The sequence below is a fragment of the Hylobates moloch genome, unplaced genomic scaffold, assembly GCF_009828535.3.
Source record: "Hylobates moloch isolate HMO894 unplaced genomic scaffold, HMol_V3 SCAFFOLD_22, whole genome shotgun sequence".
Lineage (NCBI taxonomy): Eukaryota > Metazoa > Chordata > Mammalia > Primates > Hylobatidae > Hylobates > Hylobates moloch.
Window position 1 is genome coordinate 4,498,272 of NW_026652297.1, and position 127,750 is coordinate 4,626,021.

A 127,750-nucleotide genomic window follows, 5' to 3' on the forward strand; every position below is an offset into this window, starting at 1 on the left:
CACAAATTGTCTTGAAACAGATGAAAAATAGCAAAATAGAAATAGAATTTAGTTAAAGGAACAAATCAAAGTGATTGATAGATCTGAAAAATAATGTAAGATAAATTTTTAAAGCTTGCTAGATTGGCTCAGTAGTAGAATGGAAATGGCAGAGAATAGAATCGTTAAGTTCCAATCTGAATACTGATTTACAGATTGGAAGCACTTATTCCAAACTGAGTAACAGAGAGAAAATAGACTGAAAAAAACAAATGAATAGAGCCTCAATGACCTGTAGAATAATAAACCATCCAACATTTATGTCATTAGAGAGGAGAAAGAGAGGTAGGTTGAAAGAGCATTAAAAAAAAATGATGTTTAAAACTTTCCAAATACGGCCAAATATATAAGCCCACAGATTCAAAACACTGACATGTCTACATGGAAAATCCCAAGAAATCTACAGACCAAATAAACAAAACTTCTAAAACTAGTAAATGAGGTTAGCCAGGCCACATGGCACGTATCAAGGCATGAAAATCAATAGCATTTCTACTAACAATGATCATGTAGAAAACAAATTTTAAAGTGCCATAACATTTATAATCACTCCAAAGAAAATTAAATACTTAGGTATTCGTTAAAAAGTCTTAATTTTAGGTAGAATGGTTTCTCTCATTTTATTCACTTAAACATGTACAGAATCTGTACGCTGAAAATTATAAAATTCTGGTTAAAGGAATGAAGGAATAAAGGAATGAAGGAAGACAGAAGTAATAATAATTCTTCCCAAATTGATTTCTAAGTTTAATGTAATTCTTGTAAAATCCTCAAAATTGTTTTCTGTAGACCTAGAGCTTATCATAAAATTTACTTATCATAAAATTATCATAAAATTTCTTCTAGGGGCATAGGCCCTAGAATAACTTAAAAAAATGAAAAAAAAATTAAGAGAGATCTCAGTATACCCAATAGTAACATCTAAAAGTTACAATAATGAGTGCTGTGTGATATTGATAGAGGCATAGACATAGAGGTCAATGGGAAAGAGTAGAAGAATAGACCCACACAAACTTGTTCAACTGATTTTTGACAAAGGTACAAAAGCAATTCGATGAAGTAAAAACTGACTTTTCAACAAATGGTGTGGAAGTAATCAGACATCCAAGGCAAAATTATACACGGCCTAACCTCACACTTTACATAAAAAAGTTATATGCAAACACGTCAGATATATAAATGTAAAACATAAAATTATAACAATTTTAGAAAAAAATAGAAGAAAATCTTCATGATCTAGGATTAAGCAAAGACTTTGTAAACTTGAGAACAAAATCACAATACATAAAAGGAAAAAATGATTTGACCTCAACAAAATTAAAAACTTTTTTTTTACTCTGCAAAAGATCCTCTGATGTGAATGAAAAGATAAGCTACGGATTAGAAGAAAATAATTGCCAATTGCATGTAAAAAGTACCCAGAATATGGAGATTATGGTCAAAATTCAATACCCAAACAAAGAACAACTGTGCATCTAGAGTTCTTTATCAAGTGAAAATATGCTTAAACATTGAAGATAATATAAAGATAATTTGAGGTAAATTGAAATAAAGAATTTGTCACCACCGTACCTGGGCTACAAGTAATGCTAAAGAAAGCTTTTCAGGCTGAAGCAAAATTAGACCAACTGCAAACTTGTATGCCTATGAAGAAATAAAGACTTTTTTCTATCTTAATTCCTTTTAATTTTTAAAGCAAAAATTATAGCACAGTTATAAACAACAGGGTTTATAACATGTAAAGATGTGTTATACATAAAAACTGTAACACAATGATTGTGCATAGAGTAAATGGACCCATATATTTCAGTCTTTCTACTTTTATAATAATTGGTATAATACAACCTCTAATATGCTGTAAAACATTAAGGATTTATACTATAATCCAGAAAAAAAAACCACTAAAAATTATGTAAGCAGTACTGTAGAACAAATGGACGCAATAAATATTTACATAACATTTCTTCCAAAGGCTGCAGAATACAGATTCTTCTCCTCAGCACATGGATTATTCTCAAGGATAGACTGCATGTTACGTCACAAAACAGATCTTAAAACATTCAAAAAATTAAAATAATATCAAGCATCTTCTCTGAACACAATGCAATAAAACTAGAAATCAGAAATGAAGAATACTGGAAACTATACAAACACAAGAAGATTAAATATGTTCCTGAATGACCAGTGGGTCAATGAATAAATTAAAAAGAAAACTGAAAAATTTCCTCAAACAAATAATAATGGAAACATACTATTCCAAACCTATGGGATACAGCAAAAGTAGTACTAAGAGGGAAATTTATAGCTATAAGTGACTACATAAAAAAGAAGAAAAACTTGAAATAAATAATGATGCATGTTAAAGAACTAGAAAAGCAAGAGCAAACTGATCATAAAATTAGTAGAAGAAAATAAATAATAAAGATCAGAGCAGTAATAAATGAATTTGAAATGAATAAAACAATACAAAATATTAGTGAAACAAAAAAATCGTTTTTTTGAAAATATCAACAAAATTCACAAACATTTTATAAGACTAATGAAGAAAATAAGGGAGAAGACCAAAATAAATAAAATAAGAGATGGAAAGGGAGACATTACATTTGATACTGCAGAAATACAAAAGACAATTGGTGGCTATTAAGAGCGACTATATGCCAATAAATTGGAAAATGTGCAAAATATGGATACATTTCTAGACACATACAACATACCAAGAATGAATCATGAAGAAATCCAAAACCTGAACAAACCAATAACAATTAATGAGATTAAAGCCATAATAAAAAGTTCTCAATAAAGAAAAGCCTGAGACCCAACTGATTCACTGCTGAATTCTACCAAATATTTAAAGAAGAACTAATACCAATCCTACCCAAACTATTTTTTTAAAAAAAAGAGGATGAAAAAATACTTCCAAATTCATTTACAAGGCCACTGTTACCTTAATATTAAAACCAGACAGACATACCAAAAAAAGAAAGCTATAGGCTAATATATCTGATGAATATTAATGCAAAAGTTCTCAACAAAATACTAGCAAAACCACATTGAACAATACATTATAAAGATTGTTCATCATGACCAAGTGAGATTTATCCCAGTGATGCAAGGATGGCCGGGGGTGGTCAGTTGTAATCCAGATTTGGACCGGGGTGGGGATCACAAGGTCAGAGTCGAGACCAGTGAAACCCGTCAAAAAAAAAAAAAAAAAACAAAAAAAAAACAAAAACAAATCAATCAACATGATACATCAAATCAGTAGAATGAAGGACAAAAGCCATATGATAATTTAAGTAGATGCTGAAAAGCATTTGATAAAATTCAACATCCCTTTATCATAAAAACCCTCAAAAAACTAGGTATAGAAGTGACATACCTCAACATAAAAAAAAAAAAAACATGTATGACAGACCCACAGCTAGTATCATCCTGAATGGGGGAAAACTGAAAACATTTCCTCTAAGCTCTTAGAAGATCTGAATGCTATTAATGGACCTAAGCTAATAGATATTTATAGAACACACCCAGGAACTATAGAATACATGTTATTTTCAGTTACAAATGGTATGTTCACTAAGATAAACCATATACTAGGCATTTAAACAAACTGTGATAAATTTAAAAGAATTTGAATCAAGAGGGAGGTTCCAAGATGGCCAAATAGGAACAGCTCCAGTCTGCAGCTCCCAGCGTGAGCAACACAGAAGACGGGTGATTTCTGCATTTCCAACTGAGGTACTGGGTTCATCTCACTGGGACTTGTCAAACAGTGGGTGCAGCCCACAGAGCAGGGCGGGGCATGACATCACCCGGGAAGTGCAGGGGTCAGGGAATTGCCTTTCCTAGTAAAGGGAAGCCGTGACAGATGGTACCTGGAAAACCGGGACACTCCCACCCTAATACTGCATTTTTCCAACAGCCTTAGCAAATGGCACACCAGGAGATTATATCCCATGCCTGGCTCAGAGGGCCTTATGCCCACGGAGCCTCGCTCATTGCTAGCACAGCAGTCTGAGATCGAACCGCAAGGTGGCAGCAAGGCTGGGGGAGGGGCATCCGCCATTGCTGAGACTTGAGTAGGTAAACAAAGCAGCCAGGAAGCTTGAACTGGGTGGAGCCCAGTGCAGCTCAAGGAGGCCTGCCTGCCTCTGTAGACTCCATCTCTGGGGGCAGGGCATAGCTGAACAAAAGGCAGCAGAAACTTCTGCAAACTTAAACATCCCTATCTGACAGCTTGGAAGAGAGTAGTGGTTCTCCCAGCACAGAGTTTGAGATCTGAGAACAGACAGACTGCCTCCTCAAATGGGTTCCAGATCCCCGAATAGCCTAGTTGGGAGACACCTCCCATTAGGGGCTGACTGACACCCCATACAGCCGGATGCCCCTCTGAGAAGAAGCTTCCAGAGGAAGGATCAGGCAGCAACATCTGCCGTTTTGCAATATTTGCTGTTCTGCAGCCTCCGCTGGTGATACCCAGGCAAACGGGGTCTCGAGTGGACCTCCAGCAAACTCCGACAGAACTGCAGCTGAGGTTCCTGACAGTTAGAAGCAAAACTAACAAACAGAAAGGACATCCACACCGAAACCCCATCTGTACGTCACCATTATCAAAGATGAAAGGTAGATAAAACCACAAAGTTGGGGAGAAACCAGAGCAGAAAAGCTGAAAATTCTAAAAATCAGAATGCCTCTTCACCTCCAAAGGAATGCAGCTCCTCGTCAGCAATGGAACAAAGCTGGATGGAGAATGACTTTGATGAGTTGAGAGAAGAAGGCTTCAGATGATCAGTAATAAACTTCTCCGAGCTAAAGGAGGATGTTCGAACCCATCAGAAAGAAGCTAAAAACCTTGAAAAAAGATTGGACAAATGTCTAACTAGCATAAACAGCATAGAGAAGTCCTTAAATGACCCGATGGAGCTGAAAACCATGGCACAAGAACTGCGTGACTCATGCACAAGCTTCAGTAGCCAATTTGATCAAGTGGAAGAAGGGGTATCAGTGATTGAAGATCAAAGGAATGAAATGAAGCAAGAAGAGAAGTTTAGAGAAATAAAGAGTAAAAACAAATGAACAACGCCTCCAAGAAATATGGGACTATGTGAAAAGACCAAATCTACGTCTAATTGGTGTACCTGAAAGTGACGGGGAGAATGGAACCAAGTTGGAAAACACTCTGCAGGGTATTATCCAGGAGAACTTCCCCAACCTAGCAAGGCAGGCCAGCATTCAAATTCAGGAAATACAGAGAATTCCACAAAGATACTCCTCAAGAAGAGCAACTCCAAGACACATAATTGTCAGATTCACCAAAGTTGAAATGAAGGAACAAATGTTAAGGGCAGCCAGAGAGAAAGGTCAGGTTACCCACAAAGGGAAGCCCATCAGACTAACAGCAGATCTCTCAGCAGAAACTCTACAAGCCAGAAGAGAGTGGGGGCCAATATTCAACATTCTTAAAGAAAAGAATTTTCAACCCAGTATTTCATATCCAGCCAAACTAAGCTTCATAAGTGAAGGAGAAATAAAATCCTTTACAGACAAACAAATGCTGAGAGATTTTGTCACCATCAGGACTGCCTTACAAGAGCTCCTGAAGGAAGCACTAAATATGGAAAGGAACAACTGCTAACGGCCACGGCAAAAACATGCCAAATTGTAAAGACCATCAATGCTAGGAAGAAACTGCATCAACCAACGAGCAAAATAACCAACTAACATCATAATGACAGGATCAAATTCACACATAACAATATTAACCCTAAATGTAAATTGGCTAAATGCCCCAATTAAAAGACACAGACTGGTGAATTGGATAGAGAGTCAAGACCCATCAGTGTGCTATATTCAGGACACCCATCTCACGTGCAGGGACACACATAGGCTCAAAATAAAGGGATGGAGGAAGGTCTACCAAGCAAATGGAAAGCAAAACAAAGCAGGGGTTGCAATCCTAGTCTCTGATAAAATAGACTTTAAACCAACAAAAATCAAAAGAGACAAATAAGGCCATTACATAATGGTAAAGGGATCAATTCAACAAGAAGAGCTAACCTAAATATATATGCACCCAATACAGGAGCACCCAGATGCATAAAGTAAGTCCTTAGAGACATAGAAAGAGACTTAGACTCCCACGCAATAATAATGGGAGACTTTAACACCCCACTGTCAATATTAGACAGATCAGTGAAACAGAAAGTTAACAAAGATACCCAGGAATTGAACTTAGCTCTGCACCAAGCCGACCTAATAGACATCTACAGGACTCTGCACCCCAAATCAACAGAATATACATTCTTCTCAGCACCACACTGCACTTATTCCAAAATTGACCACATAGTTGGAAGTAAAGCACTCCTCAGCAAATGTAAAAGAACAGAGATTACAACAAACTGTCTCTCAGACCACAGTGCAATCAAACTAGAACTCAGGATTAAGAAACTCACTCAAAACAACTCAGCTACATGGATACTGAACAACCTGCTCCTGAATGACTACTGGTTACATAACGAAATGAAGGCAGAAATAAAGATGTTCTTTCAAACCAATGAAAACAAAGACACAACATACCAGAATCTCTGGGACACATTCAAAGCAGTGTGTAGAGGGAAATTTATAGCACTAAATGCCCACAAGAGAAAGCAGGAAAGATCCAAAATTGACACCCTAACATCACAATTAAAAGAACTAGAGAAGCAAGAGCAAACACATTCAAAAGCTAGCAGAAGGCAAGAAATAACTAAGATCAGAGCAGAACTGAAGGAGATAGACGCACAAAAAACCCTTCAAAAAGTCAATGAATCCAGAAGCTGGTTTTTTGAAAAGATCAACAAAATTGATAGACCGCTAGCAAGACTAATAAAGAAGAAAAGAGAGAAGAATCAAATAGATGCCATAAAAAATGATAAAGGGGATATCACCACTGATCCCACAGAAATACAAACTACCATCAGAGAATACTGTAAACACCTCTATGCAAATAAACTAGAAAATCTAGAAGAAATAGATTAATTCCTGGACATATACGCCCTCCTAAGACTAAACCAGGAAGAAGTTGAATCCCTGAATAGACCAATAATAGGTTCTGAAATTGAGGCAATAAGTAATAGCCTACCAACCAAAAAAAGTCCATGACCAGATGGATTCACAGCCGAATTCTACCACAGGTACAACGAGGAGCTGGTACTATTCCTTCTGAGACTGTTCCAATCAGTAGAGAAAGAAGAAATCCTCTCTAACTCATATTATGAGGCCAACGTCATCCTGATACCAAAGTCTGGCAGAGACACAACAAAAAAAAGAGAATTTTAGACCAATATCCCTGATGAACATCAGTGCAAAAATCCTCAATAAAATATTGGCAAACCAAATCAAGCAGGACATCAAAAAGCTTATCCACCATGATCAAGTCAGCTTCATCCCTGGGATTCAAGGCTGGTTCAACACGTGCAAGTCAATAAACGTTATCCATCATATAAACAGAACCAAAGACAAAAACCACATGATTATCTCAATAGATGCAGAAAAGGCCTTCGACAAAATTCAACAGCGCTTCATGCTAAAAACTCTCAATAAACTAGATATTGATGGGATGTATCTCAAAATGATAAGAGCTATTTATGACAAACCCACAGCCAATATTATACTGAATGGGCAAAAACTGGAAGCATTCCCTTTGAAAACTGGCACAAGACAGGGATGTCCTCTCTCACCACTCCTATTCAACATAGTGTTGGAAGTTCTGGCCAGGGCAATCCAGCAAGAGAAATAAAGAAAGAGTATTCAATTAGGAAAAGAGGAAGTCAAATTGTCTGTGTTTGCAGATGACGTGATTGTTTATTTAGAAAACCCCATCGTCTCAGCCCCAAATCTCCTTAAGCTGATAAGCAACTTCAGCAAAGTCTCAGGATACAAAATCAATGTGCAAAAATCACAAGCATTCTTATACACCAATAACAGACAAACAGCCAAATCATGGGTGAACTCCCATTCATAATTGCTTCAAAGAGAATAAAATACCTAGGAATCCAACTCACAAGAGATGTGAAGGACCTCTTCAAGGAGAACTACAAACCACTGCTCAATGAAATAAAAGAGGACACAAACAAATGGAAGAACATTCCATGCTCATGGATAGGAAGAATCGATATTGTGAAAATGGCCATACTGCCCAAGGTAATTTATAGATTCAATGCCATCCCCATCAAGCTACCAATGACTTTTTTCACAGAATTGGAGAAAACTACTTTAAATTCATATGGAACCAAAAAAGAGCCTGCATTGCCAAGACAATCCTAAGCCAAAAGAACAAAGCTGGAGGCATCACGCTACCTGACTTCAAACTATACTACAAGGCTACAGTAACCAAAACAGCATGGTAGTGGTACCAAAACAGAGATACAGACCAATGGATCAGAATAGAGCCCTCGGAAATAATACCACACATCTACAACCATCTGATCATTGAGAAACCTGACAGAAAGAAGAAATGGGGAAAGGATTCCCTATTTAATAAATGGTGCTGGGAAAACTGGCTAGCCATATGTAGAAAGCTGAAACACGATCCCTTCCTTACACCTTACACAAAAATTAATTAAAGATGCATTAAAGACATAAATGTTAGACCTAAAACCATAAAAACCCTACAAGAAAACCTAGGCAATACCATTCAGGACATAGGCATGGGCAAGGACTTCATGACCAAAACACCAAAAACAATGGCAACAAAAGCCAAAATTGACAAATGGGATCTAATTAAACTAAAGAGCTTCTGCACAACAAAAGAAACTACCATCAAAGTGAACAGGCAACCTACAGAATGGGAGAAAATTTTTACAACTTACTCATCTGACAAAGGGCTAATATCCAGAATCTACAAAGAACTTAAACAAATTTACAAGAAAAAATCAAACAACTCCATGAAAAAATGGTCAAAGAACATGAACAGACACTTCTCAAAAGAAGACATTTATGCAGCCAACAGACATATGAAAAAATGCTCATCATCACTGGCCATCAGAGAAATGCAAATCAAAACCACAGTGAGATACCATCTCACACCAGTTAGTAAAGCGATCATTAAAAAGTCAGGAAACAACTGTTGCTGGAGAGGATGTGGAAAAATAGGAATGCTTTTACACTGTTGGTGGGAATGTAAACTAGTTCAACCATTGTGGAAGACAGTGTGGCCATTCCTCAAGGATCTAGAACTAGAAATACCATTTGACCCAGCCATCCCATTACTGGATATATACCCAAAGGATTATAAAAAATCATGCTGCCATAAAGATACATGCACACATATGTTTATTGTGGCACTGTTCACAATAACAAAGACTTGGAACCAATCAAAGTGTCCATCAATGATAGACTGGATTAAGAAAATGTGGCACATATACACCATGGAATACTATGCAGCCATAAAAAAGGATGAGTTCATGTCCTTTGTAGGGATGTGGAAGAAGCTAGAAAGCATCATTCTGAGCAAACTATTGCAAGGATGGAAAACCAAACACATGTTCTCACTCACTGGTGGGAACTGAACAATTAGAACACTTGGACACAGGGTGGGCAACATCACACACCGGGGCCTATCATGGGTTGGGGTGGGGGGATGGGGGAGGGAGAGCATTAGGAGATATACCTAATGTAAATGACGAGTTAATGGGTGCAGCACACCAACATGGCACATGTATACATATGTACCTATGTAACAAACCTGCATGTTGTACACATGTACCCTAGAATTTAAAGTATAAAAAAAAAGAATTTGAATCATACAGAGTATGCTCCGTAATCACTATTGAATTGTTATAAATTAGTGATAATAAAATATTTTTAAATATTTGGAAATTAAACAACACATTTAATAAATAATCTGTGGACAAAATAAGAAATCAAAAGAGAATTTGCAAAGAATAATAATGAAAGTACACAACATATCACAATTTGTGGCTGCATCTGAAGTAGTTCTTAAAGGAAAATTTCTTTCTTAAACCAAAGAAAAATAATGTTCTAAAGTGAATCATTAGGGTTGCATCTAATAAATTATTAAAAAATCAAAATAAACCAAATGTATATATAAGAAAGAAAATAAGTGTAAGCAAAGAACTCAATGAAATATAAACCTCTATAGAAAAGACCAATAAAATTAATAAGCCTAGCTAGACTTACCAAGAAGAAAAATGGAGAAAAAATAAATTATAGTTATTAGGAATTGAATAAATAAGATAAAATAAATAAATTTACAGAAAGCACAATATGCAACTTGCCAAAAATTGATGCAAGATAAACCGAAAACTAAATGGTCCTGTATCTAACACACTATTCAGTTTGCTGTCAAAATCCTATCCATAAGGAACTCTCCAGGCCAAGTTTATTAACTAACAAATGAAATAAATAAATAGCACCGATATTACAAAAACTCTTTGACAAAATATAGAAGGAAGATACATTTTATAACTGGTTTTACGATGCCAGTATAACTTTAGTTTCAAAACCTAACAAAGATATTACTAAAAAAAGAAAATTATATAAACAAAGGAACAAAAAATTTAACACAATACTAGCAATTTTGCTATATATGTAAGAATACATCTCAATTAAAGGACTTATTCTAAGAATGCATGGCTGGTTTAACATTCACAAGCCAACCAATGTAAGTCACCATATGAACACAATAAAAGACAGAAACTATGCAATCATTTAAAAAATTATGAAAATAACTTATAAAAATTTATGCATGATAACAATTCTCAGCAAACTAGGAATAGTAAGAAACTTTCTCAGCCTAACAAAGGGCATCTATGAAAAGCCTGCTTAATGCAGAAACACTGAGAACTGTTCCTCTGAGATCTGAAAAAAGCCAGGGATACCCACTTTTACCATTTATTTTGAATATTCTGCTGAAGGTCCTTGCTAATTGCAGTAAGGGATTAAAAGTATTTAGAAGACTAAAGTTATAAAAGAAATGAATAAAACTATGTCTATATATAGATGACATAATTTTTAACAGAAAATTGTAAGGAAAATACAATAAAGATACTAAAAATAATAAGTTCACAGGATACAAGATTAAAATTTAAAACTCAATTGTATTTTCATATATCAACAGAGAAAAATTTAAAACTCAAATTAGAGAAATAATTTTACTTATAATGGCATTAAAAACATAAAATATTTTGAAATAAATTTGACACAAAGATATAAAAGACATTCACATTGAAAACTACAATATATTGATGAAATGTTAAATAAAAAAGACCTAAATACATGGGGTTCATTTGATAAAGTTCATCAATTTGAAGACCTAATATTTTTAAGACAACAATCCACCCCAAATTGATCTATAGATACAATGCAATCCCAAACAGAATCCCAGCAGGCGATTTTGTAAAATTTGATTCTAAAATTTGTATGGAAATACAAAGGACCTAGAATATCTAAAGCAATTTTCAAAGAAAAAAAGAATTTGGAAGACTTACATTATCTAACCCTTATATTTACTCTAAAGCTATAGTAATCAAGACAATATGGTACTGGCATATGTATTGATAAACAGATCATCACAATAGAATAAAGTCCAGAAATATAAGCACACATTGATGGCAAATCAAGTTTTGAAAAAGATGCCAAAGGAATCCAATGGAAATAGAAAGTTTTTTCAATAACAGTTCAAGAACAACTGGATAGCTTTATGGGAATCATTAACTTCAAACACTATGTAATACTTTTAGCAAAATAAACATACAGACATAAACATTACAAACATACCTTTGTAATGAGGCTAAGCAAAAGTTTCCTAGACAGAATTAAGAAAGCAATAATCATAACAGAAAAAAGTCATAAATTGGACTTTACAAAATTAAAAATTTGTCATTGAAAGACAAAAAATGAATGGAAAAACTAGCAAGAAGTATTTGCAAACATATATCTGACAAACGACTGCTATCCTCAAAATACACATAAAAACTTATTATAACCAAACAGTTAAAAGACAAAATTAATTAAAAGTGAGCAAAATATTTTTACAGATATCTGACAAAGGAAGAGATACAAGTAGCCAATAAAGTACACGAAAAACTGCTTAATGTCATTTGGTCAACACAAAAATTAAAGTTAGAAGAAGATACCCACATATGTCACCAGAATGGCTAAAATGAGAAACAATGACATCACTAAGCTTTGGGGAGAATGTAGACCAGTTCTAACTCTCCTACATTGCTGAAGGGAGTATAATATGGTACAACCACATTGGAAAAACTCTGGCAATTTCTTATCAAACCAAACATACATTAATTTTTGACACAGTAATTCAACTCCTGAGTATTCACTCAAGAGAAATGAAAATGCATATCCACAAAATCATTTGTAGAAGAATGTTTATAGCCATTTTACACTCAAGAGAAATGAAAACACATTTCTACAAAACAACTTGTAGAATGTTTATAGCCATTTTATTCATAATGGCAAAAGCCTACAAATAGTTCATTTTTCTATCAACAGGACAATGGATTTTTTAAAACTGCAGTATGTCATTCAACGGAACACTTCATAGCAGTACAAGTTCTCCAAAGTGTTCCACAGCCTTCATAAGGATCATCATTCCCGGTGCAAAGGGCAGTGCAATTGAACCAGTTGACACCTGTTTCACATGCAAAGCTTGCACGATAACTTTGAAAAATTGTCAATATTTCAAATAACATATAAACAGAGGAGTTTTCTTGTTTTGATTAGGTTCATTTAATTTAGATTCCATAGGTTTATAACCCACATGTCTCTTGAATCACTGTCCAAAGATATTCCTTACTTCTAAGCAAAAGAGTCATCTTTGCTATTGTGCAGATGTTGGGGACATTAGTAAAGGAGTACTGCTTTCTTGGTTTTTATGCAAAAACAAAAAAGAAAAGAATGCTAAAATAAATGTGTTTACAACTGCACACACTTCCTGGTCGAATAGGTCCTGTTTACATACACTATCAGTGTGATAATGTATAGAGTGGTCTGGAATGTAATTTTGCCACCACATGAATAAATGTTGTAGATTATGACTTCATGACTATATATGTACCAGATTTACTTGACCATTCTAGATCCCCGGTGTCGGCCTAAGATGTTTGAAATCATCTGTGCGGAACTTCCTTAACTTCCTGTTAATCCATCCACCAATAAACTTATTTGAATTTACATTCATACTTTCTTTTTTTACTTGTCACAAAGAAGAAAGTGTCTTCCTTTCTTCCCGTCACAAAGACAACCAAACCACTGGTGCACTGCTTGCTTCCAGCCTCCCAAAGGACATTGCCTACTCAATCATCCCCTTGTTTTCCTTTATCTCTTATGTCCCTTTCCAGAGCAGAGTGTTACTCAAATGTGGCTTTGAGTCAGTGACATTAACATAATATGGGAACTTCTACAAAAGGTAAATTCATGGGCCCAACTCTAGGCCTACTGGATCAGAAACTCTGGATATGAGACATTGCAATCTGTGTTGGGAAAAAGGCTTATGGGGTGCCTGTATAAACTGGCCATAAAAATGTGGAACAATAAGATGTGGAAAGCCACAGGAGGCCTCTGAGTAGGAAAGCCTCCTTATTGGCATCACATTCCCATGATCAGAACGTGACCTGCTCTTATCTATAAACACTGTGCTCAAGGAGAAAGATACTCCTTTGAAACACTGGAATGTGGCCAGACATACCAGCTCCTAGTTAAGCCCACTCCCCACAGCTGCTCTCCGATAAGTTAAAGAATAACCAACACCAATCTGTGTAATTTAAATTGTCATTGAAGTGTGAGAAACACCATAATTTAACGCAGTGATCCTCAAACTTAGCTGCACATTGGACCAGCTTTAAAAAAAACAATTGGGAACTTTAAAAAACTATTGATGTTTTGTTGTAGGTGACAGGTATATGGAGGTTAACTATAACGTATTTCAACTTTTCCATGTATTTGGGAAAAGTCAGTATATTGGTCTCATTAGTTATCATTTGCACATTTATTTCATTAGTCAAGTTGAGCACAATCTTCAAAGTAAATTTGATCAAAGAGAACACAGGAGTTTTTATTTTTCTTGAGATTTCCCATTTTTTCTTTTTTTCGAACTTTTTCCCAAATTTTTGATATTGTCTCACTGAACTATATTTGTTGGCATTATAGTTTGCTTAGTTCTGTTTGTTATCCAATGGTGGTTATTACATGTGAAATGCAGAGTTGGGAAGAGATATTTGTAACTGACTTTTGTTAGCTTGTGCAAACTGACTACAGCACACCCCTGTTCTGACCTCATAAGACAGGTTGGGAATCATGATTTATTCTTTGAAAGTATTGGTGTAAGATTGGTATTACTGTTTCCTCTTTAAATTTTCTTTAGCATTCACAGGGTTTTGATTGATGGATTTAACACTGGTGCTATTCTATTGCTCTTGAAAATCATATATCCTCAACTAAAAAAAAAAAAATCATCTTTTTCTGTGAGGAGTATGGCCCCAATCACGTTGTCTTTCAAGAGACACTCTTATTTAAGATGTGACATATTCCAGAAAAAATAAAATCCAACTAAAAAAAAAGAAAAAGAAAATCAAAAGGCAAAAAGAACCTCATGATTCTACTACCTGACAAGAACATTTGTAGTAGGCTAGATAATTAGCAGCAGTTTTGTCAAATGCTATTGAAGAAGGATTTATGCTAATAGTAGTTTACTTAATCTTCTACTAAAACATTAATTTAATCACTGGCTTACTTTCTCTTTAGCTAAAACATTGGCTAAATTGCACTGGGAAAATAAAGCTCAGAGGCAGAAACTAACTGGAAACATTGCTTTTAGGCAATGAAGCACTTACACATCTATTGTGGAGATTCATTAAGTTTTAGTTTTAGGAAGCTTCACGTAACTCACCTGAAAAGCACATAATTTTGATGGAAATGTATAAATGCCAAAGTCATTGAATACAGGCAGAGCTCTGTCATTTCATTTTATTTAACTTCACCAAACACTTCATCAAACTTTTCCCAAATTTTGGTGGCCCAAGAAGATGATCAAGGCAATATTCCACTACTTAAAGAGGTTAATAGAGGAGCAATACATATAAACCTCTATCAGGTGATGGGGGAATTAAAGAACTTTATATACACCATTATAGAAATGAAATGAGAGAGCAATACAATCTTTATAGGTAGGATATAAATACATTCTTTTTCTATAACAAAGTCTATAGACAGTGTTATTCTCGCTCTCTCTTCCTCTCTCTTTCTCCCTGCCTTCTTCGTTCTCTCTCTTCTTCCCTTCTTCTATCAATTCCTACTTGTCTCTCATTTTGAAGATAAATTCTGAGAAGGTTCAAAGTATCCTTTCAGGATTTTAGAAGTCACATTTGTTCCATGTCCTGTGGCTTGCTAGGAGGTGTGCTCAAGCCTAAAAAAAGAGCATTCTAGACAGCTACAGAAAGACCCAGTGGGGTATCTTCTTTTGGAGAACTCCAGAAGACATCACCATGGATGGAGAGCACTTCAGCAAGTGAGCATGCTGATCCCAGGGTTGTCCAGGAACAATTTTGCTGGTTGCTTACTCTATGTTTTTATCACACTGATTACAAACACGGAGACTATTTAAAGAGTTGTCTGTATCTTTTCCAGAAACAGGACTGGCTACGTAATTCAGTGAGCCCACGGCAGACTAAAAATGCTGAGCCCCTTTTAAAAAATATTAATACCTTCAAGATGAAGATGTAACACATTAAGCCACATGCAATTGCACAACTCCTAGGCCCACAAGGCCAGCCCTGTCCAGAAGGTAATGTCACTTTAAATATTGAAGCCACCTAAATCTCTCCTATTCTGTCTAGTACTGGATATCATAGGCATTAGAATATAGCAAGTTCAGGTCAGAATCCTAGCTCTATCACATATCAACTACTGGATTTGGGACAAGTTATTTTGAGTTTCATTACTGAAATGTAGTTATGCAAATTAAACTTTCATTCACATGCCAATATCACACATAAATTATACCTGTAAGTTCTATTCTCATGAATTTACAAATAATGTTACATATTATAAAATCAGAATGTATAAAAATCCGTGGCTTTAAAATTTTGGTATTTGTTTTAGAGTAGTAATTACAGATGGCCGTTCATATCCACGGGGTCCTCATCTGTGGATTCAAGCAACCATGGATGGAAAATAATCAGAAAAATTAAAACGGATGATTGAGTTTGTACTGAACATGTAGATTTATTTGTCATGATTCCCTAATTAATACAGTAATACAACTATTTGTATGGCATTTAAATTGTATTAGGCATTATAAATAATCTAGAGATGATTTAAAGTACATGGGAGGATGTGCATAGGTTATATGCAAGTACAGCATGAGTGTTGTTTTGTTATAACATTGAAGAGAAAAAAAATCAATTCTTGGCCTGGACCACGTCTGTGTTGAGTTTGCACATTATCTCCATGTCTGTGTGGGTTTTCTCCAGGTATTCTGATTTCCTCTCACATTCCAAAGATGTGCATATTAGTTTAACTGACATGTCAAAATGGTCCCAGTCTAAGTGAGTGTGGGTGTGTGCGCCTAATTGCTCCCAGCGATGGAATGGTGTCAGCCTTGGCCCTGGGCTGCTGGGATAGGCTCCAGCTACCCGGGGTCCTGAACTGGAATAATTGGATAAACATTTATCTGATTTGTTTTTTTGAGCCTTTCTTAAAGGTATATATAGCTCACATTTATTTCACTATTGAATATTAGAAGTGTTTTGGTCTTTAGTTAGAAGTTTGGTGATGTTTTTGTGACAAGAAATATGCCATAAGAACTTAATTCTTATTTATATCCATTAGCCTATGATTAAATAGATTTTGTTATACATTGTTTTACTTAAAGTTGCAGTTTCCAAGAACTTATCAATGATGATGAGAACTTATTATGCTACACCTTTTTTTATATGAGGAACTTGAGCATCGAGAGATTTTGGTAGGGATTCTGGAACCAATCACCCATGGATACCAAGGGACAACTGTATACTAATTAAAACAGTCTTTTGGAGTTTTTTTTCTTGCCCCCTTGGCTATCAATTTTATCTCATTCTCAGTTGTGAGCTACTAAACAAAAGTTTGATTCATGATTAAAAATATTTTTAGATGTTTTTAATATTTAAGTAAAAGTTATAAATTTAGGATTAAGAACATAATATAATGCATTATATATGTTGTATATTGTATTCTTCATTATAACCATTCAAAATTACTTTTTGATAATCATAGGTAGATCCATTTAAATTACACCATGCTTAATAATTTTAAAGATTCATTTATTTATATTTTGTCTTTCAGTCTTATACAGAAAAGCAGGAGTGCTAATTTTGGACTGTGAAGCTCTCTCTCTGGGTGGCTTGGCAACTTTTTTCATTCTCTTCCAGTGCTAGAGAACTGGCTTTTTAAAGTACATCATTAAGAAACTGGCCCCAAAACTGAAAGTGTCTATTTCCCTGAGCAAGATCATTGTTGTGCTTATTCCGTTAAAAAAAAAAAAAAAAAAAAAAGCAGCAAGGGGCAGAATATCTCTGCCAGGACCCAGCTCCGTGGTCCAATCACGTCTCTCTAGCATATTACAAAAACAAGAGACCCTCATTCCTGCTGACCCTCTGCCTGTGAGTTGTTACCTACATTACGTGATGCTTCCTGCTGTGTGCTGCTCCTGGTCTTTGGAAGAGAAATCTTAGTCATCGTGGAATAACTGAGGCAAAATTGTAGCTTTAAAAAAAAAAAACTGTTGCAAGAACGGTTAATGAGATCTACCTTCTAAACAAATTTGTAAGTTTTAATACAGTATTGTTAACTTTAAGCACAATTTTGTACAGCAGATCTAACATCCATCTTACAAAATTGAAACGTTATGCCCATTGAATAGCAACTCCCTATTTCCCCCTCCATCTAGCCCCTGGCAACCATTCTAATCTCTGCTACTATGAGTTGACTATTTTAGTTACCTCATATAAGTGGAATCAGGTCATTAATCTTCTGTCGCTGTCTTATTTTGCTTAGCAAAATGTCCTCAGGAATTCTTAATCTTATTTACCAGAGAGAAACATAACGATGGGTGAAGTGAAATTACCAAGGTCACAAATCTAGTGATCAGCATTAATTGTCATTTGACTTTCCTATTCCAAGAAAAATCATCAGTGATGCAGGCTTCTTGAGGGTGGAAGGGAAGCTGACATATTACTTACAGAGCCTCTCACAAGCACTTTTTATGTATTGACACATTTAATTCCATAACAAACCTCTAGGACAGGTACTAATATTACCCCTTTTTTACTGTGGAAGAAACTGAGGCAAAAGGAAGTTTGATAACTTCCTGGAAGTCATCTCCCCTTTAGTGAGTTGTACAGCTCAAGTTCAAATCCAGATATCCTGAGGCCAGAGTCCATTTTCTTACCCTCTAGCTGTATTGAAACTCACCTATTGGCTCAGGAACCCTTTCCTACTGCTAGGAATGCTGTCCAAACATAGCCATTCTGGGTCAAATAACCAGTTCTTTCCCTGAGGCAGGGAAAGGGAAGAATCTCTCCACTGGGAGTCAGGTTGTTGTGCAGGGCATCCGCAGGTAACCAGAGCCAAGGTCGTGACCCAAGTGACTGGTAAGGGTAGGATAAGGCCAAAGGCAACAGAAATGCAGGGAGATGATGGGATAAATCAATAATCTTAAATCCATCAGATGACAGTTGATGACATATTTTTTCATGTCACCCATTAGGGATTCAAAATCATCAAAGTCACCAACACACTTTTTGTGCAGGACTGCTCTATGTATTGCAGGAGGCCTAATATCTCTGTACATTGTCCTTTCAATGCTAACAATGTCTGTATCAAAGTGGCACCTACAAATGCTCCCTCACACACATTCTCCCATTTCCAATATGAATTCTATGACTTGGTTTGTCCTATGCTGAGAATCACCATGTGAAGCCCTGGGGGTCAATCTAGAATCAGGAGTCCCAGGCAAATTATCTGTACCCCACTGCGATGTACGTTATATCTTAATTTGCTTGGCTTTGCAGTAATTCCCAATTCCTGAGGACATGCCCTAAATTTCTCCCAAACAAGACCTCTACTTTTCCTTCATCTTCAAGAGAGAGTCTGAGTTCATCCATGTGTCTATAGCTTCATCAAGACTGAGTCCAAAGAAACAAAAATTGGAAGCAAAATGTTTGGATGACTTCCTGATAGGAAAACAATCATCTGACTAGAGGGGCAATATCCATGGGTAGATTCTTAGAGGAAAAGTAAAGCAGAAGAACTTCCAGAGGTGACCAAAATGAAAGCTCTGGTGAACAATTCTAAGTCAAAGTCCTTAAAAGACTGTCATTAATTAGAGACAAGAGACAAATGCCAAGTCTCCAGGGGAGAAGCAAGTGTTAAATGAAAAATAAAGGATCAAAAGTCAGGAAACAGATGGAGATGGAATTTAAGAATTAGCAGGCCAGGAACATAAGAGTTGGAATGGTCTGGGATGACAGCCAGACTATTGTGTGTCTTGGGCCAGTTATTATTACTCAATGGTAAAGCTTGCACAATTCTGTGAATATAACAAAAACCACTGTATTTACAGTGTGAAAAGGTGAACTTTATACTATATAAATTATGTATCAATAAAGCTGTTATTTTTTACAAGTATATGGTTAGTTGAGATAAATGATAAATCCAGAAGACAGAATGTGGCAGTAATCTGTGAACCTAGTAGTCTCAAGACCTTTAAACTCAAAATCTTTGTGGATATGTAGAACTGAGAGAACCTGAAATACAAATCTTAGCCATGGCTATTAGCAGTCAAAGGTTGTGAGATTAAGATATCATAGATTGGAGAAAGTGACAGAGGGATTAAATTAGTTTTCTTGATCTGAACAGCGTCCTCTGGTATGTGAATGTAAACTTATTTTCTATTCTGAGGTATTCGGAGTTACCAGGAATATAAAAGGCATTTCCAAAGTATTATATCTTATGAACTTATTAATAGGATTTATATATAATATTTTCTTTAAACCTTTTTTTTTTTTTTTTTAAAGAGACAAGGTCTCAGTCTGTCTCTCAAGCCAGAGTACAGTGGTGCAATCATAGCAATCATAGCTCACTAAAACCTCAAACTCCTGGGCTAAAGCAATCCTCCTGTCTTAGCATCCCAAGTAACTGAGACTACAGACATGCGTAACCTTGCCTGGCTAATTTTTAACTTTTTTTTTATGTATAGAGAGGGGTCTCCCTACGTTGCCCAGGCTGGTCTCAAACTCTTGACCTCAGGTGATACTTCTGCCTCAGACACCCAAAGCGCTGAGATTATAGGCATGAGCCACCATGTCAGGCCTTTCTTTAAATCTTCATTGAAAAATATTCTTGTTTTATAATTATTTTTATATGTATATGTATTGTAGTTGACAATACATCTTTGTTTTCTTTTACCAGTATGAAGCTCAGTCACATCTTGATTTATCCAGAGATTTAAATTAATCACTTAAGTCTTGGCTTACACCTAGCATAACAAAATAAATATTAAAATGTAAAATAAACATCTAATGGATATTATTAGACCATGTCTGGCTCATGGCTAATTTAGGGGTAGATGTAATAACATTTAACTTATTTGTTTCTATATCCAAAAACATTCTAATTTTCTTGAAAACCACCTTAGTGCAAAGGATAGGAATGTATAAACATGGTTAAATAAAACAATAGTTTTACCTCCCTCTTTGGATGTGTACAATAGTAATGGGAAAAAAAAAATACTATACCAATTGCCATTGGAAGATTTAATTTAAGAAATATGTGTTTAGTGATTGTTAGCTTTCAGGATGTAATTTAAAATGTTCTTGAATTTTAATATAATTAAAACAGGGTGAAAATTAGAAAAATGGAACAAACAATATGTCCTTGGCAACAATGTCTGTGCTACTTTTTATTTAATTAACACTCACTAAGTGAATCTTCCAGAATTCTAGTAAAAGATACAATGCCAAGATAGGTATTGAGGCTGGGCATGATTGCTCATGCCTGTAATCCCAGCACTTTGAGAGGCCGAGGTAGGAGGATCACTTGAGGCCAGGAGTTCAAGACCAGCCTGGGCAACACAGTGAGACCTTATCTTTATTTTCAAAAAGAAAAAGTTATATATTGAATTCAACCACTATATCTTAGCCACTATGCTAAGAACTGAGGTTTTATAGGTACCAACATAGATGTAGTCTTTACTATAGTTTATAGGGAAGATAAACACATACATATACCTACAAAGCTGATTGTACATACCATGTGAGAATGATGATAGGGAGAGCCACTGGTGAACCCATAGAAATATTATTTAACCCAATGGGGTGAAGGAAAGATAGTGTATTTATTAGTTCATTTTCACACGGCTGATAAAGATACACTGAGACCGGGCAATTTACAAAAGAAACGGGTTTAATTGGACTCACAGTTCCACGTGGCTGGGAAGGCCTCACAATCATGGCAGAAGGCAAGGAGGAACAAGCCACATCTTACGTGGATGGTGGCAGGCTAAAAAAAGAGAGAGTGTGGTTGTGCAGGGAAACTCCACCTTATAAAGTTATAAAACTCTGGCTTATAAGACTTATTCACGGCCGGGCGCGGTGGCTCACGCTTGTAATCCCAGCACTTTGGGAGCCCGAGGTGGGCGGATCACGAGGTCAGGAGATCGAGACCACGGTGAAACCCCGTCTCTACTAAAAATACAAAAAAATTAGCCGGGCGTGGTGGCGGGCGCCTGTAGTCCCAGCTACTCGGAGAGGCTGAGGCAGGAGAATGGCGTGAACCCGGGAGGCGGAGCTTGCAGTGAGCCGAGATTGCGCCACTGCACTCCAGCCTGGGCGATAGAGCGAGACTCCGTCTCAAAAAAAAAAAAAAAAAGACTTATTCACTATCACGAGAACAGCACGGGAAAGACCTGCCTCCATGATTCAATGACCTCCCACCAGGTCCTTCCCACAACACGTGGGAATTCAAAATGAGATTTGGGTGGGGATACAGCCAAACCATATCAGATAGCAAAAAAGAAAGGATCAGAAAAGCTTTGGGAGCAAGGCCTAAGCCAAGTCTTATAAATAGGAGTTGCACAGGTAAAGGGCAGAAATAGGGACTACAAGTAGAAGGGGATTCCAGAAAGAAGAGATGACATGAGCAAAGAAAGAGATATGACAAATAGCATGGGGCATGGGGCATTTGCTAGCAACTGGGTTTTGATGAACACAGTGTTAGGAAATGATGAGAGAGAAGGTGACAAGCAGAGGGGCCACATATACATTCTAAGAGGTTGGGCTTTATCCTGTAGGTGCCAGTGAGACACTGAAGGATTTATTCAGGGTACTAAGTGGTTAGAATTGTATTTTGATTATATCATTATGACGGTCTATAAGATGAAGACAGTTTAAATACCTTAGTGATATTAAGATGATAAAAGAGGAAAATAATTTGAGAAATATTTGGGAGACAAAATCTATACGTATATAAAAATTGATTAGAAGTGGTTAGTAAAGTACAGAGAAGTTTCGGGGAAGAATCCTGGTTTCTAGCTAAGTGGATTACAGTGCTGCCAATCAAGACAAAGAACATACATTAATATATCTGGAATAAAATCAGTTTGTTTTTGAAACTGTTGAATTTAGAATGTCATGTGCTAACCAGAAGGAAATGTCCAGTAGCTGGCTGGATTTGGGAGTCTGTAGCTGAGGACAGACATATATGTGGGAACGAGAGGTCTGGGAATTTTTAGTATCTGGGTAATCACTGAAAACATTTAAAAAGATGAGATTATCTAGTAGGGGTTTGCCAAGTAATGCATCCTGGAGAACATTAACATTTAAGGGTTGTGTAGAAAAGATGTCAGGAAAGAGGCAGAGAATTCCAAAAGTATGAGAACCAGAAGGGTATGATGTCAGGGAACAGGAGCCAGGGAGAGTAAAATAAAGTCTGAATTGTTTCCACTGAGTCTGGAAATTCAGAGGTCACTGGAGAACTATGTCAGAATCATTTCCACAGAAAAATAAGAGAGCGAGCCAGATTGTAAGTAGCTGAGAAATGAATGGGAGATTAAATACAATAATAATCTTGGTAGGGAAGAAGAGAAGAAATGAGATGAAATTTTGAATGTAGGGAGAAGTGGATACAATAGATGAAGTATTTTGTATGGGAGAGATAGGCCTTAATTTTGGCTAAGGGGAGGAAAACAAAAAAAAAGGCAACAAGTTCAAGATACAGGAGGTAGACATTTCAAAGGGGTAGAAGGGACAGAGGGACTGCCAAGACAAAAGAGAAGAGACATAGAAGGAAGCAGATACTTTCTTGTGCGTGTTCTCAATCCACAAATGAAACATCTGTCTGCCCAGGGCCCAAAGGTTGGCACAATATGCTGGTACAGGGTGGTTAATTGCAGTAGAGTCGACTCGACCAGATTGTCATGTCCAAATTTCACATACTGCCAGAATGGGCTGGTATGTTTTGTATTAGACAAATACAATCTTGAAATCAAGAATAAGCTGAACTTTCTCTCATGTTCTATATTCAAGGAGAGGTTCAAGTGTGTGTTTTCACCTGGCAGACCAACTCCCTCTCTTCTGTGCTGTTTGAATTTTCATAAATCATTTTCACAATCAGGAAATATATTGAGTGCTTTGTTTTGTTGTGTTGTGTTGTGTTTTTTGAGACAGAGTCTCACTCACTCTGTTGCTCATGCTAGAGTGCAGTGGCGCGATCTCAGCTCGCTGTAACCTCTGCCTCCCAGGCTCAATGAATTATCTTGCCTCACCCTCCCAGCTGGGACTACAGGTGCATGCCACCACATTTGGCTAAATTTTTTTTGTAGTTTTAGTAGAGACGGAGTTTCACCATGTGGCCCAGACTGGTCTCAAATTCCTGACTTCAAGTGATCTGCCCTCCTCGGCCTCCCAAAGTGCTGGGATTACAGGTGTGAACCATTATGCCCGGCTGGGAAAAATATTGAGTATTTTCATTGTGACCATAACAAGGTCAGTGGGTTAGGTTAGGAAACAGCTGACTAAATTCAATGAGTGGGAAATGAATGGAGGATTTTGTTTTGTTTTTTGTTGTTTTTGTAACATTAGTCCAGAAATCATTACATTCGAAGGTAATATTCACTTACTCAGAAAAAATGATACACAAACATTGAAAACAAACTAATTCTATATATTCGCTGGAAGTAATAGACTTATTTTTTAAATGCTCTATAATTTTGCATTGTTTATTTTTAGGGTCTGTAGACCAACAAATTTCTACTAGTCCTATTTCTCTAAGATCTTACATTCATCATAGTATAATTAGAAAAGGAAGAAATATTATGAAAGTCAGACCAGAAAAAGTAAAAAATAGTTTAGCAAAACTTTTTTTGTCACTCCTTAAGTAGCTATTCAAATGTTTGAATTAAGAATATAGGTGTGTGGTACAAATAAGTAATTAATATTTAGGAAGAGGTTTCAAAACAATATACCTTGTTATATTTGCGATATTCTTTCATACCATTAATATTACATGTTTAGTCACTATGAATCTCCATTATTCTTATACGGAGCTATGGACTATATGTGAAATAGAGGTAACAGCAGGAAACATCCTAATCATAGCAACGTGGATTAACAAAACCTTTGATAATTTTCATATATTTGTGAGTATAGAGCACTAAGTTGCTGACAAAGAAATTAAGTTTTTAAGGCAAATGGACATGGTTTGCAAAATTATTTTTGTATTGAGTCATTGTAAAATAATATTTAGTAAAATGTAAAATTTTGTATGTAAAATTACACTTCCAATTTTTTTTAACTATTCTTGGGCATTTATTTTCCCCCATATATTTGAAAATCCTTTTAGCCAATTTTTTAAAAGTTAGGGGTTTTGCAGGTTAAAGTAATATGTTAATTTCTATGCATTGATTTTTAAAATCTTGGGTATTCTCATCTAAAAGCATTGCCTACATGCCCTAGATTTTACTATATTTATTGATATTTTAGTCTCCTTCATGAAGGCCTAATACATTTTTTACTAAATTTATTTTTAAATTCTAAATTCTCTCCGTTGTGGGTAGATTTTTTTTTACTCTATTATTTTCTATGACTATTGGAGATAATATTGGTTGGGAGAAGCAGAAAATAAATTTAATAAATGCATTCATAAATATGCATTTTAAATGAGAAAATCGCATATTATTTGAGAAAAAGGGTACAATAATTGCAAAGATCCTGAGATAGGAGAGTAGTCTTGAAGTTTAAGAAACAGAAAGACGCCAGTGTGACTGGAATAAAAGCAAGAGAATAAGAGAGGAATGGGAGATGAGGTCAGAGCTACCAAATCATGTAGGTCGGTATGAGGACTTTGGATTCTGCTCTGAAAAGACTGATGATAGAATAAAAACAAGCAAGCCAGGCCAGCTGTTCTTTTCGGAGATACCTGAAGAAAACTCCTTATGACGCAGTCAAATATGCAAATACTCCTGTTTGCCTATGCCCTGTAGGAAGGATCTGTGTATGCTTCAGTTTCTTCTTGGCTTCAGTATGTGAATCCTGGCTTTCAGGGTCTCATCCAGTCTGAGTCCATGGTTCTTCATCGGTTGCTCACACCATAGCCACCATAGAACACAGTGCCTCACTTGCACACAGACGCTCATGGACATTAATATCCATTTTACTTAGGACTAGCAGACACATAGGAGTTAGTGATGAAGGGCAGGGTGACCTTGCAGTCACCACCTTTCTAAAGCCTCCTGCTACAAAAACCAAAACTACACACACACACACACACACACACACACACACACCCCTCCCCCTGCCCCACACACACATAAGTATAGACATATATACATACACCTTGGTTTAATTCCACAGTGCTCTCTTCATTTCCACCTTCTCATATCTCAAAGAAAATAATAAAAAATCACCAATTAAAATGAAGATATTTCTGTATTCCAATAGATAACATTTATGACAAGTATTTATTTCATTTTTTTAAACAATGAACTTTGTGTGATGATGATATTGTTCAATAAACCATAGTTTAATGTAGACAACTGGCAAAATAGCAATCCCAAAAGTCTTGGCTGGGTACAAAAGTCTTGGCTGCAGTTGGGCTCTTTCACAGAGCTACCCTTGATTGTGGATTAACACTTGCTTGAAACAAGCAGCATACATATAATTTTAAAAACCAACACTTAATATTTTTCCAGCACTTAATATTTATATGTATTGTGCTAAACTCTTCATATATATGGTTATCTCCATTCTCAAAACAACTGAGTGTGGTAAACATTACTGATATTTTACTATTCCAGAAGAGGACATATATAGGGGTACACACATGTCAAGGGAAAGAGCTGGTCTTGTCTGACTCCAAATCCAGGAGACCTAACATCTACTCTCTGTTTACAGAACCACCCCAAAGAGTGAAAATATCCAACCTAAAGAATATAAAGCCTTTGCAAAGATGTAAAGCTGTGTTACAAAATCCCCAGTTCCAGTTGACCTGTTGAGCAACTGAAGATGTGCTTTAGTCAGCATCATAAGGGTTTCAGCAGAGAGAGTTGTGAAGGAACAGCTGTCTATTCTAACCTGAATGCTGCAGGATAACAGTTACAATTTTTGCTCCACGTCACTCTCTCCCTTAAAGATGTGGCTTCTAAACTGAGGACATTAACTGAAACCTCTGCCTTTTAGTCTGTCTCTTGAACACCAAAGGGTATTTTGAAATAATGAAATGTGTTATACTGATTTCAACTACTCAAAAAGAAGAGGGAGAAAGAGAGAGTAAATATACTGTACTCAGCCTCTCAAATATGAAATTTCATGATTGATATAACTTACCTACATCATCATAACCATTTGTGGACAAGCTCTTTCCATGATTACGGTATTGGGTATCATCTCTTGCACCAAAAACTGAACCCCTCCATTCTTCCCTTCTCCGGTTAAACTGCTGATGGCTGGGTAGGAACCGTGCAGTCTGGAGCCTTCTGTACAACGTATTTCACAGAAGCACTTTGTGTCTGCATAAGGTAGCCCTTTAAAGCTTCTGAAGAGTTCTAATAGTTAGAAAGCAGTATATTAAATGGAAACTGTTGTCCTCGCCTAAAAATTACATTCCTTGTTCTTAGCTCTGACACATTGAGATGCAAAGTTACTTTCGAATAGTTCTTCAAGTACTTCATGAAAACTAACCGACTCATCCTGTTTGCTGAATCTTTATTTTTCTGGGCTAAACATGTCCATATCCCCCGTTTCAGCTGTTTTTCAAATGAAGCCATATCCACATGCTCTCTTGCTAGAATGGCCATTCTTTAAGACATTTTTAACTTTTTACAACTTCACTTAAGACAAGGCCCAGGAACTAAGTGATATTCCAGACACGTTCTTAGCATTGCAGAATATAGTAAAAAGATGTGACCTTCTTTTCTTGGACACTAGACATTTACTAACATAGATTAAGTTGGCATCAATTTGTTTCACAGCTGCATGAGATAGCTGAATCATACTGGGCATGAAGCTAACGGACTCATTTTTATTTTTTTATTTATGTTTATTTTGCATGAACATTAGCAGTTTCCTATTTAAGGTGTTGTTCTTTTCAATGGACATCACATTATGTAGTGAAAAGGGAATTGGACTTAAAGTCAGAATACGCAGGTTGAATTTCTACAACATTCATAAATTCATTCAACAACATTTGACAAACTCATAAACTTATTTAACCTCTCACAATTTATGTTTACACATCTTGATAAAATTTTACTTATGTTGGCCTTAATAAATATTAAAGATAAGTATGTCAAAAGGAGTTTGTAAAGGCCAGTGTGTTATCATTAATTATTGTTTTTTAATAAACCTAAATGAAAATGTTTTCATTAATTACTTTTAATAACGTGAGATTTACCCAACTATTTCTGTGCCAAGATACTTTTGCTAAGAAATAGAGTTAGAAATTTAATTTAAGATATGCCAAATCAGTATGTGTGTGTATATACCAAATAGTTGGACTATATTAATTGTGCTGATCACTAAAAGTGATTGCGATGGTTAATACTGAGTGTCAACTTGATTGGATTGAGAGATGCAAAATATTGATCCTGGGTGTGTCTGTGAGGGTGTTGCCAAAGAGATTAACATTTGAGTCAGTGGGCTGGGGAAGGAAGACCCACCCTTAATCTGGGTGGGCACCATCTAATCAGCTGCCAGCAAATATAAGGCAGGCAGAAAAATGTGAAAAAGCTAGACTGGCCTAGACTGCCAGCCCACGTCTTTCTCCCGTGCTGGATGCTTTCTGCTCTCAAACATTGGACTCCAAGTTCTTCAGTTTGGGACTCGGACTGGCTGTCCTTGCTCCTCAGCTTGCAGACAGCTCGTTGTGGGACCTCGTGATCATGTGAGTTAATACTTAGGAAGCTCCCCTTTATATATAATGTATAAAATATATATATCCTATTAGTTCTGTCCCTCTAGAGAACCCTAATACAGTGACTGATGTCTTTCTCATCAAGAAGTAAAGTTGCTTCTTTGTAAACTGTCACGATAATATAGTTTATTTCTATCTCAGTTGTGGAAGAGAGCAATTATCCTGTTTTGGGGGGAAAGGTGGGACGGGTACCTGTTTTAGTCTGGACTACTATAATACAGGACCATAGACTGAGAGGTTTAAAAAACCAACATTTATTTCTCACAACTCTTAAGGCTGGAAGTCCAAGATCAGGGTTTCAACATGGTCAGGTTCTTGGTGAAGGTCCTCTTCCTGGTTTACAGATGCCCGTCTTCTCTTTGTGTCCTCACATGGCAGAGAACAGAGGCAGAAGAAGTTTTCTTGTCTCTTCTTCTAAGGACACTAATACAATTTGTGCGGCTCCACCCTCATGACTTAATTACCTCCCAAAGGCCCCAGCTCCGAACACCATCATATCGGGAGTTAGAATTTCAACATATGAATTTGGGTGGGTTGAAAGGACACAAACATTAAGTCAATAACACTGACTTTTTAAAACAAAAATGCTTCAAATACAGTTGACGTTTCTTAAGTAAAAATTGATGGAGGGAGGAGTGAGTGAAGTGCCAAACTTGCTCAAAGTTTCAAAGTGCTGTTATCTTCAAAGGGCTGTGATTCTTTTTACCAGTGCATACTGTTCATCATAGCGAAACCCAGTTGTTTTGAGAAGCAGGGACTTGCTGGGAGTGCTAATCTCCTGGGATATGACTACTGCTACCATATCTCAGCATAGGCCACACTGAAACCAAGGTGAGTATTTTTCCAGTGCTCTCAGGAAGCTGGAATTGTGACAGGGATACTGCTAAAGCCCTCACTTCTTTGACAAAGCCCGTTAGCAGAGGGATGAATGAAGAGATGTAGAGGACAAACTTCTCGTGGTAGCAAAGAAAACCAGATTATTAATTTTTTCTAACTAGACAAGTTGTACCTTCAGAAGCCTTAAAAATAAAAACTTGACTGCATTTGTAATGATGGGTGAAAAATAAAGAAGAACTAGTTTCAAGAACATAGGGTGGAAGGGGATTAGATTCAGAGTCATAGAGACATCAATAACAAAGGTGATGAAATTCTTGCTTAAAAATCAGCAGGTCCACTCTTTGACCTTAGAAAAGATTTGGGCTTGGTCCATGCTGTACCAGGTCATCAGAAAAGAAAATCATGTCTCTTTACCATCACCTAACACTCCCACATCCCCTCCTCCCCACTCCTCTACTGCCTCCGCATGCCCTTCATCAGGCTATTCAACAGCCAAACAGGATCAGGAGTGTAATGCCTGGCACAGAGTGGTGGGTGTATATGCATAGCAGAAGAAACAAATGTATTCATTAAAAATAATAAATACAATTTAGTCAACTTAAAGTAAACATAAGAGTTTCAGTAGTAAAAATTCAGTTTACCTATCAAATCAAAAATGTAATTAGAGTTTTGTTGAAGTGTTCTGTTTCACATGTCAACATAAGAAGTTAAAGATTCAAGATAGTTTCTCTATTACTGAACACTAATATTACCTTCTCTGAACCTTTTCTGGAAACTGGTGATCTACCATACCCTATATCTTTGTCTACATGTTACTACAAAAGCATTTATGCTTTTACAGGATGATCACCTTTTCTATACACAGTCAATTGGTTCATGGGTTCAGGGACTATTTTCTGTGATGTGAAATCCAAAGCAGAGAACAGCCTTTAATTAATGAACAACAACAATAAAAAATGTAATATATAGAGGTAAGAGATGGAGAGAGATAATTAACTTGGTTGTTGCAAAATACTAGAGCTGGACCCAGTCCTTTGTTTTTGAGACCCATACTGTAGCAATTAAACCAGAATCTCTCAGCATGGAGCTCACACACTAGTATTTTTCAAAATCTTGCCACATTAGTCCCCAGGACAGCCAGTTTTGAGAATCATGTTTCTAGATAGTTGTTGAGCCCCAAGTGCATTTGCAGTGTGGGGTTTGAAAGACAATTTCAGTATCTATCCATTAAATTACTCTGGGTTAATGTAGTTTGTCTGACAGAATTTTAGAACACATCATGAGTGTCACCCAGAGACATGGCAAAGCAAATCATATTTAAAAAAAGCAGAAATATACCAGTTTAATGCCATTTTACATTTTGATGAGATAGTTCAAAAAGAAATTCATAGCATATTCTTGAAGTACAATTCTTTTTTACCAGAGTCTTCTTTAAAAAGAGCAGAAAAAGGTAAAGGCCTTTAGTCCCACTGTTAAAATACGAAAGACCCTTGGTATCCATGGAAAATTGGTTCCAGAACCTCCTCCAAGTTTCACACATGCTCAAGTCCTTTATGTACAATGGCATAGTATTTGCACATAATGTACACACATCCTCCTGTGTACTTTAAATCATCTCTAAATTACTTATAATACCAAATACAATGTAATGCTATGTAAATAGTTATTATACTGTATTGTTTTGAGAATAATGACAATAGAAGAAAGTCTGTCCATGTTCAGTACAGATGCAATTTTTTAAAAGATGTTTTCAACCCAAAATTGGTTGATTCCACAGATGCGAAACTCATGGATACAGACGGCTGAGTGTATATGTAATGGCATGGGTTTAACAGTGGTGTCTGTTTCATGCTTTTCAAGATTGAGTATAAGAAATTGAAATATTTCCCAGGCTTCTCCATCAGAGATCAATGCCCACAGTTGCTTCCAAAATGTGATCAGCATTTCCAGATGTTCATGATGTGGTATTTCTAGCATCTCCATCTGTATTTTAAGTAGGAAAAACTGGTAAATCTTCTATATTGGAAAGTAGACACAAGGAATTTATGAAATTTTTATCTTTTTTTTCATCAAAAGTACAATCTTCAAAGTGTTGATTTAGTCAGATTGTCTTGAAAACTTCTTTGGCTCCCTTCCCCCACACCCTTCAAATCCTGGGCCAAATTTGTATCGCTTTTCTCATTCTTGATGAGCTTTTGCATTTTTCTTCTGGCATTTGATGCAGATTTTTGACATACATTTCATAGCTAGAATATTCACCCTGGTTTTGACATAATTTATTTTTAATTTTATTTCTGTAAACCACCTTTATTTAACTTGTTACTTAATTCTCAATGTCCAAATTTTAAAAAAGCAGCTATATCACTCAGCTTTGTTATCTTATTGTCTTTCTAGATCTGCTGTTGAGGAAGAAATATATTTGTAAAAAGCATCTTCACATAGTTTAGATTGTGCTTGTTATGTCCAGAAATTTTCTTGGTCACAGAGTAAACATAGGTATAGGAAATCCAAATAATATAATGCAAATAATAATGAAATATCCAAACAATAATGAAATATCACTATGCTTCCATTCTGAGATGCTGTTGTCCATTTTCCTTATATTCACACAGGGTTCACTGTGGAGGCCCACTGTGACTGTGTTTCTGACCACCTGCGTAGCTTAGTGGGTGGTCAGATACGTGCTTACACATGCTTAGTAACTACTTAGCAGGTGGTCCTACATACTTGTCATACCTTGAAGTCAGACTCACAGTTAGTGGCTTTCTTCTTGAAGTGTTACTTTTGCACTTCTTTTTGGTTTGCTTGACTGGTTGGTTGTTTTTGTACAGTATATATCAATTCTGTGTATATCTCCCATAATTAGAGCAATCAAAATTGGTTCACTCAGATCCCAAGATTTGTTTAGAACTAAACAAGTATGGTTATACAAAATTCTACTTCTCTGACCAAAATGTTCTTTCAGTGTACCCTCCTTAGCCTTTGGGTTTTGCCAATATTGTGTCTATTTACCTCATCCTAATTGTTTGTATCACCACATTTATCTCACTTTCTCTTCCCTCTCTTTTAACTCTGTCTTGCTCTCTATTAGCTGAAATTTTTCTTTTGATGCCATTTAATGTTACAGAAACTTTATAATTATTTGCAAAACTTTCATTTTTTTTCTTCAAGAGATAGAGAACACATTGTTGAAAAGGTGAATAATTCTTTCATTCTAGATTCACTGTTTAAAAATAGCCTAGAAGAGGAATGTATTCAAAGTTTAGAGCAAAGAATGTTTTAATGTGCTTTCCTATTGGGAGAAATGTTTTGTGAAAATTTGCAGAAACTGTTGTTTCTATCAGTTCAGAAATGATGGCCAGGTATGAAAAAGTAAAAAAAATCATTAATCAAACTGGCAAACTAGAAAGATCAAAGAAAGAAGTATTCTTTACAAAGTTATTAAGAAAACTTTATTTGAATAAGTATTCAATTGCTCAATATACAGTAAGTACTTATTAATCACCTACTATGCCAGGACTGTAATAATCCTTGAGTATTCAGAAGTAAAGACTGCTACTCTCATGGAACTCAGTCTTACCTCTTTTGATCATCAAAAACATTCTTTGAAGCATTATAGTTTGCCTTATTATGCCAACAGTAGATAAGAATGAAGATTCAATGGCTTGTCTTGGTTCAAACAGAAACTTGAATCTCTGTATTCCTTTTTTGCTTGTTTGTTTTTAAACTTGTAATAACTGTAATTCTAAAAAATATTATTGAGACAGTACATAAAATTTAAGAAATAAATTTAAGAAAAAAATTTAGGTAGTACCATTCATTTACTGTTCTTTTTAGTGCAAATACTTTATATAGTTGAAATTAATGTAACCTGGTTGCTTATTTCATAGCAAACTCTACACAAACAAGAAGTCCCATTTTAGCTATCGCTGCTCCTCCTTGCTTCTTTACTTGGATTCATTCCTTAATTCTGCAAATAATTTAGGGCTAGTTATGTCTCAGGCACTATGCTTGGCTTTTCTCGAACTTCTTCCAAGTTAGTGAAAAAAATCAGTACAGACTTTCTGGTGCACAATTGGTTATTCTTTCCATTAAACTTGCTGTCTTTGTTTTTTATCTTTTGATGCATCTGACAGATGAAGTCCATCCTAACTGAGCTGAGTAACATGAGCCATTTTGGATCTACTTTTATTAAACTGTCGTGTTTCTGCTTTTGTGGCATTGTTCAACATACTTTTCATGCATTAGAATATCTCAATGCTTTCTATTAATATACATTTCTTATCTCAGCTCCACTGTAAAATCATATTTTATTCCCTCCAAAGTCTTTCTCATAAAGTCCAATGAATACATCCATGTACTAACTTAAGTCTCATTAAAGAGACTTGCTTTCTTAAAATTGTGTTCTATAATTACATTTTTATGTAAACACAGCCCTGTAGACACTTAACAACTATGTACAGCTGGAAAAACTTAAACATTCTTCAGGCTACCCTGTCTCACTCTGTCCCTCCATTCCTTGCCCTTCCTCTTTCCTTCTCTACCCAAAGTGTAGCAAGATTAAGGTATTATTGGGAAATGACAGGTAACAGTAATTACAATTCTTTTTTAGTTTTCCTTTCACAGGTCAAGGATTTCTTTTTGTTTCTAGTTATAATGTATTTTTTCAATTTCTGCATCCTAATAGGTAGGTGAAAAAGTATTAATATGGAAAAGATAAGATACTGGGACTGTTAATGAGTGGGAATAGCATCCTGTGATAGGTAGGCAGTAATTACATCATTAAGGTCATGAGGAGAATGTCTATCACCTGTACCCACCCCAGAGTTTCTTTTACACACGGCTTCACAGATATAAGACAGAGACCACAGGCTTCTGAGTCAGTTTATGTTATTCCTTTTGCTTTTTACAGATGCAAGTAAATAACATGTTTTGGGGGTTGTTTTGTGCTTTCAAATGGATGCTGTATTTCACTATTTGTTCCTTATTTTTATTCCCAAGGAATCCAAACAGATAGCTCAGGGTAAATAAGTACTTTAAAAATATCTGTTGAATGAAATAACATAATGCTGTTTTTATGTGTGTTTCAACCCCCTCACCATGTTAAGCTCTAAAGCTAGAATTTACTAGCTTTCCAAATTATGAAAACTGGCTGATGTTCTTCTCTGTATAAATTTAGCTTCAAACCTTATTCAAATTTGTTAGGTTTCTAGTTCTAAATTGTTCCTCCTTGCAAAACACCGTGAATGCAGCTGAAATTATTTGCATCTCTTATAATTGTATCATGGCCTTATTATGTGTAATAATAACATTTCAGAAAATATCTAGTTGAAATATATATTGAATATAAGTCATTATATATCCAGACCCAGTTTAAATTTAAATATATAGGCAACAATTACAAAGGTAATCTGCAGAGACTAATATCACTTTGGGAATTCCTATGCCAGCAATTAGTTTTATGCGTCAATGCAACAGAATTAGGAAGGGCTAGGGAAGGAGTTGCATGGAGAAACATATAAAAGGGGTTGACATAAAAATAAAATGAATTCATGAACTACATATTATTCTCATGCCACTCTCTCTCCTGCTCCAGCACCACCCGTTTTTATTTTGTTTTGTATTGTTTGGTTCTGTCAGCATACAATATTCCTCCCTCAGGATCTTTATGCTAGTTGTTCTCTATTTCTGGAATACTAGTAAACATCATATGTTTGCCTAGTTGCTTTTTTCTAATCATTTGGCATGAATGTCACTTTCTCCATGACCAAGATGCCTTTCCTGAACACTATTTGTAATGTGGTCCCACCTCACCATCTTCCATATCACCTTGCTTTATTACTTTCAAACTACTTTTCATGCTCTAAAATTATTTTGCGATCCACTTCCTTGTTTATTGGCTCTGATCTGACAAGAATGTAAGTTCTAGGAGGGCAGAAACCCTGTCTTATTTTCTACTGAATCTCCAGCACCTAGAACCAGCCCAAAGTACTCAGTAAATCAGAATGCAGAGGTCATGGAAGGATTCCCAAAGTGGATGATATTTAAAATGAGTCTGGGAGAATGAATGGAATGTAGCCAGCTGGAGAAATGAGGATAAAGCAGTGGCAAAATATTTATGAAGTCATAAACCTCACAGTGTCATGAACCAACACAATACAATGGTGAATTTATATATATATATATAGATAGATAGATACAGTATCTAGCGTATCACTAGAACATGGAAAACAGGGAAGTGCTATGTGATGAAGCAAAAAAAAATTAAGCAAATGCAAGAAAATTAGGGCTTTATGTTCTCCAAGACATATTAAGAGTTTTCTTGAAAACTGTAGGCTTTAAAATGAAAAATCTTTCTTGAAAAATGAAAGACTTTAACCTGGAAGTGACATTATCAGCTTTGCATTTCAGAAGTCTTGAGCAATTTTGTAGAAAAAATACTCTTTTTATAACATGTTTAAGACTTCAGTAAATTTTTTAACATTCATTATTTTAAATCACTGACACATACTCCAATAACTCACATTCCTAAATATATACATAAAATGTCAGTAGATCTGACTCAGCCAAAATTCTTTAAATCAGCAAATAATTCACTTTGTATATAGACACTATACAAAAAGAATTTATTTATCGACATTTAAGGACAATGGCAAACTTGTATGTCTTTAATCACAACTTAAACATTCATACTATTGAATTAAATGCCCTGATGTTATAGTAATTATGCAGATTGTGACATACGAGGCTGCTGTGTACAAAATTTGAATTTAAAATACTCTTTTCATTGATACATAGTTAAATTACTCACCTGACTTCAAGAAATATTTCCTTTTCCTCATTTTTGCTTTTGGGAATGCCAGCCTCAAAAATTTTCTAGTTCCTCAAATTTTTGTTGAACTGCATTAACCATTTTGAGATTTTGTAAAAATATATAAATACGTAATGATCACATGGCCTAGCCATTAGTAAAGTAAGTATAAATACTCTAAATTTAAAATAGTTTTAGACATTTCACAGATATATTTGTATTAATCTGTCTGAAGTATACCTAAGATAAAACAAAATATTGTTAAATTAAAAAGTAAGATTTAAATATATCTATATGAATAGACAGAAAAGTTGGTTATATGCTTTGTGAAAGGAAAAAGGAGATACACTATAATTAAATTTCAAGGAACAGAGCACGCTTTTGAAAAAGATTGTTTTACTGTCTCTTTCTACGTTGAATTGAATATCATAACATTCTTTACAAAGTTTATGACAGTAAGCTTTAGATTCAATACAGACTTTGGTTCAGATCTCAGCTCCATCACTTATTGGGTCAAGTTACTTATCCTCTCAAGCCACAGTTTTCTCATTCTTTTCCTCTTTCCACTACTGCCACACCCCAGATAACCCATATTTATAAAAGTAGTTTGTTCTTCCATTTTTCCCCATGCTTATGTAATCACATGTAAGTATATCTAGTGTATGCATACATATAAGCATGGCATATGTATCTATATCCATATATTTAAGTATATATAAAGTTTTTTCCAACAAAATTTAACCATTGTGTTTTTAGAGCAATTTTACTTCAGAAAGATTTAAGATCCTTTTTCATTTTTAAGCAATCATTTCTAAATATGCTTCTTGATGTACTTAAATGATAATTGACAGAAGTTCCGTATGTTCCCCCAAATACTTCAGTTGCTCTTTTACATTCTTAATTCTTGCGTTCTTGGAGATGCAACTCACTTTCTACTCCATGTATCAAGGTCAATTTGACCCAGACAGCATAAATGAGTTCAAGCTTTTAAAATCAGATAAACTATACCCGTGGGGACAAAAATCATGAAAGTATCGTATTGAAATCACTCTCAATTTTCTTTTCAACATCACAGAATGTGTGAAGATTCAGTAAACTGGTAAAAAGCAAATTGTGTCCCAATTTTCAAGAAAAGAAAATACTGACTTGTAGAAATTACACACAGAAACACTCACACATTTTGTAATAGTTTCCTAGTATTGCCTTAAAAATTACCACACACGAGATCATTTAAAACAACAGAATTTTATTTTCTCTCAGTTGTGGAAGCCAGAAAACTGAAAATATATATATATATTGGATATATAGATACAGTTATTGGATTAGGGTGCACCCTAATATGGTATTGGTTTTCCTTTATTTTGATTACATCTATACAGACAATTTCTAAATAAAATCACATCAAAATATCTTTTTGGGGGACACAACTCAACTAACAATGCATTGTAATGTCAGTTTCAGGCAAATTTATAGTACAGAAGTTGTAAATAACAGCATTTGAGCATTAAACAAGGCAATATTGTGTTCTCAATCAAATCTTATAAAATGGACTCATTTCCCCTTCCCTCCTGACTGGTGGAATAATGTCATAATTAACATTGTTTTTAACAAATCAAGCAGAGATTTTAACATTCATTGCTGTGAGCAAGACATTTTAAAATGTGGATTATGTAAAAGGAAAGTCTAAATGGATTTTTAGCTGGTTGAACAATTACAGAAGGTATTGATTATTGAATTTCTGTCATCCTAGAGGTTAATCTCAGAAATGACCTAGTGGGTTCTTTATCTAACCCAACATTTGTTTCAGTGACATAAATTTAGACATAAAGAAAAAGATTATCGAATTCCATGTGACGAAGTCTAAGAAAATGGCTAATATGACAGGTAAACATAATACAGATTCAATTAAACTTAATATGCTACATCTGATTTTAGTCCCAAGGCTGAGAAGCCAAATGGGCTTAATAAAGAAGATAAAATTATATACGTACAGTATGAGTTTCTATTTCTGAAATCAAAAATCAGCTGTCCACATAACAACCACATCTGCAGTTTTAAAAAGCTGGTTAGATGAGAGCCTCCTAAACATGGCTAATCTGATTGTGTTCTTTTTTTTTTTTTGAGACGGAGTCTCGCTCTGTCACCCAGGCTGGAGTGCAGTGGTGCAATCTCGGCTCACTGCAAGCTCCGCCTCCCGGGTTCACGCCATTCTCCTGCCTCAGCCTCCCGCGTAGCTGGGACTACAGGCGCCCGCCACCACACCCGGCTAATTTTTTGTATTTTTAGTAGAGACGGGGTTTCACCGTGTTAGCCAGGATGGTCTCGATCTCCTGACCTCGTGATCCGCCCGCCTCGGCCTCCCAAAGTGCTGGGATTACAGGCGTGAGCCACCACGCCCGGCCTGATTGTGTTCTTAACTGCCATAACATTTATGTCAAATCCATGTATGAGGAGGATCTGATAATGAGAAACTATATCCTGAAACACATTGTTGCTGGTGTTCCTATCTAATGCTGCACACAAATAGAAATGTTTCCCATTTTTCAAATATTTTTCTCACACTGATGGGTCAGAGGGCAAATTTATTATCTTGGCCTATGTGAAAAGGTATAAAAATTGTGAAATCCATGAAGTACTTTAAATCAAAAAATTAGGAGGGTAGTATTGAAAATAGTGGACAATTTGCTTTATATTGTTTACTGGTAAAACCACCAAGCCATTACTTCAGGTGCTAGAAAGAGCCTTTCTCTCACTATATTCCTCTACCTCCACCCACTACATCAGCCGTGGGCTCATTTCTTAACAGGTTTGCGTACCTTTTTATTAAAATTATTTGGTTTCCATTTCTCTTATCCTTTGCATGTAGAACTTATTGGACTAAAGAATTGAGCTCAGGAAATAAAAGCTCATCTATCAGATATTAACAATGATAATATTCTTTCTAGTACACAATGAAAAGACTGACTCTAGGGTAATAATGTTAGGGTTTAATGAACCACAAATATAGGATTACTTATAATACTAGGAGTAAATAATATGCCAATGAAACTAATGCAATTAGGCCTCATTAATAGAGACCTACTGATATCTTATTGTATTATCTAAACATTAGATCAAATATTAGAAGGCAATGAATAAACCTACGGAACGTAATCTCAATCTAAGGGATCTGCAATAATGACAAATAGAAACAGCAAAAGGAAATAAGGATGTTTGGTCTTAGGAAGAAAATACTTAAGGAAAACTTAAGTATATAGTATATACTTATAAGTATATAAAGTAATAGCTATTTACAACAATTTACAGGGTTATTATATTAAATAAGTAAGAAAAATATTCTCTTTTGGGATAAAGGATACATGTACGTTTAGTTTAATAAAAAAAATTTCTAACAGTTTGGCATGTCTGAAAATAAACTGCTTTCAAAGTTACGAGCTTGTGAGAGTTGGAGTTCCAATGATGATAAGTTAGCTTGGATTGCAATAATCTTTCCCTAGATAACAATAAACTCTGGGAAAAATATAAAATAAAAATTATTTGAAGGCACTGGAGAACAATCAAAAGCTGACAGAAATTGTAAGGCATCTGACGGGTAATATTGTTTGGATATTTGTCCTCTCCAAATCTCAAGTTGAAATGCGATTCCCAATGTTGAAAGTAGGGCTTGGTGGGTGGTGATTGGATCATGAGGGTGGGTCGAGGGTAGGTCCCACCTCCTCATGAATGGTGTAGCACCACCTCCTTGGTAAGTGTGTACTTACTCAGTTATTTCACATGAGATCTGGTTGGTTGTTGAAAAGGCTCTGGAGGCCTCACCAGAAGCCAAGCAGATGCAGGCACCATGTTTCCTGTACAGCCTGCAGACCTATGAGCCAATTAAATTTCTTTTCTTTATAATTCAGCCAGCTTCAGATATGTCTTTGGAGCAACACAAAAACATCATGTTGATACAGACTATTGGTACCAGGAGTGGAGTGTTGCTATAAAGATACCTGAAAATGTGGAAATGGCTTTGGAATTAGGTAATGGGCAGAGGCTGGAAGAGTTTAGAGGGTTCAGAACAAGACAGAAAGATGAGGGGAAGTTTGGAACTTCTTAAATGGTGAAATGGCTGTGATCAAAATGCTGATTAAAATGTGGACAATGAAGTCCAGACTAAGGAGGTCTCAAGGCCGGGCGCGGTGGCTCACGCTTGTAATCCCAGCACTTTGGGAGGCCGAGTCGGGCGGATCACGAGGTCAGGAGATCGAGACCACGGTGAAACCCCGTCTCTACTAAAAATACAAAAAATTAGCCGGGCGTGGTGGCGGGTGCCTGTAGTCCCAGCTACTCGGAGAGGCTGAGGCAGGAGAATGGCGTGAACCCGGGAGGCAGAGCTTGCAGTGAGCCGAGATTGCGCCACTGCACTCCAGCCTGGGCGACAGAGCGAGACTCCGTCTCAAGGAAAAAAAAAAAAAAAAAAGGAGGTCTCAGATGGAAATGAGGAATTTATTGGGAACAGGAGTGAAGGTAGCCCCTGTTATGCCCACGCAAAGAACTTAGCTGCAGTGTGTCCATGACTTAGGGTTCAGTGGAAGTTTGAACTCAAGAGTAATGACCTAGGACATCTGGTGGAAGAAATTTCTAAGCAGCAAAGCGTTCAAGATGTGGTCTGGCTGCTTTTAACAGTTTACCATCAGGTACTGGAGCAAAGAAGTGACTTAAAGTTGGAACTTAAATATAAAAGGGAAGCAAAGTTTAAAAATTTGGAAAATTCAGAACCTGGCCATGTGGCTAAAAAGGGAAAGGCATTTTCAAGAGAGAAATATATGCAGGTTGCAGAGCAGCAACTTGTTAGAGAGATTAGCATGACTAAAAGGGAACCAGGTGCTAATATCCAAGACAATGAGGAAAAGATCTAGCAGGCATTTGAGAAATCTCTAAGGTAGACCCTCCCATCAAAGGCCCAGAGGCCTAGGCAGAAAAAATTGTTTAGTGGAGCAGGCTCATGGCCCTGCTGCCCTGTGCAGCCTCTGGACATTGTTCCCCAAATGCTGGCTTCTTCAGCTGCTAGAGTTCAAAGAGCCTCTGGCATAGCTTGAGCCACTGCTTTGGAGGGCATAAGCCATAAGTCTTGGCAGCATCCATGTGGTGTTAAGTATGCAGGCCCACAGCATTCTGAAGAAGTTTGAAGAAGACTTAGCAGCTTTCCACTCGATTTCAGAGGACGTATAAGAAAGCTTGGCTGCCCTGGCAGGAGCCTGCTACAGGAGCAGAGTCCTTACAGAGATCTCTACTAGAACAGCACACAGGGGAAATGTGGGGTTGGGGCCCCCAAACAGAGTCCCCACCAGGGCACTACCTAATGGAGCTGTGGGGAGGTGGCTGCCAGCTTCCGGATCCCAGAATGGTAGAGCCACTGACAGCTTGCAACCTCATCCTGGAACCAAAACAGGCAACCAACTCCAACCTATGAGAGTAGCCATGGGGGCTACACCCTGGAACGCCACAGGGGTGGAGCTGCCCAAGGTGTTGGGAGCCCACTACCTGCATCAGTGTGCCCTGGATGTGGGACACGGAGTCAAAGGAGATTTTGGAGCTTTGAGATTTAATGACTGCTCTGTTGGGATGCAGATGTGTGTGGGGCCTATTGCCCCTTTCTTTTGGACAATTTCTGCCTTTTGGAATGGGAATGTTTACCCAATGCCTGTACCACCATAGTATCTTGTAGGTAAATAACTTGATTTTAATCTCACTGGTTCATAGGTGGAAAAAAAAAACTCATCTCCATATGAAACTTTGGACTTGTGACTTGGAATTTGGGACTTTTGAGTAATGCTGGAAAAAGTTATAACTTTGGGGAACTATTGTGAAGGCAATATTGTATTTTAAAATGTGAAAAGCACATAAGTTTTGAGGGGCCAGGAGTAGAATGATATGGTTTGGATGTTTGTCCCCTCAGAATCCCTGTTGAAATGTGATTCCCAGTATTAGAGGTGGAGCCTGGTGGGAGTTGATTACATGATGAGGATGGATCCCTGATGAATGGTTTAGACCAGCCCCTCGGTGATAACTGAGTTTTTGCTCAAATAATTCACGGGAGATCTGAAAGACTTTAAAAGAGTCTGGGACCTTTCCCTTCTCCCTCTTGCTCTCTGTCTTCCCATGTTACATGCCTACTCCTGCTTTGCCTTCTTCCATGAGTAAGAACTCCCTGAGTCCTCCCCAGAAGCAGACCAGATTTGGGTGCCATGCTTCCTGTGTAAGCTGCAGAACTGTGAGCCAACTAAATCACTATTCTTTTAAATTACCCAGCCTCAGGTATTTTTTTATGGTGATGCAAAAATGTCCTAATTCAACTAGTAAAGAGGAGAACTACAATGACTGAGTGAGACCCATGCTTATAGACACTTTCCCTGTGGGTACTCCCAGTTCTCAGATATAACATAGCTAGAACTCAAGTAGAATGCATCAGAATTACTGAGTTGTGATATCGGTGTAGAGATTTCAGGCTACCAGGGTGCTTATAAATGAAGAGTAATCTCAGAAAGTAGGGAGACACAGAGACAATAACATTAATACCTGCCAATTAAAAGTCCTCAAATCCTTGACTGATTGTGGAACTGTGTGTCTATTGGGGACACTCCAATGATGCCAGCAGAAAGCAGAAGGCAGCAGCTGGAAGGACTGGACAGAGATTTCAATTGCTGTGTACAGCAAATGAAATACTGTTTGGAATCTGAGTAACACGAAGGATAGAGGAGCCTAGTAAAATCTTCAGATATTCAATAGTCCTTCCTTAAAGTATAAACCAATGGCTCCAGATGTTAAAGGTGATCAGCCCTCAAATGCCTGCCAGAAAATGCTTTCTCCTTAGAGGAAGATGACATAACTCAGATATATTATTTGCAATGCCCTGTGTATAATGAAAAAGAAAATCATGACTCATCATCCAAAAAAAAAAACCAGCCCAGAGAAATACATGACAAGGTGAAACACATGTTGATATAAAGCAGTAAAACAGTGTGTTAGGGTGTTCTTGCATTGCTATAAAGGAATACTTGAGACTGGGTAATTTAGAAAGAAAAGAAGTTTAATTGGCTCATGGTTCTGCAGGCTGTACAGGAAGCACAGTGATAGCATCTGCCTCTGGTGAGGCATCAAGAAACTTACAATCATGGCAAAAGGCAAACGGGGAGCAGGTGTATCAATGGCAAGAGCTGGAGTGATAGAGAGAGGGGAGAGGACACAGTCTTTTAAATAAACAGATCTCACAGGAACTACCAGAGCAAGAACACACTCAACACTAAGGCAATGGCACTAAGCCATTCACAGGAGATTCTCCCTTATAATCCAAACACCTCCCAACAGGCCACTTTTAACACTGGGGATTACATTTCAACATGAAATTTGGGAGGGACACAGATCCAAACCTTATCAAACAGTTATTATAAGTTAAAAAGTTAAGAAAATGATAGTCTTAGTGAATAAACAGATGTGAAATCTCATCAAAAGACATGGAAGCTGCACAAATGAACCAAATAGAAATACTAGCACTGAAAAGTGTTAATACTGTAATGGACTTAACAGTAGATTGAAGTAAGGGTCAGCATATTTTTGAGAGGGATCCATAGAAATTATTTAACTTAAAGAGAAAAAAATAAAAAAAATGTAAGTAAAGTCTTGGTGAGCTGTGAGTCAGTATCATATGGTCCAACATACAACTAATTGAACTGAATTTCCAGAAGGAGAAGAGAGAGAAATGGGGATGGTGCAATAAAGAAATAATGACTGAAAGTTTTTCAAATTTTGTGAATAATATCTACTTATATATCTATGAAACTTAGAAAACCACAGTAGAATACAGAAAGAACCATATATCATAGACTACCTGTAGAAAACCAATCATAAAAAGTTATTCTTAAAACCAACAATATGCATTCTATCAGATAAAAATGGAGGTCAAAATTGTTGGAGAATAAAATAAAAAAAAATCTGTATACCCAGAATTCTATAACCAGTAAAAATATCATTACAAAATTCATACAAAATAAAAACATTTTTAGATTTAAAAAATCTAAAAAGAATTTGTCTGTAGCTGTTCTGCACTACGAGAAATACTAAAGAGACTAGTTATAGTGGCTCACACCTGTATCCCAGCACTTTGGTAGGTCAAGGCAGGCAGACTGCTTGAATTCAGGAGTTTTAGACCAATCCAGGTAACAAAGCCAAATCTTGTCTCCCCCAAAAAAACCCACAAAATTAGCTGGGCATGGTGGCATGTGCCTGTCATCTCAGCTACTTGGGACGCTGAGGTGGAAGAATCACCTGAGCCCAGGTCAAGGCTGCAGTGGGCTGAGGTTGTGCCACTGTACTCCAGCCTAGGCAACCAGAGTGAGACCCTGTCTTAAAAATAACAAGAAATACTAAAGCAAAGTCTCTAGCCTGAAGGTAAGAGATAATAGGTGAAACTAAGATCTGCAAGAAAAAAAACGAGGAGCACAGGAAATTGTGTATATGTGGAAATACAGAAAAGCTGTTTTCTTCTTTTTATTTCTGTAAAAGACAATGCACTAGTTAAGCAAAACTTAAAACATTTTGTTGTGTAAAGTCTATAATTAATGGGTATGTAAAATCTGACAGTATTTGCATACAATTGAGGAACTGTAAAGTAATTATAAATTTCTTAACTTTATGTGAAGTGGTACATTATTAACTCTAAGTAGACTGTGGTAACATAAGAACAACCAGGGAAGAGGAAGTAACACGAAGAAATACACTTGGAGCAACAGAGCAACTAAAATGGGATTAGTATAAAAAGTAGTGAATTTGTCATCCCTCGAAATGTCCAGGTTGGGAAGTCATCAGATCAGGAAATTTCAGAAAGACAGGAAATTGAGTTCTTCTTCTTCCCCTCGAAAGTTGTCATTTGGGGTATATGACATACTTGATTTTATTTTAATCCCTCAAAGCAATATGTTTCACAAGACATGTTTTGCCCTTGAAATTTTTGGTATCTTTCATATGTCCACTGTGGATGTTTACATTCATAAAAGCTCAATTACTTGGCCTCTTTCATAAATTTTAAAAAAAGGTAACACGCCGAGACCAGCTCGGTCGGGGAGACCCTAACCCAGTGGCGCTAGAGGAATTAAAAACGAATTAAAAACACACACACAGAAATATAGAGGTGTGAAGTGTGAAATCAGGGGTCTCATAGCCTTCACAGCTGACACCCCACCCCCCAAACTGAAGAGAGATTTACCCAAGTATTTATTAACAGCAAACCAGTCATTAGCATTGTTTCTATAGATGTTAAATTAACTAAAAGTATCCCTTAAGGGAAACGAAGGGATGGGCCAGATTAACTGCAGCAGGAACACGCCCTTAAGACACAGATCGCTCATGCTAATTGTTTGTGGCTTAACAATGCCTTTAAGCGGTTTTCGCCCTGGGCGGGCCGGGTGTTCCTCACCCTCATTCCTGCAAACCCACAACCGTCCAGCTTGGGCGTTAGAGCCATTATGAACATGTTACAGTGCTGCAGAGATTTTGTTTATAGCCAGTCTTGGGGCCAGTTTATGGCCAGATTTTGGGGGGCTTGCTCCCAACAGTAACACATGTTATTATAATTTAGTTCACCACCAGTTTCTTTGTTTTATGCTTTCAATAAAACACTATGTCTGCATTTCAGAAATGTTCTGTGCAATTATTACTGAGAACAGTATGATTTTTTAATCTATTCTCACATGAATATTAACAAATAACACACATACAAAGAAAAATGTAAAATTCTAGAACTCCACTCCCACATCCCTTCCCTATCCAACCTTCTCCCACAATGGGGTTCTGCCAAGTACTCCTCAGAGCTTAATCAAACTTACTTCTGTCCAGTTCTGATTCTTTATGAGGTCAGAGGACCTTCAGTTCTCCCACTTCCTGTCAGTGTATTGTGCTTCTCTCCAAGCACCACCACAGAACTGAAGCCCATTGGTTTGAAAGAAGTATTTGTGCCTAGCAGTAATAAGCAAATGGCATTTTTCTCCCAATGTCAGAAAACATGGGCAACCTGCTCCCTTTCCCCTTTCTTGGCGTCTCTCCCACCTTCCCTCCAAGATCAAGTTGGCCTCCCCCAATTCTGTGGAAAAGAAAACAGAATTCCTGGGCCTCCTGCCCAAGTGTTTCCAGCCAGCACGGCATTGGCAAGGCTAAATCACCAAGCCAAGGACCTGGGGATGGGCGCAAATGCAAATCAAAAAGGCTCTCGAGGCCGGGTGCAGTGGCTCACGCCTGTAATCCCAGCACTTTGGGAGGCCGAGGCGGGTGGATCACGAAGTCAGGAGATCGAGACCATCCTGGCTAACACGGTGAAACCCCGTCTCTACTAAAAAATACAAAAAATTAGCCGGGCGTGGTGGCGGGCGCCTGTAGTCCCAGCTGCTAGGGAGGCTGAGGCAGGAGAATGGCGTGAACCTGGAAGGCGGAGCTTGCAGTGAGCTGAGATCGCGCCACTGCACTCCAGCCTGGGCGACAGAGTGAGACTCCGTCTCAAAAAATAAAAATAAAAAAAGCTCTTGAGAAAGAGGGGTTTCTTCATTTTTCTCTCTAGGTGCAGTCATCTATGAACAAAGCTCCTTTTCCCAGGCCCTGCAACCTGCCCCTCAGATTGGAAGTGACCGTGGGCTGGCTTTTACCTTCTCTTTCACCTCTCACTAGAGTACTGACAACTTGTTTTCTTCATTTCTTCCTCCCCCTCGGCTTTTAGGTTTCAGCGGACCTCAGGGTGCCCCACCCACCTCTTCCAGGAAGACGCTCCCGCGGGGCTGGCAGCTCTCCCAGCGCGGGGCGGGGTCCCAGACGTGACGGCCGCGCGCGGGGAAGGAGGGTCCAGGCGAGCCGGACCCGCCCCCGGACCCTGCGCCTAGCCCTCCCTTCCGCGCGCTTACTTTGTTTATAACTTGAAAAATCCTCTTCCGTCTCCCTTCCCTGCCTCCTCTCCTTTCCCTTTTCTCTGCCAATACAACTAGACCCCGCGTCTGGCGTCGCCGGTGCCCAGCGTTCTGCGGGACAGGCGGTGAGTGGGGCTGGACAGGCGGGCGCAGAGCAGGACAGGGTGGCGCCGGCGTCCGGGCTGCGGGGCCGAGGGCGTCGTCAGGGGAGGCCCGAGGCCGCGGTGCCTGCGGGCGGGCGCGGAGGTTGCCTGGCGTCCTGCGCTAGCAGTTCCCGGACACTGCGCTCGCGTCGCATCCTCAGGTGGTTGCAGAAGTTTCGTGGTGTCGCGCGCTCGTCTGCGGTGCAGACGCAGAGGGTTTGGGAGCGAGCAGTTTCCTGCCCAGGGCTGGGGGGTCCTGGCTGCACTTCACGGGGGCGGCCCTTTCGTTTCGCTCTGCGTGACAGGTCTCGCTTGAGTGGGTTTCTCCTGGGTCTCTGACTGGCGTTTCCACGGCGCGACTCTCACGGACTCAGGCCAGGCCACTCGCAGGTAAAAACGCTGTTCATGGTAACTTTTTAATTGCTCGGCGAGTGGAGGCGGTGACAGGAGAGAATCCCTCTCGCATGTTTTCAATTCGGGCAAACTGGGGCGATTTGGGGCTGTCCTTGATTTGTTTTTAAAAATAAAACGTTCGTATTTAAAGACTTAGGATTTTATTTTGTGGCCTTATCTTGTCTTAGGATCTACAATTTAGTTTTTAGTTTTATATTGCATTTAGAATGGAGCCACCAAAATAAGTACTTGTGAAGATATAATGCACCAAACTTGATACTGCTTAAAGGGGAGTACATTTCCTAATCTAAATTGCATTCTCCTGTAATAGTAATAGAACACAACCTCCATCTGTCTGTCTGCTCTCATGGATAGCTGTGAAATACTAGCAGCATTTCCATTAAATTTGAAAAAGACAAGAATGCTAATCATTACACGCTGTGACATGGTTGTGAATTCTGTGGGCGAGTGACAACAGGTAGGGGAACGTATTATCACTTTATGCATGATGTGAGTGTATACCTTAATGTCCATAGGAAACACTAAAATTTGATGGGAAGCATAAGTGAATTTATCAAAGTTTCCAGTTGCACAATACTTAATTTATAGAAATCAATTGATGTTTATACATAAACTAGATAATACAGTAAAGCAGTAAAATTCAGTTTGGCATGAAATAACACACAATTGAGAAATTATTTTTAAGAAGATATAAAAAGGTATGTATGAGAATCCAATAAAATACATAACATTCTTCTAGGTAAAGGTATCATTTCTCTAAAACAACGTATAAGTAGAATCCTAACTGAATATTTTTGTTACTGTTTTTAACTGTACTGTTCAGCTCATGTGGAAGAACAAACATATTAAGGTTATGTATAATATATTACAAATAATAAAATACAACATATATAATTATGTCTTATTTTATATATTATATATAATTTTAACATTTAGTATTATACATATACACATATGTATGGTGGAGACTTCTTCATATAATAAGAGGTGTTACAAAACTGTGGTGATTAAAAGACAGTGCAGTAGACCTACTACCAGATGTGTAAATGAAACTGAAGAGACATGGAAGAATAAAAGGAAAGCTGGCATTTGATAAGCATACATTTTAATTCAGTGGGTGGGGAAGAAGAACTAACATTTGATTGAATGTGCTTGGACAAGCAGGAATTTGTTTGGGAAACCTAATAAAACTGGAACTTTTCCTCACTGTTAATAGACAAATGTGGTCTAGATGGCTTACTAGTTTAAATCTAAACATATGCAGCCTAAAAAGGAAAAAAGAAAGCCTGAATAGATATTTGTGCACATTGCATGTGGGAAAAGCATTTCTAAGCATAATACAAACCTAGACCCATTTAGGGCATGATTTTTATTAACATTTGCATCCCCCCAAAAAAGATACAAACTGGGGACATTGTTAATAGAAAAAAAATATGTAATTTTGCTAATATACCTAGAAATCTTATTAATGACCTTCAAAATCAATGACCCAGTTAAGGATAAAAAGAGTCAACTCAAAGCAAAAGAAATGCAAATAATAAGCAGAGTGAATACTGTTAGCCACACTAATTATCCAAAACATATATGAAGTAAGACATCAATTTTTGCATCAATTTTACAAATTTTGAAATTCTGATAACTTTAGGTGTTGTTGAAAATGCAATGAGGAAAATATAATTTTACAAACTTTTAGTGGAAATGTGAATTGGTGAAACTGTTTTAGGGTTAAAGCTGTTCAAATTTACAAATATTCATTTACTTAACTGGAATTTATCCAGCAAAACATGCTCCCAAGTGTACAAATAAAAATCTCTGTCAAAGATGTTTAAAGTAGGATTGTTTACAATGTAGAAAACATGGATACAACTCTGTAGCCATTGATTGGGAATTGGTTACATAATGTATGGTATATTCAAAGGTGGAATAATATACAGTTTAAAACATTGTAGCTCTAAATGTTCTAACTTGGAAATATGTCCGAAACATATTATAAGTGAAAGTTAAAACACAAAATGAAACACAGAACAAGTTGAAACACTGTGTATGTCTGTGTGTGTGTGTGTGTGTGTGTGTGTGTGGTGTAGTAATTATATTTTTGTAAATAATTTGGAATATAGGCTGAATTACATTATTATGAGTAGTGATGTTGTATTACACATTTCTATAATGTATGCACGTGTATAAGGAAAAATTGATAGTGATTAGTAATTTATACATAATATTGCCTTCTTATTTTATTTTATTTTATTATTATACTTTAGGTTTTAGGGTACATGTGCAAAATGTGCAGGTTTGCTACATATGTATCCATGTGCCATGTTGGTTTGCTGCACCCATTAACTCATCATTTAGCATTAGGTATATCTCCCAATGCTGTCCCTCCCCCCTCACCCCACCCCAAAACAGTCCCTGGAGTGTCATGTTCCCCTTCCTGTGTCCATGAGTTCCCACTGTTTAATTCCCACCCATGAGTGAGAACATGCGGTGTTTGGTTTTTTGTCCTTGCGATAGTTCACTGAGAATGATGTTTTCCAGTTTCATCCATGTCCCTACAAAGGACATGAACTCATCATTTTTTATGGCTGCATAGTATTCCATGGTGTATATGTGCCACATTTTCTTAATCCAGTCTATCGTTGTTGGACATTTGGGTTGGTTCCAAGTCTTTGCTATTGTGAATAGTGCCGCAATAAACATACGTGTGCATGTGTCTTTATAGCAGCATGATTTATAGTCCTTTGGGTATATACCCAGTAATGGGATGGCTGGGTCAAATGGTATTTCCAGTTCTAGATCCCTGAGGAATCGCCACACTGACTTCTACAATGGTTGAACTAGTTTACAGTAATAACAATATAGCTGACATTTTATCTTTACTTTTACCAGATCTATAAAAAAGAAGAAGATTCTTCCAACACATGAGCATGGAATGTTCTTCCATTTGTTCGTATCCTCTTTTATTTCATTGAGCAGTGGTCTGTAGTTCTCCTTGAAGGGGTCCTTCACGTCCCTTGTAAGTTGGATTCCTAGGTATTTTATTCTCTTTGAAGCAATTGTGAATGGGAGTTCACTCATGATTTGGCTCTCTGTTTGTCTGTTATTGGTGTACAAGAATGCTTGTGATTTTTGTACATTGATTTTGTATCCTGAGACTTTGCTGAAGTTGCTAATCAGCTTAAGGAGATTTTGGGCTGAGACAATGGGGTTTTCTAAACATACAGTCATATCATCTGCAAACAGGGACAATTTGACTTCCACTTTTCCTAATTGAATACCCTTTATTTCCTTCTCCTGCCTGATTGCCCTGGCCAGAACTTCCAACACTATGTTGAATAGGAGTGGTGAGAGAGGGCATCCCTGTCTTGTGCCAGTTATCAAAGGGAATGCTTCCAGTTTTTGCCCATTCAGTATGATATTGGCTGTGGGTTTGTCATAGATAGCTCTTATTATTTTGAGATACGTCCCATCAATACCTAATTTATTGAGAGTTTTTACCATGAAGGTTGTTGAATTTTGTCAAAGGCCTTTTCTGCATCTGTTGAGATAATCATGTGGTTTTTGTCTTTGGTTCAGTTTATATGCTGGATTACATTTATTGATTTGCGTATGTTGAACCAGCCTTGCATCCCAGGGATGAAGCCCACTTGATCATGGTGGATAAGCTTTTTGATGTGCTGCTGGATTCGGTTTGCCAGTATTTTATTGAGGATTTTTGCATCAATGTTCATCAAGGATATTGATCTGAAATTCTCTTTTTTGGTTATGTCTCTGCCAGGCTTTGGTATCAGGACGATGCTGGCTTCATAAAATGTGTTAGTGAGGATTCCCTCTTTTTCTATTGATTGGAATAGTTTCAGAAGGAATGTTACCAATTCCTCCTTGTACCTCTGGTAGAATTCGGCTGTGAATCCATCAGGTCCTGGACTCTTTTTGGTTGATAAGCTATTGATTATTGCCACAATTTCAGAGCCTGTTATTGGTCTATTCAGAGATTCAACTTTTTCCTGGTTTAGTCTTGGGAGGGTGTGTTTGTTGAGGAATTTATCCATTTCTTCTAGATTTTCTAGTTTATTTGCATAGAGGCGTTTGTAGTATTCTCTGATGGTAGATTGTATTTCTGTGGGATCGGTGGTGATATCACCTTTATCATTTTTTATTGCATCTATTTGATTCTTCTCTCTTTTCTTTATTAGTCTTGCTAGCGGTCTATCAATTTTGTTGATCTTTTCAAAAAACCAGCTCCTGGATTCATTAATTTTTTGAAGGGTTTTTTGTGTCTCTATTTCCTTCAGTTCTGCTCTGATTTTAGTTATTTCTTGCCTTCTGCTAGCTTTTGAATGTGTTTGCTTTTGCTTTTCTAGTTCTTTTAATTGTGATGTTAGGGTGTCAATTTTGGATCTTTCCTGCTTTCTCTTGTGGGCATTTAGTGCTATAAATTTCCTTCTACACACTGCTTTGAATGTGTCCTGGAGATTCTGGTATGTTGTGTCTTTGTTCTCATTGGTTTCAAAGAACATTTTTATTTCTGCCTTCATTTCATTATGTACCCAGTAGTCATTCAGGAGCAGGTTGTTCAGTTTCCATGTAGTTGAGCGGTTTTGAGTGAGTTTCTTAATCGTGAGTTCTAATTTGATTGCACTGTGGTCTGAGAGACAGTTTGTTATAATTTCTCTTCTTTTACATTTGCTGAGGAGAGCTTTACTTCCAACTATGTGGTCAATTTTGGGATAGGTGTGGTGTGGTGCTGAAAAAAATGTATATTCTGTTGATTTGGGGTGGAGAGTTCTGTAGATGTCTATTAGGTCCACTTGGTGCAGAGCTGAGTTCAATTCCTGGATATCCTTGTTAACTTTCTGTCACGTTGATCTGTCTAATGTTGACAGTGGGGTGTTAAAATCTCCCATTATTATTGTGTGGGAGTTTAAGTCACTTTGTAGGTCACTCAGGACTTGCTTTATGAATCTGGGTGCTCCTGTGTTGGGTGCATATATATTTAGGACAGTTAGCTCTTCTTGTTGAATTGATCCCTTTACCGTTATGTAATGGCCTTCTTTGTCTCTTTTGATCTTTGTTGGTTTAAAGTCTATTTTATCAGAGACTAGGATTGCAACCCCTGCCTTTTTGTGTTTTCCATTTGCTTGGTAGATCTTCCTCCATCCCTTTATTTTGAGTCTATGTGTGTCTCTGCACGTGAGATGGGTTTCCTGAATACAGCACACTGATGGGTCCTGACTCCTTATCCAGTTTGCCAGTCTGTGTCTTTTAATTGGAGCATTTATCCCATTTACATTTAAAGTTAATATTGTTATGTGTGAATTTGATCCTGTCATTATGATGTTAGTTGGTTATTTTGCTCGTTAGTTGATGCAGTTTCTTCCTAGCCTCGATGGTCTTTACAATTTGGCATGTTTTTGCAGTGGCTGGTACTCGTTGTTCCTTTCCATGTTTAGTGCTTCCTTCAGGAGCTCTTTTAGGGCAGGCCTGTTGGTGACAAAATCACTCAGCATTTGCTTGTCTGTAAAGTATTTTATTTCTCCTTCACTTATGAAGCTTAATTTGGCTGGATATGAAATTCTGTGTTGAAAATTCTTTTCTTTAAGAATGTTGAATATCGGCCCCCATTGTCTTCTGGCTTGTAGAGTTTCTGCTGAGAGATCAGCTGTTAGTCTGATGGGTTTCCCTTTGTGGGTAACCCGACCTTTCTCTCTGGCCGCCCTTAACATTTTTTCCTTCATTTCAACTTTGGTGAATCTGACAATTATGTGTCTTGGAGTTGCTCTTCTCGAGGAGTATCTTTGTGGCGTTCTCTGTATTTCCTGAATCTGAATGTTGGCCTGCCTTGCTAGATTGGGGAAGTTCTCCCGGATAATATCTTGCAGAGTGGTTTCCAACTTGGTTCCATTCTCCCTGTCATTTTCAGGTACACCAATCAGATGTAGGTTTGGTCTTTTCACATTGTCCCAAATTTCTTGGAGGCTTTGTTTGTTTCTTTTTTTGCTTTTTTCTCTAAACTTCCCTTCTCGCTTCATTTCATTCATTTCATCTTCCATTACTGTTACCCTTTCTTCCAGTTGATTGCATCGGCTACTGAGGCTTCTGCAATCTTCGCGTAGTTCTCGAAACTTGGCTTTCAGCTCCATCAGCTCTTTTAAGCCCTTCTCTTCATTGGTTATTCTAGTTATCCATTCATCTAATTTTTTTTCAACGTTTTTAACTTCTTTGCTATTGTTTTGAATTTCCTCCCGTAGCTCAGAGTAGTTTGATCGTCTGAAGCCTTCTTCTCTCAACTCGTCAAAGTCATCCTCCGTCCAGCTTTGTTCCATTGCTGGTGAGGAACTGCGTTCCTTTGGAGGAGGAGAGGTGCTCTGCTTTTTAGAGTTTCCAGTTTTTCTGCTCTGTTTTTTCCCCATCTTTGTGGTTTTATCTACTTTTGGTCTTTGATGATGGTGATGTACAGATGGGTTTTTGGTGTGGACGCCCTTTCTTTTTGTTAGTTTTCCTTCTACCAGACAGGACCCTCAGCTGCAGGTCTGTTGGAGTTTGCTAGAGGTCCACTCCAGACCCTGTTTGTCTGGGTGTCAGCAGCGGTGGCTGCAGAACAGTGGATTTTCGTGAGACCACAAATTCAGCTGTCTGATAGTTCCTCTGGAAGTTTTGTCTCAGAGGAGTACCTGGCCGAGTGAGGTGTCAGTCTGTCCCCACTGGGGGGTGCCTCCCTGTTAGGCTGCCCCAGGGGGTCAGGGACCCACTTTAGGAGGCAGTCTATCCATTCTCAGATTTCCAGCTGCGTGCTGGGAGAACCACTACTCTCTTCAAAGCTGTTAGACAGGGACGTTTAAGTCTGCAGAGGTTCCTGCTGAATTTTTGTTTGCCTGTGCCCTGCCCCCAGAGGTGGAGCCTATAGAGGCAGGCAGGCCTCCTTGAGCGGTGGTGGGCTCCACCCAGTTCGAGCTTCCTGGCTGCTTTGTTTACCTTAGCAAGCCTGGGCAATGGTGAACGCCCCTCCCCCAGCCTGGCTGCTGCCTTGCAGTTTGATCTCAGACTGCTGTGCTAGCAATCAGCGAGACTCCGTGGGCGTAGGACCCTCTGAGCCAGGTGCGGGACACAATCTCCTGGTGTGCCGTTTTCCAAGCCCGCTGGAAAAGCGCAATATTAGGGTGGGACTGACCCGATTTTCCCCGTGCTGCCTGTTAACCCCTTTCTTTGACTAGGAAAGGGAACTCCCTGACCCCTTGCGCTTCCCGAGTGAGGCAGTGCCTCGCCCTGCTTCGGCTCGCGCACAGTGCGCTGCACCAACTGTCCTGCACCCACTGTTTGGCACTCCCTAGTGAGATGAACCCGGTACCTCAAACGGAAATGCAGAAATCACCTGTCTTCTGTGTTGCTCACACTGGGTGCTGTAGACTGAAACTGTTCCTATTCGGCCATCTTGGCTCCACCCCCGGAAATGCTCTATATTGCCTTCTTGAATATATTAGCTGTCATTTACTACAGAAGAAATATATTTCACAAAACCTTTCATATTGTCTCATTTTTTTCTTTTATAAGTGTCTTCTTTCAGCTGCTTCCTTTAAAATCCCCTTCCTTAATATTGGTATTTATGATGTTTATTGCAAGCACAGCAGTGAAGAATTTTGCCTGAGGGATTTCACCACCAGTTAACTTTCATAAACAAAAAATACAGGAATGTTCATACTCATATGTTCACCTGCATTGTACTAAAATTTATTTTTATAGTACTCATTCTTCAGGATGAAAGAGATAGATATGCTAGTTCTTAAAAAGAAAAACATCTGAAGTTGGACTGCAAAAAAAATTGTTTTTAATTGCATGATAAGGCTGGGTGGTGGTGGCTCATGTCTGTCATCACAGTACTTTGAGAGGCAGGGGTGGGCAGATTGTTTTAGCCCAGGAGTTTGAGAGCAGCCTGGGAAACATGGCGAAACCCCACCTCCAAAAAAATTTAAAAATTAGCCAGGCATGGTGGCACCCACCTGTAGTGCCAGCTGCTCAGGAGGCTGAGGCAGGACGATTGATTGAGCCTGGGAGGTCAAGGCTGCAGTGAGCCATTATCATGCCACTGCACTCCAGCATGGGCAACAGAAAGAGACCCTGCCTCAAAAATATAATTGCATGACAAAAATGCAGTGAAGACAAACGATAAGTTTTGAAAAGATAATTTTAATATAAAATTTTAATACCTTTCATATAAAGAAGACAAATGAAAGGCTAACAAAAATGAACAAATGACAAACAGGCAGTTCACAGAAATAGAGTTGCAAATTGCTTTCAAACAAATAATAGAAGTGGCTCAGCCTCCTCATTATAAGATATATGGAAAATAAAATCAATTTTTTTTTTTACATATCAGATTGACAACTACAAAAATGTTGATAAAATACTGTATTAGGAATGTAACTTTTTGTCTGGGGTCTAAATTGATTCAAATTCTTTAAAGTGCAGTTTGATAGTATCTTTAAAAATGTACAAAACTTTGATCCATCAATTTTGCTTCCAATAATTTAATGCACAGATCCACAGGAAGAAAATATATTTTTCAGCATTTTTGGTAATAGCCTAAATTTGGAAACGATTTAACTTGTCATTAAGCAGCCAGCTAAATACATTATGTTGCAGCCATTAAAAAGGATGAGGTTATATGGACTGAAATGTAATCAACATCAAGACATTTTAACAAGTGAAAAGAAAAAGACACAGAAAAGTATATAGATAATTGCCGTTCGTATAAAAACTGTGTATATTAGTTTATATATGCTTAGAAAATTTCTTGGAAAAAAAATCTAATGTCTGTGGTTGCCTTTTGAAATGGGAAATGGGAATTAGAGTAGGTGGGGTTTTTTTGTATAAGTGTATTGTGTAAATGTATGCACTGCCGACTCCTTGAATTATATTTGTGTTTGTTTGCACATAACATCTATTTTTTAAAAGTCTGTTTTCATAAATGTAAAGTTTCTTATCGAAGTGACTCAACTGTATGCAACATGACATCTTGTTTTACTACAATTTTAAGTACTAAAAGACTAGCTGTAAAATGACACAATGAGGCGTTCTTGGTAATCATAGTTGGCATCGTAATGTTTCCTTAATGTCTTATATAAACATCATGAGAATATTGTTCTGAAATTTTTGTATACTCTAAATAAACAAAACATTTCCCTCTTGAAAGCTAAAAAGGAGATACCTGATATTCTCTTTAAACAATTTGAACTAAATTAATATGTTTAATAAAGGTTATGTATGGACTGTGGCTATCAATTTGCTTTCATTTAATCTCATCTTTTATTTTATATTAAAGCCAAATAGCTAACCTCCAAGATCCTTCACACTTGCTAAAAAGAATGAAATATTCTACCATACACTTTTTCTTTTGAAGGAGTCATGATGTTAATAAAATAATAAATATATTTATATAGGTTATAAAAACAACACTATAAAAATCTTAGGTTTTGCTCTTTTAGTTTGTTGAACATTAATTACTCCCTAAGTTTCTTCTAGAATTGATTTTATGCAAAGATACAATTAAATACATGTATGTTAACATGTAATTATAATGAAGATACTGTGTATCTATGGGACATTCCTGCTGCAGCATATTTTATCAACGTGGACCTAGGTTTGTCTTTTGTGCAAGCCTGGAATTCGTTTCTCTAAATTTCAGCCCATGTGACAGAAACTTATTAAGTTTACAAGATGTCTACAGAAATGACTGAATCCTTCAGTCATTGGACTTTAATCCACTCATATTGAACCCACTGAACTATCCAGTTCCCCATAGCCAAGAAACCCATAAAAGTAATCAACACAGTCCACCGTAGGAGCCAAGAAATTTGGCTTAAAGTCTATAAAGAGGATCGTACTTGGAAAGGTGTGCATAATATTTCATCTTTGATGAACATGCAGGTCTTGTTACAGATTCACTACAAGAGAGTACATTGTCAGGTTTTAAAAATTATTTTAAAAACTCAGTTTATATAATCTATTATACATTTATTGTAGAAAATTTAAAGAGGAAATGTTTATATCTTAGCATATTTCCTCCAGTTTCCATATTTTTTAAAAACATTGCTATCATTATAATTATCCAGATTATATGTTTAACATTTGAATGTAAACATTTAATGATTTTTACAAAACTATTTGTCACTATATTTTTAAAGGAAAATTATTTTATCATGTTTCACTATAATGTGTTTATTTAACAACTGTGCTTGAATTTATGTAGTTTACAATCACTGCTATTTTCGTTTTGCATTCCTTCTGTGAAAATGAGAATGTATCACTTAAAAATATTATATGGCATATTTTGGATTTATTTTGAATTTGGTATAGAGGAAATTTACTTGGGTTTACAAATGAGATTTGAGAAAAAATAGATATGTCTTATATTGGTAAACATTTCATTGAATGTATTATGATTCCTACAGCAGATAGGTTTTTATCTGAATGGGGTAAAATTTCATAGATCTGTAACTGAGGGGGGGTGTGTTGGGGCCAGTAGGGGATATATTAAAATCATCTGGGAAATGGCTTCCATTTTCTTTCCTTATCCATAGAAGCAATGATCTTTTTAAGCTTTATCATGAGACTGCAACAATTCGGTAACATCTTCATGCTTCTAATTCTTAGTTCTCTTGCTATTCTCTCACATCTGCAGGTACTTCATCCAGTGAAGTCTTGAACCACGCAGAATCATCCAGGAGGGTTGGAATCAACTTTTTCCAAGCTCCTGTTAATATTTATATTTTGACTTCCTCCCATGAATAACAAAAGTTCTTAATGGTATCTAAAATGGTGAATCCTTTTTAGAAAGTTTTCAATTCATCAGAGGAATCTAGGCCTAGCTTTTGGCCTGTCTTTGCTTTCAGCATGCCTTCCTCATCAAGCTTAATGTTTTCCAGCTTTTTGACTTAAAGTGAGAGATGCACGAACCTTCTTTTCACTTGAATACTTAGAGGCATCTGTAGGCTTATTAATTGGCCTAATTTCAATATTGTTGTGTCTCAGGGAATAGGGAGGTCCTAGTATAAGGAGAGAGATGGGAGAATAGTTGCTCTGTGGAGCAGTCACAACAACACTTACTAAGTTCACCATCTTATATAGGCATGGTTCATGGGGTCCCAAAACAATTATAATAGTAACATCAAAGATCACTGATCACAGATCACCATAACAGATTGTTATGAAAAAGTCTGAAATATTGTGAGAATTACCAAAATGTGACAAAGAGACAAACTGAGAACTTGCTGTTCTACAAAATGGCACTGATAGACTCCTTGATACAAAGATGCCACAAACCCTCAATTTGTTTAAAAAAATGGAATATCTGTGAATCACAATATAGCAAAGCACAATAAAACAAGGCATGCATGTACATAATGAGGTCTCTTGAGAATGGGACCCAAGTAAACATGAAATTCATGTTCCGTTATGTTTTAAACACATAGCCTGAAGATAATTTTATACAATATTTTTGATAATGTTGTGTATGAAACGTTTACATACATTGAACCATCAGAAAGCAAAGGTATCAGTATCTCAATCATCCATGTGGATAATCTGTGGTTATTTGACATCACCATCATTCCTGACTCTAAATTCATTATGCTACTGATAAGTAATCTTTTTTTTTTTTGCCACGAGGTGTGTTTTATTTTCATTATTCATACAAATATTTTTCTATAATATCCCGGGGCAAACCGGAGAATTTGGCAGTCCGATTGCGGGGGGGTCCCTTCAGAGACCCACAGGCCGGTGGCATTGGCGCGGAGTGCCCAGGTTCACAGTGCAGCTTGTGGCTCGTGTCCATCTTGCAGGTGGCTCTTCCTCCACATCACGACTGGGGTCTCGAAGATGACGGGGGTAGGAAATCCTCCAGGATCTTAGGAAATTTCACTCCGCTTCTCCTGCTCAGTGGTCTCTTTGGTCGGCAGGGTGTTCTTCTCCTGCGTCTCCGTTTTCTTCAGCTTGGCCTTATCGAAGCTGGCGATTTCCCCCATGTCTGGTTTATCTGCCATTTTCTTAAAACAATCCGTGCAGTCTCGTTCCGAGCCCAGGATCCTGGTGCTCCCACTCGCGTTGCTGCAGCAAGAGACCTCATTTTCTTATATTACTCACAAATAAGTGCTTAACAGTAAAAAATGGGATGTATTAATACAGTGAAAAGAGAATGTGTTCAGGGTAACTAAGCAGCACAGTAGTGTCTCCAGGATGCCTGTGACAGAAAGCCACCAATAAGCAATGGCAGGCTTTCATTCTTTACCTACAATGCTGTAATTTGATTACAAGGTTATTGTTCACTGAATTTTATTATTTTAAGTGAGAAGAAATATCAGAAGTAGCCAAGTGACCAGCAAGTGTTTTCTCTACAAAGGAGGAAGCATTCTGATGGATGACTTTTCAAAATGTTTCCTCTGGAGCCATCTGTCTCATTAACAATGGTTTTTGTCTTAGAAGTCTTTGTTGATTTTACAAACGGACACAATTTCTTATTCTGTGATGAATGAATGCTCTTCTAGTCCTTCAATAAACCCATCACATATTTTCACCACGTCATCTATAGGCACTTTGCAGTTTTAACAGTGTCCTCATCATCTTTCACTTGTGACATCATGTTGGTGCTGAAAGTTTTGGATTTTTGAGCATTTCAGATTTTGGACTTTTGGATTAGGGATGCTTAGTCTATACAGCATTTTATGTGCCTGAACTCTGCATGAATATTATAATGTTGTCTTAAAGTTAGAGATTGGTTCATCCTTTTTGTTCATTTCTTTGTTTTCAAGAATAAATGACAAAACTGTTTTGCTTTCTATTTTTTTTGTTTTTCAAGAGTTTTGGAGCATAGTCAGGATCATGACGATAAGAAAGAGATGTATATATGTAACAAACCTGCACGTTGTGCATATTAAAGTATAATAAAAAAAGATATACAGTTGGCAGAGCATATAGTTAGCAGGAGTTTGAGAAGAGGGGTTTCAGTCAATTGAGAGATTCCCATGGAAGAAGCAGGATGAAATACAGATAACAGAACTAATTCTTACAATTTTTTTTTTTCTGGAAATGGTCCAAGTGTCAATTAGGAATTTTTCAGGTTTGATTTGAAACCCCCACCACAGAATTTGTTTTTCCTCGCTGAGAGATTGATGGGTTATTGTTTTGGGATTAAAGCCTTTGGGGGCTTCCTCTAGTGGAGAAACAGTTCAGACAAAAGGTAGTGGATCCATTAGATGGCTAGTATAAAGGTGGACAATGTATTTTCTAGTTGCATTAGTGTTTACCATAAAGGCAGTCATCTTGGGGCATAGGGTTCTTTATTTTGGGATCCATTGGTTTGGATTTAAAATATGTATGAAGAGCTCCTCTTGGGCCCTGTAGCCATTACAACTGTAAAGACATAAACCTGTTTGCCTTTTGTAAGGAATTTTCCCACTGTAGCCATTCTAAGTTACTTTTGGTAAGGTTCTCCCATTCATCTCGAAAAGCACAGGTTCTGGGTCTCTAGTTTTTATACGTGAAGTTGGCTAGAATTCCAGATGGCTAAGTTCTAGCAATCTTTGACCAGATAAACCCATGATTCCATGTCTTTTATTAACCTTTCCTACCTACTAACTGAGTTGAGTTTATGTCTGACCCAGTCAAATACCTGAGGCCTCCCTACTGGGTCCAGTCCTGTTTTTGTCATGACTTTGAAACCCAGTGTAGATAACAAATGCTCAAACTCAGCTCAAATCAGAAGTTCATGAAGCTTAGATTCAACAAATCGCACCCATGACCCCAGTTGCTGCGAAAGAGCAGTGAGTACACTGGGCATGCTGGGTACCTTAACTTGGTCACTCAGTGTTCCTGGGATCACTGGAAGTTTGCTTCAAGATCTGACTTCTCATGTGAAACTCTTAAAAACTTTAGACAAATTCAGCAGAGTTTATCTGAGCAAAAGATTCATGAATCAGGCAGCACTCAGAACCAGAAGAGTTTCAGAGAGCTCCACCCAGCAACATGGACAGGCAGTATTCATAAACAGAGGAAAGAAGTGACATACATAAATCAGTTGATTGGATCCAGCCTAGTATTTGCTTTATTTGGTCATGATGTGATGAGGCATTTGCCTTCAACGGACATGGTCTGATCAGTTGACAGCCTGTGATTGGCTGAAGCTCCGCTACTGTCATTGGCTGAGACTCAGCTACTTGTTACAAGAATACACCCTCAAATCAGGTTGCAGTGTGCTACTTACAGAGGCAGCTTTAGGCCCAGTTTAATTTATCAGGTTTTGATTTAGATTATGTAGAAATGTGTTGTTTTATTTTTATGTGGTTAGAGAATTTCCTGTTGTAGTTAGTAATTCCTAGCTCATTACATTATGGTCAGAAAACAAGCTGTATGATTTTAATTTTTTTTGTAATATTTTAAGATTTGTTTTATGAGCCAGAATGTGGTCTGTCTGGGTGAATGTTCTGTATGTTGAAAATAATGGTTATTCTAATGCTGTTGGATGGGGTGTCCTACAAATGTCAGTGTTGGTTGATGATGCTGCCTAGTTGTGCCAGTATCATTGCCGATTTTTCCTCTGCTTGTTCTTATAGATTACTAAGAATGGAGTGTAAAAGTCCTCAACTATAGCTGTGGATTTCTCTTTATTTTTTTCAATTTTGCCAGTTTTTGCTTCATGTATTTTGAAGCTCCATCGTTAGGATCAGTCACACTTAGGATTGCTGTATCTTGTTAAGAAATTGTCTCTTACTTTTCAGTGATAGCCCTTCTTATCTCTGGTAATTTTCTTTGCTCTGAAATCTACTTGTGAGATACTAATATAACCACTCCAGCTTTCTTTTTCTCTGTAATGACTTTGTTGAGATATAATTCACATACCATAAAATTCACCCATTCAAAGTGTACAGTTCATTGATTTTTAGTATATTCAGAGTTGTGAAGCTATCACCACAATCTAATGTTAGAATAATTTCATAATTCCAGAAAGAAACCCATGCCCAATAACAGTCATTTTCCATCTTCTTGAATCCACAAATCTACTTTATGCCTTTATAAACTTGCCTATTCTGGATAGTTCACATCAGTAGAATCATGTACTATATGGTTTTTTTGGTGACTGACTTCTTTCTAGTAGTGTAATGTTTTCAAGGTTCATCCAGGATGTAGCATGTATCAGTACTAAATTACTTTGTATGGCTGAGTCATATTTCATTGTAGGGATATTTAAAAATTGATCAGTTTACCAATTGATGGATATTTGAGTTGTTTCTATTTGTTGGCTATAATAATGTGTAACGCTATTATGAACATGTTTTTGTGAAGGCATTTATTTTCATTTCTCTTAGGTATATACCTAGAAATGAAATTACTAGAGGATATGGTTAACTGTATTAACCATAATGAAACTCTATGTTTAACCTTTTGAGGAACTGCCAGACTGATTTTCAAAGCAGCTTTAACATTTTACATTCCTCAGCAACATATGAAGGTTTCAATAGCTACATATCTTTCCTAAAACTTGTTGTTATATTTTTTATTATAGTCATCCTACTAGGTGTGAAGAGTATCTAATTGTAGTTTTGTTGTTATTTTTTAAGAGACAGGATCTTGCTCTGTCACCCAGGCCAGTGTGCAATGACACAGTCATAGTTCAATGCAGCCTTGAACTCCTGGTCTCAAGAAATCCTCCCACCTCAGCCTCTCCTATAGCTGGGACTACGGGTACATGCCACCTTGCCCAGCTAATGTTTATTTTTTCGTAGAGACAGGGTCTCATGATGTCACCCAGGATTTCTAACTCCTGATCTTAAGGAATCCTCCCACCTTGGCCTCCCAAAGTGTTGAGATTACAGGCATGAGCCACTATGCCCAGCCTTAATGCCTTAATTAGTTTTGATCTGCATTTTTTTAATGACCAGTGATATTGAGAATATTTTTATGTGCTTATTGGCTATTCATATATCTTCTTTGGAGAAATGTGCAAATTCTTTGGCCATTTTCCAATTGAGTTGTCTTTATTTTTGAGTTGGAGTATGCTTTATTCTGGACAAAAGTCTCTCAGATAAATGGTTTGAAAATATTTTCTCTCATTCTGTGGGTTCTGTTTTCATTTTCTTGATGGTGTCCTTTGAACTACAAACCTTTTAAATTTTTATGAGTCCAATTTATTTATTTATTTATTTTTGTTGCTTTTACTATTGGTGTCATATCAGTGAAACCATTGCCTAACCCAATGTCATGAAGATTTACTCCTGTGTTTTCTTCTAACATTTATTAGCTTTATCTTTTGCATTTAAGTTGTTTTTTGTTTGTTTTTTGAGATGGAGTTTCACTCTTGTTGCCCAGGCTGGAGTACAATGGTGCAATCTTGGCTCAGAGCAACCCCCACCTCCCAGGTTCAAGTGATTCTCCTGCCTCAGCCTCCCAAGTAGCTGGGATTACAGGCATGTGCCACCATGCCCAGCTATTTTTGTGTTTTTAGTAGAAGTGGGGTTTCTCCATGTTGGTCAGGCTGGTCTCAAACTCCCAACCTCAGGTGATCCGCCCGCCTTGGCCTCCCAAAGTGCTGGGATTACAGGCATTAGCCACCGCATCTGGCCTACATTTAAGTTTATAATATACTTTGATTAATTATTTGTGTTGGGTATTGTAGAGGTCCAAGTTTGTTTTTTTGTTTTTTGTTGTTTTTTTTTTTGTATGTGGATGTACAGTTGTCTCAGCACTATTTGTTGAAAAGACTGTTCCTTCCCCTCTTGGTATCCTTGTCAAAAATCAATTACCCATAAATGCAAAGATTTATTTCTGGATTCTCATTTCTGTTCCTTTGGTCTATATGTCTATTCTTTCGACCAATACCATACTGTTTTGATTGCTGTGGATTTGTAGTAAGTTTTGAAATCAGGGAGTCTCAGTTTTCCATTTTTCATTTGCTTCCAAGATTGTTTTTGGCCTTTATGGGACCCTTTTACTTCTATATGAACTTTGTGTTCAGCTTGTTAGTTGCTGGAAAAAGGCAACTTGTATTTTGATAGTGATTTTGTTTCATCTGTAGATAAATTTGGGGAGTATTGCTGTCTTAACAATATTAAGATGAACTTGGGATATCTTTTATTTAGATCTTCTTTAATTCTTTCAACATTTCATGGTTTTCAGTGTACAAGTCTTGCACTTTTTAATTAAATTTATTTCTAGGTGTTTTATTATTTTTGATACTATTATAAATGTAATTGATTTCCTGCATTGTTCATTGCCAGGGTGTAGAAATACAATTGATCTTTGTCTTGTATCCTGCTGCATTGATGGACTTGTTTATTCTTGCTTTTTAATGAATTCCTTAGAAACTTTGATATTACTTTAAAAATGTCACATTTCTTTATTTCTAATTTAGATGGCTTTATTTCTTTTTTCTAAGCTAATCACTCTGGCTAGAACATCCAGTACAATGTTGAAAAGAAATAGTAACAGTACATACTCGTGTCTTGTTTTGGTCTTAAGGGAAAGCATTTAATCTTTCTCTGTTGAGTATGACATTAGCTGTGGAGTGCTTCACAAGTTTCTTACCAGATTAAGAAAGTTCTATATTTCTAGATTGTTGGGTGTTTATTGTTTTTATCAATAAAGAGTACTGGATTCTTTTGAATATTTTTTCTGTCATCTGAGATTACGTGGTTTTTGTCCTTTATTTTATTACCATGATATATTCATTGATTGAGGTTTTTTTTGTTTGATAAACCATTTTATTACTACAATAAATCCCACTTAGTCATGGTGTATTGTGGTATAAATAAATCCCACTTAGTCATGGTGTATTGTGGTGTATTTGTGGATTCAGTTTTCAAGTATTTTGTTGAGAATTTTTGTGTCAATATTCTTCATGGTTATTAGTGTAGTTTTGTTGTGTTGTCTTTACCTGATTTTGATATAAGGGTCATACTGAAATAAAATAAGGTTTAGAAGAGTTTGTGAAGGGTTGATATTCATTCCTTATTAAGTATTTGGTAGAATGCACAAGTAAATCATCTGTACCTGGGTTTTTTTTTTGTGTGGGAGGTTTTTTTGATTACTAATTTAGCCTCTTAGTACAGTTCTATTCAGGTTTCCTGTTTCTTCTTGAGTCAGTTTTGGCAGTGTCTGTGTTCTAGGAATTTGTCCATTTCATCTACTGTATCTAATTGGCATATGGTAGTTTATAGTATTCCCCTATAATCCTTTTTTCTTTTCAATGTAAGGTTAGTATTAATATGGCTCTTTTCATTCATTATTTTGGTAATTTGAATCTTTTCTCTTTTTCTTTATTAGTGTATCCAAAAGTTTGTCAGTTTTGATCTTTTCAAAGCAACAGTTTTTAGCTTGTTTGATTTTTTTTATTCTCTATTTTATTTATTCCTACTCTAATCTTTATTTCTTTCCTTTTTCTTGCTTTGGTTTTAATTTGCTCTTTAAGACATATTTTACAGAGGAAGATTACGTTATTTAAGAGCTTTATTCTTTAAAATTATTTTTATTTACAACTATAAATTTGCCTCAAAGCATTGCTTTTGCTGTACTCCATAAGTTTGTGGCCTTTTGTCTTTTCATTGTGAATTCTCACTGTGATTTTTTTGCCAACCCATTGCTTGTTAAAGAGACTGTTGTTTAATATCCACATATTTTGAATTTCCTCAACTTTTTTCTATTATTGATTTATAATTTAGTTTTCCATTGTGTTCAGATAATATTTTGTATGATTCAGTTTTTAAAAATTTATTGAGGCTCATGTTATAGCCTAATGAATGTTATGTCTTGGAGAATGTTTCATATGCACTTGAAAATAAGGTATTCTGCTATTGTCAGTTACAGTGTTACATAGATAATTATAGATCTAATTGGTTCATGATGTATGTGTATTTCCCATCAATTTCATCAGTTTTTGATTGTGTATTTTCGGGCTGTATTGTGATGTGCACATAAATGTATAATTGTTATATCTTCCTGATTAATTTTTTCTTCTCTTTATGAAATATTCTTCTTAGTCTTCAGTAATAGTTTTTGTCTTAAAGTTTTATTTGTATAAGATTAGTATAGCCACTGCAGCTCTTCTTTGGTTAACATAAAGTACACCTGTTTCCTTTTTCAACCTGTTTGTCTTTATAAATTGTGTCTCTTGTATACGACATACAGTTGGATCATGTTTTCTCTTTCTTTTTTTAATCCATTCTGCCAGTCTCTACCTTTTGATTGGATCGTTTAATCCATTTACATTTAAGGTAATTACTGGTAAGGTAGGAACTATATCAGATGTTTTGCTACTTGTTTTCTATATGTCTTACATTCTAACTTTCTTCTTATTAGTGTATACATGGTATATCTTTCTTATCCTTTCTTCTTTAACCCTTTTCTCTTTCATCTTTTTCTACCTTATCATTTCATTTGAGGTTAGTTTCTTTTAGAGAGCATGTAATTGAGTCTGTATTAGTCCATTTCATGCTGCTGATAAAGACATACTTGAGATGGGGCAATTTACAAAAGACAGCGGTTTAACAGACTTACAGTTCCACATGACTGGGGAGACCTCACAATCATGGTGAAGGCAAGGAGGAGCAAGTCACATCTTATGTGGATGGTGGCAGGCCAAGAGAAGAACTTGTGCAGGGAAACTTCCCCTTATGAAACCATCAAATCTCGTAAGACTTATTCACTATCAGAAAAGCAGCACAGAAAAGACCTGCCCCGATGATTCAGTTACCTCCCACTGGGTCCCTCCCACAACACCTGGGAATTCAAGATGAGATTTGGGTGGGGACACAGCCGAACAATATCAGGGTCATTAAAAAAAAATATGCATTTAACTATTCTGTTAACCTCAGTCTCTTTGTTTATATGCTCAGTACATGATTTTAAATGTAAATATTGATATGTTTGAATTTTTGCATGCTTGCTCTCCTTTCTGTTCTTATTTATCTCATCCATTATAAGGGCTCTTTAATGCTGTTTGAATTTTTTGTAGCATTTATTTGTTTATTGTGTTTTAGACTGTATTTTTGTGAATAGTGATTTTATTGATGACTCTGGGGACCTCCTAAGCCTCCAGTCCTATGATGGAAGGGGCTACCTCAAAGGTCTCTGAGATGCCTTCAAGGCATTTTTTCCCATTGTCTTGGCTAGTAGCAATTTCCTTCCTTCTAGTTATGCTAATTTCTCAAGATTGCTTGAATTCCTCCCCTGAAAATGGGTTTTTCTTTTCTACTACATGGCTGGGCTGCAAATTTTCCAAATTTTTATGCTCTGCTTCCCTTTTAAATATAAGTTCCAGTTTTAGGTCATTTCTTTGCTCACACATATGAGCACAGGTTATTAGAAGCAGCCAGGCCACATCTTGATGTTTTGCCGCTTAGAAATTTCTTCTGCCAGTTACCTGAAATCATCATTCCCAAGTTCAAAGTCTCACAGATCTCTAGGGCAGGGGCACAGTGCAGCCAATTGCTGTGTTAAGGAACAGAAGTACCTTTGCTGTAGTTCCCAATAAGAAGTCTGTCATTTCCCTCTGAGACTGCATCATCCTGGACTTCATTGTCCATATCACTATCAACAATTTGGTCACAACAATTTAACAAGTCTCTAGGAAGTTTCAGTATTTCCCTCATCTTCCTGTTTTCTTCTGAGCCCTCCAAGCTGTTTCAACCTCTGCCTGTTACACAATTCCAAAGCTACTTACACATTTTCAGGTATCTTTATAGCAGTGCCCCACTCCTCGGTACCAATTTTCTGTATTAGTCCATTCTTGCACTGCTGTAAAAAAAATACCTGAGACTGGGTAATTTACAAAGAAAAATAGTTTAATTGGTTCACAGTTCCACAAGCTGTACAGGAAGCATGATGCTGGCAATCTGCTTGTCTTCTGGGGAGACCTCAGGAAACTTATAATCATGGCAGAAGGCAAATGGGGAGCCAGAACTTCACATAGCTGGAACAGGTGGAAAAGAGAGATGAGAGAGGTGCCATACACTTTTAAACAACTAGATATCATGAGAACTCATCACAAGAACAGCACTAGGGAGATGGTGCTAAACCATTAGAAACCACCCCCATCACCCAATCACCTCCCACCAGGCCCAACCTCCAGCATTGAGGATGACATTTCAACATGAGATTTGGGTGGGGACACAGAGCTGAACCATGTCATCATCTTTCGATTTTCTTTTTCCACATCAGTGGAGGTTTTTCTGGTTCTTTTTGAACTATAATTTTATATTGTGTCATAGTCATTTTGCATATTATTTTATGAGATTCTGAGTCTTACCGAAATGCCATGGAGCTAATTGATTTTCTTACTGTTTTGGCAGGCAGTTGATCCACTTGGATTGAGGCCAAAAGTTCTGGCCAGCCTTTTGTGAGTTATGATTTCAATGTCAGTTAGTTTAATATTCAAAGTCTTTGCCATGATATTTAGATCTCTTTAGTGTGTGCACAACCCTTGGCCAGTCTGAGACCTGAGCAGTCACCTCTTTTACATCAGTTCTAAAGTCTTCGTTAGGATCAGATGCTTAGGATCAGATCCATCCATTCATTACTCCTGGATTAGCTGAGGAGTTCATAAACAACTTTATAGGGACAATCCCAAGCTGCATCTTCTCCATGATCTCCTTGCTACTTACTCATTTTCTGGGTCTCTCCTATTTTGTTTTTCAGCCAGAAAAAAAATCAAGTTTTATTTACCCTTTTCATCTCTGTGTGTCCCCCAAATTCATTTGCATTCAAGTCCAAGTCACAGGAAGGCAGAGAGAGAAAAAAGGTGACAGGGTGCACCCCATTCTTTTGGAGCCACAGCTCCTTGTGTCAAGAGGAAGATTTCTCTCCTTTAGTGTTTTCCACACCTGTGAGCCTTCTCTGATAAAATTACTGCTTTCTCCACAGTGAGACTTCCAGGATCTGGGACATGACAGAATGGAGAAAATAAAAAATTTTTTTAAAAAACTGAATTTTCCAGCTGTTTTTGAGCTTTAGCAATGCTCATTCCCCTGCTCAAGCCAGAAGTAGAGGGCTTCTCCTGGAGCTGTCTCTGCATCTAGTGTCTACTACTATGTTTCAGGATGCCTTGAAACCAGTATTGGGCCAGGGATACCAGAGAAAAATGTGAAGCTTACTCTGGTTTGATTGTACTTTTTCTGGTCTTCTGTCTCATTTTCTTTCTACTTTTTAATTTCCAGGGTCTTCAAATAGCTGTTCATTCATTCTGTTTAGGTTAATTAATTGTATTTAGTGGGAGAGACAGGTTGGTATCAGTTTATCGCATGTTATCCATAACTGGAACATATGACCTATTATGTTTTTTGGGTTTTTTAGTTCATGGGTAATTTCTCTTCAAACTATAAATATATTTCAAAACCCTTACCAAGTGGAATTTGAAAAAGAACACAGCAGAACAGCCTACTTTCCCATTATAGGGTATAGTAGTGAGGTGTGCTTGATAGTTTGAAAGCAACATGAGGGTGATGGGGTATGAAGGAGAAGGCAGCAAGTATATAGAAGGTAACTTTCAGTAGGGTTTGTTTTGTAGAATACTAAGTTGGCCTCTGATGCTGGTTTTTTGAACTATAGTTTCCAGGTTATAGAGCTATAACCTTGAACAGGTTGCTTAAACTCTGTGGGCTTCTGTTTCCTTGCCTGTATAATGAAACCATAATATTCACCTCTGTCAGCATATATGAAGTTCCTGACACATCATAGGTGTTTAGTAATTCATGTCTAAAACTTAAACTGAGAGTTTAAAATATAGCAAGTCATTTGGAGTCATAATCAGTAGGTAATCCTTAACATCTTTATAGCCAGCTGCTCCTTTAAAAATGCCTTAAAACTTCTCTAAAAAATATTAGAAATTTTCATTTATAAGAATCCCCATTTTCTGTTGGGGGGGTCCAACAGAAAATTTGAAATATATTTCAAGTTAGCTTTAAATTGAAATGTAACAACAGTTATCTGTTCAAAAATTTTGAAATATGACTGTTTTACCTACCTTTTCTAGTGTTGTGGTTTGGTGTTATAAATAATTTAACATATCTAGTTACTTCTACATAGCAGGGTTCCCAATATAGTATGTGGCCGAGAGAATTATATTTTGTAATCTATATTATTAGTAGACCGATGAAATAATATAGATAAATGCAAAAGTGACAAAATTTGCAAATTCAAAGGAACTGTCTCCCATGTAAATTAACTAGTGATAAAAAAGCTTTTAAATAATTGAAACTTAAAAATATAAAGCCTTGTTTTTGTCAAAGAAATTGATGTATGTAAACTTCATCAGTCTTGTGGTACATCATCATCCAGAATTTATAGGTAGTCAAATACAGGGAAACAAAAGTGTGTCCAGAGATGTGGAAGCATAATTCCAGCTTGTAATGTAGATTTTCTTAAAGGTTGTAGCATAAGTTTGCACACAGTAAAAAACCTCATTAGGCAATATTTATTGGGTACCTACCATATGCAGACATGACTATGTACTCCAAATTGGAAGAGAGGAAGTCAAACTATCTTCACAAATCATAAGATTCTGTACCTAGAAACTGCCATAGTCTTTGCCCAAAGGCTCCTAGAACTGATAAACAACTTCAGTAAAGTTTCAGGATACAAAATCAGTGTAAAACAATCAGTAGCATTTTTATACACCAGTAATGGCCAAACCAGGAACCAAATCAAGAATGTAATACCATTCACGATAGCTACTAAAAGAACAAAATATCTAGGAATACAGCTAACTGTGGAGGTGAAAGATTTCTACAATGAGAATTACAAAACACTGCTGAAAGAAATCAGAGATAACATAAAAACATGGAGAAACATTCCATGCCCATGGATAGGAAGAATCAATACCATTAAAATGGCCCTACTGCCCAAAGCAATGTACAGATTCAGTGGTATTCCTATCAAACTACCAATGTCATTTTTCACAGAATTAGAAAGATATGATTCTGAAATTCATGTGGAACAAAAGGAGCGCAAATAGCCAAAGCAATCCTAAGCAAAAAGAAGAAAGCCAGTGGTGTCACACTATCGGTCTTCAAACTATATTATAAAGCCACAGTAACTAAAACAACATGGTATTAGTACAAAAACAGACATATAGAACAATAGAATAGAAATAAAACTGCACACTTACAACCATCTGATTTTTAACAAAGTCAACAATACCAAGCAATGGGGAAAGACTTCCTGTTCAATAAAAGGTGCAGGGATAACTGGCTAGACATATGCAGAAGACTGTAACTGGACACCTTCCTTTCATCATATACAAAAATCAACCCAAAATGGATTAAAGACTTAAATGTAAGACCTAAAACTATAAAATCCCTAGAAGAAAACCTAGGACATACCATTCCGGACGTAGGCCTTGGCAAATATTTTGTGATGAAGTCTCCAAAAGCAATTGCAACTAAAACAAAAATAGACAAGTGGCACCTAATTAAACTAAAGAGCTTTTACAGAGTAAAACAAACTATCAACAGAGTAAATAGACAACCTACAGAATAGGAGAAAATATTCACAAACTGCACATCTGACAAAGGTCAAATATTCAGAATCTGTAAGGAATTTAAACAAATCAACAAGTGAAAAACAACCCCATTAAAAAATGGGCAAAGGTCATGAATAGACATTTTTTAAAAGAAGACATAAACGTGGTCAACAAGCATAAGAAAACAGGGTCAACATCAGTAATCATCAGAGAAATGCAAATCAAAACCACAGTGATATCTCATACCAGTCAGAATGGCTATTATTAAAATATCAGAAAATAATAGATGTTGGTGAAGTTACAGAGAAAAAGGAATGCTTATATACTGCTGGTGGGAATGTCAATTAGTTCATCCACTATGGAAAGCAGTTTGGAGATTCTAATAGAACTGAAAACAGAACTAGCATTTGACTCAGCAGTCCCATTACTGGGTACATACCAAAAGGAATATAAATTGTTCTACCAAAAAGATACATACACTTCTATATTCATTGCAGCACAATAGCAACAACATGAAATCAACCTAGTTGCCCATCAGTGATGTACTGGATAAAAAATATATGGTACATATACTCCATAGAATACTATGCAGCCTTAAAAAAGAAGGGAATCATGTCCTATGTAACAACATGGATGCAGCTGGAGGCCATCATCCTAAGGGAATTAACACAAGAACAGAAAACCAAATACTCTATCTTCTCACTTATAGTGGGAGCTAAACATTGAGTACACATGGATACAATGAGGAGAAAAATAGACACCAATGCCTTCTTGAGGGCAGAAGGTGGGAGGAGGGTAAGGGTTAAAAAACTACCTGTCAGTTACTGTGCTCATTACATGCGTGATGAAGTCATTTGTACACCAAACCCCATTGACAAGTAATTTAGCCATGTTACAAACCTGCACTTGTTCACCCTGAACCTAAAATAAAAGTTAAGAAAGGAAAAATAATAACAAAGGACTACACCATTAAAACATGTCTTAAATTTCTTCCTTCATGGAGCTTATCTTCTAGCTGAAGCGTCCATCCAATTTAATTCTCTTTAAGGTTCTTACCTCTTTAAAACTGTTCACTCTTTTACTGCTGCGAATTTTCTTCCTCCTGTCCCTCTCCTTTCCCTCTCTCAGTGTCCTTACTAGGACCTGGCTCCCTCTCCGCTGTCCCACCTCTTCTGCTCCTCCTCGCTCTCTCTGTTACACAGCAACACCCCCAAGCAACAAAGAGACAATAGTAGGATGGCAAAGACCCCAACACTCCCTTTCATAAATGTGATCTCCCCTTGGGCCACTTTCCAGGGAGGAATGTGATCAGTTCACAATATGTTTTTAAGAATTTTTATTGTTATCCCTGCATGCATACATATAGAAACGTAAACCTGCACAGGCACACACAGGAAATCCACCAAAATTTTAAGAATAGTTATTTTGAGAAAGTTGAATTAAGGGTATAGTCACATTTTTATACTTTTATATCTTGATTTTCTAAAAATGAAAACATATTGCTTTTGTAATCAGAAACATGTATGTATGTGTGTGTACCATTGTAACCATTACACAATTACTATTATTATTTTTTAGCAATCTAAGTACAGTATTGCAATTCAGTCTGACCCTAAACACCCAGAGTCTGCAACTCCACAGGCTTAGGGGCCTACTTCCTAACAAGACTGCCTTCACTTCAGACAGGTTTGAGGATCTACAGGCCACCCACACTTCTGACCAACTAGCTACAAATTCAGATGGTCCCATCAGCCCCTCAGGTGTGATCATTTCCTAGAATGACTCACAGAACTCAAGAAAGTGCTCTACTTACAACTAACATTTTATTATAAAGGATAAAAATTGGCTGGGCGCAGTGGCTCACGCCTGTAATCCCAGCACTTTGGGAGGCTGAGGCGGGCAGATCACGAGGTCAGGAGATCGAGACCATCCTGGCTAACACAGTGAAACCCCATCTCTACTAAATATACAAAAAATTAGCCGGGCATGGTGGCGGGCACCTGTAGTCCCAGCTACTTGGGAGGCTGAGGCAGGAGAATGGCATGGACCCAGGAGGCAGAGCTTGCAGTGAGCCGAGATTGCACCACTGCACTCCAGCCTGGGCGACAGAGTGAGACTCCGTCTCAAAAATAAATAAATAAATAAATAAAAAATAAGTAAAAATAAAATGATAAAAATCAGGACTAGTCAGTTGTGGAGATGCATAGGGTGAGGCCTAGGAGGGTCATGAACACAAGGCTTTCACGCCTTCTCTCTGTGGGTTTAGGATTCAACACATTCCCAGCACATTGATGTGTTTACCAACCAGGAAGCTCAGTAGAGTCAGGTTTTGTATTGGGGTTTCATTACACTGGCATGATTACTTGAATTATTGGCTTCATGGATTGAACTCAGTCTCAAGGCCCCCCACCTCCCTTGGAGGTCAGGCAAATATGATGTTACTCAAAGCTCCAGTTCTCTATAATCACATCATGATTCTTTCTGGCATGATCGGCCTCCCTATTATGTTGTCACCTTAGCAAAATCTCAGGTATGGTCCAAGGGCCCACCAAGGAAAACAGAAACACTGCTATTACTTGCAAATTCTAAGAGTTTAGAAATTGCTTTCCCGGAACCCAGGGCAAAGACCAGAATAATTCTCTTTTATGCAATACTGAGTTACATGTAACAACTAAAATTGATTAGCTATCACTTTCTATGGAGATAGAAGAAAATAATTAATACATCAGACATTTAGCAATGTTTAGTAGATACCTCTTTTTAAAGCAAGGTGTATACACTTTCTTAGACCTATTAGCACTTATATTCACCCAGCCTAGATACTTGTGATATATTAGAGGGTTTATAAAATTTAAACATTTAAATAATATTTATATTTTTTAGTTTCATAAAGACTTTCTTATAAATAAAATGTTTTATTACTTCTAATCACTCATACATATATTAGCTCAGTTGCATCTTATACCATGAAGTACTATACTAATATAGACAAATATTCAATTTTCATAGTACAAAATTATTTTTAAAAACCTCAATATTTATATGTTGATAGAATGAACACCATATTCTTTTAATTTTTGGAATATGTCATTAATATAATCTTAATTTTCTGATCTTTTTAAAGTTTACTACAAGATACATCCATCATCTGAATAATATAAGTAATGTCACTATCCTGAACTGAAAGCAAATTTTTTAGCCTCTTAAGGTGTACCCTAACTCATTTGTCTTTCATTTAGCTGCAAATAGGAAAAACGTCTCCATTTTTTTTTCTCCCCACCCCTTCCACTTTGAAATTCATTCCAAACAGTGCTCATGAAATCCCATTTGCTAGAACATTACTGGATATAGAAGATGGGAATTAGTGGTGTCAGCTCAGATCCCAGAGTAGAATCTTACATACGGATGCTCAGTAATACATGCTGAGTTGCTGACTGGCAGACAGCTTTTTTAAAATACTGCTGTTAAACACACACATTTATTCTTGGTCTCTTCATCAGTTAGTATGTGTTACTAGTGAAATAGTAGTAATAATGCAAGTTTATGGAGGATTTTTTATATGGCAGGCACTGTTTTAAGTGCTATACAAATGTAATTATTTTAGACTTCACAGTATTTCTACGAGGTTGATCCAGCCATCATCATCCCCATGATTAACAGGATAACCTAAGAACCGACCAGTCATTCAGGATTACACAGCGATCAGAGAAAGACCTGAGATTTGAACCCACACTCTGGACCACTGTCCATACTCTCTGAAGTGTGCTGGAATACACTATTTAATAGTCACACAATCTTCTGCTTTTCTCCAGGTATTCTTAAAGGAAGATTAAGATGGACAAAGAATATAATCTCCTATCAGTTAACATAATAAACACAAAAGGGATGTCATGGTAGCTGGTATAGGACTTTGCAGGAGCGAGCTATTCTTCTTGTCCCTGCTAAGAAGCAGAAGGAATTGTTCATTGACCTGCTTTCTTTTCTCTTCTCTCAGGGTTAAAGGCACTGGAGACAGACAGGACCCAGAGTTTTAGAATGCATATGCCACTTCCAAGCCTTGTGCCTGGAGATTCTCACTGCCCAGAGCCTCCCTTGTGGAGAGGCCAGGACAGCTTCCAGCAAATACTCTATTGTAAAGAGCTAATCCTCCTTTTGAGTTTTGTGATTGAATTTCCAAATATCCCTGGTGTGAGTTCTAGAACTTGTGGTTTTATCAAGTTCTGAGAGTTTGTCACTGTCTACAATGGTGAAATTGAAAAGCGAGCCTATAACACAGCTGCGCTTGTTGGGTGCTGCAGTGATATCCATGTAATAGCATATAATAAGATACAGCACTCTTGCTGTAGGATGCAATTTAAGATATCAGGGCTGCCTTTGCAAGGCAGCAAACCTCAATCTCAGCAACCTTGTCCTGTCTAGCCCATGTCTCCTTTCTCTCTTAATTACATTCCAGGCAGCCCAGATTCCCCTGTATGCATATCATGCCCCGAAAATAGCAAAGCCTCTGCAATTAAGAGCCCTCCAGACTTTGTAATACTAACCTGTTCTGGAGACACAGCTCAGTTTTCCAATCTGGTTTCTGACAGATATAAAGCCAAAAATCAATTTTTTCAAGATAAGGCACTTTTTGCTGTTGCTAAGTGATAGGGAAATCTGAAGCGATTCACTGAATATTAAAGGAGGATTAAGTTAACAACATTCATGCTTCTATCAACTGGAAATTATCCTGCCTTGCACAGTATTTTGGCTAAAACTATATTGTAAAATTTTATAAGAAAGGGAATAAAATATAGGGTGGTAAGAAAAAAATACTAGCAGCGCAACGGAGATGGAAGGTAAACAGACTTTGAGTATCTGAAACTTGTGAGGCAATATGTAGGCATTTTTCTTTTCCTTAAACTCATTGAGATTAGTATCGGTGTAATACTTTAAATATTTCTAAAATTTTATTAATTTTTTTTTCAAGTTCTCATTCAATTACTTGAATTCGATTTGAATGCTTAATAATGCCTGGCATGGTTGAGAACTGTGTTTTCTTTACATTGAATTAGCCTCAGACATGCCCGATCATAAGGATCACCTGGAACTGTGTTAAAAGTAAAGATTTCCAGGCCTGGACCCCAGAGGTGCTACTTCAGGTTTGGAGTCCAGAATTCTGTATTTTTTCCAAGTTTTATTTTGAAATTCAATGTTTAAAAATTAATATTCAAATTTATTTCTGCACTGAGATTCAGCAATTGTTAAAAGTTTGCCACTGTAGATAGCTAGATAGATGATAGGTGGACAGATAGATAGATATAATAATTTGGCCTCTTTTCACTAAGACATTTAATAATCTGTTGTAATTAGTTTCCACTGTGGCTCCTTGATAGTTTGCAATCCTGAGACTTAATATATAATCGAACAACAGACTATTAGTTAGAAGAAGGTCACACTCAACATATAACTGTCAAATGGTTCTTGTTTATTGTGAAATAATGCCATGCATATAAATATGCATATTTAAACTTGTACATACCCTTTAAAAACTAATGACAAGACATTAGCCTTGTTCTTATCACCCTAATAGAATTTTAATATTGGCAGGAACTTAGGGTTCCTTGTGGGCCACAGCTAAACAGCCACCCCTCGTCACTTCATTACACGTAACCCTTTTCTGAAATTTTGTGTTTTTAATTCCCTAGCATTTCTTTAAAGCTTTCCTCTATATATTTAACACATAAAGTATTTTGTTTAGAATTCCTGCTACTGAACATTGTTACATGGAATCGTACTACGTGTATTCTCCAGTAATTTGCTTTTTCTGTTGTGTTGTAATTTTGAGATTCATCTCTGTCCACATGCACAGCTGTAATTTGTTTTCACTACAGTATACTATTGTATCATGTGAATGTTCCAGAACTTATTTATTCAGTCTACCATTGATGGACATTAGGCAAGTTTTTGTTCCTTTTAATATGAATAGTGTTATCAAGAACATTCTTGTCCATATCCTGTGTACATGTGCAGGAGTCACTTGCAGGTACATAACTAGGTAGGAGTGTCTAAAGTTCTAGAAAGCTGTAGTCATTTTCGTCAACAATAGGGATTATCATCATTAAGGAATATGACTAACTCCTTGAACTCCTTTGACTGGTCCAGAATTGGGTCTGACTTTTTGGGGGTATGCCCCAGAATAAATAAATAAATATATATTATATTATTTATAATTATATATTTGTATTATTTTATATTTGAATATTAATATATTTAAAATATAAATGTAAAAATGTATATAATATATATTAAATATATATTTAAAACATTTTTACATAATATATATTATATAAAAATAAATATATATGTTTTAAAATATATTTATATATATTTTTTAAGCTTCGAGACGCACAGGGCACCGTACAACAAACTCCAGCTCCAGAGGTGAGTGGAGATGGTCCAAGACTGGTTAAACTTTCACCCGTCTTGGCAAGACAATCATTTCAGCTGGGAATCTGCATACTGGCTCATACCATGGCAATTTTCATTGAGTCAGCTCAGTGCCCATACTGATGACTCACTCATATGTTGTTTGAATGCTTTTTTGACCTACTCTAGCTTGATACTTTTTTACTCCACTTGGACAACACAAATAACTCCGTATTCTTATAAATATGATCACATATTGAAAAGTACATAGGCTTAGGATTTAGAAGCACTTGCCTTTAGCGGGGTTGGCCATTTACACATTAGAGAGTTGTTATAGTCAGAGATATATGAAAAGCATTGGGCCCTTTGCCTAACACTTGATAAGCATTCAGTAAATTATAGCCTTTGTTGATATTCTTTTTGTTATTTGTCATTACTCAGAACTCAGAAATTCAGATATATTGAAATTCCCTTCTCAAATAATAGCCTTTTTTTGCCTGATTGAATTCAGAAAATTCTTTACCCTCATTACTTGTTTCAAATCTTATCTCAACTTCTAGTCTCCTTCTCTGAGTTATTCTCATAATGTTCCCATACATATTTTTAATTTAAATGTTTAACTTCTTTTATTCTCTTCTTAAACATAACATGCCCCAGTCTAAACTTTCAATTCTTACCCTCCTCCATCCCCAGTGTTCCCCCATTATCCTCCTCTCTAGTTTTAATAGCATCACCATCAACCGAGTTACCTTGGGCTATGACTCAGAACCCTCTTCCACTCTTCTCTTTACCTTAGTCCATCAGCGACTCCTGGAGACCCTGCTTCCAAACCCTGTCACGCCTCTGAACACTCCTAACCTTCTGCAGTGTCACCTCCCCCATCTAAGCTGGTGTCAGCTCTCACCTGGATTGCTCCTGCCATCCCTCACTGCTCCCTGCTTCTACTCTTGCTCTCATTGTATGGTCTCATTGTATGGTCAGATCTGATCACTCCACTGGCTGAATCCTCCAGACTTCTCAGTTCCAAATACCAAAAATGCCAAATGCCTTGCCATGGCCTTCAGAGGAGATCAGACCTTTATCTGCATGTCTCACCTCAGTTCGCTTCACTCACTGTGGCCCAGTCACTCCTAACCACTTTCTATTTTCCTCCCTTCAGTATCCCAAGCTCGCTGCCATCTCTGACCCTTTGCACTAATTTCCTATCTTGCTAGAACTCTCTTCCCACAATTGTAGTGTGATGTTTATTTTTCATAGTTCAAACAGCTCAAAGGTCACTTCCTGAGACAGGCTTTCCCTAACTCCTAGAACTAACCATCCCTGTTTCTCTTAAGCCTGTTACATTGTTTTCCTCATAACTGTACTATCTAAAGTTAAACTTTAACATTTCCTGACATGTTTTTTTAAATCTCATCCTACTACAATATAAACTGCAGCACAGTAGGCAGCAGAGTGTCTGTCTGCTTCATTGCTGTGCTCTCAACACCTATATTAGTGCCTCGTACATAATAGGTGCTCAGTAAGTACCTTTTGAATTAATGAAGGGACAAATGTAACTGGAGGTTAAAAAAAATTACAGAAATCCTTACCTGTGTCACTGAGTAGTAATACTATTTATTATGTATATATTTTAAAGGCATTAACATTTTTTATTTTTCAGGATTAATTGGAATTCTTCAAAATGTCAGGTAAGTTTTTGTGAATAAATTTGAATATGCTTTATTTTCAAATGTGAATTTTGTGATTATTTTCCCTAAAGGGGGACTTTATTTCATTTTGATTTTTTTTAACATTTGGCGAATATGTGTGTGTTTGCGTGTGTATATATATATATATGTATGTATATATTTATTATTTATGTATATAGACATTCCTGTCATTGTCAGAAAAAGATTAAAAAGGGACTTACAGTGGGGCACATATCTACTGAATAATCTTTGAAGTTTGTGGGGAAAATTAGGTAATAAAAAAAGCAAGATGAGGAAAGCAGTTCTGCAAAGAGACTTTGTAGTCATAAAGAGCGTGTGGAAAGGTCCTGCCTTGGTAGAGGAGTTACTTGTATTTCCCAGTAACTTACATAAAGAGAGAAAAACCACATTTATAGATTTTTGTTTGCTAGGAGATAAAAGTCAACTGGTTGTTTAGGAAACTCAGCTGTTTTTTGTAGTAAGCCCAGAGAGAAATTAGTCTCTAATCTCATTAAGAAGACAAGGTACAACATCATGAAACTGACTTCAGTACCTCCCTTGCAGCAATTACTGTGACCTAGGTTGCTTTTAGAAAGAATACAGTGAAAATGTGAGTCACTGGAGATGTAGACTAAACTATGGCTAATTCAGTTGTGTGTGACACCACTGTTTATTAAGCCATTATGTGTTTATGGTGTTATATTGTGAATCTTTTTCGACAGCACTTTCCAAAAATAATTAGGAAAAAAATCAACTTCACTCTATAAATGCTTGTGTTCTCCATATTATGTAATGGGAAAAATAATTTTTGCTATTATGCCAGGAATTTACTTTGTAGATAGCAGTTAGCATCGGGGCAGTTGAACCACTAGTGTGAAAGCTCATTGCTTTGATCACAAGCACAATGTAATTGTCTAGTTCTATTTTTAAATCTATGTTAAGTTTGAAAATTCATGAAATTTATTAATAGATAGTGTCCAATATATGATTCTTTCTTTAAGAAATATAGGAGTGTATTTTCCAGTTCATTATATTTCCTGGTGCATTCCAATAAGAAAGAAAAAATAATGCATTTTGTCATTATATTATTGTTTCCTTTGTAAGTCATGTTCCCTCTCTTCCCCTGAAGATGTGGTACCCACAGCCCCTGAACAGCCTGCAGGTGAAATGGAAAATCAAACAAAACAACCAGATCCAAGGCCTGATGCTCCTCCTGAATACAATTCTAATTTTTTACCAGGTGGGTTAAATATTCATAAAAGATACTCTCCTTTCCTAAAAACCATACTAATGATTAAAATTGCTTTTTAAGTTATCAAATTAATTGACTGATTTAATAAGTAAATAAATATTGGATGCCGATAGGGTGCCACATAGTTTACTATATGTCAGTTAGAATATATTCCTGTAGCCATAGGATTTACAGGCTTTTAGATGGAAATTGTGCAAATATTGATGACATTCTTTCCATTCTATATGGAGACATGAAGAGAGTGTTGTAAGGACACAGAAGACGGTATTTGACATTGCCAGGGATTTGACGAAAGCCCTGACTAAGGAGGTCAAGTTTTGCTGTCATGATAAAAATTTCACAAGCAAAGGAAAGGGGGAAAGGACTATCCTTAGCAGAAAGAATCATATGTCTGTAAGTATAGGGTCATGAAAATCTGGTATGAGGCATGCATGAGACACATGGCAGATGTGCAGAGAATGGAAGTTGAATGGCCGTGGGTGCTGAGTAAGGAGCTTATCTTTCTGGCAAATCTTTTTGTATGTCTGAGTGCACTACTGGTGATGTCTTGGGAGAATGAATACTTATACAGTGCTAGTGTGAATTTGAGATATTATGATTGTTAGAAAACAATTTGGCCAAGTTTAAAATTTTAAAAATTAAAAATTCCCTGACTTTTGGCCAAGGAAATAGTTTCAGTTAGTATTGTCTTTTAACACATTTTATGACTTACATAATGATGTAGACACTGTAGTAATATTTCTTTAAAATATATATTTAAGTGTATATTTAGAAGTAGAAACCATTGTGTTATGCTCTGAAGGGGGAAAAGAAACCCTGATATATACAAGATAATGGCAAAAGTTTTTTTTTTTTTTTTTTTAATTATTATTATTATTATATTTTTTTTCATAATAATTTTTTTTTATTATACTTTAGGGTTTTAGGGTACATGTGCACAATGTGCAGGTTTGTTACATATGTATCCATGTGCCATGTTGATTTCCTGCACCCATTAACTCATCATTTAGCATTAGGTGTATCTCCTAATGCTGTCCCCCCCCCCCCCCCCACCCCCACTCCCCCCCGCGGCGGGGGATCTTTTTTTTTTTTTTTTTTTTTTTTGAGACGGAGTTTCGGTCTTGTTGCCCAGGCTGGAGTGCAATAGTGCGATCTCGGCTCACCACAACCTCCACCTCCCAGGTTCAAGTGATTCTCCTGCATCAGCCTTCGGAGTAGCTGGGATCACAGGCATGCGCCACCACGCCCGGCTAATTTTTGTTTTTTATTTTTTATTTTATTTTTTTCAGCAGAGACAGGGTTTTTCCATGTTGGTCAGGCTGGTCTTGAAGTCCCGACCTCAGATGATCCACCTGCCTCAGCCTCCCAAAGTGCTGGGATTACAGGTGTGAGCCACCATGCCTGGCCAAAGGTTTTTTTTGGCTCTAGGCATATGATCCATGCAGCTCAGGTGGCTTCTGCACCTACAGTGTTTTCTGAAAGCATCAGGATTTCCTTTTTTCTCTTTTCCTAATGTGTATGTGTGTTATGAGGATAAAATGCATTATAACATACTGCATTAATAGCGCACCTTTCCTAAATCTAAGGTATTAAAAATTAAATTATTAAATTATAATCATGCTTTATCTGTAGTTTCTCTATATGTCACTTCAGTGACTTCCAATATGATATACAAGATCTATCTTATATTTACCAATTACTCTATATCCAAAAACCTAGACCCTACTGGAACAGAAACTTCACCATTTCTGAGAAAAACCTTGGTTATACATCATGTTCTGATAAAGCATATGTCTATTCTTCTTTATATCAATAATTCAGCAAGAGAGTAGGCTACATCCTTCAAACTAAATGACAAGATAAGTTGTAAAAATATAGTGCAGACCACACAACTAATGAATTTTCAGTTATAAAATATAGCAAAATTTCGCTTTGATCGCCACCTGGTGGCTGGACTGTAAACTTAAGAAGACTGACAAAAATTGTCACTGTTGAGTCAAATTAAGAATCTTGAAATCTGTACTTGAATTATGTAGTGTTAATGAATTTATCCAAATTTCTTCACGTAATTTCAATTTGCATTATAGTGTTGGATATGTGTTCCCACAGAAAATACTTTTATCTACTATTCTTGTTTAAGAGAATAGTTAATAAAGAAACCTTTGTTATATTTAGTATATCTAAAGAGAAAATGGCATGATTTCCTGATGTTCAAAATAACTAAGAAAATTCCAATCCTATCAGGCAGTGTTTCTTACACCAGTATCGGTAGGACAACGCTTCATAACGGAGGTCTTTATTTTCGTAAGTCTGAGGTGCTACAGTTACACAAAGTTAAACATGTTTTGTTTTGTTTTGCTTTGTTTTCCTGCAGAAGCAATCAGAACTCTTATGAAAACTTCAAAGCTTAGAAGAAAGTATAATATACCAATTTCCCACATATAATTTGATCATATGTTTTCCTTCTTTTATCTCTGGATAACACATACTTATAACAAAAATTGTTCAATTACATAAATACGTATTTAATTTTAAAATAAATATAAATTTAATTTAAAAATATAATCTCTATACGAATAGCCTCAAAATCTAAATGACAATTTTTTTCTGATTTATGGATCTTCAAGTTTTATAGCATGAGGTGCTTTTATATTAAAAGTACATGGTGAATTAATCATTAACTCATTGAAGTGATATAATGATTAATATTCTTAAGATAATTCATATGATTTTTAGTTACATTGTTATTTTTAATAATAGTTAAAAAAAGAAGGTGTGGATATCTGATTTCTAGTCCAATTTGGGTACTCTTAAATACAATTCTTAAAGGAATTAAAGTATATTCTTCATGACAAACTTAAATACATACTTTCCTTCACTTTTTTCCAAATACATTATACTTTTTTTCTCACTTGACTCTCATTTGACATTGCTTCCTGTTACCATTATTTTCCCTTTAGTCTGCTTACTCTCAGTTTTTGTCAAAAACTGTGTCTCTACTCTTGAAAACTGCTGTTCTCAGAATTATTTGGTCTACTCCCCTGGTTTTCCCTGCCCTTCCCCATCTCCTCCTCTCTCCTCTCCCAGTCACCCTTCCTTTTACACACTCTTCTAAGTGATCTTGTTAATACTGAAGGTTTCCTTTTCCTTCATCACTTATGAAATACATATCCACAGATTATATCAATGTGATAGTCTCTAAACTTGCACTTCCAACCACCTATAGACTGCTTCTCATGAAAGACCATTGAATCTCAAACTCAACGATCACCAGCCCAACTTTGTTATCTTGCTTCTAAACTCTATTTTTTTCCTCCATTCTTTCCATATACTAGAGGCCTGTAGCATCCCAAGCCAGAAACTTGAGAATCTTCTCTCATATCCAGTCCACTTCAAAGTCAATGTTGTATCTTAAATGTCAATTACCATTTCTCCACTCTCTGCTCCTTTCACCAAAATCAGCCTTCCTTGCCTTCTAGCCAGACCCTTGCAAGTACTTCCTGCCTAATCTGACCTCGTATATAAAGAATTCTAAATGTAAAACGAATCACTTTACCTTCCACTTGATTGGCATAAAGTTCAAGGTCTTTTATAATCTTCACTCCATCCTGTCTTTCTAGCCTTGTCTGCTAAATCTCCACACACAGCAGTTTGTCCTGCAGTAGTGAGCCTCCTCTATGCACCTGCCTGTTCTTGTCCATTTGCCTGTAAAACCTTTCCCCATCATGGAGATGCTGGCTAGGTCTAGTGTGTTAGCACCTATATCGTAGTATACCTTCTCTGCATAGGTTAGGTACTCCTCCTATCTAATCCCTTAACACACTATGCATCTACCTACGATTATGTCAATTACTTGCTTCGTGACAACCATTCACCTTTTCTTACACATCTTTGTAGCCTCCACAGAACTTGCTGCCCTTGGAGACAGGCATGCATTTGTATGTCTTTCTGTCTTATATTTCTAGCAGCAAGCATAGAAGCTGGTCCTTGAAATGGGCTTGAAGAATATTTCATAGATAAAAGAATCTTTGATTTATCTCGTGGCCTTGTTTTCAGATAGGAGAATTTCATGATTCATGACTATTATGAGTGGCATTTTTATGAGTAACCAAAATGTCTTAGACTTCATCACCTTCAAAGGCGACTGGCTTTCGCAGTATTGGTTGACCCCAGACCACTGCATTGTCCCATGATGTCCCATGGAGGTGAAAGGGTAGAACTTAAGGGCTTAAAAATAGCTGCTAGCTGGAGATGCCAATCCAGTGTATAGGCCCAAAGCCCTCCATAGAATCACGCCTAGGGTGCTCTTCTTCCTTGCCTCTGATCTATGGGGAGTATTAGCATGATGTATTTAAGGACATTTCTGCAGTCAGAATGCTGGAATTCTAATTCTACTCCTGATACGTCAGCTAATGACTTTCACCAAGTTACTTAACCTCCTTATGCCTCAGTTTTCTTCTCTATAAATTAAGGATAATAATAGGATCTACTATATAGGGTTGATGTAAAGATTACAAGATTTAGTACTTGTAACATTGTTAGAGTACGGGCTGGAATATGATGAGAGCTCAATAAGTTTTAGTTATTATCTTTCTTTCTTTTTTTTTTTTCTTTAATCAACATAGCTTTCTCTAACAGGACTTTCTTCCAGATCTGGGTGGTATCCAGGACCCAGTTATTTGGGGGCTCTGAGAGAGACCATAATCTCCACCTTATCACATTTAAGTGAATTTTTCATTGTGCAAGAGTGACCTTTTCAAAAACTGGCTGCCTATGGGACTGTCTACATTTTTGTTTGTTGTTTGTTTGTTTTTGAGACAGAATGTTACTCTGTTGCCCAGGCTGGAGTACAGTGGTGCAATCTCGGCTCACTGTAACCTCCGCCTCCCAGGTTCTAAATGATTCTCCTGCATCAGCCTTCAGAGTAGCTGGGATTACAAGCATGCACCACCACGCCCGGATAATTTTGTATTTTCAGTAGCGATGGGGTTTCACCATGTTGGCCAAGCTGGTCTCAAACCCCTGACCTCAGGTGATCCACTCGCCTCGGCCTCCTAAAATGTTGGGATTACAGGCGTGAGCCACGGCACCCAGCCAGGACTGTCTACATTTTTCAGGAGATGTCAATCCCTTCCCTACAAAGCTATGTGGCATTGCTCTTTGATTACAAAAGACAGAAAATTCACTAGTCCTATAGACCTACAGTTCCCAAAACTGAGTTTACTTAGGGAAACATAACACCATTTGTGGAGCTTTAACAACACAGCCCAAATTGGGCTTCTACTGTTCTAGCCTTGTTCATTTTTGCACACTTATCTGGACATGAGGTGAATCTCAGCTTCTAACATCTTTCAGCTGTCATCTGGACTGAAAATCCAACAATTTTTGGGCAGATACACAAAAAAATACGTATACATGCATATACACACATTACAAGGAAAAGCAGTAATTTTCAGAAAGAAACTACAGTTTAACCTATATTTAGGTAAAAATTATTTTTGTCTTCAAGGTGGAAATCTACAGAGACAAATCGCCAACCATAGTAAAAACAAGAATTTATGTGATTATACATTGCAGTGCTGCAATGTTGATTCCATCTTTTTCATTTCAGAATAGAATCTTTGCTGTCCTTATATTAGTTAAATAAAAGGATCTTTAAATCATTGGCTTTCAAATATTCTTGATGATAATCTAATATAACACATAGTGAACAATGCATATGTATATATTCAATATATTTATATATAAGTAACACGAGTTTCACTAGACAATACTGAATATAAAGTGAGTATATAGTATACTAATAATACAGTTTCATATTTTCTATTTTATTCTTTAGTTAACTATATTTTCAAAAATTAATATTTGAATTATTAAATTGATTTTAATACTCTATGAATATATCTTCAGTTTGTAAAATGCTGTATCAAAACAGAGTTTCTCAAACTTAGTAGTTGATAAGAATTGAGGAAATACCAGACAAAATATACTTTGAGAAAAAAATTATTACTAGAGATGATGGTCATTTTATAATAATAAAAATGTCAGTCATCAAGAAGACAGAACAAGTATATTCATATATACACATAAAAACAATGCTCCAAAATATATGAAGTAAAACTGGTAGAATTGAAGGGTGAAATAGATAATACAATAAATAATAGTTGGAGACTGTTACACCCCACTTACAATAATAGATAGAACAGCTAAGCAGAACATCAAAAAGGACACAGAAGATCTGAACAACACTATAAACGAAACTGGGCACAACAGACAATCTACAACAGACACTCTAGACATAATAGCATAATAGAACACTCTACCCAACAACAGCATAATACACATTCTTCTTGAAACATATGGCATTCTACTGTATTGTGGTTAGGTCATGAAACAAGTCTCAACAAATTTAAAACAATTAAAATGATGTAGAGTATATTCTTCTACCCTAGTGGTAGAAGAATACTTTTAAATGACAGTAGGGGCAAAAAAAAAAAATCACACACAGGGAAATTAGAATGTACTTTGAGATGATGAAAACAAAACAACAGTATACCAAAACATATGAGATATAGCTGAAGAAGTGCTTAGAGGAAAATTTATAGCTATAAATACCTCCATTTAAAAAAAGGAAGATATCAAATCAGTAATCAAACTTTCCACCTTAAGGAATAACCAAGCCAAGAGGTAGGAAATAATAAAGATTAGAGCAGAAATAAATGAAATAGAAAAAAGAACAATAAACAAAATCAACAAAACCAAAAATTTGTTCTTTGAGAGCATCAACAAAATTAAGAAACCTTAAGTCAAACTAACCAAAAATAAAAATAAAACACCTCAAATTACTAAAATCAGGAATGAAAGGATTTTACCATAGAGAAATTGAAAATTATCTTAAGGGAATAATATGAACAATTGTGTGTACAATTTATTGTATGCCAATAGGAAACCTAGATGAATGGACAAGTTCCTAGAAAGATACAAACAATTGAAATTGACTCAAGAAGAAACAGCAACTTTAACAGACTTATATAACAAGTAAAGAGATTAAATTAGTCATTTAAAACTTTTCCACAAAATAAAGCTAAGGCCCAAATGGCTTCAATAGTCAATTTTGGCCAGGCGCGGTGGCTCATGCCTGTAATCCCAGTACTTTGGGAATCCGAGGCAGGTGGATCACCTGAGGTCAGGAATTTGAGACCAGCCTGACCAACATGGCGAAATCCCATCTCTACTAAAAATACAAAAATTAGCCGACAGGTGCCTGTAATCCCAGCTACATGGGAGGCTGAGACAGGAGAATGGCTTGATCCCAGGATGCAGAAGTTGCAGTAAGCAAAGATCACACCACTGTACTTCAGCCTGGGTGACAGTTGAGACTACATCACAAAAAAAAAAAAAAAGAAATTTTACTAAATGCTGCATGAAGGTTATTATTATTATTATTATTATTATACTTTAAGTTTTAGGGTACATGTGCACAATGTGCAGGTTTGCTACATATGTATCCATGTGCCATGTTGGTGTGCTGCACCCATTAACTTGTCATTTACATTAGGTATATCTCCTAATGCTGTCCCTCCCCGCTCCCCGCACCCCACAACAGTCCCCGGAGTGTGATGTTCCCCTTCCTGTGTCCATGTGTTCTCATTGTTCAATTCCCACCTATGAGTGAGAACATGCGGTGTTTGGTTTTTTGTCCTTGCGATAGTTTACTAAGAATGATGGTTTCCAGTTTCATCCATGTCCCTACAAAGGACATGAACTCATCATTTTTTATGGCTGCATAGTATTCCATGGTGTATATGTGCCACATTTTCTTAATCCAGTCTATCATTGTTGGACATTTGGTTGGTTCCAAGTCTTTGCTATTGTGAATAGTGCCGCAGTAAACATACGTGTGCATATGTCTTTATAGCAGCATGATTTATAGTCCTTTGGGTATATACCCAGTAATAGGATGGCTGGGTCAAATGGTATTTCTAGTTCTAGATCCCCGAGGAATTGCCACACTGACTTCCACAATGGTTGAACTAGTTTACAGTCCCACTAACAGTCTCCACATCCTCTCCAGCACCCGTTGTTTTCTGACTTTTTAATGGTGGCCATTCTAACTGGTGTGAGATGTTATCTCATTGTGGTTTTGATTTGCATTTCTCTGATGGCTAGTGATGATGAGCATTTTTTCATGTGTTTTTTTGGCTGCATAAATGTCTTCTTTTGAGAAATGTCTGTCCATGTCCTTTGCCCACTTTTTGATGGGGTTGTTTGTTTTTTTCTTGTAAATTTGTTTGAGTTCCTTGTAGATTCTGGATAGTAGCTCTTTGTGAGATGAGTAGGTTGTGAAAATTTTCTCCCATTTTGGAGGTTGCCTTTTCACCCTGATGGTAGTTTCTTTTGCTGTGCAGAAGCTCTTTAGTTTAATTAGATCCCATTTGTCAATTTTGGCTTTTGTTGCCATTGCTTTTTGTGTTTTAGACATGAAGTCCTTGCCCATGCCTATGTCCTGAATGGTATTGCCTAGGTTTTCTTCTAGGGTTTTTATGGTTTTAGGTCTAACATGTAAGTCTTTAATCCATCTTGAATTAATTTTTGTATAAGGTGTAAGGAAGGGATCCAGTTTCAGCTTTCTACATATGGCTAGCCAGTTTTCCCAGCACCATTTATTCAATAGGGAATCCTTATCCCATTGCTTGTTTTTGTCAGGTTTGTCAAAGATCAGATAGTTGTAGATATGCGGCATTATTTCTGAGGGCTCTATTCTGTTCCATTGATCTATGTCTCTGTTTTGGTACCAGTACCATGCTGGTTTGGTTACTGTAGCCTTGTAGTATAGTTTGAAGTCAGGTAGCGTGATGTCTCCAGCTTTGTTCTTTTGGCTTAGGATTGACTTGGCGATGTGGGCTCTTTTTTGGTTCCGTATGAACTTTAAAGTAGTTTTTTCCAATTCTGTGAAGAGAGTCATAGGTAGCTTGATGGGATTGGCATTGAATCTATAAATCACCTTGGGCAGAATGGCCATTTTCACGATATTGATTCTTCCAACCCATGAGCATGGAATGTTCTTCCATTTGTTTGTATCCTCTTTTATTTCATTGAGCAGTGGTTTGTAGTTCTCCTTGAAGAGATCCTTCACGTCCCTTGTAAGTTGGATTCCTAGGTATTTTATTCTCTTTGAAGCAATTGTGAATGGGAGTTCACTCATGATTTGGCTCTCTGTTTGTCTGTTATTGGTGTACAAGAATGCTTGTGATTTTTGTACATTGATTTTGTATCCTGAGACTTTGCTGAAGTTGCTTATCAGCTTAAGGAGATTTTGGGCTGAGACAATGGGGTTTTCTAGATATACAATCGTGTAATCTGCAGAGACAATTTGACTTCCTCTTTTCCTAATTGAATACCCTTTATTTCCTTCTCCTGCCTGATTGCCCTGGCCAGAACTTCCAACACTATGTTGAATAGTAGTGGTGAGAGAGGGCATCCCTGTCTTGTGCCAGTTATCAAAGGGAATGCTTCCAGTTTTTGCCCATTCAGTATGATATTGGCTGTGGGTTTGTCATAGATAGCTCTTATTATTTTGAGATACATCCCATCAATACCTAATTTATTGAGAGTTTTTAGCATGAAGCGCTGTTGAATTTTGTCAAAGGCCTTTTCTGCATCTATTGAGATAATCATGTGGTTTTTGTCTTTGGTTCTGTTTATATGCTGGATTACATTTATTGATTTGCTTATGTTGAACCAGTCTTGCATCCCAGGGATGAAGCCCACTTGATCATGGTCGATAAGCTTTTTGATATGCTGCTGGATTCGGTTTGCCAGTATTTTATTGAGGATTCTTGCATCAATGTTCATCAAGGATATTGGTCTGAAATTCTCTTTTTTGGTTATGTCTCTGCCAGGCTTTGGTATCAGGATGATGCTGGCCTCATAAAATGAGTTAGGGAGGATTCCCTCTTTTTCTATTGATTGGAATAGTTTCAGAAGGAATGGTACCAGTTCCTCCTTGTACCTCTGGTAGAATTCGGCTGTGAATCCATCAGGTCCTGGACTCTTTTTGGTTGGTAAGCTACTGATTATTGCCACAATTTCAGAGCCTGTTATTGGTCTATTCAGAGATTCAACTTCTTCCTGGTTTAGTCTTGGGAGGGTGTATGTCTTGAGGAATTTATCCATTTCTTCTAGATTTTCTAGTTTATTTGCATAGAGGTGTTTGTAGTATTGTCTGATGGTAGTTTGTATTTCTGTGGGATCAGTGGTGATATCCCCTTTTTCATTTTTTATTGCATCTATTTGATTCTTCTCTCTTTTCTTCTTTATTAGTCTTTCTGGTGGTCTATCAATTTCGTTGATCTTTTCAGAAAACCAGCTCCTGGATTCATTAATTTTTTGAAGGGTTTTTTGTGTCTCTATTTCCTTCAGTTCTGCTCTGATTTTAGTTACTGCTTGCCTTCTGCTAGCTTTTGAATGTGTTTGCTCTTGCTTTTCTAGTTCTTTTAATTGTAATGTTAGGGTGTCAATTTTGGATCTTTCCTGCTTTCTCTAGTGGGCATTTAGTGCTATAAATTTCCCTCTACACAGTGCTTTGAATGTGTCCCAGAGATTCTGGTATGTTGTGTCTTTGTTCTCGTTGGTTTCAAAGAACATCTTTATTTCTGCCTTCATTTCATTATGTACCCAGTAGTCATTCAGGAGCAGGTTGTTCAGTTTCCATGTAGTTGAGCGGTTTTGAGTGAGTTTCTTAATCCTGGGTTGTAGTTTGATTGCACTGTGGTCTGAGAGACAGTTTGTTATAATTTCTGTTCTTTTACATTTGCTGAGGAGAGCTTTACTTCCAACTATGTGGTCAATTTTGGAATAGGTGTGGTGTGGTGCTGAAAAAAATGTATATTCTGTTGATTTGGGGTGGAGAGTTCTGTAGATGTCTATTAGGTCCACTTGGTGCTGAGCTGAATTCAATTCCTGGGTATCCTTGTTAACTTTGTGTCTCGTTGATCTGTCTAATGTTGACAGTGGGGTGTTAAAATCTCCCATTATTATTGTGTGGGTGTCTAAGTCTCTTTGTAGGTCACTCAGGACTTGCTTTATGAATCTGGGTGCTCCTGTATTGGGTGCATATATATTTAGGATAGTTAGCTCTTCTTGTTGAATTGATCCCTTTACCATTATGTAATGGCCTTCTTTGTCTCTTTTGATCTTTGTTGGTTTAAAGTCTATTTTATCAGAGACTAGGATTGCAACCCCTGCCTTTTTTTGTTTTCCATTTGCTAGGTAGATCTTCCTCCATCCCTTTATTTTAAGTCTATGTGTGTCTCTGCACGTGAGATGGGTTTCCTGAATACAGCACACTGATGGGTCTTGACTCCTTATCCAATTTGCCAGTCTGTGTCTTTCAATTGGAGCATTTATCCCATTTACATTTAACGTTAATATTGTTATGTGTGAATGTGATCCTGTCATTATGATGTTAGTTGGTTATTTTGCTCGTTAGTTGATGCAGTTTCTTCCTAGCCTCGATGGTCTTTACAATTTGGCATGTTTTTGCAGTGGCTGGTACTCGTTGTTCCTTTCCATGTTTAGTGCTTCCTTCAGGAGCTCTTTTAGGGCAGGCCTGGTGGTGACAAAATCACTCAGCATTTGCTTGTCTGTAAAGTATTTTATTTCTCCTTCACTTATGCAGCTTAGTTTGGCTGGATATGAAATTCTGGGTTGAAAATTCTTTTCTTTAAGAATGTTGAATATTGGCCCCCGCTCTCTTCTGGCTTGTAGAGTTTCTGCCGAGAGATCAGCTGTTAGTCTGATGGGCTTCCCTTTGTGCGTAACCCGACCTTTCTCTCTGGCTGCCCTTAACATTTTTTTCTTCATTTCAACTTTGGTGAATCTGACAATTATGTGTCTTGGAGTTGCTCTTCTTGAGGAGTATCTTTGTGGCGTTCTCTGTATTTCCTGAATCTGAATGTTGGCCTGCCTTGCTAGATTGGGGAAGTTCTCCTGGATAATATCCTGCCGAGTGTTTTCCAACTTGGTTCCATTCTCCCTGTCATTTTCAGGTACACCAATCAGACATAGGTTTGGTCTTTTCACATAGTCCCATATTTCTTGGAGGCTTTGTTTGTTTCTTTTTATTCTTTTTTCTCTAAACTTCCCTTCTCACTTCATTTCATTCATTTCATCTTCCATCACTGTTACCCTTTCTTCCAGTTGATCGCATCGGCTGCTGAGGCTTCTGTATTCTTCACATAGTTCTCGAAACTTGGCTTTCAGCTCCATCGGCTCCTTTAAGCACTTCTCTGCATTGGTCATTTTAGTTATACATTCGTCTAATTTTTTTTCCAAAGTTTTTAACTTCTTTGCCATTGGTTTGAATTTCCTCCTGTAGCTCGGAGTAGTTTGATCATCTGAAGCCTTCTTCTCTCAACTTGTCAAAGTCATTCTCAGTCCAGCTTTGTTCCGTTGCTGGTGAGGAACTGCGTTCCTTTGGAGGAGGAGAGGTGCTCTGCTTTTTAGAGTTTCCAGTTTTTCTGCTCTGTTTTCTCTCCATCTTTGTAGTTTTTTCTACTTTTGGTCTTTGATGATGGTGATGTACAGATGGGTTTTTGGTGTGGGTGTCCTTTCTGTTTGTTAGTTTTCCTTCTAACAGACAGGACCCTCAGCTGCAGGTCTGTTGGAGTTTGCTAGAGGTCCACTCCAGACCCTGTTTGGCTGGGTGTCAGCAGCGGTGGCTGCAGAACAGCGGATTTTCGTGAACTACAAATTCAGCTGTCTGATCATTCCTCAGGAAGTTTTGTCTCAGAGGAGTACCCGGCCGAGTGAGGTGTCAGTCTGTCCCTACTGGGGGGTGCCTCCCAGTTAGGCTGCTCAGGGGTCAGGGACCCACTTTAGGAGGCAGTCTGTCCGTTCTCAGATCTCCAGCTGCGTGCTGGGAGAACCACTACTCTCTTCAAAGCTGTTAGACAGGGACATTTAAGTCTGCAGAGATTACTCCTGTCTTTTTGTTTGTCTGTGCCCTGCCCCCAGAGGTGGAGCCTACGGAGGCAGGCAGGTCTCCTTGAGCTGTGGTGGGCTCCACCCAGTTCGAGCTTCCTGGCTGCTTTGTTTACCTAAGCAAGCCTGGGCAATGGCGGTCGCCCCTCCCCCAGTCTTGCTGCCGCCTTGCAGTTTGATCTCAGACTGCTGTGCTAGCCATCAGCAAGACTCCGTGGGCGTAGGACCCTCCGAGCCAGGTGCGGGACACGATCTCCTGCTGTGCCGTTTTCCAAGCCCATTGGAAAAGCGCAGTATTAGGGTGGGAGTGACCCGAGTTTCCAGGTGCCGTCTTTCACCCCTTTCTTTGACTAGGAAAGGGCACTCCCTGACCCCTTGCACTTCCCAAGTGAGGCAATGCCTCGCCCTGCTTCGGCTCAGCTCGCGCACGTCGCGTTGCACCGACTGTCCTGCACCCACTGTTTGGCACTCCCTAGTGAGATGAACTTGGTACCTCAGATGGAAATGCAGAAATCACCCGTCTTCTGCGTCGCTCACGCTGGGAGCTGTAGACTGGAGCTGTTCCTATTCCGCCATCTTGGCTCCCTCCTGCATGAAGTTCGTTTTATTACCAGGCATGTACAATGTCTTCCATAGAAATGAAAGAATAGTGAATTCTTCCTAGCTAATTCTAGAGGCCAGTATTACCCAATTGGCAAAATCTAACATAGATATTACAAGAAAAGAAAACTAAAGATCATATCCCTAATAAATATAGAATCAGACTTGCTCAACAAATTACTAGCAAACCAGATTTAGGAACATAAAAAAGGATTAAACACCATGACCAAGTGGGATTTATCCCATGGATGAAAGATTGGTTTATCATATTAAATATCATATTAAAACATATCAATGTATGTACTTTATTAATAGAATATAGTACAAACACCACATGACCACATCAGTAAGCACAGAAATCACACTTGACAAAATACAACATTCTGCATGATAAAAACACTTAAGAAACTAGAAATAGGAGGAACTCCCTCAATCTGATAAACGAGTACCTATGGAAAAACTCACACCAAAAATTATATTTAGGAGTAAAGACTGAAAACGTTCATTTCATCTAAGATCAAGAATGAGACAGGGTATCTTTCTTGCCACTTCTATTCAGCATTGTACTGGAAGTTCTAGCCAGAGCAATTAGTCAAGAAAAGGAAAGAAAATTCATCCAGATTGAAAGAAAGAAACAAAACCATCTCCGTTGGCGGAAGACATGATTCTATATATGTGAAAAGTCTGAGTTGGGTGCAGTGGTATGCTCCTGTACTCCTGTAGTCCCAGTTACTTGGAGGCTAGGGTGGAAGGATCGATTGAGTTCAGGGATTTGAGACTGCAGTGAACTATGATCATACTACTGCACTTCAGCCTGGGTGACAGACTGAGACCCTGTCTAAAAAAAAAAAAAACCCCATATATACCCACAAACAGCACAATAAATAAGTTCAGCAGTGCGTTAGGATATAAGATCATAATACAGAAATCCAAAAGTATTTCTATATATTAACAATGAACAATGTAAAAAGAAATTAAAATTATAATTCCACATACAATAACATTAAAAATAACATACTCAGAAGTAACTTTAATAAAAGGAGTAAAATATATTCCATATTGAAAACTATAAAACATTGTTGAAGGAAATTAAAGAAGACTACGTAAGTGGAAAGGCATTTTACAGGTTTGAAAAGTAAATATTGTTAAATGGAAAAGCTCCTTAAATTGATCTACAGATTCAACGCAATTCTTATCACAGTGGAATTTTTTTAATTGACAGGCTATTCCTCAAATACGTATGGAAATGTAAAGGATTCAGAATAGCCTAAACAATCTTGAAAAAAAAAATTGGAGGACTCACAATTCCCAATTTCCAATTTACTATAAAGCTACAGAAGTCAATACCACAGTGCTGGCATAAAGATAGACATACAGACCAATGAGATAGAATTGAGAGTCTAAGAAATAAACCCAAACATCTGTGGCCAACTGATTTTTGACAAGCATGTCAAAATAATTCAATAGGGAAAGAATATTCTTTTCAACAAAGGATCTGAGACAAATGAGTATCAACATACAAAAGAATGATTTGAAACTGTGTCTCACCCTAAACACAAAAACTCTAAATGAATCAAAGATCTATGTGTTTGAAAGACCTATGTCTAAGAGTGAAAACTATAAAACTTTTACAAGATATAGATGTAAGTATTTACGTCCTTGGATTAGGCAGTAGTTTCTTAGATATGATATGACACTCTAAAGCACAACCAACCGACAAAAAATAAATTTGACTTCATAACAATTAAAAAGGTTTGTATATCTAAGGACACTATCAAAGAGAAAAGACAACCTACAAAATGAGAGAAAACACTTGCAAACTATCTGGCAAGAGACTTTTATCTTGAATCTATAAAAAACATTTAGAATGCAACAATAAAAAGACAAATGATTCAGTTTTAAAGTAGGCAAAAGATTTAATAGTTCTCCAAAGGAGATATACAAATGGCCAATAAGCACATGAAAAGATGCTGAACATCATTAGTAATCAGAAAAATGCAAGTAAAAATCACAATAAGATACAACTTCATACCCACTAAGATGACTAAAATAAAAACAGACAATAACAAGTATTGGTGGAGAATGTGGAGAAAGTAGAACTCTCATATTTGCAAGTGGACGTAAAATTGTAAAGCCACTTTGGAAAACTGTTTGGCAGTTAATAATGCCGTTACCAAATATTTCAGCTAATTTCACTCTTAGCTAGAGAACTGAAAACATATGTCCACGTCCACACTAAAACTTGTACGTGGAGGATCACAGCAGTGTTATTTATAATAGCCCAGAGTGAAAACAACCTAAATGTCCATTGACTGATTAAAGGACACCTAAAATGTGATATATCCACACAACAGAATACTACTTAGCCATAAAATGGAATTAAGTACTTATATGTGCTACAACATGGATGAACCTTGAAAACATGCTAAGTGTAAAAAAAAAACAGACATAAAGGCCTATTGTATGTTTTCATTTATATGAAAAGTGTAGATTAGGCAAATCCACAGATAGTAGTGGTTTTCAGGGACTATGGGGAAGAGGAGATGGAAATTGCTGCTCATGGGTATGGGTGTTCTTTCTGGTATAATGAAAATTCTGGGTTTAGGTGGCAGTGATGGTTGCACAACTTTGAGAATATACTTAAAACCACTGAATTGTACATTTTAAAAATGGTCAATGAAATAAAATGTTTTGTTAATCTCAAGTTTTGCCGTAGAAATCCTGATGCAATACGTTGGAATGAGGCCCAGAATCTGGAATTTTACTAGGAACTCCAGATTATTTTGAAGGAGTTAGTATATTGAGCCACAATTTAAGAAACTGTGTTGAGGTGATTTTTTTCTCTAAATTTAAACATCTGCCTTTGAAAATCTAGTTCCATTTTTAAAAATTGCCTTCATGTCTTGTCACCAAGACTTCAGATTTTACAGTTCAAGTCTTAGCTAGTATTCCCTGCTAATAAAAAGTTTTTATTTAATTTAAACTAAAATAGATCCACAGTTGGACCCCTATATTTGTGAATTCTTCATCCATGGATTCAAAAAAGTGTGAATTAAAAATATTTTAAAAGCACAATTAAAAATGACAAAATCATACAATAAAAATAACATGAAAACAATTTATATTAGCATTTACGTTGTATTAGCTATTATAAGTAATCTAGACATCATTTAAAGTATATGGGAGGCTGTGAGTAGGTTACATGCAAGTACTACACCATTTTATATAAGGGACTTAAGCATTTGTAGGTTTTGGTATTTGAGGGAGTCCTGGAACCAATCCTTTAAGAATATCAAGGGACGACTATACTGAAATCTTAACATAAAATATCTTGACTTACATAATGTATTTTGTTTTCAACCACAGGATGTTATTCCTTAAATTCTCTATTAAAGGAGAAAAACCTTTCTTTATCTGAGCCTGGCCTTCCCGACAGTTCAGAGAACATCACTTGTGGGCTGCTTGTGGCTCTACTACTCACAGGATTTCAGTTAGAGCTACAACACCTTAGCAGTAAGTTAGGGTCTGTTGCATATTTCTGGGTAGACAACCAAGATCCAGTTATTTATAAATTTTAATTAATCTTAAAAACTTGGGAAGTGAAACAAAAATAAATTAACAATGATCAGTTATTCAAAAAATTCCTGGTAACCAGACCTAGACAGATATGCAGTAATGGCATTCTCATACTTATTGTTGGCAATTCTTTGAATTTAAAAAAATCATAGTGAAATGCAAAGTTACCACTGCTTATCTTAAGAGACCTTGATAAAAAAATTCCTAAAGTCAAACATTAGCTACATTAGCTGTTGTGTACTTATTCATTTTTATGAGTACTCTTTTTAAAAAATATTTTATTTCCATAGGTTTTTAGGGAACAGGTGGTATTTGGTTACATGAGTAAGTTCTTTAGTGGTGATTTGTGAGATTCTGGTGCACCCATTAGCCAAGCAGTATACACTGAACCCAATTTGTAGCCTTTTATCCCTCACCCCCTTCCCATCATTCCCCGAGCCCCCAAAGTCCATTCCATTCTATCATTTCTATGCCTTTGCATCCTCGTAGCTTAGCTCCCACTTACATGTGAGAACATACGATGTTTGGTTTTCCATTCCTGAATTACTTTCCTTAGTATAATAGTCTCCAATCGCATCCAGGTTGCTGTGAATGCCATTAATACATTCCTTTTTATGGCTGAGTAGTATTCCATCATATATATATATCATATATATATATCTCTCTCTCACATTTTTCTTTATCCACTCGTTGATTGATGGGCATTTGGGCTAGTTCCGTATTATAGCAGTGAATTGTGCTGCTATAAACATGCATATGCAAGTATCTTTTTTGACTTCTTTTCCTCTGGATAAATACCCCAGTAGTGGGATTGCTGGATCAAATGGTAGTTCTACTTTTAGTTCTTTAAGGAATCTCCACACTGTTTTCCATAGTGGTTATACTAGTTTACATTCCCACCAGCAGTGTAGAAGTGTTCCCTGTTCACCGCATCCATGTCAACATCTATTATTTTTTGATTTTTTTATTATGGCCATTCTTGCGGGAATAAGGTGTTATTACATTGCGGTTTTGATTTACGTTTCCCTGATGATTAGTGATGCTCAGTATTTTTTCATATGTTTGTTGCCCATTTGTGTATCTTCTTTTGAGAATTGTCTATTCATGTCCTTAGCCCGCTTTTTGATGGGATTGTTTGTATTTTCTTGCTAATTTGTTTGAGTTCCTTGTAGATTCTGGATATTAGTCCTTTGTCAGATGTATAGATCGTGAAGATTTTCTCCCACTCTGGGTTGTCTGTTTACTCTGCTGACTGTTCTTTTTGCTGTGCAAAAGCTCTTTAGTTTAATTAAGTCCCAGCTATTTATCATTGCTTTTGTTGCATTTGCTTTTGGGTTTTTGGTCATGAAGTCTTTGCCTAAGCCAATATCTAGAAGGGTTTTTCTGATATTATATTCTAGAATTTTTATAGTTTCAGGTCTTAGATTTAAGTCCTTGATCCATCTTGTGTTGATTTTTGTGTAAGGTGAGAGATGAGGATCCAGTTTCATTCTCATACATGTGGCTAGCCAATTATCCCAGCACCATTTGTTGAATAGGGTGTCCTTTCCCCACTTTGTGTTTTGTTTGCTTTGTCCAAAGATCAGTTGGCTGTATTTGGGTTTATTTTTGGGTTCCCTATTCTGTTCCATTTGGTCTATGTGCCTATTTTTATACCAGTACCATCTTGTTTTGGTCCTTATAGTATCATTTGAAATCAAGTAATGTGATGCCTCCAGATTTGTTCTTTTCACCTACTTAGTTTTGCTTTGGCTATGCAGGCTCTTTTTTGGTTGCATATGAATTTTAGGATTTTTTTTTGTAGTTCTGTGAAGAATGATGATAGTATTTTGATGGGAATTGCATTGAATATGTAGACTGTGCTCTTAAAGCATGATAAAATGTTGTATCCATTTAAGGAAATCTAGGTTCCTTGACAGACTTATAATGACAAAGATAATTCATCAGATCTCTGATTGAAGGTGGAATGGGGAGAAATGATAGGGAGATAAGTGCTGTGGGCTGAATGTTTATATGCCCCCCAAATTCAAATATTGAAGCCCCATTTCCCAATGTGATGTTACTTGGAAGTAGGGCCTTTCGGAGAAAATTAAATTAAAAGAGTGGAGCCCCCATGATGGCACTCATGCCCTATAAGAGGAGACATGACAGGGATTCTCTTTCTGTCTCTCTCTCTCCCCCTTCACTCTGAGCATATAGCAAGAAGGTGAACATCTGCACACCAGGAAAGTCTCTCACCAGGTTTGACCATGCTAACATTTGTCTTTGAACTTCCCAGCCTCCAGAACTGTAAGAAAGAAATGCTTGTTGTTTAAGCCACACAGTTTGTGGTATTTTGTTATAGCAGCACAACTACTAAGAAAATAACTTCAAGAAATTGAATCTAAAAGAGGTCAGGGTTGGGGACCAGTCTGAGAACTCGATGATGAAGATATGTACAAGTGATGGGATCAAGGCAACCTAAAATAATTCATTAAAAGCATTCCTTTGAAATAAAGTAAACATTATGTATGTAACCATAAATAATAACAATAGACATAATAAAAATTTGCAGGAGTAATTATATGTTAGTAACTATACATTAGTAATTAATACATTAGTAATTAATCCCACTACAACCTCATTACGTAAGTTTATTATCTCCAAGGAGGAACCTAATTTATTAAGAAGCTAACATGTTTCTTCTAATGTTTCAAAACTTATTTTTGTACCATTGAAATAGGAATAATTATCTTATAAGGTTTAAGAGGATTAAATGAATTAATATGTAAATAAGTCTCCCTAATACATCGTTGAGTCATATGCAACAATGATCTGCATAAAGTGTCAATCAAAATGGAACAAGTTGTTATATTTAAGTGGATGTCATGTGATCTATTTCATCTCATGTAAAAGGTTATGCTAACTTACAGTGTTAATAATATATAACGCTTTGATTTCTTTTGAACACAGGACCCCCTGGAACAGCTGTCCCTCCACCTACAGACTACCCAGGAGGCTTGCCTATGGGATACTACAGTCCACAGCAACCCAGTACCTTCCCTTTGTACCAGCCAGTTGGTGGTACCCATCGTGTCCGGTATCAGCCTGGCAAATATCCTATGCCAAATCAGTCTATTCCAATCACATGGATGCCAGGGCCAACTCCTATGGCAAACTGCCCTCCTGGTCTGGAATACTTAGTTCAGGTACTCCATTAAAATACAAATTATTTTCTTATGAAATGTGACCATAGGGATCCAGCAAAAAGAGAAAAAAAGCAGAACAGAGTGAATAAAGGAGATAGGTCAGTGATGACAGATGTCATTTGTGAAACTATAAGAATAGTGATACCAGTTTCAGAAATATGAAGGGGAAACAGCAAGTACAAGGATGTTTATAGTGGGATGAGTATGTTTTTCATAAGGATTTATGTTGAACTTCAAGGCATTCAAGATGTTTTCTTGAAAGAATTGTACAAATAGAAATAGAAAAACTATCATAGAGGATAGTTATGTTATTTGCTTGGAAGTAAACAGTTAACATCAAAAAAAGCAGCACAAAACAGAACAAAACACAATACAGTGGGTAAATTACTGAGTGCCTTAGCCCATTGCTTTTTACCACCACCCGTCATTTTCATTAGTTACTCTTGTCACCCCCAAAAACATACAATATAAATAAAAATAATGGACCCTGCAAAGAATATTGCTTCAGGCCAAGTTCCAGAGACCCCCTTTATACAACACAATAACTCCCTAATTAACATCTATATAGATATTCTGCTGCCACCAAGACATCCAGATCAAAAACTGGGGTAATATGGGAAGTTTGTGCACAAATAGTTTTGTTTAAAAACCCATGTCTGAAACTAAAAAACCTGCTTAATGAAAATGAGATAAAGCTGGCAGAGTAGACACCTTTTATTTGTGGCGTTGATCCCTACAGTTTCAGTTACCCGTGGTCAACCAGGTTCCAAAAATATTAAATGGAAAATTCCAGAAATAAACCATTCATAAATTTTAAATTTATTCTGAGTAGCATGATGAAATCTTGCACAGTCCTGCTCTGTTCTGCCTGGCAAATGTATCATTCCTTTGTCCAGTGTATCCATGCTGTACATGTTATCCATAGTATACAGACCCAGAGTCACATGGTAGCCATCTTGGTTATCAGATTGACTTACAGTATCACAGTGCTTGCATTGAAGTAACTTATTTTACTTAATTATGTCTCCAAAGCACAAGAGTAGTAATGCTGGGAATTTGAATATGTCAAGGAAAGACCAAAGAGAGGCCATAAGGTCTTCCTTTACATGTAAAAGTGAAGGTTTTTGACTTAATAATAAAAAAATTCCTATGCTAAGGTTCCTAAGATCTACAGTAAAATTAATATGTCCATGAAATTGTAAAGAAGAAAAGAAAAATTTATGCATAGTATATACAGGATTTGGTACAATCTGTGGTTTCAGGTATCCACCGGGGGCTTGGAAAGTATCCCCTGAGGATAAGAGGGAGACTACTTTATTGGAGATTCCATAGAACCTTCTGAATCTTTTTTTGTTGTTGTTTTTAGAAAAAGGAAGTGCTGAAATACATTATAAAGAAGAAACTTCCCAATTTAATACTTACCTCCCCTGGTCAACAGCCAAGTATTTCCTGGAGTTCTGTCATTTCTGTTTTCAATTCTGTATATTGACAGGGACCCTGATAATCTTGTGTGCTGAAAACTATTTGTATAATATTATAGCATTGATGTATAGAAGTCAATACAGTTGGATCCGGAAAATTTGGATTTTACAAAAGCCAAAATTTATCCTAAATTATTATTTGGACAAAATTTTGACAAAATGCAAAGCCACTCATTCAGGTGAAGTGCTAGAGTAAACATCTACATTGTTTCAGAAGATAATAAAATGTTTGTAGCTTATCAAGTTTAGAAAGTCTCATTTCTATACTTGGTGATAAATACAGAAGTTGTTCTTGGGAATCTAACGTCTTCTACAGTCAATTGTCTTTTCAAATTGTATAGCTTTGTTTATTAAAAACCTGTTTCTTAATTTCTTTTATGATTCTGACAGAGGTTAATTTAACGTATTTTATGAATTTTCCCTTTTAGGAATGTTTAGAGTTAAAGAAATAAGTGAAAAAATAAACAAAACACAGGTTTGGACCCAAACAAACCTGGTTTTTAATTCTGTCCTACTCTCTAGTAACTCAAAAACTTTGATAAACTTTTCTAATCTCTTGCTGCTTGAATTTTATCATCTATAAAATAGTATTATCAATGCTTACCTTATCAGATTGTTAGGAGAATTTTTAATGAGATAAGGGTCACAATGTGCCTAATATTTTTGACATAAAGGGCTGTCCCAATGGATGAAAGCTATGTGGCTGTTATTAGCTTAAATACCTTCTTATGTGTGAATGCAAGACATAGAGCCAATCTTTTTCCTCTATCTACCCTAGTCTTTTTGAGATCTCACATGAAGATTACATGAATCTTTATCAAGGTTACCAAGAGTCCTAAAACATCCAAATTAGCACGATTATATTATTTCCAGAGTCTTGGCTTTGCCAGTGACTTTACTAATTTGTCAAAGAACTGCCCCTTGACAGACACATATTATTGAGTTCCAGGGAGGGGCACAATAATATTGAAGTTAGGCCAGTTAATAATCCTCTGATGGCCTCTGAGTGTTCAAGTGAAAGAAACAATTGCACATCTCTCACTGTAAATAAAACAGCTGGAAATGATTTAGCTGAATGAGGAGGGCATGTTGAAAGTTGAGACAGGCCAAAAGCTAGTCTTCTAGCACCAGTTAGCCAAGCTGTGAATGCAAAGGGAAAGTTCTTCATGGAAATTGAAAGTGATATTACTCCAATGAACATATGAATGGTGAAAAGTGAAAGAGCCTAATTGCTGATATGGAGAAAGTTTTAGTGGTCTAGAAAGAAGATCAAACCAGTCACAACATTTCCTTAAGCCAAAGCATAATTCAGAGCAAAGCCCTATCTCTCCTAAATTCTATGTAGGCTGAGAAAGGTGAGGAAGCTACAGAAAAAAAAAAGTTTGAAGCTGGCAGAGGTTGGCTTACAAGGCTTAAGGGGGGAAAAAAGGCCCTTTTGTAACATAAAAGGGCAAGGTGAAGCAGCAAGTCCTGATGTAGAAGCTGCAGTAAGTTTTTCAGACGATCCTAGCTACAATAAGATCATTGATGAAGGTGACTCTACTAAGCAACAGATTTTGAATATAGATGCAACAGCCTTCTGTTGGAAGAAGAAGCCATCTAGGACTTTCTTTTTATTTATTTATTTATTTATTTATTTATTTATTTATTTATTTATTATTATACTTTAAGTTTTAGGGTACATGTGCACAATGTGCAGGTTTGTTACATATGTATACACGTGCCATGTTGGTGTGATGCACCCATTAACTCGTCATCTAGGACTTTCATAGCTAAAAAGGAGACGTCAACGCCTGACGTCAAAACTTCAAAGGACAGACTGACTCCCCTGTTAGGGTCTCTTGCAAAACATTACTACTCACTGACAACACATCTCGTCACCCAAGAGCTCTGATGGAGATGTATAAGGAGATTAATGTTGTTTTAATGCCTGCTAACACAGCTTCCATTCTGCAGCCCATGGGTCAAAGTATAATTTCGATTTACAAGTCTTATTGTTAAAAAAATGAGTTTCGTTAGGCTATAGTTGCCATAGATGGTGTCATTTCTCAGACGGATCTGGGCAAAATAAATTGAAAACCATGTGGAAAGGATTCACCATTCTAGATGCCAATAAGGACATTCATAATTCATGGGAAGAGGTCAAAATATCAGCATTAACAGGTGTTTGGGAGAAGTTGATTGCCGCTTTTATGGATGATTTTGAAGAGTTCAAGATTTCAGTGGAGGAAGTAATTTCAGATATGATGGAAACAGCAAGAGAACTAGAATTTGAAGTGGAACCTGCAGATGTGACTGAATTACTGCAACTCTTGATACAACTTTAACAGATGAGCACTTGCTTCTTATGTATAAGCAAAGAAAGTGCTTCCTTGAGATGAAATTTACTCCTGGTGAGAATTCTGTGAACATTGTTGAAATAACAGGTTTTAGAATACTACACACATATAATTGATAAAGCAGTGGCAGATTTTAAGTGGGTCAACTCCAATTTTGAAGGAAGTTCTACTGTGATAAAATACTAAAAAGAACATCACGTGCTACAGGGAAATCTTTCATGGAGAGAAGAGTCAGTCAATTGATATGGCAAACTTCATTATCTTTTGTTCAGAAATTGCTGCCGCCAACCTGGGCTTCAGCAATCACCACCCTGACCAGTTAGCAGTCATTAACATAGAGACAAGACCCTGTGCCAGCAAGAGGATTGTGACTAGCTGAAGTCTCAGATGATTGTTAGCAGTTTTTAGCAATAAAGTTTTTAAAAATTAAGATATGTACTTCTTTTAGATTAATATTCTTACACACACTGTAGACTACATTATAGTGTAAACATAATTTTATATTCAATAAGAAAATAAAACATTCATGTGACTCACTTTCTTACAATAATTGCTGTATTGCATTGGTCTGGAACCAAACTTGTAGTATCTCCAGAGTATGCCTATAGTTTATATTTTTACTTTTCACTTCTAGATTTTAATATCCTAGATTTCTAAAATGGACTATAAACCATTTTAGTAGCCACTTGTGGTATTTTATGAGGCATATTTAGGTCTCCTTATGTCATTGTGTTTTTGTATAAGAAAAAGATTTTAATTAAGCATGGATTGTGTCCTTTGTACCCTCCTGTAATTAATCACACCATAAAACATTCATGTTTAGGTACATTATTTTAATTTCATGTATTACTGCATTCATATATTCTTCATTAATTAATGTACTTAGCCAATGTTTGGTGAAATATGGCACTTCAGGCAGTGTTCTGGGCTCAGGGATTAGGAATGGTCTAATGGTCTAAATGATGTAAAATTATACAAATATAATCAGTGTGTCCTCAGGAAGGTTTCTTTTCTTCTGCTAGAATGTTCTCACATGTAACAGATAATGTGCCCATCAAACTGCTCATCTGTAGAATGATTCCTAAGATAGAAATTTCTCAAATGGTGTACAGCCATCCTTTTCGTGGGTTGCCATCTAAGAATGTTTCCTTTCTCTTCCCCTAATCCTATTCACATGCTTCCTGGTATCATAGACCCTTCCCTTATTACAGTGTGCACCTGGGGAAGACCCTGGCATTTGTAGATCAAGTGAATGCAAGTCAGTATATAAACCTCTGCTGGGGGTACCTGTAAAATAATATAAAATGGGACACTCCATGTGAGGTTCACCCTGGCTTGTTTGTTTTCCTTAAGCCACTGAGAGACTTCCCTTCTCTATGGCTGGTCCATGTTAATCATTCTGAACTTAACAACTACAGGCTATGGGTGACATGTAGAGAGACCAGTGCGTAGGGACTTATCTAGGAACAATCTATAAGCACGGTTTCTTCTGATGTGATTACTACAGCAAAGAGATGTTTTGTTTTTCTGATATAGCAGGCAACTTTTTTAAAGTGGTACTGAAAGAAAGTGGTTTTCTAATACGGACAGCTCTGCTAATATCCATCCGATCAGATGCAGATAAGCTAATTTCAGTTGGTAAAATTTTTTTGATTCTATTGACTTTCAAAAATATATTTTGGTATCAATTGATGCATTTTAATATCTATTTTATCAGTTTATTCTACAATGGTATTTTAATTCTGTTATTTCTGTCTTCTCATTGCTTTGCTTTATCCCAACAGTTGGACAACATACATGTTCTTCAGCATTTTGAGCCTCTGGAAAGTATGTATAATTTTTGTAGTGCTCAGCAGTATTTTAATCAGATGGAAATTTGCATTATCCAGTATCTAGTTCCTTCTTTATATTGATCATGTTTTAGTGGTTCAAAGAAAAAAACTGCTGTATTACCCTATCTTCAAGAAAGTAATAAAGTGAATTATTTTGTATAATTTTTTCCTTCTATACATCATATAATCATAAGCTCTTAGATTTGAAAAGGGCCTACATTTTATCTGGTCAATAGCCCTACACCTTACCCATTGTTCCTACTCCACATTTCCCTTTCAAAGATGAGTAAAAAAAGGAGCCAAGAGACTAAATGAGTTAGCCAGGGACACCACAGTCAGCTAATCACCTCCAGAGCAGGAAATAGCATTTAAACCACAGTCAGCTAATCAGTGGCAGAGCTGGAAGTAGAATCCATATCTGCCGAATCGTAGTCCAGTGCCTTCACTTTGGAAGTAAGAAGAAAAGATCTCAGTCAAAAAGATGCCTGTTCTCCTACTGACCCTCACTAAACCAATTGTGCACATTCATTTGGCCACCACATAGGGCCTTTGACTTTCCTTGGTTTGTTTTCTTGTTTGTAATTAGTTATGACCCTACTCCTCCAAGCATGTTTTGTGAACTGATTAATTAATGGTCAAATGTATAATTTTTTTAAATGGTTTTATAATTAAAGTTTTCTGAATTCAGATACTCCAGGAATTGAAACAAAATGGTTGTTTCAATCTTTTATGTCGAATTTTTTTAATGTTTACACTGAACTTCTTAAAAGAAATGTTTTAAATTTTCACAATTGCTTAAATACTTTTAGCTAATATGATTTTTGGGTACTCTAATCAATTCTACATATTTCACCCAAAACTGTAAAAAAGCTATGTTGCTTTAAGCCCTTAAGAAATACTAAACAAGGACTTTCTGAGGCCCATTTTAAATGTTTCTAATTTAAAATGACTTTCTCCTTTTATTTTTTAGTGATGACAGGTTTTGAAACCAATAATAGATATGATATTAAAAACAACTCAGACCAGATGGTTTACATTGTAACCGAAGACACAGATGACTTTACCAGGAATGCCTATCGGACACTAAGGCCCTTCGTCCTCCGGGTCACTGATTGTATGGGCCGAGAAATCATGACAATGCAGAGACCCTTCAGATGCACCTGCTGTTGCTTCTGTTGCCCCTCTGCCAGACAAGAGGTCAGAGAATGGAAGTCTGATCCACAGTTTGCTTCTTATGCAACTCCACGGCACAGGGTGCTCCTTCCACTACACAGCGAGGATTTTCCCTGGCCCTTCCAGCCAGAATGGAAGAAGATAGTGGGGAGGGAGGAAACCAAATTGTCTCACCTAAGGAAAATCATAGAGGATTTTTTCTTTTTGGTTACTACTTTTTAGTGCTTAAATAAGTGGGTCAAGCACAATTGGCATTGTGTAGTCAATAATTATGATTCCATCAGTTGCATCTACTTAATTAGAAATTTACCTACCACATTTATCTAAATGTACCTACCTATCACCAGATAAAGCAATGCTAAATATAAACATATGCTTTTAGAATTGGAAGGGACTTAAATATGTTTAGAGTACCCATCACAACCCATACCTTGCCACAGATAAAGAGTGGCTCAAAATTACTAAATGGCTGAGGTGTTAGATTTGGCTAAGGACAGGGCTGGAACTAGAATACAGATGTGCTGAGTTACAGTGTGGTTATTCATTATCTGTGCGTTTCTAAGCAAGTTATTTGCTGTAGGGAAAAGAAAAGTGGTTTTGGAGAGATACCAAACAGAGTCTGAATTCTAGATATGTCACCTACTTAAATCTGTAAAATTTAATTAACCTGTTTGAGCCTTAGTGTTCTTATAAATAAACTGGGTAGTACAATACATCATAGGATTACTGGAATACTTAAATGATCTGTTAAAGCACATCCTTTACTAAATATTAATTTTTTACAACCCTCCCTGGGCCTTATTTACCTGTAAAATGGAAATATTAATCGTACCTGTGGGATAGGATGATCATTTTAGGGATTAAGTCAATTCCTCTGCACAGTTCCTAGCAGATAGTGTAGTACTCAATGAATATTTTCTATTTTCAGATCTCTTACTCCTTTTTTTATTATTGTCTTTGTGATAAGAGCCTTATATCTAAAGTGAATACTTATTATCCTGGATCGTTTTGGATATAGTAGGCGTTTATCTTCATATTTATGAGTTAGATTTTTTTAAATCAAAGCCTATAGTTACAGCTTTCTGAAACTATAGGAAGCCAGAATAAAGGAAAGCAAATCAAAATTACAGCTGGACAGGATGGTTTACACCTGTAATTCCAACACTTTGAGAAGCTGAGGTGGGAGGATCACTTGAGCCCAGGAGGTTGAGATCAGCCTGGGCAACATGGTAAAACGCCATCTCTACAAAAATAAAAAATAAAAAAAATTAGCCAGGCCTGGTGATGTGTGTCTGTGGTCCCAGCTACTTGGGTGACTAAGGTAGGAGGATCACTTGAGCCCAGGATGTCGAGGCTGCAGCGACCTATGATTGCACCACTTCACTCTGGCGAAGCCTGGGTGACAAAGCAAGACCCTTACTCCTAAAAAAAATTACAAGCCTAGTCCAATTGATGACACTTTTGTCTCATAACTTTACCCAGGTTTTTTCTTCAGATTTCTCCAGTTTTACTTGTATTAATTTATGTGTGTGTGTGTGTTTGTGTGTGTGTATGTGTGTATACATTTAGTTTATGCAGTTTTATCATTTGTGTAGATTCCTGTTTCCATCAGCACGATACAAATACCAAACAGTTCCATCATCACAAAAGTCCTCTTTTATTACCACATCCACCTTCCTCCCTCCTCTTTGTCCCTAGCCCTTAATAACCACTAATCTGTTCTCTATCTTTATAATCTTGTCATTTCAAGAATGTTATTTTAACAGAATCATGCAGTATGTAACTTTTCAGGATTGGGCTTTTTCACCCACGGTAATTACCTGGAGATTCATACAAGCTGTCATCACTAGTTCATTCCTTTTTATGGCTGAGTAGTATACCATGGTATGAATTTTTAAGGAATTTATTTTTGTACATTTTGATTTTTATCTCATAGGTTTAAACTTATATGAGATAGCTCTATGATACTCTCAAATTTATATATTTGTATATAGGTGTGAATTTATACATATGAACAATAATACCTTAATTTAATAATTTATGAAGCTGTACAGTCCTGTTCCATGTCCTGGGTAGTCCTTCCCCCAAATTCTTATGAAAGTACATGTAACACCAGAGAAATAGTCAATAAAACTTTCACTTTGGGCTTTTACCAAATAATTTAATCTTTATGACTCATTATTATCAAACAGGAAGATCTTAATTCTTCACAAAATAATATTGTTGAAGTTAAATAGCTAAAAACAGGGTAGTGGACAATATTTTAAAACTTTTAAAAAATGGCTTTATAAACCCGTGTACACATTTTGTTGTTTTCACAATATCTAATTTTTAAAATGCCTCTTTTTTGTTTTCTGTTATAATTTTCATGTCTGAGATATGATTTTACCCAATTTCAAATCTAAAAAGTCAGCTTGACTGTTTCATAGACTGAGTCAGAAGAAATGAGACTCCTAGGAAGGAGACAGAGGACCCTTTTACAGCACAGCAAGCATCATAAGTGTGTAGGTTCCCCTCATCTCCAAGTTCTGAGGTTGACTTGGAGAAGCCCATTCCTTCCTCATTGTAAGCATTTTATTTTTGACTTATCCTGAGAAAATTGTTCTTTCTGATGGAGAAGCAGTGTAGTGTAGTATCAACAATAAGCCTTGAAACCAAGCCAACTTATCTCTGTGCGACTTCCTAGTTACATGTTTTAGAAAGTGTTTAATACTTGCAAGCCTCAGTTTCCTCATCTGTAAAATGGAGATTAAAATACTTATATTTTTCAGAGTTATGAATGTTAGCTGTTTATGCAGCTTGCCAACACTGAACTTGGACAACTGGCCATTATGTAACAAGCCATAATTAAGCCTGCTGTCTATCCCAGAGGCAAACGTGACCTCATCCGTTAAAGCTTTTCACTGAAATACAACCCAAAGAATGGCCTGGGTAAAATGGAAGGCTGTCACTCCCAACAATAATTTTGCTGGTCTTTGAATGAGTGAGGACACATCTAGATTGTGTATGTGTGTTTGTGTATGCATGTAGCATCCTAACTTCTGTCACTGTTTTGTTTGCAGCTGGAGGTGCAGTGTCCTCCTGGTGTCACCATTGGCTTTGTTGCAGAACATTGGAACCTGTGCAGGGCGGTGTACAGCATCCAAAATGAGAAGAAAGAAAACATGATGAGAGTTCGTGGGCCATGCTCAACCTATGGCTGTGGTTCAGATTCTGTTTTTGAGGTGAAACTATGTAAAAGTAGTGTTTCTGATATTTTTCCTACTCATATTAACAGACCATGGAAAGATCTAGTTGTAGACTTTTTTTTTTTTAATGCGAATAAATAACACAGTGTGAGGAAAGAGTTAATTAACCAGTTGACATCAAAAGATTTTAAAGTTATTGTTAGTAGATTGAGTTTTTCCAAAATGAAAGCTTTTTTTATGACTTCAGTGCTTGATAAAAATAAAAAGAAATCATTTAAAACATGAAATATTCTGAGAGTAAATAGCTTGACCTAATTCATTTATTCTATTGTTGGCTATATGTAATTAACCATTTTTTTCCATAGATTTCTAGGCTAGGAATATAGGCTCTAAGTAATGCAGGTGCCCAACATGTGACAGAACATACCAAGTACTCCTAAGGCTGTGGAAATACTTATTTGCAGGATACAAGTCTGTCAGCATCCTCAAGAAATCGGATAACACTAACAACATGGATAAAACTTATAACAGTTATAACATTTTTTTCAATAAAAAGAAAAATTATTTTGTTTTGCCTTTATCTTACTGGCTACAAAATGTTGGTTCATTACCCTACAAGTCTGACACAGGAAATTCCTAGAAATATTTCCTAGGCTTCTCGAAGAATATTTTTTGAATGCCTTGCAATTAGGCAAGATTCATCATCTTCAAAACTGCTTGTTCATATGTTTCCTATGATACTCAAGAAACTTTCCTTAGTTCTCATTTTGTATTACTATATCATTAAGCATTGCTTATTTGTAAAAAGAGCAATGTAGATAAGCCAGATTGCTAGAGCAGGGTGTGTGTGATCATTCCCATTGCCAAGTGACATTAGAAGTTAGTATTTGGATATTTTCCCTGTGACAAGTGCCAGGTTTCCCCTTTTAGAAACTGAAGCTCTTTGGTATCTGGCCATATATTAAGAAGACAAGGTGGATTTGGCTCACAAAAACTTAAGTGATGTGAAGTGCACAGTACTTGTTTCCTGGTTTTTGCTCATAGGTTTCCCTAGATTGGAAGTGATTCTCTCCCAATTCCCACCCTTTACTATGTTGAGAAGAATTTCATAATCAGTTCAAATCATACCTCTTCTTAAAAGGTTCCTTAATAACTCATTTGAAGATGAAGAAAGAGCAGCAGTCTGAGACTTTTAAGATATACCCCAGTTCAGTTATTAACCAGTTGCAAGGCACTTAACCCTTTTTGGCCATTATTTTCTCATTTCAAATTATATAATTACATAGTCTTTTTCTGCATTGTATTTATGTTATCTGATAAGCAGAACATTAAAACGTGCTTCAAAGCGTTTCAATCATCATAAAGGCACATTCTTGTCATTCCAGGTCAAATCCCTTGATGGTGTATCCAACATCGGCAGTATTATCCGGAAGTGGAATGGTTTGTTGTCAGCGATGGCAGATGCTGACCATTTTGACATTCACTTCCCACTAGACCTGGATGTGAAGATGAAAGCCATGATTTTTGGAGCTTGCTTCCTCATTGTAAGCCTTCTATTTGTGAGTTATCCTGAGAGAGTTGTTCTTTCTGATGGAGAAGCAGTGTAGTGTAGTATAAAGAATAAGCCTTGAAACCAACCCAACTTATCTGTCTGCCACTTACTAGTTACATGTTTTAGAAAGTGTTTAACACTTGCAAGCCTCAGTTTCCTCATCTGTAAAATGGAGATTAAAATACTTACAATTTTCAGGGTTATGAATATTAGCTATCATGAGTAAAATGACCAGGAGAGTACTTAGATAACATTAGGTTTCCATTGGATGTAATTATCATCATTGCATGTTGTCATTCTCACTACTTAAAAATGCCTAGACTATGATTTCTTAATGAAATAACTCTAAAGTAGATGCCCCATTCCTCCTTCCTTTTTGCCTGTCACTGCTCCTTGGGGTTGTCCAATCCTTAGATTATGAAGTTTTTCCTCTTTTTAATGATGAGATTCAGTTAACTGGCACTTCAAATGGAAAACTAACAGTTCCAAATTTGTAACTGCTGCTCTTCACAGTAGGTCCTCTTCATAAATATTTCCCTAAATTTGTTTATTTTAACTGGAATGGGGGAGTCCCCTAATCAATTACAAAGGATAATACTGCATGCATTATACCTAATTATCTATATATCTACATATAATTCTTTTTCCAATTTCAGGACTTCATGTATTTCGAAAGATCTCCACCACAACGTTCAAGATAGAGAGACACAGCAAGCCATCACCTATGGTTAATTTTGAAAAATGGAAAAGTTGGATTGGGCTTACAGTCAGCGCTCAGTTATTTGCAAGTGTATTTCTTTGCTTTGTAGAGTATTTTTACTGGGTGTTAACTTTGACAGCTGAGAGTGGGCTCGCAAGAACACAATCTGAAAGTGTATTTTTTTTTTTTTTTTTTTTTTGAGACGGAGTCTCGCTCTGTCGCCCAGGCTGGAGTGCAGTGGCGCAATCTCGGCTCACTGCAAGCTCCGCCTCCCGGGTTCACGCCATTCTCCTGCCTCAGCCTCCCGAGTAGCTGGGACTACAGGCGCCCGCCATTACACCCGGCTAATTTTTTGTATTTTTAGTAGAGACGGGGTTTCACCGTGTTAGCCAGGATTGTCTCGATCTCCTGACCTAATGATCCACCCGCCTCGGCCTCCCAGAGTGCTGGGATTACAGGCGTGAGCCACCGCGCCCGGCCTGAAAGTGTATTTCAGTTGAGTATCTCTCTAGTAGAACAGGAGTTCATCCTAAAAAGCTGTGACTCATTAACCCAGTAAACACATACAAAGTAAGCTTAAAACACTATAAACCTGAGATAAGGGAAAATGAATCCAGACTTCTCATATTAATAGGTAGTGAAATAATAAGGCTTTTTAGAGCAGACTTGGTTGGGATAAAATAACCTGGCTTCTATCCCTAACCCATTCCTACCCTTCCTCTCCGTCAGCGTGTCCTCATACTGAAGACAAACTTGTTTCAATGATAGTCTTCATCTTTAAAAACAAAAAGGCAGGCAGACAGAAATAATGATATTTCCTTGTACTAAGAAGGTACTACTTGTACACATATATCAAAACCTCATTCTGCAAAGTTTTTGAAGGTTTCAGTGGGAAATTTGATTTTATTACAAAATAAAACATTTTTTAATGTTAAAGTTTATATATTCCGTGCTTGTTTTCTCATTCACTGGCATGGATAATCAGGAGCTGCCTATATATGAAGGCAGAATCGGACTATCAGGAAAGGAGCTGGCCAGGGCCACAGCCAATCAAGATCTCTGAGCAACTTAGAGACATCGGTGTCATTATATGAAGCTGGCATTTAATACATTTATACATAATACATTTGTACATTTAATTCATAACCTCTCTTGATCACAGATGCCTTATATATGAAATAAGTTGCCAAATCTCTTAAGATTGCCTAGTACACCTTTGTATCTCATTTGATGTGATACCCAGAAGAAATCATTGTTTTTTTGGTTTTGTTTTGTTTGTTTTTTCAAGAAGATCCTTGGTGATCACCATGCTGTTCTCATGGTAAGAATTGGAGTTGCGTTTTTAAATTTGGAAATATGACATTTTATGTAGCACTTTATAAAAAGTGAAAGCGACAAATTCCACCGCTGCTTAATACTGCTTTGCTTCTTTTTATTGACATGATAGATAAATATGTATCTACACAGAGTAATAATAAAACACAGCGAACATTCTATTTCTCTATGGTCTACAGCATGCCAGTAAATAATATGTAGGACCAATAATAAATTATCAATTACACATTTTTGTGTTAACTAATTAAAAGCATAGTGTATAAGTGAATACAATCTAATTAACTTGCTTCTGTTGCACTTTAGTTTTCCACCTGCATATGGACTGCATTTTTTTTTTTAACACAGTCAGTATGTAGAATGGGATGTATTCTTCTGCTGCTGCTTATTAAATAAAGAAAGCCTGAGTGTTCTTAGATGGGGTTATTCTGAGATGGGGTTATTCTGAGATGAGGGTCTTAGCCTACAGTTCTTTTTGAAATGAAAGGTGCTTTGTTTTTTAATTATATTCATCTTTTCAGGGTAAATTTGTTTTTCTGAGTTTCTTGTAATGCTCATTTTTACATGCTGCTACTAGCTTTTTTTTTAAAAAAAGTAAAAGTTGCTGCTTTCTAAAATATTAATTGCCCCATATTTGAAACCATTGCAATCGTAAGTAGACTATGTATTTCCTATAATGATGTCTGATATTTAAATAGGAAATCAGACAAACGATATTCAGAAAGTTTAAGCATATAAACTTTTTATTTTTAACTTGCCTAAATCCCTATATTCCAAAACCTGCTGCATCATAATAAATATATCTATATATATTTAGCGTAAGACGTGATATTTTTAATTTCTTTTTTAAAAATTATGATATTTGTGTCTCTTAGAGTTAAAATTTTCTTTATAAAATGTTGTCATATGTCATAGTTTTAATACAATTCACATGATTTCTATGTTTCTTAATGATATTTTGTTGTGTAAAATTGATGGGGTTGATTAAAAAACAAATTCTCTGGAATTTGTGCTTTCATGCTTTTTCATATTGTTTATGGCTTTTAAATAAATATACAATGGTTAATAGTGAAACACTTTTATTTTTTGACTTTGAATCTTAAAATCCTTTTTTCACAGGGATTTTGAAGTAATTTTTATTGATTATTAGGTTTATTCAAGGCCTTTGCTTTCTAATATGAATTTAATATTATTAAAGTCATTTCTGTAGTGTTGCTTAGTAGTAACTAGCTTTCTTATACGACCAAGTTATTTGTAAATACTTATTTCTAATCCTCCTAAGATACATTTAAATTTCAAGTATAATTTCAATGTCAGTATATCATGAAGGAAAATTTCTAGAATTTGTAACCGTCAGTGAAGGATGCATTTTAAACATTTTTTCTAAATGACCATTTTTTCCAGAAATTATACAAAAATTAGGTTACAAGACTTATTTTTTCTGACCAACTGATATTAAATCAAATTCAGGTATAGAATAATCAGAGTGATTCTAGAGGATGGTGTATTGATCTGTTGGAGCAGCTGGCTACTTTTCAGTCTTTTTTTTCCCCAATGTTCAAGGTTGGATTTAATTTAGATTGAAAGAAGCAAGCTTGGAAAACCCATAAGAAGTCTGGATTTAATAAACTAATATCAAAATCATCTGTTTGGCTAGTGATAGCTAATATTAAAAATGGATCTTTTTCCATAACTTCACAGAATGCATTTCCCATTTTCCTCTAGGCCTCTTAAATTGTAAATCTCAAAAAAAGAGAAAAGCAGAGTGATACACTCCAAAGTAGTCCAAGTGAGGCAGAATAATAGACTATGTGATAACACTTGGCATGGTTAATCATAGCACATGGTAGGTACTTACTCAGTGTCTGCTAAATGAATTAAAACATAGTAAGTGGATATATATTTGAAATATATTTGAATATATTTGAATATATATTTGATATATATATATATATTTGAAATATTTGCGATAGTTGTCAGTAAAACTTCTTGTCATCCTTACCACTATTTCATTCCGTCAATACTTTACTGAACATTTACTAAATTCAGACACTGAGCTATTTCTTAAGACAGAGAGAAATACTAAGGTTAAAATATATAATTTTTACTCTCAGGGGCTCACAGGCTAGTGGGCAAGATAGACTTTTAACTTTTTTTTTTTTTTTTTTAAGACGAAGTCTCGCTCTTGTCCCCCAGGCTGGAGTGCAATGGTGCAATCTCAGCTCACTGCAACCTCCGCCTCCCGGGTTCAAGCGATTCTCCTGCCTCAGTCTCCTGAGTAGCTGGGATTACAGGGGCCTGCCACCACGCCTGGCGAATTTTTGTATTTTTAGTACAGACAGGGTTTCACCATGTTGGCCAGGCTCTTCTCGAACTCCTGACCTCAGGTGATCTGCCTGCTTCGGCCTCCCAAAGTGCTGGGATTACAGGCGTGAGCCACCGCGCCCAGCCAAGATAGACTTTTAAATAAACAAAACACACATTTTTTAGGACAACAATGAACACATACTCAGTGGAATGTTGGCACACTCAATAAAGGCCATGTCATTAGCACCATCTCAAGTGCTGCATAATGTATTTTTCTCCCATTTAATGGGACAGTTAAGGCAGGCTGTTTGTGCCATATGCCCCGTGGAGCTTCCTGTTCCTGCTGGAGGTAAGTAAGATGCACTTTATAGCTATGTCTGCAAGCTGAATGCATGGTGGGTGTAACTGAAAATGTCAGTTTTTCTAATTTCATCAAGCAAAGCAGGGATCGATTGCTTATTATGGTAAACCATGAGTGCAGGGCAGTGTCTGGTATATCTAAGATGCTCAATAAATATTGGTGAGTGAATGAAAAAAAATTCAAATATGTGTATGACACGGTGCTAGGTGTTCAAGAAGATAGAAAGGAACATGTAGTCTATAGCTCAGCAAGGATAAAGCAAGTAGATAAATAATTGTAGCACAAAGCTAAGTAATTATTACATAAAATAAATACAGTGTTTTTTTTTTCAAATGTGTATTACTGGATTCTCACAACTGTATCATGAGGTAAACATCAATCTCATTTTTCAGAGGAAGAGCAAACCTCATCATGAGGTGATAGTACCAAGAAGATGAAGTGCTATAAGGAGTCCCTGCTATAATTGTAATGAAGGAAAACCAAAGGGTTGGATAAAAGGTGAGATACATGAAAGCTCCTAGAGCTAGAGGAGCTACTTCCACCTAGAGGTGGAACTTAGTTAATGCAACAATTTGTAGAGCTGCCCAGTCTCAAGGTTTCAACCAGAAATCGGATGAGGCCAATTGTCCTAATCCTGTGTCCCAGCCGCCCAGAGTAGGTTCATGGTGAGTGTTCACTAGTGTGTGTAATGAGGGTGGGGAAGGTGCTAGAGCTGGGGAGATGGTAATGCCTTTGCACATAATATCTAAACAAAAAAGTGAATTACCATTAGCTAGCTTAATAGTTGCCCATTACATTTCTTGCCATTCTTACTTTGCACTGCCCCTCAGTAAAGAAGCCAGTTGTGAAATCATGTAATTTGGGGATATATAATTGCTATCTTTACCCAAAGATTTAATTCTAGGCCAGATGTTGGACATTCATCTGGGGCACATATGGAGAAAAAACAACCTAATCATGAGATGGGTGGGATGATGCAACTACCTATAATAACAATAGTGAAAATGATGAAGACTATAAAACCAGCCAGCTCTATTTAATGCTTCCTTTAAGCCAGACACTGTTCCAGTTCTAAAGACTTTCCATATATTAACCTATTTAATTCTCATAACCCTATGAGATAGATTACTATAACGATTCCCATTTTACAAAATAGAAAATGAAGATTTAGGTATCTTGCACAAGGCCACTCAGCTAGCTCTATATCCACAAATCTATTATTTGACTGCCCAAAGCACAGAGAAGCAAAAAGAATAAAGCTGGAGGTGTTACCTAACCTGACTTCAAATTATATTAAAAAGCTGTAGTAAACAAAATAGCATAGTACTGGTATAAACATCCAGAGGCTACACTCCAAATTTTTATGCCCTGTTTTTCTTTCATCTCTGTGTAATATTTGATTTCTTTGTCTGTTAACCCAGAAATACCGGGAAACAGAAATAGAGGAGAAAGATGGCATGCTACTTCATGTGTTTTAAAATTTAGGACTATGGCCAGGAAACGTAAGAGACTCGGAAGTCTTGTCTGAGGGGTAGCTGTCTCCAGACGGGCTTACCTTTGCTCCCATTGGTGCCTCAGTGATGTTGCCAGCTGATGACCATTTTTAATATTATTTCTTCAGTTTGGTGTTTCCCAAGTCATGTATGTATTTCACATATGAACCCCTAAATGATGTGGACAAATCGTGGTTTATGAATTCTCAGGGAACAAATTTTCCCTACCTGTAGCAGAGGTCAAAACAATCAAGCTTTCTCTTAATTTCTACGTGCCAATTTTTCTATTTCACTTTTTACACTGGAGTGTATCCCTTTGAGACTTTCCCCTTTACTGGGGGTCTCTCTTCTAACACCAACCCTTGCCTAAGCCCAAGACCTCACTTCCAGCCTCGTGGTGGTGTGTAAAATCAAAGCCCCTTGCTAATAAACATTGGTGACTCCTTCCATTTGAGAAGCCAAAGAAAATGTCAGATTAAGCTTAATAGTCAGAAGTTTCCAATTATTCTTTATTTTTGACTTCTGCTAAAATCTTGTACTCTCCCAAAATCTACACTTTGCATCTAAATGCTCTTTGGTTATATTTTAGCCAGACTTTATATATTCTATGGAAAGAGGGGTTTTAAGGTTATCTAGTTTGAAACATTGCTAGCAATGTGTGTGACCTATTTTTTTAAACTGCGCATGATTTTTACAGTGAAATATTCAGAGGAAAATTATTTAACACAAATATAATCATGTAATATTGAAAGTTGCAACTAATTACTATTTGTTATACCTAACTTACAACTAAATCTTTATTTTTCTCTTTGAGATGAATTATCTATCATCGTATTATTGAGTTCCAGATTCTCTTAATATGTTTAATATTTCTAGTACTATTGTTAAGTGAAAGACATTTATTTAAAATTGTGTCAGCTCTTCTATGACCCAGGTTTAGGCAAATTTATTTTAGGAAATTATAGGAGCAATCTTTTCCTTAAACAGTTTTGAAAACATGTTGCTCAAATTGTCTTAGCTATCACTAAACATAATTTACATGAGTTTTAACTTTTTTCATTATAACAGATAAAAGATAACATAGTTAGAAACCATTTTAAAATCTCTTGATTTTACAGAAATAAACAAGCAGAGAGTACCAGGGAGAAGCAAGTAGAGTGACAAAATATTTATCTGGCTTTGCCTCCTTTCCCCGCTCCATGTCAGAAAGCTGAATAAAACAAGCTACAATAGGGGGCAGCACCAGCTCATGGATTTTTTTGTTAAACTATGCTCATTTTTTAATCCAAGAATTTATCAGTACCAATCTATAAATTTTAATGAATAGAATCAGTGGATTTTAAAATCAGAAGAAGTATTAAAGACCATCTGCTCTACATTCGAATATACAAGTGAAGGAAGTGGGAGAGGCCCAGGTTATGTGTCTAAAATTACATTGAGAATTAACTCGTAATCAAATTAGAACTAAAAATACAGATCGCCATTTTTATTCCAGTTTCCGTGCTGCCACAGCAAAAATTTAGCAGAGATTTAAAACATTTTAAAGCAACATCTTTCATAACATTGAGATTTTAAGCACCAAAAAATTAAAAAGTTTCAAATTATTCTAACGCTCAAAATCTTTTTAAAGCACATACTCATGGTGTCTACCTCAATAAATCAGATTAATTTCAGAGGTTTTCTAACTATAAAGGAGAAACGAAATTACTATGTTATAAAAACAACAAGAAAACATTTAAAATGTGTGTGTCCTAGGTAACATGGAGTATTTTTTACGTATTCCTCCACTCATACGCTGATACACCTTTCTCTTCTCCTGTAGTCACCATGCACATCTGAGTTCAATTTCTTTATTAAAATATGTATTTTTACATTTTTTATTAAAAACTATCAATTGATTTTCTGCTTTGAAGAGATGTAATTGTTAGTTAAAATGAGAATGTCAGATGGGCACAGACAGAATCAAGCCATTATTTGAATAGGAAAAGGAAAATATGGCTAATAGGCATGGAATACAATCTGCCCAGATACGAACCAGCCTGCCTACTGGCCTGACAGATGACATCGAATGGACAATATGGCTGGAGATGTGGGGATATTTTTTCAAAAGTCTGGCAAATCAGATGACAGCTATGAAGATTTTTCCTGGCCATGCTCAGGGTCTATTTTATTCCTTTGAATTACTTAGATATTATTATTTTTTCTGATATTTATAACTATATAACTATATAAATATATCTATTTTTTTCTGTTTGTTGTGTTTGTGTATCTCTCTTAATTCTATATGGCTTTATGCATTTCTGCTTACAAAGTATTCATACCAACTGTTTGAGTTACAATCAGAGGGCCTGCGTGGACATAGAAATCAGGGAGAGATTGTATCGTTTACTTCAATGATAGCTCTGTAACTTTCAAAAGGAAAATATGTTTATATTGCTGGTATTTTGAGAGATTACTTTGTCAGTGAAATCCATTGAGAAATAGATATCGGAGGAAAACAGAAATAATTTTTATCCTGATAAGGCTGTTTTGAGGATATGCCATATATTCTGGCAACAATAGGTTTGCAGAATGATATAGAATCGGTTACCCTCCCTGTCTCAGGCAGAGGTGGAAAAACAGAGGCGTTCCTGGTAGAGGCTTATCTCTCTAATATTACCCCATGGAGGAGGTAGGACTGTGTGTGCCCTTCAGACAGGCTGCCTCCCCAAAGAGAGACAAAAAGAAGGAATTGAACTACTCATGCTCAGTTTTGTCTTTCAGAGGGCAGGGAATGGTCAGGAGTGTTCTGTAATGCCACTATCTCACATGGGAATGTCAGAGTGGGGAATGACTGTGGGAGAAGTGAGCTTGTCTGTTGAAGTCTTCCCTAATGTTATAGCTTCTGATTTCATTGATTCACATTGAACCATGGAATAAACACAGTATTTCCTTTCAGCTAGGTGTGGAAACATGGCAAAGTTCTGGCCCATTAAAAGTGAAGTGTGGCAACTTCTTTAAAAGATAAGTGACAGGTATCTTTTGCTACTATTTATTCTTTCCTGCTTCTTGTGGACTCCAGTGTCAGTGTGTAGGCTGGCAGCAGAACACCTTTCTTGGACCATGAGCTGATCTTGGGAATGTAAACCATGAACAGTAGAACAACAAGATAGAAGAAACTTGGGTTGCTGAGGATTTCCTAGATAAAGTACTGCCACCACAGAGCTGCCATATGATTCCTAGACTGTTTTCACTTAAGAAATACAATGTTTAAATAAAATTTTTTGGAGGGGCCTCTTATCTGCATCTAAACCCAATAATAAAATACTTATCTCCCAACATACAAGCTTTTAAAATATGTAAGCCCTAAGTCAGATGTTCATTTTAAAAAATATATCTAAGGGTTGATAAATTCAACCTAATTGATTGATACAATTTTTCTATCTAGGACACATTCTTTTCAGAGTATAAGCATATAATTCTCCATATTTTGGTAAATGATTAAAAATTTTGGTAAATGATTAAAAATGATTTAAAAGTTAATAATAGATCAAGGTTTTAATAGCAGATACCTCTAGAAATTAGATTTTGGGAGTTCATGTTTATTTTAGATTTTTCTGCATTGCTTGAATTTATAAGAAAAATATTAATTTCATAATTTAAAAAATTAAACTTTTTGAGATACATTATAACTAGAAATGACATTTCTATACGTGGAGAGGCCATGGGGTGCCATTTTTAGGCTACAATTTAGGGCTCTCTAATCAAGAAACATTAAAATTTACTGAAAACTTTATAGTAATAGCAATACAAGGGTCTTGCCTGTAGACATTGATTTAATTGTTCTTGGTGGGATCTGGGCATGGGTATACTTAAAAGTTCCCCAGATTTTTGTTACATGTAGGGAAAGTTAAGAAGCACTGGACATCAGTCACCAGCTCCTCACTGTTGTACATGAGTCACCTGGAATACTTTGAAAAATCCCACACCCTGGCAGAATTCCAGAGCCCCTGCGCTGGCATCTGGAGTTCTTCAGGTGATTCTAATGTCGAGATAAGTTTGGGAACAGCTGTTAACTGCCTGAAAGCCTCCAGGAAACTTTCCCTCAGTTTGCATGTAAGCCAATAAAATAAACTGTCTTGCTTTTATCTGTGTTTTTAGCCAAGTTGCTAGATGAGATACAGGTCCCATTAAATGTGCATTTCAGACATCAATTTTTAATAAAAGAATGTCATATTTTTAAGACACACAGAAAAATTATTCATTGTTTATCTGAATGTCCTTGAATGCGATCAAATTTAATTGGGGTGGGTACTTCCTGTATTTCCCAATATTTTTATGTGTCAAATCTGGCAACCCTACAAACAAAACACAGCAGTACTCTAAAAATCACTAAAGATCAATGTAAATTTTTTCTGTATGTAAAGGAGTGTTAAGGAGACTGAACATTGAGGAGCAAGCAAAGAGGAATCACCTTGCTAATGCCCAGTAATACCTCCTAGAAGTCTTCTTTCATCTCCCTTCCTGAATAGTCTTAAGCTTTTTAACAACTGGCTTAGTTTCTTTGCTGTATGCCCTCACTCAACTCAATGAGTAGGCAACTCCCAAACTCCACTTTTATTACTTCCATCCCTACCCTCACACCTTCCTCCTTTTGATAAATTCAACCTATTACAGTTTTTGTTAATATTTTTTTCCTGAACCACACAAAAAGGTTGCAAATAAAGAAAATGCACATATAGGCTAGCTGGTATAGGTTTGCAGAACTATTGTGACCCCTTTTCCACGTATCATACCACTTTTATTGATGCGGAAATGTAAGCTTTAGAGGATAGTGAAATTCAAGTAAATTTATCTCCCGTGCAGAAGCTCTTTAGTTTAATTAGATCCCATTTGTCAATTATGGCTTTTGTTGCCATTGCTTTTGGTGTTTTAGACATGAAGTCCTTGCCCATGCCTATGTCCTGAATGGTATTGCCTAGGTTTTCTTCTAGAGTTTTTATGGTTTTAGGTCTAACATGTAAGTCTTTAATCCATCTTGAATTAATTTTTGTATAAGGAGTACGGAAAGGATCCAGTTTCAGCTTTCCACATACGGCTAGCCAGTTTTCCCAGCACCATTTATTTTATTTTATTTTTTAAATTTTTTCGGTTTTTATTTTTATTTTATTTTTTTTTTATTATACTTTAGGTTTTAGGGTACATGTGCACAATGTGCAGGTTTGTTACATATGTATCCATGTGCCATGTTGATTTCCTGCACCCATTAACTCGTCATTTAGCATTAGGTATATCTCCTAATGCTGTCCCTCCCCCCTCCCCCAACCCCACAACAGTCCCCGGAGTGTGATGTTCCCCTTCCTGTGTCCATGAGTTCTCATTGTTCAATTCCCACCTATGAGTGAGAACATGCGGTGTTTGGTTTTTTGTCCTTGCGATAGTTTACTGAGAATGTTTTCCAGTTTCATCCATGTCCCTACAAAGGACATGAACTCATCATTTTTTATGGCTGCATAGTATTCCATGGTGTATATGTGCCACATTTTCTTAATCCAGTCTATTGTTGTTGGACATTTGGGTTGGTTCCAAGTCTTTGCTATTGTGAATAGTGCCGCAATAAACATACGTGCCCAGCACCATTTATTAAATAGGGAATCGTTTACCCATTTCTTGTTTTTGTCAGGTTTGTCAAAGATCAGATGGTTGTAGATATGCGGCATTATTTCTGAGGGCTCTGTTCTGTTCCATTGATCTATATCTCTGTTTTGGTACCATTACCATGCTGTTTTGGTTACTGTAGCCTCGTAGTATAGTTTGAAATCAGGTAGCGTGATGCCTCCAGCTTTGTTCTTTTGGCTCAGGATTGTCTTGGTGATGCAGGCTCTTTTTTGGTTCCATATGAACTTTAAAGTAGTTTTTTCCAATTCTGTGAAGAAAGTCATTGGTAGCTTGATGGGGATGGCATTGAATCTATAAATTACCTTGGGCAGTATGGCCATTTTCACGATATTGATTCTTCCTACCGACGAATGAGTATGGAATGTTCTTCCGTTTGTTTGTATCCTCTTTTATTTCACTGAGCAGTGGTTTGTAGTTCTCCTTGAAGAGGTCCTTCACATCCCTTGTAAGTTGGATTCCTAGGTAAGAGCTTCTGCACAGCAAAAGAAACTACCATCAGAGTGAACAGGCAACCTACAAAATGGGAGAAAATTTTTGCAACCTACTCATCTGACAAAGGGCTGATATCCAGAATCTACAATGAACTCAAACAAATGTACAAGAAAAAAACAAACAACCCCATCAAAAAGTGGGCAAAGGATATGAACAGACACGTCTCAAAAGAAGACATTTATGCAGCCAAAAAACACATGAAAAAATGCTCATCATCACTGGCCATCAGAGAAATGCAAATCAAAACCACAGTGAGATACTATCTCACACCAGTTAGAATGGCGATCATTAAAAAGTCAGGAAACAACAGCTGCTGGAGAGGATGTGGAGAAATAGAACACTTTTACACTGTTGGTGGGACTGTAAACTAGTTCAACCATTGTGGAAGTCAGTGTGGCGATTCCTCAGGGATCTAGAACTGGAAATACCATTTGACCCAGCCATCCCATTACTAGGTATATACCCAAAGGACTATAAATCATGCTGCGATAAAGACACATGCACACGTATGTTTATTGTGGCACTATTTGCAATAGCAAAGACTTGGAACCAACCCAAGTGTCCAACAACGATAGACTGGATTAAGAAAATGTGGCACATATACACCATGGAATACTATGCAGCCATAAAAAATGAGTTCATGTCCTTTGTATAGGGACATGGATGAAACTGGAAATCATCATTCTCAGCAAACTATCGCAAGGACAAAAAAACCAAACACCGCATGTTCTCACTCATAGGCGGGAATTGAACAATGAGATCACATGGGCACAGGAAAGGGAACATCACACTCCGGGGACTGTTGTGGGGTGGGGGGTGGGGGGGGCGGGGACAGCATTAGGAGATATACCTAATGCTAAATGACGAGTTAATGGGTGCAGCACACCAACATGGCACATGGATACATATGTAACAAACCTGCACATTGTGCACATGTACCCTTAAAGTATAATAATAATAAAATAAAAAAAATTTATCTCCTGACTGCTGTTTTCAGTGCCATTTTCAAATATAAACCACAGAGTCTCTTTCCATAATGGTCTAGAGAGAGAAGGAAGGACTATTATCTCTGCCAACTGTTACACTTCATTTTCTGGAATTCTCTATCAACCACACAAACTGTGATGGTAGATAACAAATATACAATAAGAGCACATCACACACTTAAATTATAAGTGTCTAATACTCATCTGGGGGTAGGAAATAATATATATGTTAAGTTTGGGATGTGTTCTACAGAAACCTTGTGACATATTAAAATGTACTAAATTTTGTGGGGCCCAGACGTTGGCTTGAGTATAGCAGCCAGCCTTACTATTAACCTTAGGCAGAACATGAAGCTCTGTGCTCTTCCACTTTTGCATCTATAAATTAAAGTCATAATGCCTGAATTGTTTTGATAACAGTGCGATTGTGAGAACTAAAATGAGATAATATATGTGGATAAGGCTGGCCCTTGGAAACATTAGCATTTTTACTAAGTAAAAGCAAAGAAGGAAGTGTAGGAACTGGTCTAGTTTTGCTCTATACAAGGTCACTTAGGCTCTTGGATGGGCTTTTATGAGCTGTCAAGGCAAATGGACCCAGAACTATCCTCAAGGGATAAAAGAAACGTTTGGTTAGCAGGCCACATGTAAGCAATGATTTTTTTTTAAGTAAAAAGAAAAGATGAAAAATGCCAGGCCACAAGATTAGCCCTCTTAGAGGCTCCTGGCATCCTAACTGGGGATCATGGATATGTTAATTAATCATGTTCCCTTCCCTTGATTAGATGGAAGCATTAAGTCATCCGAAACTAAAACTGAGTCACAGACAAACTTACGGGAAGATACCCAAAGTCTGAGTGGTAAAGTGAATGAAATGGTAAAAAAAAAATGTGTATGGATTCCATGTTTCCGTATGTCCATGTTAGCGAGACTTCCCCTAGTGAATCATGACCCGTTTCTGTTTTTAGAGTTCAGGTGACTGCCTTACCTTGGGCCCCTCCATTTGATGTGATCATTTGGACAAACTCTAGACTCTA

The 127,750-nt window shown here is 36.7% G+C and overlaps 2 protein-coding genes across 3 annotated transcripts; one reads left to right on the top strand and one right to left on the bottom strand.

Moving 5' to 3' along the window:
• Positions 1-47,065: 47,065 nt before the first annotated feature.
• PLSCR4 (phospholipid scramblase 4) lies at positions 47,066-114,239 on the top strand. Of its 2 annotated transcripts, XM_058433637.1 has the most exons (10): positions 47,066-47,198; positions 47,522-47,606; positions 80,192-80,219; positions 81,349-81,459; positions 101,584-101,819; positions 107,424-107,466; positions 108,442-108,668; positions 111,707-111,868; positions 113,218-113,376; positions 114,041-114,239. In XM_058433637.1, the coding sequence occupies exons 3-10, from the start codon at positions 80,213-80,215 to the stop codon at positions 114,083-114,085; spliced, it is 990 nt and encodes a 329-aa protein (XP_058289620.1). In that variant the 5' UTR covers positions 47,066-47,198; positions 47,522-47,606; positions 80,192-80,212; the 3' UTR covers positions 114,086-114,239. The 2 variants fall into 2 exon arrangements, with proteins under 2 accessions (XP_058289620.1, XP_031999483.1); XM_032143592.2 differs by lacking the exon at positions 47,522-47,606.
• On the bottom strand, positions 59,284-59,734 carry LOC116461724 (thymosin beta-10-like). The gene has a single exon (XM_032754061.2). The coding sequence runs from the start codon at positions 59,663-59,665 to the stop codon at positions 59,531-59,533; it is 135 nt and encodes a 44-aa protein (XP_032609952.1). The 5' UTR covers positions 59,666-59,734; the 3' UTR covers positions 59,284-59,530.
• Positions 114,240-127,750: the final 13,511 nt, after the last annotated feature.

Excerpts from the sequence above, each read along its gene's own strand:
- PLSCR4 (XM_058433637.1), top strand. Across the intron at positions 81,460-101,583 it reads CAATTCTAATTTTTTACCAG|GACCCCCTGGAACAGCTGTC; the intron begins GTGGGTTAAATA and ends TTTTGAACACAG. Across the intron at positions 111,869-113,217 it reads GTTCAGATTCTGTTTTTGAG|GTCAAATCCCTTGATGGTGT; the intron begins GTGAAACTATGT and ends TTGTCATTCCAG.
- LOC116461724 (XM_032754061.2), bottom strand. The coding sequence starts at position 59,665 with ATGGCAGATAAACCAGACATGGGGGAAATCGCCAGCTTCGATAAGGCC.